The sequence below is a fragment of the Dunckerocampus dactyliophorus genome, chromosome 1 (assembly GCF_027744805.1).
Source record: "Dunckerocampus dactyliophorus isolate RoL2022-P2 chromosome 1, RoL_Ddac_1.1, whole genome shotgun sequence".
Taxonomy (NCBI): Eukaryota; Metazoa; Chordata; class Actinopteri; order Syngnathiformes; family Syngnathidae; genus Dunckerocampus; species Dunckerocampus dactyliophorus.
Genome location: NC_072819.1, coordinates 24,612,644 through 24,756,822, shown reverse-complemented (window position 1 = coordinate 24,756,822; position 144,179 = coordinate 24,612,644). Strand labels below are relative to the sequence as shown.

Sequence of the window (144,179 nt, the reverse complement as noted above, 5' to 3'; positions counted from 1 at the left end):
GGGGTCCCGGCAGGACCCAAAGATGCAAAAAAAAACAACTTTTCCGAGGGGTCGATTTTCACCCGTTTCGACAGTGCCGGCACTGTCGTGAAATCGCATTTTTTCAAGTTGCTAAAATGACACTTTTCCGCCCCGGGAGGTGGGCCAAACCCCCCAAACATTCATTGGGGGTCCCGGCAGGACCCAAAGATGGCAAAAAACCCAACTTTTCCGAGGGGTCGATTTTCACCCGTTTCGACAGTGCCGGCACTGTCGCGAAATCGCATTTTTTTCAAGTTGCTGAAACGACACTTTTCCGCCCCGGGAGGTGGGCCAAACCCCCCAAACATTCATCGGGGGTCCCGGCAGGACCCAAAGATGCAAAAAAAAACAACTTTTCCGAGGGGTCGATTTTCACCCGTTTCGACAGTGCCGGCACTGTCGCGAAATCCCAATTTTTCAAGTTGCTGAAACGAAACTTTTCCGCCCCGGGAGGTGGGCCAAACCCCCCAAACATTCATCGGGGGTCCCGGCAGGACCCAAAAATGGCAAAAAACCCAACTTTTCCGAGGGGTCGATTTTCACCCGTTTCGACAGCCGGCACTGTCGCGAAATCGCATTTTTTTCAAGTTGCTGAAACGACACTTTTCCGCCCCGGGAGGTGGGCCAAACCCCCCAAACATTCATCGGGGGTCCCGGCAGGACCCAAAGATGCAAAAAAACCCAACTTTTCCGAGAGGTCGATTTTCACCCGTTTCGACAGTGCCGGCACTGTCGCGAAATCGCATTTTTTCAAGTTGCTAAAACGACACTTTTCCGCCCCGGGAGGTGGGCCAAACCCCCCAAACATTCATCGGGGGTCCCGGCAGGACCCAAAGATGGCAAAAAACCCAACTTTTCCGAGGGGTCGATTTTCACCCGTTTCGACAGTGCCGGCACTGTCGCGAAATCCCAATTTTTCAAATTGCTGAAACGACACTTTTCCGCCCCGGGAGGTGGGCCAAACCCCATAAACATTCATCGGGGGTCCCGGCAGGACCCAAAGATGCAAAAAAAAACAACTTTTCCGAGGGGTCGATTTTCACCCGTTTCGACAGTGCCGGCACTGTCGTGAAATCGCATTTTTTCAAGTTGCTAAAATGACACTTTTCCGCCCCGGGAGGTGGGCCAAACCCCCCAAACATTCATCGGGGGTCCCGGCAGGACCCAAAGATGGCAAAAAACCCAACTTTTCCGAGGGGTCGATTTTCACCCGTTTCGACAGTGCCGGCACTGTCGCGAAATCGCATTTTTTTCAAGTTGCTGAAACGACACTTTTCCGCCCCGGGAGGTGGGCCAAACCCCCCAAACATTCATCGGGGGTCCCGGCAGGACCCAAAGATGCAAAAAAACCCAACTTTTCCGAGGGGTCGATTTTCACCCGTTTCGACAGTGCCGGCACTGTCGCGAAATCCCAATCTTTCAAGTTGCTGAAACGACACTTTTCCGCCCCGGGAGGTGGGCCAAACCCCCCAAACATTCATCGGGGGTCCCGGCAGGACCCAAAGATGCAAAAAACCCAACTTTTCCGAGGGGTCGATTTTCACCCGTTTCGACAGTGCCGACACTGTCGCGAAATCGCATTTTTTTCAAGTTGCTGAAACGACACTTTTCCGCCCCGGGAGGTGGGCCAAACCCCCCAAACATTCATCGGGGGTCCCGGCAGGACCCAAAGATGCAAAAAAAAACAACTTTTCCGAGGGGTCGATTTTCACCCGTTTCGACAGTGCCGGCACTGTCGCGAAATCGCATTTTTTTCAAGTTGCTGAAACGACACTTTTCCGCCCCGGGAGGTGGGCCAAACCCCCCAAAAATTCATCGGGGGTCCCGGCAGGACCCAAAGATGCAAAAAAAACCAACTTTTCCGAGGGGTCGATTTTCACCCGTTTCGACAGTGCCGGCACTGTCGCGAAATCCCAATCTTTCAAGTTGCTGAAACGACACTTTTCCGCCCCGGGAGGTGGGCCAAACCCCCCAAACATTCATCGGGGGTCCCGGCAGGACCCAAAGATGGCAAAAAACCCAACTTTTCCGAGGGGTCGATTTTCACCCGTTTCGACAGTGCCGGCACTGTCGCGAAATCGCATTTTTTTCAAGTTGCTGAAACGACACTTTTCCGCCCCGGGAGGTGGGCCAAACCCCCCAAACATTCATCGGGGGTCCCGGCAGGACCCAAAGATGCAAAAAAAAACAACTTTTCCGAGGGGTCGATTTTCACCCGTTTCGACAGTGCCGGCACTGTCGCGAAATCCCAATTTTTCAAGTTGCTGAAACGAAACTTTTCCGCCCCGGGAGGTGGGCCAAACCCCCCAAACATTCATCGGGGGTCCCGGCAGGACCCAAAAATGGCAAAAAACCCAACTTTTCCGAGGGGTCGATTTTCACCCGTTTCGACAGCCGGCACTGTCGCGAAATCGCATTTTTTTCAAGTTGCTGAAACGACACTTTTCCGCCCCGGGAGGTGGGCCAAACCCCCCAAACATTCATCGGGGGTCCCGGCAGGACCCAAAGATGCAAAAAAACCCAACTTTTCCGAGAGGTCGATTTTCACCCGTTTCGACAGTGCCGGCACTGTCGCGAAATCGCATTTTTTCAAGTTGCTAAAACGACACTTTTCCGCCCCGGGAGGTGGGCCAAACCCCCCAAACATTCATCGGGGGTCCCGGCAGGACCCAAAGATGGCAAAAAACCCAACTTTTCCGAGGGGTCGATTTTCACCCGTTTCGACAGTGCCGGCACTGTCGCGAAATCCCAATTTTTCAAATTGCTGAAACGACACTTTTCCGCCCCGGGAGGTGGGCCAAACCCCATAAACATTCATCGGGGGTCCCGGCAGGACCCAAAGATGCAAAAAAAAACAACTTTTCCGAGGGGTCGATTTTCACCCGTTTCGACAGTGCCGGCACTGTCGTGAAATCGCATTTTTTCAAGTTGCTAAAATGACACTTTTCCGCCCCGGGAGGTGGGCCAAACCCCCCAAACATTCATCGGGGGTCCCGGCAGGACCCAAAGATGGCAAAAAACCCAACTTTTCCGAGGGGTCGATTTTCACCCGTTTCGACAGTGCCGGCACTGTCGCGAAATCGCATTTTTTTCAAGTTGCTGAAACGACACTTTTCCGCCCCGGGAGGTGGGCCAAACCCCCCAAACATTCATCGGGGGTCCCGGCAGGACCCAAAGATGCAAAAAAACCCAACTTTTCCGAGGGGTCGATTTTCACCCGTTTCGACAGTGCCGGCACTGTCGCGAAATCCCAATCTTTCAAGTTGCTGAAACGACACTTTTCCGCCCCGGGAGGTGGGCCAAACCCCCCAAACATTCATCGGGGGTCCCGGCAGGACCCAAAGATGCAAAAAACCCAACTTTTCCGAGGGGTCGATTTTCACCCGTTTCGACAGTGCCGACACTGTCGCGAAATCGCATTTTTTTCAAGTTGCTGAAACGACACTTTTCCGCCCCGGGAGGTGGGCCAAACCCCCCAAACATTCATCGGGGGTCCCGGCAGGACCCAAAGATGCAAAAAAAAACAACTTTTCCGAGGGGTCGATTTTCACCCGTTTCGACAGTGCCGGCACTGTCGCGAAATCGCATTTTTTTCAAGTTGCTGAAACGACACTTTTCCGCCCCGGGAGGTGGGCCAAACCCCCCAAAAATTCATCGGGGGTCCCGGCAGGACCCAAAGATGCAAAAAAAACCAACTTTTCCGAGGGGTCGATTTTCACCCGTTTCGACAGTGCCGGCACTGTCGCGAAATCCCAATCTTTCAAGTTGCTGAAACGACACTTTTCCGCCCCGGGAGGTGGGCCAAACCCCCCAAACATTCATCGGGGGTCCCGGCAGGACCCAAAGATGGCAAAAAACCCAACTTTTCCGAGGGGTCGATTTTCACCCGTTTCGACAGTGCCGGCACTGTCGCGAAATCGCATTTTTTTCAAGTTGCTGAAACGACACTTTTCCGCCCCGGGAGGTGGGCCAAACCCCCCAAACATTCATCGGGGGTCCCGGCAGGACCCAAAGATGCAAAAAAACCCAACTTTTCCGAGGGGTCGATTTTCACCCGTTTCGACAGTGCCGGCACTGTCGCGAAATCCCAATTTTTCAAGTTGCTGAAACGACACTTTTCCGCCCCGGGAGGTGGGCCAAACCCCCCAAACATTCATCGGGGGTCCCGGCAGGACCCAAAGATGGCAAAAAACCCAACTTTTCCGAGGGGTCGATTTTCACCCGTTTCGACAGTGCCGGCACTGTCGCGAAATCCCAATTTTTCAAGTTGCTGAAACGACACTTTTCCGCCCCGGGAGGTGGGCCAAACCCCCCAAACATTCATCGGGGGTCCCGGCAGGACCCAAAGATGCAAAAAAAAACAACTTTTCCGAGGGGTCGATTTTCACCCGTTTCGACAGTGCCGGCACTGTCGCGAAATCGCATTTTTTTCAAGTTGCTGAAACGACACTTTTCCGCCCCGGGAGGTGGGCCAAACCCCCCAAAAATTCATCGGGGGTCCCGGCAGGACCCAAAGATGCAAAAAAAACCAACTTTTCCGAGGGGTCGATTTTCACCCGTTTCGACAGTGCCGGCACTGTCGCGAAATCCCAATCTTTCAAGTTGCTGAAACGACACTTTTCCGCCCCGGGAGGTGGGCCAAACCCCCCAAACATTCATCGGGGGTCCCGGCAGGACCCAAAGATGGCAAAAAACCCAACTTTTCCGAGGGGTCGATTTTCACCCGTTTCGACAGTGCCGGCACTGTCGCGAAATCGCATTTTTTTCAAGTTGCTGAAACGACACTTTTCCGCCCCGGGAGGTGGGCCAAACCCCCCAAACATTCATCGGGGGTCCCGGCAGGACCCAAAGATGCAAAAAAACCCAACTTTTCCGAGGGGTCGATTTTCACCCGTTTCGACAGTGCCGGCACTGTCGCGAAATCCCAATTTTTCAAGTTGCTGAAACGACACTTTTCCGCCCCGGGAGGTGGGCCAAACCCCCCAAACATTCATCGGGGGTCCCGGCAGGACCCAAAGATGGCAAAAAACCCAACTTTTCCGAGGGGTCGATTTTCACCCGTTTCGACAGTGCCGGCACTGTCGCGAAATCCCAATTTTTCAAGTTGCTGAAACGACACTTTTCCGCCCCGGGAGGTGGGCCAAACCCCCCAAACATTCATCGGGGGTCCCGGCAGGACCCAAAGATGCAAAAAAAAACAACTTTTCCGAGGGGTCGATTTTCACCCGTTTCGACAGTGCCGGCACTGTCGTGAAATCGCATTTTTTCAAGTTGCTAAAATGACACTTTTCCGCCCCGGGAGGTGGGCCAAACCCCCCAAACATTCATCGGGGGTCCCGGCAGGACCCAAAGATGGCAAAAAACCCAACTTTTCCGAGGGGTCGATTTTCACCCGTTTCGACAGTGCCGGCACTGTCGCGAAATCGCATTTTTTTCAAGTTGCTGAAACGACACTTTTCCGCCCCGGGAGGTGGGCCAAACCCCCCAAACATTCATCGGGGGTCCCGGCAGGACCCAAAGATGGCAAAAAACCCAACTTTTCCGAGGGGTCGATTTTCACCCGTTTCGACAGTGCCGGCACTGTCGCGAAATCCCAATTTTTCAAGTTGCTGAAACAACACTTTTCCGCCCCGGGAGGTGGGCCAAACCCCCCAAACATTCATCGGGGGTCCCGGCAGGACCCAAAGATGCAAAAAACCCAACTTTTCCGAGGGGTCGATTTTCACCCGTTTCGACAGTGCCGGCACTGTCGCGAAATCGCATTTTTTTCAAGTTGCTGAAACGACACTTTTGCGCCCCGGGAGGTGGGCCAAACCCCCCAAACATTCATCGGGGGTCCCGGCAGGACCCAAAGATGGCAAAAAACCCAACTTTTCCGAGGGGTCGATTTTCACCCGTTTCGACAGTGCCGGCACTGTCGCGAAATCGCATTTTTTTCAAGTTGCTGAAACGACACTTTTCCGCCCCGGGAGGTGGGCCAAACCCCCCAAACATTCATCGGGGGTCCCGGCAGGACCCAAAGATGCAAAAAAAAACAACTTTTCCGAGGGGTCGATTTTCACCCGTTTCGACAGTGCCGGCACTGTCGCGAAATCCCAATTTTTCAAGTTGCTGAAACGAAACTTTTCCGCCCCGGGAGGTGGGCCAAACCCCCCAAACATTCATCGGGGGTCCCGGCAGGACCCAAAAATGGCAAAAAACCCAACTTTTCCGAGGGGTCGATTTTCACCCGTTTCGACAGCCGGCACTGTCGCGAAATCGCATTTTTTTCAAGTTGCTGAAACGACACTTTTCCGCCCCGGGAGGTGGGCCAAACCCCCCAAACATTCATCGGGGGTCCCGGCAGGACCCAAAGATGCAAAAAAACCCAACTTTTCCGAGAGGTCGATTTTCACCCGTTTCGACAGTGCCGGCACTGTCGCGAAATCGCATTTTTTCAAGTTGCTAAAACGACACTTTTCCGCCCCGGGAGGTGGGCCAAACCCCCCAAACATTCATCGGGGGTCCCGGCAGGACCCAAAGATGGCAAAAAACCCAACTTTTCCGAGGGGTCGATTTTCACCCGTTTCGACAGTGCCGGCACTGTCGCGAAATCCCAATTTTTCAAATTGCTGAAACGACACTTTTCCGCCCCGGGAGGTGGGCCAAACCCCATAAACATTCATCGGGGGTCCCGGCAGGACCCAAAGATGCAAAAAAAAACAACTTTTCCGAGGGGTCGATTTTCACCCGTTTCGACAGTGCCGGCACTGTCGTGAAATCGCATTTTTTCAAGTTGCTAAAATGACACTTTTCCGCCCCGGGAGGTGGGCCAAACCCCCCAAACATTCATCGGGGGTCCCGGCAGGACCCAAAGATGGCAAAAAACCCAACTTTTCCGAGGGGTCGATTTTCACCCGTTTCGACAGTGCCGGCACTGTCGCGAAATCGCATTTTTTTCAAGTTGCTGAAACGACACTTTTCCGCCCCGGGAGGTGGGCCAAACCCCCCAAACATTCATCGGGGGTCCCGGCAGGACCCAAAGATGCAAAAAAACCCAACTTTTCCGAGGGGTCGATTTTCACCCGTTTCGACAGTGCCGGCACTGTCGCGAAATCCCAATCTTTCAAGTTGCTGAAACGACACTTTTCCGCCCCGGGAGGTGGGCCAAACCCCCCAAACATTCATCGGGGGTCCCGGCAGGACCCAAAGATGCAAAAAACCCAACTTTTCCGAGGGGTCGATTTTCACCCGTTTCGACAGTGCCGACACTGTCGCGAAATCGCATTTTTTTCAAGTTGCTGAAACGACACTTTTCCGCCCCGGGAGGTGGGCCAAACCCCCCAAACATTCATCGGGGGTCCCGGCAGGACCCAAAGATGCAAAAAAAAACAACTTTTCCGAGGGGTCGATTTTCACCCGTTTCGACAGTGCCGGCACTGTCGCGAAATCGCATTTTTTTCAAGTTGCTGAAACGACACTTTTCCGCCCCGGGAGGTGGGCCAAACCCCCCAAAAATTCATCGGGGGTCCCGGCAGGACCCAAAGATGCAAAAAAAACCAACTTTTCCGAGGGGTCGATTTTCACCCGTTTCGACAGTGCCGGCACTGTCGCGAAATCCCAATCTTTCAAGTTGCTGAAACGACACTTTTCCGCCCCGGGAGGTGGGCCAAACCCCCCAAACATTCATCGGGGGTCCCGGCAGGACCCAAAGATGGCAAAAAACCCAACTTTTCCGAGGGGTCGATTTTCACCCGTTTCGACAGTGCCGGCACTGTCGCGAAATCGCATTTTTTTCAAGTTGCTGAAACGACACTTTTCCGCCCCGGGAGGTGGGCCAAACCCCCCAAACATTCATCGGGGGTCCCGGCAGGACCCAAAGATGCAAAAAAACCCAACTTTTCCGAGGGGTCGATTTTCACCCGTTTCGACAGTGCCGGCACTGTCGCGAAATCCCAATTTTTCAAGTTGCTGAAACGACACTTTTCCGCCCCGGGAGGTGGGCCAAACCCCCCAAACATTCATCGGGGGTCCCGGCAGGACCCAAAGATGGCAAAAAACCCAACTTTTCCGAGGGGTCGATTTTCACCCGTTTCGACAGTGCCGGCACTGTCGCGAAATCCCAATTTTTCAAGTTGCTGAAACGACACTTTTCCGCCCCGGGAGGTGGGCCAAACCCCCCAAACATTCATCGGGGGTCCCGGCAGGACCCAAAGATGCAAAAAAAAACAACTTTTCCGAGGGGTCGATTTTCACCCGTTTCGACAGTGCCGGCACTGTCGTGAAATCGCATTTTTTCAAGTTGCTAAAATGACACTTTTCCGCCCCGGGAGGTGGGCCAAACCCCCCAAACATTCATCGGGGGTCCCGGCAGGACCCAAAGATGGCAAAAAACCCAACTTTTCCGAGGGGTCGATTTTCACCCGTTTCGACAGTGCCGGCACTGTCGCGAAATCGCATTTTTTTCAAGTTGCTGAAACGACACTTTTCCGCCCCGGGAGGTGGGCCAAACCCCCCAAACATTCATCGGGGGTCCCGGCAGGACCCAAAGATGGCAAAAAACCCAACTTTTCCGAGGGGTCGATTTTCACCCGTTTCGACAGTGCCGGCACTGTCGCGAAATCCCAATTTTTCAAGTTGCTGAAACAACACTTTTCCGCCCCGGGAGGTGGGCCAAACCCCCCAAACATTCATCGGGGGTCCCGGCAGGACCCAAAGATGCAAAAAACCCAACTTTTCCGAGGGGTCGATTTTCACCCGTTTCGACAGTGCCGGCACTGTCGCGAAATCGCATTTTTTTCAAGTTGCTGAAACGACACTTTTGCGCCCCGGGAGGTGGGCCAAACCCCCCAAACATTCATCGGGGGTCCCGGCAGGACCCAAAGATGGCAAAAAACCCAACTTTTCCGAGGGGTCGATTTTCACCCGTTTCGACAGTGCCGGCACTGTCGCGAAATCGCATTTTTTTCAAGTTGCTGAAACGACACTTTTCCGCCCCGGGAGGTGGGCCAAACCCCCCAAACATTCATCGGGGGTCCCGGCAGGACCCAAAGATGCAAAAAAAAAAAACTTTTCCGAGGGGTCGATTTTCACCCGTTTCGACAGTGCCGGCACTGTCGCGAAATCGCATTTTTTTCAAGTTGCTGAAACGACACTTTTCCGCCCCGGGAGGTGGGCCAAACCCCCCAAACATTCATCGGGGGTCCCGGCAGGACCCAAAGATGCAAAAAAAACCAACTTTTCCGAGGGGTCGATTTTCACCCGTTTCGACAGTGCCGGCACTGTCGCGAAATCCCAATTTTTCAAGTTGCTGAAACGACACTTTTCCGCCCCGGGAGGTGGGCCAAACCCCCCAAACATTCATCGGGGGTCCCGGCAGGACCCAAAGATGGCAAAAAACCCAACTTTTCCGAGGGGTCGATTTTCACCCGTTTCGACAGTGCCGGCACTGTCGCGAAATCCCAATTTTTCAAGTTGCTGAAACGACACTTTTCCGCCCCGGGAGGTGGGCCAAACCCCCCAAACATTCATCGGGGGTCCCGGCAGGACCCAAAGATGCAAAAAAAAACAACTTTTCCGAGGGGTCGATTTTCACCCGTTTCGACAGTGCCGGCACTGTCGCGAAATCGCATTTTTTTCAAGTTGCTGAAACGACACTTTTCCACCGCGGGAGGTGGGCCAAACCCCCCAAACATTCATCGGGGGTCCCGGCAGGACCCAAAGATGGCAAAAAACCCAACTTTTCCGAGGGGTCGATTTTCACCCGTTTCGACAGTGCCGGCACTGTCGCGAAATCGCATTTTTTCAAGTTGCTAAAACGACACTTTTCCGCCCCGGGAGGTGGGCCAAACCCCCCAAACATTCATCGGGGGTCCCGGCAGGACCCAAAGATGGCAAAAAACCCAACTTTTCCGAGGGGTCGATTTTCACCCGTTTCGACAGTGCCGGCACTGTCGTGAAATCGCATTTTTTCAAGTTGCTAAAATGACACTTTTCCGCCCCGGGAGGTGGGCCAAACCCCCCAAACATTCATTGGGGGTCCCGGCAGGACCCAAAGATGGCAAAAAACCCAACTTTTCCGAGGGGTCGATTTTCACCCGTTTCGACAGTGCCGGCACTGTCGCGAAATCGCATTTTTTTCAAGTTGCTGAAACGACACTTTTCCGCCCCGGGAGGTGGGCCAAACCCCCCAAACATTCATCGGGGGTCCCGGCAGGACCCAAAGATGCAAAAAAACCCAACTTTTCCGAGGGGTCGATTTTCACCCGTTTCGACAGTGCCGGCACTGTCGCGAAATCCCAATTTTTCAAGTTGCTGAAACGACACTTTTCCGCCCCGGGAGGTGGGCCAAACCCCCCAAACATTCATCGGGGGTCCCGGCAGGACCCAAAGATGGCAAAAAACCCAACTTTTCCGAGGGGTCGATTTTCACCCGTTTTGACAGCCGGCACTGTCGCGAAATCGCATTTTTTTCAAGTTGCTGAAACGACACTTTTCCGCCCCGGGAGGTGGGCCAAACCCCCCAAACATTCATCGGGGGTCCCGGCAGGACCCAAAGATGCAAAAAAAACCAACTTTTCCGAGGGGTCGATTTTCACCCGTTTCGACAGTGCCGGCACTGTCGCGAAATCCCAATTTTTCAAATTGCTGAAACGACACTTTTCCGCCCCGGGAGGTGGGCCAAACCCCCCAAACATTCATCGGGGGTCCCGGCAGGACCCAAAGATGGCAAAAAACCCAACTTTTCCGAGGGGTCGATTTTCACCCGTTTCGACAGTGCCGGCACTGTCGCGAAATCCCAATTTTTCAAGTTGCTGAAACGACACTTTTCCGCCCCGGGAGGTGGGCCAAACCCCCCAAACATTCATCGGGGGTCCCGGCAGGACCCAAAGATGGCAAAAAACCCAACTTTTCCGAGGGGTCGATTTTCACCCGTTTCGACAGTGCCGGCACTGTCGCGAAATCGCATTTTTTTCAAGTTGCTGAAACGACACTTTTCCGCCCCGGGAGGTGGGCCAAACCCCCCAAACATTGATCGGGGGTCCCGGCAGGACCCAAAGATGGCAAAAAACCCAACTTTTCCGAGGGGTCGATTTTCACCCGTTTCGACAGTGCCGGCACTGTCGCGAAATCCCAATTTTTCAAGTTGCTGAAACAACACTTTTCCGCCCCGGGAGGTGGGCCAAACCCCCCAAACATTCATCGGGGGTCCCGGCAGGACCCAAAGATGCAAAAAACCCAACTTTTCCGAGGGGTCGATTTTCACCCGTTTCGACAGTGCCGGCACTGTCGCGAAATCGCATTTTTTTCAAGTTGCTGAAACGACACTTTTGCGCCCCGGGAGGTGGGCCAAACCCCCCAAACATTCATCGGGGGTCCCGGCAGGACCCAAAGATGGCAAAAAACCCAACTTTTCCGAGGGGTCGATTTTCACCCGTTTCGACAGTGCCGGCACTGTCGCGAAATCGCATTTTTTTCAAGTTGCTGAAACGACACTTTTCCGCCCCGGGAGGTGGGCCAAACCCCCCAAACATTCATCGGGGGTCCCGGCAGGACCCAAAGATGCAAAAAAAAACAACTTTTCCGAGGGGTCGATTTTCACCCGTTTCGACAGTGCCGGCACTGTCGCGAAATCGCATTTTTTTCAAGTTGCTGAAACGACACTTTTCCGCCCCGGGAGGTGGGCCAAACCCCCCAAACATTCATCGGGGGTCCCGGCAGGACCCAAAGATGGCAAAAAACCCAACTTTTCCGAGGGGTCGATTTTCACCCGTTTCGACAGTGCCGGCACTGTCGCGAAATCGCATTTTTTCAAGTTGCTAAAACGACACTTTTCCGCCCCGGGAGGTGGGCCAAACCCCCCAAACATTCATCGGGGGTCCCGGCAGGACCCAAAGATGGCAAAAAAACCAACTTTTCCGAGGGGTCGATTTTCACCCGTTTCGACAGTGCCGGCACTGTCGCGAAATCCCAATTTTTCAAGTTGCTGAAACGACACTTTTCCGCCCCGGGAGGTGGGCCAAACCCCCCAAACATTCATCGGGGGTCCCGGCAGGACCCAAAGATGCAAAAAAAAACAACTTTTCCGAGGGGTCGATTTTCACCCGTTTCGACAGTGCCGGCACTGTCGCGAAATCGCATTTTTTTCAAGTTGCTGAAACGACACTTTTCCGCCCCGGGAGGTGGGCCAAACCCCCCAAACATTCATCGGGGGTCCCGGCAGGACCCAAAGATGCAAAAAAAACCAACTTTTCCGAGGGGTCGATTTTCACCCGTTTCGACAGTGCCGGCACTGTCGCGAAATCCCAATTTTTCAAGTTGCTGAAACGACACTTTTCCGCCCCGGGAGGTGGGCCAAACCCCCCAAACATTCATCGGGGGTCCCGGCAGGACCCAAAGATGGCAAAAAACCCAACTTTTCCGAGGGGTCGATTTTCACCCGTTTCGACAGCCGGCACTGTCGCGAAATCGCATTTTTTTCAAGTTGCTGAAACGACACTTTTCCGCCCCGGGAGGTGGGCCAAACCCCCCAAACATTCATCGGGGGTCCCGGCAGGACCCAAAGATGGCAAAAAACCCAACTTTTCCGAGGGGTCGATTTTCACCCGTTTCGACAGTGCCGGCACTGTCGCGAAATCGCATTTTTTTCAAGTTGCTGAAACGACACTTTTCCGCCCCGGGAGGTGGGCCAAACCCCCCAAACATTCATCGGGGGTCCCGGCAGGACCCAAAGATGCAAAAAAAAACAACTTTTCCGAGGGGTCGATTTTCACCCGTTTCGACAGTGCCGGCAATGTCGCGAAATCGCATTTTTTTCAAGTTGCTGAAACGACACTTTTCCGCCCCGGGAGGTGGGCCAAACCCCCCAAACATTCATCGGGGGTCCCGGCAGGACCCAAAGATGCAAAAAAAAACAACTTTTCCGAGGGGTCGATTTTCACCCGTTTCGACAGTGCCGGCACTGTCGCGAAATCCCAATTTTTCAAGTTGCTGAAACGACACTTTTCCGCCCCGGGAGGTGGGCCAAACCCCCCAAACATTCATCGGGGGTCCCGGCAGGACCCAAAGATGCAAAAAAAAACAACTTTTCCGAGGGGTCGATTTTCACCCGTTTCGACAGTGCCGGCACTGTCGCGAAATCGCATTTTTTTCAAGTTGCTGAAACGACACTTTTCCGCCCCGGGAGGTGGGCCAAACCCCCCAAACATTCATCGGGGGTCCCGGCAGGACCCAAAGATGCAAAAAAACCCAACTTTTCCGAGGGGTCGATTTTCACCCGTTTCGACAGCCGGCACTGTCGCGAAATCGCATTTTTTTCAAGTTGCTGAAACGACACTTTTCCGCCCCGGGAGGTGGGCCAAACCCCCCAAACATTCATCGGGGGTCCCGGCAGGACCCAAAGATGCAAAAAAAAAACAACTTTTCCGAGGGGTCGATTTTCACCCGTTTCGACACTGCCGGCACTGTCGCGAAATCGCATTTTTTCAAGTTGCTAAAACGACACTTTTCCGCCCCGGGAGGTGGGCCAAACCCCCCAAACATTCATCGGGGGTCCCGGCAGGACCCAAAGATGGCAAAAAACCCAACTTTTCCGAGGGGTCAATTTTCACCCGTTTCGACAGTGCCGGCACTGTCGCGAAATCGCATTTTTTTCAAGTTGCTGAAACGACACTTTTCCGCCCCGGGAGGTGGGCCAAACCCCCCAAACATTCATCGGGGGTCCCGGCAGGACCCAAAGATGCAAAAAACCCAACTTTTCCGAGGGGTCGATTTTCACCCGTTTCGACAGTGCCGGCACTGTCGCGAAATCGCATTTTTTTCAAGTTGCTGAAACGACACTTTTCCACCCCGGGAGGTGGGCCAAACCCCCCAAACATTCATCGGGGGTCCCGGCAGGACCCAAAGATGCAAAAAAAAACAACTTTTCCGAGGGGTCGATTTTCACCCGTTTCGACAGTGCCGGCACTGTCGCGAAATCCCAATTTTTCAAGTTGCTGAAACGACACTTTTCCGCCCCGGGAGGTGGGCCAAACCCCCCAAACATTCATCGGGGGTCCCGGCAGGACCCAAAGATGGCAAAAAACCCAACTTTTCCGAGGGGTCGATTTTCACCCGTTTCGACAGTGCCGGCACTGTCGCGAAATCCCAATTTTTCAAGTTGCTGAAACGACACTTTTCCGCCCCGGGAGGTGGGCCAAACCCCCCAAACATTCATCGGGGGTCCCGGCAGGACCCAAAGATGCAAAAAAAACCAACTTTTCCGAGGGGTCGATTTTCACCCGTTTCGACAGTGCCGGCACTGTCGCGAAATCGCATTTTTTTCAAGTTGCTGAAACGACACTTTTCCACCGCGGGAGGTGGGCCAAACCCCCCAAACATTCATCGGGGGTCCCGGCAGGACCCAAAGATGGCAAAAAACCCAACTTTTCCGAGGGGTCGATTTTCACCCGTTTCGACAGTGCCGGCACTGTCGCGAAATCGCATTTTTTCAAGTTGCTAAAACGACACTTTTCCGCCCCGGGAGGTGGGCCAAACCCCCCAAACATTCATCGGGGGTCCCGGCAGGACCCAAAGATGGCAAAAAACCCAACTTTTCCGAGGGGTCGATTTTCACCCGTTTCGACAGTGCCGGCACTGTCGCGAAATCCCAATTTTTCAAGTTGCTGAAACGACACTTTTCCGCCCCGGGAGGTGGGCCAAACCCCATAAACATTCATCGGGGGTCCCGGCAGGACCCAAAGATGCAAAAAAAAACAACTTTTCCGAGGGGTCGATTTTCACCCGTTTCGACAGTGCCGGCACTGTCGTGAAATCGCATTTTTTCAAGTTGCTAAAATGACACTTTTCCGCCCCGGGAGGTGGGCCAAACCCCCCAAACATTCATCGGGGGTCCCGGCAGGACCCAAAGATGGCAAAAAACCCAACTTTTCCGAGGGGTCGATTTTCACCCGTTTCGACAGTGCCGGCACTGTCGCGAAATCGCATTTTTTTCAAGTTGCTGAAACGACACTTTTCCGCCCCGGGAGGTGGGCCAAACCCCCCAAACATTCATCGGGGGTCCCGGCAGGACCCAAAGATGGCAAAAAAACCAACTTTTCCGAGGGGTCGATTTTCACCCGTTTCGACAGTGCCGGCACTGTCGCGAAATCCCAATTTTTCAAGTTGCTGAAACGACACTTTTCCGCCCCGGGAGGTGGGCCAAACCCCCCAAACATTCATCGGGGGTCCCGGCAGGACCCAAAGATGGCAAAAAACCCAACTTTTCCGAGGGGTCGATTTTCACCCGTTTTGACAGCCGGCACTGTCGCGAAATCGCATTTTTTTCAAGTTGCTGAAACGACACTTTTCCGCCCCGGGAGGTGGGCCAAACCCCCCAAACATTCATCGGGGGTCCCGGCAGGACCCAAAGATGCAAAAAAAACCAACTTTTCCGAGGGGTCGATTTTCACCCGTTTCGACAGTGCCGGCACTGTCGCGAAATCGCATTTTTTTCAAGTTGCTGAAACGACACTTTTCCGCCCCGGGAGGTGGGCCAAACCTCCCAAACATTCATCGGGGGTCCCGGCAGGACCCAAAGATGCAAAAAAACCCAACTTTTCCGAGGGGTCGATTTTCACCCGTTTCGACAGTGCCGGCACTGTCGCGAAATCCCAATTTTTCAAGTTGCTGAAACGACACTTTTCCGCCCCGGGAGGTGGGCCAAACCCCCCAAACATTCATCGGGGGTCCCGGCAGGACCCAAAGATGGCAAAAAACCCAACTTTTCCGAGGGGTCGATTTTCACCCGTTTTGACAGCCGGCACTGTCGCGAAATCGCATTTTTTTCAAGTTGCTGAAACGACACTTTTCCGCCCCGGGAGGTGGGCCAAACCCCATAAACATTCATCGGGAAACCCCGGCAGGACCCAAAGATGCAAAAAAAACCAACTTTTCCGAGGGGTCGATTTTCACCCGTTTCGACAGTGCCGGCACTGTCGCGAAATCCCAATTTTTCAAGTTGCTGAAACGACACTTTTCCGCCCCGGGAGGTGGGCCAAACCCCCCAAACATTCATCGGGGGTCCCGGCAGGACCCAAAGATGGCAAAAAACCCAACTTTTCCGAGGGGTCGATTTTCACCCGTTTTGACAGCCGGCACTGTCGCGAAATCGCATTTTTTTCAAGTTGCTGAAACGACACTTTTCCGCCCCGGAAGGTGGGCCAAACCCCCCAAACATTCATCGGGGGTCCCGGCAGGACCCAAAGATGCAAAAAAAAAACAACTTTTCCGAGGGGTCGATTTTCACCCGTTTCGACAGTGCCGGCACTGTCGCGAAATCGCATTTTTTCAAGTTGCTAAAACGACACTTTTCCGCCCCGGGAGGTGAGCCAAACCCCCCAAACATTCATCGGGGGTCCCGGCAGGACCCAAAGATGGCAAAAAACCCAACTTTTCCGAGGGGTCGATTTTCACCCGTTTCGACAGTGCCGGCACTGTCGCGAAATCGCATTTTTTTCAAGTTGCTGAAACGACACTTTTCCGCCCCGGGAGGTGGGCCAAACCCCCCAAACATTCATCGGGGGTCCCGGCAGGACCCAAAGATGCAAAAAACCCAACTTTTCCGAGGGGTCGATTTTCACCCGTTTCGACAGTGCCGGCACTGTCGTGAAATCGCATTTTTTCAAGTTGCTAAAATGACACTTTTCCGCCCCGGGAGGTGGGCCAAACCCCCCAAACATTCATCGGGGGTCCCGGCAGGACCCAAAGATGGCAAAAAACCCAACTTTTCCGAGGGGTCGATTTTCACCCGTTTTGACAGCCGGCACTGTCGCGAAATCGCATTTTTTTCAAGTTGCTGAAACGACACTTTTCCGCCCCGGGAGGTGGGCCAAACCCCCCAAACATTCATCGGGGGTCCCGGCAGGACCCAAAGATGCAAAAAAAAACAACTTTTCCGAGGGGTCGATTTTCACCCGTTTCGACAGTGCCGGCACTGTCGCGAAATCGCATTTTTTTCAAGTTGCTGAAACGACACTTTTCCGCCCCGGGAGGTGGGCCAAACCCCCCAAACATTCATCGGGGGTCCCGGCAGGACCCAAAGATGCAAAAAAACCCAACTTTTCCGAGGGGTCGATTTTCACCCGTTTCGACAGTGCCGGCACTGTCGCGAAATCCCAATTTTTCAAGTTGCTGAAACGACACTTTTCCGCCCCGGGAGGTGGGCCAAACCCCCCAAACATTCATCGGGGGTCCCGGCAGGACCAAAAGATGCAAAAAAAAACAACTTTTCCGAGGGGTCGATTTTCACCCGTTTCGACAGTGCCGGCACTGTCGCGAAATCGCATTTTTTTCAAGTTGCTGAAACGACACTTTTCCGCCCCGGGAGGTGGGCCAAACCCCCCAAACATTCATCGGGGGTCCCGGCAGGACCCAAAGATGGCAAAAAAACCAACTTTTCCGAGGGGTCGATTTTCACCCGTTTCGACAGTGCCGGCACTGTCGCGAAATCCCAATTTTTCAAGTTGCTGAAACGACACTTTTCCGCCCCGGGAGGTGGGCCAAACCCCCCAAACATTCATCGGGGGTCCCGGCAGGACCCAAAGATGCAAAAAACCCAACTTTTCCGAGGGGTCGATTTTCACCCGTTTCGACAGTGCCGGCACTGTCGCGAAATCGCATTTTTTTCAAGTTGCTGAAACGACACTTTTCCGCCCCGGGAGGTGGGCCAAACACCCCAAACATTCATCGGGGGTCCCGGCAGGACCCAAAGATGGCAAAAAACCCAACTTTTCCGAGGGGTCGATTTTCACCCGTTTCGACAGTGCCGGCACTGTCGCGAAATCGCATTTTTTTCAAGTTGCTGAAACGACACTTTTCCGCCCCGGGAGGTGGGCCAAACCCCCCAAACATTCATCGGGGGTCCCGGCAGGACCCAAAGATGCAAAAAAAAACAACTTTTCCGAGCGGTCGATTTTCACCCGTTTCGACAGTGCCGGCACTGTCGCGAAATCGCATTTTTTTCAAGTTGCTGAAACGACACTTTTCCGCCCCGGGAGGTGGGCCAAACCCCCCAAACATTCATCGGGGGTCCCGGCAGGACCCAAAGATGCAAAAAAAAACAACTTTTCCGAGGGGTCGATTTTCACCCGTTTCGACAGTCGCGAAATCCCAATTTTTCAAGTTGCTGAAACGACACTTTTCCGCCCCGGGAGGTGGGCCAAACCCCCCAAACATTCATCGGGGGTCCCGGCAGGACCCAAAGATGCAAAAAAAACCAACTTTTCCGAGGGGTCGATTTTCACCCGTTTCGACAGTGCCGGCACTGTCGCGAAATCGCATTTTTTTCAAGTTGCTGAAACGACACTTTTCCACCGCGGGAGGTGGGCCAAACCCCCCAAACATTCATCGGGGGTCCCGGCAGGACCCAAAGATGGCAAAAAACCCAACTTTTCCGAGGGGTCGATTTTCACCCGTTTCGACAGTGCCGGCACTGTCGCGAAATCGCATTTTTTCAAGTTGCTAAAACGACACTTTTCCGCCCCGGGAGGTGGGCCAAACCCCCCAAACATTCATCGGGGGTCCCGGCAGGACCCAAAGATGCAAAAAAAAACAACTTTTCCGAGGGGTCGATTTTCACCCGTTTCGACAGTGCCGGCACTGTCGCGAAATCGCATTTTTTTCAAGTTGCTGAAACGACACTTTTCCGCCCCGGGAGGTGGGCCAAACCCCCCAAACATTCATCGGGGGTCCCGGCAGGACCCAAAGATGCAAAAAAACCCAACTTTTCCGAGGGGTCGATTTTCACCCGTTTCGACAGTGCCGGCACTGTCGCGAAATCCCAATTTTTCAAGTTGCTGAAACGACACTTTTCCGCCCCGGGAGGTGGGCCAAACCCCCCAAACATTCATCGGGGGTCCCGGCAGGACCCAAAGATGGCAAAAAACCCAACTTTTCCGAGGGGTCGATTTTCACCCGTTTTGACAGCCGGCACTGTCGCGAAATCGCATTTTTTTCAAGTTGCTGAAACGACACTTTTCCGCCCCGGGAGGTGGGCCAAACCCCCCAAACATTCATCGGGGGTCCCGGCAGGACCCAAAGATGCAAAAAAAAACAACTTTTCCGAGGGGTCGATTTTCACCCGTTTCGACAGTGCCGGCACTGTCACGAAATCGCATTTTTTTCAAGTTGCTGAAACGACACTTTTCCGCCCCGGGAGGTGGGCCAAACCCCCCAAACATTCATCGGGGGTCCCGGCAGGACCCAAAGATGCAAAAAAAAACAACTTTTCCGAGTGGTCGATTTTCACCCGTTTCGACAGTGCCGGCACTGTCGCGAAATCCCAATTTTTCAAGTTGCTGAAACGACACTTTTCCGCCCCGGGAGGTGGGCCAAACCCCCCAAACATTCATCGGGGGTCCCGGCAGGACCCAAAGATGCAAAAAAAAACAACTTTTCCGAGGGGTCGATTTTCACCCGTTTCGACAGTGCCGGCACTGTCGCGAAATCGCATTTTTTTCAAGTTGCTGAAACGACACTTTTCCGCCCCGGGAGGTGGGCCAAACCCCCCAAACATTCATCGGGGGTCCCGGCAGGACCCAAAGATGGCAAAAAACCCAACTTTTCCGAGGGGTCGATTTTCACCCGTTTTGACAGCCGGCACTGTCGCGAAATCGCATTTTTTTCAAGTTGCTGAAACGACACTTTTCCGCCCCGGGAGGTGGGCCAAACCCCCCAAACATTCATCGGGGGTCCCGGCAGGACCCAAAGATGCAAAAAAAAACAACTTTTCCGAGGGGTCGATTTTCACCCGTTTCGACAGTGCCGGCACTGTCGCGAAATCGCATTTTTTTCAAGTTGCTGAAACGACACTTTTCCGCCCCGGGAGGTGGGCCAAACCCCATAAACATTCATCGGGAAACCCCGGCAGGACCCAAAGATGCAAAAAAAACCAACTTTTCCGAGGGGTCGATTTTCACCCGTTTCGACAGTGCCGGCACTGTCGCGAAATCCCAATTTTTCAAGTTGCTGAAACGACACTTTTCCGCCCCGGGAGGTGGGCCAAACCCCCCAAACATTCATCGGGGGTCCCGGCAGGACCCAAAGATGGCAAAAAACCCAACTTTTCCGAGGGGTCGATTTTCACCCGTTTTGACAGCCGGCACTGTCGCGAAATCGCATTTTTTTCAAGTTGCTGAAACGACACTTTTCCGCCCCGGGAGGTGGGCCAAACCCCCCAAACATTCATCGGGGGTCCCGGCAGGACCCAAAGATGCAAAAAAAAAACAACTTTTCCGAGGGGTCGATTTTCACCCGTTTCGACAGTGCCGGCACTGTCGCGAAATCGCATTTTTTCAAGTTGCTAAAACGACACTTTTCCGCCCCGGGAGGTGAGCCAAACCCCCCAAACATTCATCGGGGGTCCCGGCAGGACCCAAAGATGGCAAAAAACCCAACTTTTCCGAGGGGTCGATTTTCACCCGTTTCGACAGTGCCGGCACTGTCGCGAAATCGCATTTTTTTCAAGTTGCTGAAACGACACTTTTCCGCCCCGAGAGGTGGGCCAAACCCCCCAAACATTCATCGGGGGTCCCGGCAGGACCCAAAGATGCAAAAAACCCAACTTTTCCGAGGGGTCGATTTTCACCCGTTTCGACAGTGCCGGCACTGTCGTGAAATCGCATTTTTTCAAGTTGCTAAAATGACACTTTTCCGCCCCGGGAGGTGGGCCAAACCCCCAAAACATTCATCGGGGGTCCCGGCAGGACCCAAAGATGGCAAAAAACCCAACTTTTCCGAGGGGTCGATTTTCACCCGTTTTGACAGCCGGCACTGTCGCGAAATCGCATTTTTTTCAAGTTGCTGAAACGACACTTTTCCGCCCCGGGAGGTGGGCCAAACCCCCCAAACATTCATCGGGGGTCCCGGCAGGACCCAAAGATGCAAAAAAAAACAACTTTTCCGAGGGGTCGATTTTCACCCGTTTCGACAGTGCCGGCACTGTCGCGAAATCGCATTTTTTTCAAGTTGCTGAAACGACACTTTTCCGCCCCGGGAGGTGGGCCAAACCCCCCAAACATTCATCGGGGGTCCCGGCAGGACCCAAAGATGCAAAAAAAACCAACTTTTCCGAGGGGTCGATTTTCACCCGTTTCGACAGTGCCGGCACTGTCGCGAAATCCCAATTTTTCAAGTTGCTGAAACGACACTTTTCCGCCCCGGGAGGTGGGCCAAACCCCCCAAACATTCATCGGGGGTCCCGGCAGGACCAAAAGATGCAAAAAAAAACAACTTTTCCGAGGGGTCGATTTTCACCCGTTTCGACAGTGCCGGCACTGTCGCGAAATCGCATTTTTTTCAAGTTGCTGAAACGACACTTTTCCGCCCCGGGAGGTGGGCCAAACCCCCCAAACATTCATCGGGGGTCCCGGCAGGACCCAAAGATGGCAAAAAAACCAACTTTTCCGAGGGGTCGATTTTCACCCGTTTCGACAGTGCCGGCACTGTCGCGAAATCCCAATTTTTCAAGTTGCTGAAACGACACTTTTCCGCCCCGGGAGGTGGGCCAAACCCCCCAAACATTCATCGGGGGTCCCGGCAGGACCCAAAGATGCAAAAAACCCAACTTTTCCGAGGGGTCGATTTTCACCCGTTTCGACAGTGCCGGCACTGTCGCGAAATCGCATTTTTTTCAAGTTGCTGAAACGACACTTTTCCGCCCCGGGAGGTGGGCCAAACCCCCCAAACATTCATCGGGGGTCCCGGCAGGACCCAAAGATGGCAAAAAACCCAACTTTTCCGAGGGGTCGATTTTCACCCGTTTCGACAGTGCCGGCACTGTCGCGAAATCGCATTTTTTTCAAGTTGCTGAAACGACACTTTTCCGCCCCGGGAGGTGGGCCAAACCCCCCAAACATTCATCGGGGGTCCCGGCAGGACCCAAAGATGCAAAAAAAAACAACTTTTCCGAGCGGTCGATTTTCACCCGTTTCGACAGTGCCGGCACTGTCGCGAAATCGCATTTTTTTCAAGTTGCTGAAACGACACTTTTCCGCCCCGGGAGGTGGGCCAAACCCCCCAAACATTCATCGGGGGTCCCGGCAGGACCCAAAGATGCAAAAAAAAACAACTTTTCCGAGGGGTCGATTTTCACCCGTTTCGACAGTCGCGAAATCCCAATTTTTCAAGTTGCTGAAACGACACTTTTCCGCCCCGGGAGGTGGGCCAAACCCCCCAAACATTCATCGGGGGTCCCGGCAGGACCCAAAGATGCAAAAAAAACCAACTTTTCCGAGGGGTCGATTTTCACCCGTTTCGACAGTGCCGGCACTGTCGCGAAATCGCATTTTTTTCAAGTTGCTGAAACGACACTTTTCCACCGCGGGAGGTGGGCCAAACCCCCCAAACATTCATCGGGGGTCCCGGCAGGACCCAAAGATGGCAAAAAAACCAACTTTTCCGAGGGGTCGATTTTCACCCGTTTCGACAGTGCCGGCACTGTCGCGAAATCGCATTTTTTCAAGTTGCTAAAACGACACTTTTCCGCCCCGGGAGGTGGGCCAAACCCCCCAAACATTCATCGGGGGTCCCGGCAGGACCCAAAGATGCAAAAAAAAACAACTTTTCCGAGGGGTCGATTTTCACCCGTTTCGACAGTGCCGGCACTGTCGCGAAATCGCATTTTTTTCAAGTTGCTGAAACGACACTTTTCCGCCCCGGGAGGTGGGCCAAACCCCCCAAACATTCATCGGGGGTCCCGGCAGGACCCAAAGATGCAAAAAAACCCAACTTTTCCGAGGGGTCGATTTTCACCCGTTTCGACAGTGCCGGCACTGTCGCGAAATCCCAATTTTTCAAGTTGCTGAAACGACACTTTTCCGCCCCGGGAGGTGGGCCAAACCCCCCAAACATTCATCGGGGGTCCCGGCAGGACCCAAAGATGGCAAAAAACCCAACTTTTCCGAGGGGTCGATTTTCACCCGTTTTGACAGCCGGCACTGTCGCGAAATCGCATTTTTTTCAAGTTGCTGAAACGACACTTTTCCGCCCCGGGAGGTGGGCCAAACCCCCCAAACATTCATCGGGGGTCCCGGCAGGACCCAAAGATGCAAAAAAAAACAACTTTTCCGAGGGGTCGATTTTCACCCGTTTCGACAGTGCCGGCACTGTCGCGAAATCGCATTTTTTTCAAGTTGCTGAAACGACACTTTTCCGCCCCGGGAGGTGGGCCAAACCCCCCAAACATTCATCGGGGGTCCCGGCAGGACCCAAAGATGCAAAAAAAAACAACTTTTCCGAGTGGTCGATTTTCACCCGTTTCGACAGTGCCGGCACTGTCGCGAAATCCCAATTTTTCAAGTTGCTGAAACGACACTTTTCCGCCCCGGGAGGTGGGCCAAACCCCCCAAACATTCATCGGGGGTCCCGGCAGGACCCAAAGATGCAAAAAAAAACAACTTTTCCGAGGGGTCGATTTTCACCCGTTTCGACAGTGCCGGCACTGTCGCGAAATCGCATTTTTTTCAAGTTGCTGAAACGACACTTTTCCGCCCCGGGAGGTGGGCCAAACCCCCCAAACATTCATCGGGGGTCCCGGCAGGACCCAAAGATGGCAAAAAACCCAACTTTTCCGAGGGGTCGATTTTCACCCATTTTGACAGCCGGCACTGTCGCGAAATCGCATTTTTTTCAAGTTGCTGAAACGACACTTTTCCGCCCCGGGAGGTGGGCCAAACCCCCCAAACATTCATCGGGGGTCCCGGCAGGACCCAAAGATGCAAAAAAAAACAACTTTTCCGAGGGGTCGATTTTCACCCGTTTCGACAGTGCCGGCACTGTCGCGAAATCGCATTTTTTTCAAGTTGCTGAAACGACACTTTTCCGCCCCGGGAGGTGGGCCAAACCCCATAAACATTCATCGGGAAACCCCGGCAGGACCCAAAGATGCAAAAAAAACCAACTTTTCCGAGGGGTCGATTTTCACCCGTTTCGACAGTGCCGGCACTGTCGCGAAATCCCAATTTTTCAAGTTGCTGAAACGACACTTTTCCGCCCCGGGAGGTGGGCCAAACCCCCCAAACATTCATCGGGGGTCCCGGCAGGACCCAAAGATGGCAAAAAACCCAACTTTTCCGAGGGGTCGATTTTCACCCGTTTTGACAGCCGGCACTGTCGCGAAATCGCATTTTTTTCAAGTTGCTGAAACGACACTTTTCCGCCCCGGGAGGTGGGCCAAACCCCCCAAACATTCATCGGGGGTCCCGGCAGGACCCAAAGATGCAAAAAAAAAACAACTTTTCCGAGGGGTCGATTTTCACCCGTTTCGACAGTGCCGGCACTGTCGCGAAATCGCATTTTTTCAAGTTGCTAAAACGACACTTTTCCGCCCCGGGAGGTGAGCCAAACCCCCCAAACATTCATCGGGGGTCCCGGCAGGACCCAAAGATGGCAAAAAACCCAACTTTTCCGAGGGGTCGATTTTCACCCGTTTCGACAGTGCCGGCACTGTCGCGAAATCGCATTTTTTTCAAGTTGCTGAAACGACACTTTTCCGCCCCGGGAGGTGGGCCAAACCCCCCAAACATTCATCGGGGGTCCCGGCAGGACCCAAAGATGCAAAAAACCCAACTTTTCCGAGGGGTCGATTTTCACCCGTTTCACTGTCGTGAAATCGCATTTTTTCAAGTTGCTAAAATGACACTTTTCCGCCCCGGGAGGTGGGCCAAACCCCCCAAACATTCATCGGGGGTCCCGGCAGGACCCAAAGATGGCAAAAAACCCAACTTTTCCGAGGGGTCGATTTTCACCCGTTTTGACAGCCGGCACTGTCGCGAAATCGCATTTTTTTCAAGTTGCTGAAACGACACTTTTCCGCCCCGGGAGGTGGGCCAAACCCCCCAAACATTCATCGGGGGTCCCGGCAGGACCCAAAGATGCAAAAAAAAACAACTTTTCCGAGGGGTCGATTTTCACCCGTTTCGACAGTGCCGGCACTGTCGCGAAATCGCATTTTTTCAAGTTGCTAAAACGACACTTTTCCGCCCCGGGAGGTGGGCCAAACCCCCCAAACATTCATCGGGGGTCCCGGCAGGACCCAAAGATGCAAAAAAAAACAACTTTTCCGAGGGGTCGATTTTCACCCGTTTCGACAGTGCCGGCACTGTCGCGAAATCGCATTTTTTTCAAGTTGCTGAAACGACACTTTTCCGCCCCGGGAGGTGGGCCAAACCCCCCAAACATTCATCGGGGGTCCCGGCAGGACCCAAAGATGCAAAAAAACCCAACTTTTCCGAGGGGTCGATTTTCACCCGTTTCGACAGTGCCGGCACTGTCGCGAAATCCCAATTTTTCAAGTTGCTGAAACGACACTTTTCCGCCCCGGGAGGTGGGCCAAACCCCCCAAACATTCATCGGGGGTCCCGGCAGGACCCAAAGATGGCAAAAAACCCAACTTTTCCGAGGGGTCGATTTTCACCCGTTTTGACAGCCGGCACTGTCGCGAAATCGCATTTTTTTCAAGTTGCTGAAACGACACTTTTCCGCCCCGGGAGGTGGGCCAAACCCCCCAAACATTCATCGGGGGTCCCGGCAGGACCCAAAGATGCAAAAAAAAACAACTTTTCCGAGGGGTCGATTTTCACCCGTTTCGACAGTGCCGGCACTGTCACGAAATCGCATTTTTTTCAAGTTGCTGAAACGACACTTTTCCGCCCCGGGAGGTGGGCCAAACCCCCCAAACATTCATCGGGGGTCCCGGCAGGACCCAAAGATGCAAAAAAAAACAACTTTTCCGAGTGGTCGATTTTCACCCGTTTCGACAGTGCCGGCACTGTCGCGAAATCCCAATTTTTCAAGTTGCTGAAACGACACTTTTCCGCCCCGGGAGGTGGGCCAAACCCCCCAAACATTCATCGGGGGTCCCGGCAGGACCCAAAGATGCAAAAAAAAACAACTTTTCCGAGGGGTCGATTTTCACCCGTTTCGACAGTGCCGGCACTGTCGCGAAATCGCATTTTTTTCAAGTTGCTGAAACGACACTTTTCCGCCCCGGGAGGTGGGCCAAACCCCCCAAACATTCATCGGGGGTCCCGGCAGGACCCAAAGATGGCAAAAAACCCAACTTTTCCGAGGGGTCGATTTTCACCCGTTTTGACAGCCGGCACTGTCGCGAAATCGCATTTTTTTCAAGTTGCTGAAACGACACTTTTCCGCCCCGGGAGGTGGGCCAAACCCCCCAAACATTCATCGGGGGTCCCGGCAGGACCCAAAGATGCAAAAAAAAACAACTTTTCCGAGGGGTCGATTTTCACCCGTTTCGACAGTGCCGGCACTGTCGCGAAATCGCATTTTTTTCAAGTTGCTGAAACGACACTTTTCCGCCCCGGGAGGTGGGCCAAACCCCATAAACATTCATCGGGAAACCCCGGCAGGACCCAAAGATGCAAAAAAAACCAACTTTTCCGAGGGGTCGATTTTCACCCGTTTCGACAGTGCCGGCACTGTCGCGAAATCCCAATTTTTCAAGTTGCTGAAACGACACTTTTCCGCCCCGGGAGGTGGGCCAAACCCCCCAAACATTCATCGGGGGTCCCGGCAGGACCCAAAGATGGCAAAAAACCCAACTTTTCCGAGGGGTCGATTTTCACCCGTTTTGACAGCCGGCACTGTCGCGAAATCGCATTTTTTTCAAGTTGCTGAAACGACACTTTTCCGCCCCGGGAGGTGGGCCAAACCCCCCAAACATTCATCGGGGGTCCCGGCAGGACCCAAAGATGCAAAAAAAAAACAACTTTTCCGAGGGGTCGATTTTCACCCGTTTCGACAGTGCCGGCACTGTCGCGAAATCGCATTTTTTCAAGTTGCTAAAACGACACTTTTCCGCCCCGGGAGGTGAGCCAAACCCCCCAAACATTCATCGGGGGTCCCGGCAGGACCCAAAGATGGCAAAAAACCCAACTTTTCCGAGGGGTCGATTTTCACCCGTTTCGACAGTGCCGGCACTGTCGCGAAATCGCATTTTTTTCAAGTTGCTGAAACGACACTTTTCCGCCCCGAGAGGTGGGCCAAACCCCCCAAACATTCATCGGGGGTCCCGGCAGGACCCAAAGATGCAAAAAACCCAACTTTTCCGAGGGGTCGATTTTCACCCGTTTCGACAGTGCCGGCACTGTCGTGAAATCGCATTTTTTCAAGTTGCTAAAATGACACTTTTCCGCCCCGGGAGGTGGGCCAAACCCCCAAAACATTCATCGGGGGTCCCGGCAGGACCCAAAGATGGCAAAAAACCCAACTTTTCCGAGGGGTCGATTTTCACCCGTTTTGACAGCCGGCACTGTCGCGAAATCGCATTTTTTTCAAGTTGCTGAAACGACACTTTTCCGCCCCGGGAGGTGGGCCAAACCCCCCAAACATTCATCGGGGGTCCCGGCAGGACCCAAAGATGCAAAAAAAAACAACTTTTCCGAGGGGTCGATTTTCACCCGTTTCGACAGTGCCGGCACTGTCGCGAAATCGCATTTTTTTCAAGTTGCTGAAACGACACTTTTCCGCCCCGGGAGGTGGGCCAAACCCCCCAAACATTCATCGGGGGTCCCGGCAGGACCCAAAGATGCAAAAAAAACCAACTTTTCCGAGGGGTCGATTTTCACCCGTTTCGACAGTGCCGGCACTGTCGCGAAATCCCAATTTTTCAAGTTGCTGAAACGACACTTTTCCGCCCCGGGAGGTGGGCCAAACCCCCCAAACATTCATCGGGGGTCCCGGCAGGACCAAAAGATGCAAAAAAAAACAACTTTTCCGAGGGGTCGATTTTCACCCGTTTCGACAGTGCCGGCACTGTCGCGAAATCGCATTTTTTTCAAGTTGCTGAAACGACACTTTTCCGCCCCGGGAGGTGGGCCAAACCCCCCAAACATTCATCGGGGGTCCCGGCAGGACCCAAAGATGGCAAAAAAACCAACTTTTCCGAGGGGTCGATTTTCACCCGTTTCGACAGTGCCGGCACTGTCGCGAAATCCCAATTTTTCAAGTTGCTGAAACGACACTTTTCCGCCCCGGGAGGTGGGCCAAACCCCCCAAACATTCATCGGGGGTCCCGGCAGGACCCAAAGATGCAAAAAACCCAACTTTTCCGAGGGGTCGATTTTCACCCGTTTCGACAGTGCCGGCACTGTCGCGAAATCGCATTTTTTTCAAGTTGCTGAAACGACACTTTTCCGCCCCGGGAGGTGGGCCAAACCCCCCAAACATTCATCGGGGGTCCCGGCAGGACCCAAAGATGGCAAAAAACCCAACTTTTCCGAGGGGTCGATTTTCACCCGTTTCGACAGTGCCGGCACTGTCGCGAAATCGCATTTTTTTCAAGTTGCTGAAACGACACTTTTCCGCCCCGGGAGGTGGGCCAAACCCCCCAAACATTCATCGGGGGTCCCGGCAGGACCCAAAGATGCAAAAAAAAACAACTTTTCCGAGCGGTCGATTTTCACCCGTTTCGACATTGCCGGCACTGTCGCGAAATCGCATTTTTTTCAAGTTGCTGAAACGACACTTTTCCGCCCCGGGAGGTGGGCCAAACCCCCCAAACATTCATCGGGGGTCCCGGCAGGACCCAAAGATGCAAAAAAAAACAACTTTTCCGAGTGGTCGATTTTCACCCGTTTCGACAGTGCCGGCACTGTCGCGAAATCCCAATTTTTCAAGTTGCTGAAACGACACTTTTCCGCCCCGGGAGGTGGGCCAAACCCCCCAAACATTCATCGGGGGTCCCGGCAGGACCCAAAGATGCAAAAAAAAACAACTTTTCCGAGGGGTCGATTTTCACCCGTTTCGACAGTGCCGGCACTGTCGCGAAATCGCATTTTTTTCAAGTTGCTGAAACGACACTTTTCCGCCCCGGGAGGTGGGCCAAACCCCCCAAACATTCATCGGGGGTCCCGGCAGGACCCAAAGATGGCAAAAAACCCAACTTTTCCGAGGGGTCGATTTTCACCCATTTTGACAGCCGGCACTGTCGCGAAATCGCATTTTTTTCAAGTTGCTGAAACGACACTTTTCCGCCCCGGGAGGTGGGCCAAACCCCCCAAACATTCATCGGGGGTCCCGGCAGGACCCAAAGATGCAAAAAAAAACAACTTTTCCGAGGGGTCGATTTTCACCCGTTTCGACAGTGCCGGCACTGTCGCGAAATCGCATTTTTTTCAAGTTGCTGAAACGACACTTTTCCGCCCCGGGAGGTGGGCCAAACCCCATAAACATTCATCGGGAAACCCCGGCAGGACCCAAAGATGCAAAAAAAACCAACTTTTCCGAGGGGTCGATTTTCACCCGTTTCGACAGTGCCGGCACTGTCGCGAAATCCCAATTTTTCAAGTTGCTGAAACGACACTTTTCCGCCCCGGGAGGTGGGCCAAACCCCCCAAACATTCATCGGGGGTCCCGGCAGGACCCAAAGATGGCAAAAAACCCAACTTTTCCGAGGGGTCGATTTTCACCCGTTTTGACAGCCGGCACTGTCGCGAAATCGCATTTTTTTCAAGTTGCTGAAACGACACTTTTCCGCCCCGGGAGGTGGGCCAAACCCCCCAAACATTCATCGGGGGTCCCGGCAGGACCCAAAGATGCAAAAAAAAAACAACTTTTCCGAGGGGTCGATTTTCACCCGTTTCGACAGTGCCGGCACTGTCGCGAAATCGCATTTTTTCAAGTTGCTAAAACGACACTTTTCCGCCCCGGGAGGTGAGCCAAACCCCCCAAACATTCATCGGGGGTCCCGGCAGGACCCAAAGATGGCAAAAAACCCAACTTTTCCGAGGGGTCGATTTTCACCCGTTTCGACAGTGCCGGCACTGTCGCGAAATCGCATTTTTTTCAAGTTGCTGAAACGACACTTTTCCGCCCCGGGAGGTGGGCCAAACCCCCCAAACATTCATCGGGGGTCCCGGCAGGACCCAAAGATGCAAAAAACCCAACTTTTCCGAGGGGTCGATTTTCACCCGTTTCACTGTCGTGAAATCGCATTTTTTCAAGTTGCTAAAATGACACTTTTCCGCCCCGGGAGGTGGGCCAAACCCCCCAAACATTCATCGGGGGTCCCGGCAGGACCCAAAGATGGCAAAAAACCCAACTTTTCCGAGGGGTCGATTTTCACCCGTTTTGACAGCCGGCACTGTCGCGAAATCGCATTTTTTTCAAGTTGCTGAAACGACACTTTTCCGCCCCGGGAGGTGGGCCAAACCCCCCAAACATTCATCGGGGGTCCCGGCAGGACCCAAAGATGCAAAAAAAAACAACTTTTCCGAGGGGTCGATTTTCACCCGTTTCGACAGTGCCGGCACTGTCGCGAAATCGCATTTTTTCAAGTTGCTAAAACGACACTTTTCCGCCCCGGGAGGTGGGCCAAACCCCCCAAACATTCATCGGGGGTCCCGGCAGGACCCAAAGATGCAAAAAAAAACAACTTTTCCGAGGGGTCGATTTTCACCCGTTTCGACAGTGCCGGCACTGTCGCGAAATCGCATTTTTTTCAAGTTGCTGAAACGACACTTTTCCGCCCCGGGAGGTGGGCCAAACCCCCCAAACATTCATCGGGGGTCCCGGCAGGACCCAAAGATGCAAAAAAACCCAACTTTTCCGAGGGGTCGATTTTCACCCGTTTCGACAGTGCCGGCACTGTCGCGAAATCCCAATTTTTCAAGTTGCTGAAACGACACTTTTCCGCCCCGGGAGGTGGGCCAAACCCCCCAAACATTCATCGGGGGTCCCGGCAGGACCCAAAGATGGCAAAAAACCCAACTTTTCCGAGGGGTCGATTTTCACCCGTTTTGACAGCCGGCACTGTCGCGAAATCGCATTTTTTTCAAGTTGCTGAAACGACACTTTTCCGCCCCGGGAGGTGGGCCAAACCCCCCAAACATTCATCGGGGGTCCCGGCAGGACCCAAAGATGCAAAAAAAAACAACTTTTCCGAGGGGTCGATTTTCACCCGTTTCGACAGTGCAGGCACTGTCACGAAATCGCATTTTTTTCAAGTTGCTGAAACGACACTTTTCCGCCCCGGGAGGTGGGCCAAACCCCCCAAACATTCATCGGGGGTCCCGGCAGGACCCAAAGATGCAAAAAAAAACAACTTTTCCGAGTGGTCGATTTTCACCCGTTTCGACAGTGCCGGCACTGTCGCGAAATCCCAATTTTTCAAGTTGCTGAAACGACACTTTTCCGCCCCGGGAGGTGGGCCAAACCCCCCAAACATTCATCGGGGGTCCCGGCAGGACCCAAAGATGCAAAAAAAAACAACTTTTCCGAGGGGTCGATTTTCACCCGTTTCGACAGTGCCGGCACTGTCGCGAAATCGCATTTTTTTCAAGTTGCTGAAACGACACTTTTCCGCCCCGGGAGGTGGGCCAAACCCCCCAAACATTCATCGGGGGTCCCGGCAGGACCCAAAGATGGCAAAAAACCCAACTTTTCCGAGGGGTCGATTTTCACCCGTTTTGACAGCCGGCACTGTCGCGAAATCGCATTTTTTTCAAGTTGCTGAAACGACACTTTTCCGCCCCGGGAGGTGGGCCAAACCCCCCAAACATTCATCGGGGGTCCCGGCAGGACCCAAAGATGCAAAAAAAAACAACTTTTCCGAGGGGTCGATTTTCACCCGTTTCGACAGTGCCGGCACTGTCGCGAAATCGCATTTTTTTCAAGTTGCTGAAACGACACTTTTCCGCCCCGGGAGGTGGGCCAAACCCCATAAACATTCATCGGGAAACCCCGGCAGGACCCAAAGATGCAAAAAAAACCAACTTTTCCGAGGGGTCGATTTTCACCCGTTTCGACAGTGCCGGCACTGTCGCGAAATCCCAATTTTTCAAGTTGCTGAAACGACACTTTTCCGCCCCGGGAGGTGGGCCAAACCCCCCAAACATTCATCGGGGGTCCCGGCAGGACCCAAAGATGGCAAAAAACCCAACTTTTCCGAGGGGTCGATTTTCACCCGTTTTGACAGCCGGCACTGTCGCGAAATCGCATTTTTTTCAAGTTGCTGAAACGACACTTTTCCGCCCCGGGAGGTGGGCCAAACCCCCCAAACATTCATCGGGGGTCCCGGCAGGACCCAAAGATGCAAAAAAAAAACAACTTTTCCGAGGGGTCGATTTTCACCCGTTTCGACAGTGCCGGCACTGTCGCGAAATCGCATTTTTTCAAGTTGCTAAAACGACACTTTTCCGCCCCGGGAGGTGAGCCAAACCCCCCAAACATTCATCGGGGGTCCCGGCAGGACCCAAAGATGGCAAAAAACCCAACTTTTCCGAGGGGTCGATTTTCACCCGTTTCGACAGTGCCGGCACTGTCGCGAAATCGCATTTTTTTCAAGTTGCTGAAACGACACTTTTCCGCCCCGAGAGGTGGGCCAAACCCCCCAAACATTCATCGGGGGTCCCGGCAGGACCCAAAGATGCAAAAAACCCAACTTTTCCGAGGGGTCGATTTTCACCCGTTTCGACAGTGCCGGCACTGTCGTGAAATCGCATTTTTTCAAGTTGCTAAAATGACACTTTTCCGCCCCGGGAGGTGGGCCAAACCCCCAAAACATTCATCGGGGGTCCCGGCAGGACCCAAAGATGGCAAAAAACCCAACTTTTCCGAGGGGTCGATTTTCACCCGTTTTGACAGCCGGCACTGTCGCGAAATCGCATTTTTTTCAAGTTGCTGAAACGACACTTTTCCGCCCCGGGAGGTGGGCCAAACCCCCCAAACATTCATCGGGGGTCCCGGCAGGACCCAAAGATGCAAAAAAAAACAACTTTTCCGAGGGGTCGATTTTCACCCGTTTCGACAGTGCCGGCACTGTCGCGAAATCGCATTTTTTTCAAGTTGCTGAAACGACACTTTTCCGCCCCGGGAGGTGGGCCAAACCCCCCAAACATTCATCGGGGGTCCCGGCAGGACCCAAAGATGCAAAAAAAAACAACTTTTCCGAGGGGTCGATTTTCACCCGTTTCGACAGTGCCGGCACTGTCGCGAAATCGCATTTTTTCAAGTTGCTAAAACGACACTTTTCCGCCCCGGGAGGTGGGCCAAACCCCCCAAACATTCATCGGGGGTCCCGGCAGGACCCAAAGATGCAAAAAAAAACAACTTTTCCGAGGGGTCGATTTTCACCCGTTTCGACAGTGCCGGCACTGTCGCGAAATCGCATTTTTTTCAAGTTGCTGAAACGACACTTTTCCGCCCCGGGAGGTGGGCCAAACCCCCCAAACATTCATCGGGGGTCCCGGCAGGACCCAAAGATGCAAAAAAACCCAACTTTTCCGAGGGGTCGATTTTCACCCGTTTCGACAGTGCCGGCACTGTCGCGAAATCCCAATTTTTCAAGTTGCTGAAACGACACTTTTCCGCCCCGGGAGGTGGGCCAAACCCCCCAAACATTCATCGGGGGTCCCGGCAGGACCCAAAGATGGCAAAAAACCCAACTTTTCCGAGGGGTCGATTTTCACCCGTTTTGACAGCCGGCACTGTCGCGAAATCGCATTTTTTTCAAGTTGCTGAAACGACACTTTTCCGCCCCGGGAGGTGGGCCAAACCCCCCAAACATTCATCGGGGGTCCCGGCAGGACCCAAAGATGCAAAAAAAAACAACTTTTCCGAGGGGTCGATTTTCACCCGTTTCGACAGTGCCGGCACTGTCACGAAATCGCATTTTTTTCAAGTTGCTGAAACGACACTTTTCCGCCCCGGGAGGTGGGCCAAACCCCCCAAACATTCATCGGGGGTCCCGGCAGGACCCAAAGATGGCAAAAAAACCAACTTTTCCGAGGGGTCGATTTTCACCCGTTTCGACAGTGCCGGCACTGTCGCGAAATCGCATTTTTTCAAGTTGCTAAAACGACACTTTTCCGCCCCGGGAGGTGGGCCAAACCCCCCAAACATTCATCGGGGGTCCCGGCAGGACCCAAAGATGCAAAAAAAAACAACTTTTCCGAGGGGTCGATTTTCACCCGTTTCGACAGTGCCGGCACTGTCGCGAAATCGCATTTTTTTCAAGTTGCTGAAACGACACTTTTCCGCCCCGGGAGGTGGGCCAAACCCCCCAAACATTCATCGGGGGTCCCGGCAGGACCCAAAGATGCAAAAAAACCCAACTTTTCCGAGGGGTCGATTTTCACCCGTTTCGACAGTGCCGGCACTGTCGCGAAATCCCAATTTTTCAAGTTGCTGAAACGACACTTTTCCGCCCCGGGAGGTGGGCCAAACCCCCCAAACATTCATCGGGGGTCCCGGCAGGACCCAAAGATGGCAAAAAACCCAACTTTTCCGAGGGGTCGATTTTCACCCGTTTTGACAGCCGGCACTGTCGCGAAATCGCATTTTTTTCAAGTTGCTGAAACGACACTTTTCCGCCCCGGGAGGTGGGCCAAACCCCCCAAACATTCATCGGGGGTCCCGGCAGGACCCAAAGATGCAAAAAAAAACAACTTTTCCGAGGGGTCGATTTTCACCCGTTTCGACAGTGCCGGCACTGTCGCGAAATCGCATTTTTTTCAAGTTGCTGAAACGACACTTTTCCGCCCCGGGAGGTGGGCCAAACCCCCCAAACATTCATCGGGGGTCCCGGCAGGACCCAAAGATGCAAAAAAAAACAACTTTTCCGAGTGGTCGATTTTCACCCGTTTCGACAGTGCCGGCACTGTCGCGAAATCCCAATTTTTCAAGTTGCTGAAACGACACTTTTCCGCCCCGGGAGGTGGGCCAAACCCCCCAAACATTCATCGGGGGTCCCGGCAGGACCCAAAGATGCAAAAAAAAACAACTTTTCCGAGGGGTCGATTTTCACCCGTTTCGACAGTGCCGGCACTGTCGCGAAATCGCATTTTTTTCAAGTTGCTGAAACGACACTTTTCCGCCCCGGGAGGTGGGCCAAACCCCCCAAACATTCATCGGGGGTCCCGGCAGGACCCAAAGATGGCAAAAAACCCAACTTTTCCGAGGGGTCGATTTTCACCCGTTTTGACAGCCGGCACTGTCGCGAAATCGCATTTTTTTCAAGTTGCTGAAACGACACTTTTCCGCCCCGGGAGGTGGGCCAAACCCCCCAAACATTCATCGGGGGTCCCGGCAGGACCCAAAGATGCAAAAAAAAACAACTTTTCCGAGGGGTCGATTTTCACCCGTTTCGACAGTGCCGGCACTGTCGCGAAATCGCATTTTTTTCAAGTTGCTGAAACGACACTTTTCCGCCCCGGGAGGTGGGCCAAACCCCATAAACATTCATCGGGAAACCCCGGCAGGACCCAAAGATGCAAAAAAAACCAACTTTTCCGAGGGGTCGATTTTCACCCGTTTCGACAGTGCCGGCACTGTCGCGAAATCCCAATTTTTCAAGTTGCTGAAACGACACTTTTCCGCCCCGGGAGGTGGGCCAAACCCCCCAAACATTCATCGGGGGTCCCGGCAGGACCCAAAGATGGCAAAAAACCCAACTTTTCCGAGGGGTCGATTTTCACCCGTTTTGACAGCCGGCACTGTCGCGAAATCGCATTTTTTTCAAGTTGCTGAAACGACACTTTTCCGCCCCGGGAGGTGGGCCAAACCCCCCAAACATTCATCGGGGGTCCCGGCAGGACCCAAAGATGCAAAAAAAAAACAACTTTTCCGAGGGGTCGATTTTCACCCGTTTCGACAGTGCCGGCACTGTCGCGAAATCGCATTTTTTCAAGTTGCTAAAACGACACTTTTCCGCCCCGGGAGGTGAGCCAAACCCCCCAAACATTCATCGGGGGTCCCGGCAGGACCCAAAGATGGCAAAAAACCCAACTTTTCCGAGGGGTCGATTTTCACCCGTTTCGACAGTGCCGGCACTGTCGCGAAATCGCATTTTTTTCAAGTTGCTGAAACGACACTTTTCCGCCCCGGGAGGTGGGCCAAACCCCCCAAACATTCATCGGGGGTCCCGGCAGGACCCAAAGATGCAAAAAACCCAACTTTTCCGAGGGGTCGATTTTCACCCGTTTCACTGTCGTGAAATCGCATTTTTTCAAGTTGCTAAAATGACACTTTTCCGCCCCGGGAGGTGGGCCAAACCCCCCAAACATTCATCGGGGGTCCCGGCAGGACCCAAAGATGGCAAAAAACCCAACTTTTCCGAGGGGTCGATTTTCACCCGTTTTGACAGCCGGCACTGTCGCGAAATCGCATTTTTTTCAAGTTGCTGAAACGACACTTTTCCGCCCCGGGAGGTGGGCCAAACCCCCCAAACATTCATCGGGGGTCCCGGCAGGACCCAAAGATGCAAAAAAAAACAACTTTTCCGAGGGGTCGATTTTCACCCGTTTCGACAGTGCCGGCACTGTCGCGAAATCGCATTTTTTTCAAGTTGCTGAAACGACACTTTTCCGCCCCGGGAGGTGGGCCAAACCCCCCAAACATTCATCGGGGGTCCCGGCAGGACCCAAAGATGCAAAAAAAACCCAACTTTTCCGAGGGGTCGATTTTCACCCGTTTCGACAGTGCCGGCACTGTCGCGAAATCCCAATTTTTCAAGTTGCTGAAACGACACTTTTCCGCCCCGGGAGGTGGGCCAAACCCCCCAAACATTCATCGGGGGTCCCGGCAGGACCCAAAGATGCAAAAAACCCAACTTTTCCGAGGGGTCGATTTTCACCCGTTTCGACAGTGCCGGCACTGTCGCGAAATCGCATTTTTTTCAAGTTGCTGAAACGACACTTTTCCGCCCCGGGAGGTGGGCCAAACCCCCCAAACATTCATCGGGGGTCCCGGCAGGACCCAAAGATGGCAAAAAACCCAACTTTTCCGAGGGGTCGATTTTCACCCGTTTCGACAGTGCCGGCACTGTCGCGAAATCGCATTTTTTTCAAGTTGCTGAAACGACACTTTTCCGCCCCGGGAGGTGGGCCAAACCCCCCAAACATTCATCGGGGGTCCCGGCAGGACCCAAAGATGCAAAAAAAAACAACTTTTCCGAGCGGTCGATTTTCACCCGTTTCGACAGTGCCGGCACTGTCGCGAAATCGCATTTTTTTCAAGTTGCTGAAACGACACTTTTCCGCCCCGGGAGGTGGGCCAAACCCCCCAAACATTCATCGGGGGTCCCGGCAGGACCCAAAGATGCAAAAAAAAACAACTTTTCCGAGGGGTCGATTTTCACCCGTTTCGACAGTCGCGAAATCCCAATTTTTCAAGTTGCTGAAACGACACTTTTCCGCCCCGGGAGGTGGGCCAAACCCCCCAAACATTCATCGGGGGTCCCGGCAGGACCCAAAGATGCAAAAAAAACCAACTTTTCCGAGGGGTCGATTTTCACCCGTTTCGACAGTGCCGGCACTGTCGCGAAATCGCATTTTTTTCAAGTTGCTGAAACGACACTTTTCCACCGCGGGAGGTGGGCCAAACCCCCCAAACATTCATCGGGGGTCCCGGCAGGACCCAAAGATGGCAAAAAACCCAACTTTTCCGAGGGGTCGATTTTCACCCGTTTCGACAGTGCCGGCACTGTCGCGAAATCGCATTTTTTCAAGTTGCTAAAACGACACTTTTCCGCCCCGGGAGGTGGGCCAAACCCCCCAAACATTCATCGGGGGTCCCGGCAGGACCCAAAGATGGCAAAAAAACCAACTTTTCCGAGGGGTCGATTTTCACCCGTTTCGACAGTGCCGGCACTGTCGCGAAATCCCAATTTTTCAAGTTGCTGAAACGACACTTTTCCGCCCCGGGAGGTGGGCCAAACCCCATAAACATTCATCGGGGGTCCCGGCAGGACCCAAAGATGCAAAAAAAAATAACTTTTCCGAGGGGTCGATTTTCACCCGTTTCGACAGTGCCGGCACTGTCGTGAAATCGCATTTTTTCAAGTTGCTAAAATGACACTTTTCCGCCCCGGGAGGTGGGCCAAACCCCCCAAACATTCATCGGGGGTCCCGGCAGGACCCAAAGATGGCAAAAAACCCAACTTTTCCGAGGGGTCGATTTTCACCCGTTTCGACAGTGCCGGCACTGTCGCGAAATCGCATTTTTTTCAAGTTGCTGAAACGACACTTTTCCGCCCCGGGAGGTGGGCCAAACCCCCCAAACATTCATCGGGGGTCCCGGCAGGACCCAAAGATGCAAAAAAACCCAACTTTTCCGAGGGGTCGATTTTCACCCGTTTCGACAGTGCCGGCACTGTCGCGAAATCCCAATTTTTCAAGTTGCTGAAACGACACTTTTCCGCCCCGGGAGGTGGGCCAAACCCCCCAAACATTCATCGGGGGTCCCGGCAGGACCCAAAGATGGCAAAAAACCCAACTTTTCCGAGGGGTCGATTTTCACCCGTTTTGACAGCCGGCACTGTCGCGAAATCGCATTTTTTTCAAGTTGCTGAAACGACACTTTTCCGCCCCGGGAGGTGGGCCAAACCCCCCAAACATTCATCGGGGGTCCCGGCAGGACCCAAAGATGCAAAAAAAAACAACTTTTCCGAGGGGTCGATTTTCACCCGTTTCGACAGTGCCGGCACTGTCGCGAAATCGCATTTTTTTCAAGTTGCTTAAACGACACTTTTCCGCCCCGGGAGGTGGGCCAAACCCCCCAAACATTCATCGGGGGTCCCGGCAGGACCCAAAGATGCAAAAAAAAACAACTTTTCCGAGTGGTCGATTTTCACCCGTTTCGACAGTGCCGGCACTGTCGCGAAATCCCAATTTTTCAAGTTGCTGAAACGACACTTTTCCGCCCCGGGAGGTGGGCCAAACCCCCCAAACATTCATCGGGGGTCCCGGCAGGACCCAAAGATGCAAAAAAAAACAACTTTTCCGAGGGGTCGATTTTCACCCGTTTCGACAGTGCCGGCACTGTCGCGAAATCGCATTTTTTTCAAGTTGCTGAAACGACACTTTTCCACCGCGGGAGGTGGGCCAAACCCCCCAAACATTCATCGGGGGTCCCGGCAGGACCCAAAGATGGCAAAAAACCCAACTTTTCCGAGGGGTCGATTTTCACCCGTTTCGACAGTGCCGGCACTGTCGCGAAATCGCATTTTTTCAAGTTGCTAAAACGACACTTTTCCGCCCCGGGAGGTGGGCCAAACCCCCCAAACATTCATCGGGGGTCCCGGCAGGACCCAAAGATGGCAAAAAAACCAACTTTTCCGAGGGGTCGATTTTCACCCGTTTCGACAGTGCCGGCACTGTCGCGAAATCCCAATTTTTCAAGTTGCTGAAACGACACTTTTCCGCCCCGGGAGGTGGGCCAAACCCCATAAACATTCATCGGGGGTCCCGGCAGGACCCAAAGATGCAAAAAAAAATAACTTTTCCGAGGGGTCGATTTTCACCCGTTTCGACAGTGCCGGCACTGTCGTGAAATCGCATTTTTTCAAGTTGCTAAAATGACACTTTTCCGCCCCGGGAGGTGGGCCAAACCCCCCAAACATTCATCGGGGGTCCCGGCAGGACCCAAAGATGGCAAAAAACCCAACTTTTCCGAGGGGTCGATTTTCACCCGTTTCGACAGTGCCGGCACTGTCGCGAAATCGCATTTTTTTCAAGTTGCTGAAACGACACTTTTCCGCCCCGGGAGGTGGGCCAAACCCCCCAAACATTCATCGGGGGTCCCGGCAGGACCCAAAGATGCAAAAAAACCCAACTTTTCCGAGGGGTCGATTTTCACCCGTTTCGACAGTGCCGGCACTGTCGCGAAATCCCAATTTTTCAAGTTGCTGAAACGACACTTTTCCGCCCCGGGAGGTGGGCCAAACCCCCCAAACATTCATCGGGGGTCCCGGCAGGACCCAAAGATGGCAAAAAACCCAACTTTTCCGAGGGGTCGATTTTCACCCGTTTCGACAGTGCCGGCACTGTCGCGAAATCGCATTTTTTTCAAGTTGCTGAAACGACACTTTTCCGCCCCGGGAGGTGGGCCAAACCCCCCAAACATTCATCGGGGGTCCCGGCAGGACCCAAAGATGCAAAAAAACCCAACTTTTCCGAGGGGTCGATTTTCACCCGTTTCGACAGTGCCGGCACTGTCGCGAAATCCCAATTTTTCAAGTTGCTGAAACGACACTTTTCCGCCCCGGGAGGTGGGCCAAACCCCCCAAACATTCATCGGGGGTCCCGGCAGGACCCAAAGATGGCAAAAAACCCAACTTTTCCGAGGGGTCGATTTTCACCCGTTTTGACAGCCGGCACTGTCGCGAAATCGCATTTTTTTCAAGTTGCTGAAACGACACTTTTCCGCCCCGGGAGGTGGGCCAAACCCCCCAAACATTCATCGGGGGTCCCGGCAGGACCCAAAGATGCAAAAAAAAACAACTTTTCCGAGGGGTCGATTTTCACCCGTTTCGACAGTGCCGGCACTGTCGCGAAATCGCATTTTTTTCAAGTTGCTGAAACGACACTTTTCCGCCCCGGGAGGTGGGCCAAACCCCCCAAACATTCATCGGGGGTCCCGGCAGGACCCAAAGATGCAAAAAAAAACAACTTTTCCGAGGGGTCGATTTTCACCCGTTTCGACAGTGCCGGCACTGTCGCGAAATCGCATTTTTTTCAAGTTGCTGAAACGACACTTTTCCACCGCGGGAGGTGGGCCAAACCCCCCAAACATTCATCGGGGGTCCCGGCAGGACCCAAAGATGGCAAAAAACCCAACTTTTCCGAGGGGTCGATTTTCACCCGTTTCGACAGTGCCGGCACTGTCGCGAAATCGCATTTTTTCAAGTTGCTAAAACGACACTTTTCCGCCCCGGGAGGTGGGCCAAACCCCCCAAACATTCATCGGGGGTCCCGGCAGGACCCAAAGATGGCAAAAAACCCAACTTTTCCGAGGGGTCGATTTTCACCCGTTTCGACAGTGCCGGCACTGTCGCGAAATCCCAATTTTTCAAGTTGCTGAAACAACACTTTTCCGCCCCGGGAGGTGGGCCAAACCCCATAAACATTCATCGGGGGTCCCGGCAGGACCCAAAGATGCAAAAAAAAATAACTTTTCCGAGGGGTCGATTTTCACCCGTTTCGACAGTGCCGGCACTGTCGTGAAATCGCATTTTTTCAAGTTGCTAAAATGACACTTTTCCGCCCCGGGAGGTGGGCCAAACCCCCCAAACATTCATCGGGGGTCCCGGCAGGACCCAAAGATGGCAAAAAACCCAACTTTTCCGAGGGGTCGATTTTCACCCGTTTCGACAGTGCCGGCACTGTCGCGAAATCGCATTTTTTTCAAGTTGCTGAAACGACACTTTTCCGCCCCGGGAGGTGGGCCAAACCTCCCAAACATTCATCGGGGGTCCCGGCAGGACCCAAAGATGCAAAAAAACCCAACTTTTCCGAGGGGTCGATTTTCACCCGTTTCGACAGTGCCGGCACTGTCGCGAAATCCCAATTTTTCAAGTTGCTGAAACGACACTTTTCCGCCCCGGGAGGTGGGCCAAACCCCCCAAACATTCATCGGGGGTCCCGGCAGGACCCAAAGATGGCAAAAAACCCAACTTTTCCGAGGGGTCGATTTTCACCCGTTTTGACAGCCGGCACTGTCGCGAAATCGCATTTTTTTCAAGTTGCTGAAACGACACTTTTCCGCCCCGGGAGGTGGGCCAAACCCCCCAAACATTCATCGGGGGTCCCGGCAGGACCCAAAGATGCAAAAAAAAACAACTTTTCCGAGGGGTCGATTTTCACCCGTTTCGACAGTGCCGGCACTGTCGCGAAATCGCATTTTTTTCAAGTTGCTGAAACGACACTTTTCCGCCCCGGGAGGTGGGCCAAACCCCCCAAACATTCATCGGGGGTCCCGGCAGGACCCAAAGATGCAAAAAAAACCAACTTTTCCGAGGGGTCGATTTTCACCCGTTTCGACAGTGCCGGCCGGCACTGTCGCGAAATCCCAATTTTTCAAGTTGCTGAAACGACACTTTTCCGCCCCGGGAGGTGGGCCAAACCCCCCAAACATTCATCGGGGGTCCCGGCAGGACCCAAAGATGCAAAAAACCCAACTTTTCCGAGGGGTCGATTTTCACCCGTTTCGACAGTGCCGGCACTGTCGCGAAATCGCATTTTTTTCAAGTTGCTGAAACGACACTTTTCCGCCCCGGGAGGTGGGCCAAACCCCCCAAACATTCATCGGGGGTCCCGGCAGGACCCAAAGATGGCAAAAAACCCAACTTTTCCGAGGGGTCGATTTTCACCCGTTTCGACAGTGCCGGCACTGTCGCGAAATCGCATTTTTTTCAAGTTGCTGAAACGACACTTTTCCGCCCCGGGAGGTGGGCCAAACCCCCCAAACATTCATCGGGGGTCCCGGCAGGACCCAAAGATGCAAAAAAAAACAACTTTTCCGAGGGGTCGATTTTCACCCGTTTCGACAGTGCCGGCACTGTCGCGAAATCGCATTTTTTTCAAGTTGCTGAAACGACACTTTTCCGCCCCGGGAGGTGGGCCGAACCCCCCAAACATTCATCGGGGGTCCCGGCAGGACCCAAAGATGCAAAAAAAAACAACTTTTCCGAGGGGTCGATTTTCACCCGTTTCGACAGTGCCGGCACTGTCGCGAAATCCCAATTTTTCAAGTTGCTGAAACGACACTTTTCCGCCCCGGGAGGTGGGCCAAACCCCCCAAACATTCATCGGGGGTCCCGGCAGGACCCAAAGATGCAAAAAAAAACAACTTTTCCGAGGGGTCGATTTTCACCCGTTTCGACAGTGCCGGCACTGTCGCGAAATCGCATTTTTTTCAAGTTGCTGAAACGACACTTTTCCACCGCGGGAGGTGGGCCAAACCCCCCAAACATTCATCGGGGGTCCCGGCAGGACCCAAAGATGGCAAAAAACCCAACTTTTCCGAGGGGTCGATTTTCACCCGTTTCGACAGTGCCGGCACTGTCGCGAAATCGCATTTTTTCAAGTTGCTAAAACGACACTTTTCCGCCCCGGGAGGTGGGCCAAACCCCCCAAACATTCATCGGGGGTCCCGGCAGGACCCAAAGATGGCAAAAAAACCAACTTTTCCGAGGGGTCGATTTTCACCCGTTTCGACAGTGCCGGCACTGTCGCGAAATCCCAATTTTTCAAGTTGCTGAAACGACACTTTTCCGCCCCGGGAGGTGGGCCAAACCCCATAAACATTCATCGGGGGTCCCGGCAGGACCCAAAGATGCAAAAAAAAACAACTTTTCCGAGGGGTCGATTTTCACCCGTTTCGACAGTGCCGGCACTGTCGTGAAATCGCATTTTTTCAAGTTGCTAAAATGACACTTTTCCGCCCCGGGAGGTGGGCCAAACCCCCCAAACATTCATCGGGGGTCCCGGCAGGACCCAAAGATGGCAAAAAACCCAACTTTTCCGAGGGGTCGATTTTCACCCGTTTCGACAGTGCCGGCACTGTCGCGAAATCGCATTTTTTTCAAGTTGCTGAAACGACACTTTTGCGCCCCGGGAGGTGGGCCAAACCCCCCAAACATTCATCGGGGGTCCCGGCAGGACCCAAAGATGCAAAAAACCCAACTTTTCCGAGGGGTCGATTTTCACCCGTTTCGACAGTGCCGGCACTGTCGCGAAATCGCATTTTTTTCAAGTTGCTGAAACGACACTTTTCCGCCCCGGGAGGTGGGCCAAACCCCCCAAACATTCATCGGGGGTCCCGGCAGGACCCAAAGATGGCAAAAAACCCAACTTTTCCGAGGGGTCGATTTTCACCCGTTTCGACAGTGCCGGCACTGTCGCGAAATCGCATTTTTTTCAAGTTGCTGAAACGACACTTTTCCGCCCCGGGAGGTGGGCCAAACCCCCCAAACATTCATCGGGGGTCCCGGCAGGACCCAAAGATGCAAAAAAAAATAACTTTTCCGAGGGGTCGATTTTCACCCGTTTCGACAGTGCCGGCACTGTCGTGAAATCGCATTTTTTCAAGTTGCTAAAATGACACTTTTCCGCCCCGGGAGGTGGGCCAAACCCCCCAAACATTCATCGGGGGTCCCGGCAGGACCCAAAGATGGCAAAAAACCCAACTTTTCCGAGGGGTCGATTTTCACCCGTTTCGACAGTGCCGGCACTGTCGCGAAATCGCATTTTTTTCAAGTTGCTGAAACGACACTTTTCCGCCCCGGGAGGTGGGCCAAACCTCCCAAACATTCATCGGGGGTCCCGGCAGGACCCAAAGATGCAAAAAAACCCAACTTTTCCGAGGGGTCGATTTTCACCCGTTTCGACAGTGCCGGCACTGTCGCGAAATCCCAATTTTTCAAGTTGCTGAAACGACACTTTTCCGCCCCGGGAGGTGGGCCAAACCCCCCAAACATTCATCGGGGGTCCCGGCAGGACCCAAAGATGGCAAAAAACCCAACTTTTCCGAGGGGTCGATTTTCACCCGTTTTGACAGCCGGCACTGTCGCGAAATCGCATTTTTTTCAAGTTGCTGAAACGACACTTTTCCGCCCCGGGAGGTGGGCCAAACCCCCCAAACATTCATCGGGGGTCCCGGCAGGACCCAAAGATGCAAAAAAAACCAACTTTTCCGAGGGGTCGATTTTCACCCGTTTCGACAGTGCCGGCACTGTCGCGAAATCGCATTTTTTTCAAGTTGCTGAAACGACACTTTTCCGCCCCGGGAGGTGGGCCAAACCCCCCAAACATTCATCGGGGGTCCCGGCAGGACCCAAAGATGCAAAAAAAAACAACTTTTCCGAGGGGTCGATTTTCACCCGTTTCGACAGTGCCGGCACTGTCGCGAAATCCCAATTTTTCAAGTTGCTGAAACGACACTTTTCCGCCCCGGGAGGTGGGCCAAACCCCCCAAACATTCATCGGGGGTCCCGGCAGGACCCAAAGATGCAAAAAAAAACAACTTTTCCGAGGGGTCGATTTTCACCCGTTTCGACAGTGCCGGCACTGTCGCGAAATCGCATTTTTTTCAAGTTGCTGAAACGACACTTTTCCACCGCGGGAGGTGGGCCAAACCCCCCAAACATTCATCGGGGGTCCCGGCAGGACCCAAAGATGGCAAAAAACCCAACTTTTCCGAGGGGTCGATTTTCACCCGTTTCGACAGTGCCGGCACTGTCGCGAAATCGCATTTTTTCAAGTTGCTAAAACGACACTTTTCCGCCCCGGGAGGTGGGCCAAACCCCCCAAACATTCATCGGGGGTCCCGGCAGGACCCAAAGATGGCAAAAAAACCAACTTTTCCGAGGGGTCGATTTTCACCCGTTTCGACAGTGCCGGCACTGTCGCGAAATCCCAATTTTTCAAGTTGCTGAAACGACACTTTTCCGCCCCGGGAGGTGGGCCAAACCCCATAAACATTCATCGGGGGTCCCGGCAGGACCCAAAGATGCAAAAAAAAACAACTTTTCCGAGGGGTCGATTTTCACCCGTTTCGACAGTGCCGGCACTGTCGTGAAATCGCATTTTTTCAAGTTGCTAAAATGACACTTTTCCGCCCCGGGAGGTGGGCCAAACCCCCCAAACATTCATCGGGGTCCCGGCAGGACCCAAAGATGGCAAAAAACCCAACTTTTCCGAGGGGTCGATTTTCACCCGTTTCGACAGTGCCGGCACTGTCGCGAAATCGCATTTTTTTCAAGTTGCTGAAACGACACTTTTGCGCCCCGGGAGGTGGGCCAAACCCCCCAAACATTCATCGGGGGTCCCGGCAGGACCCAAAGATGCAAAAAACCCAACTTTTCCGAGGGGTCGATTTTCACCCGTTTCGACAGTGCCGGCACTGTCGCGAAATCGCATTTTTTTCAAGTTGCTGAAACGACACTTTTGCGCCCCGGGAGGTGGGCCAAACCCCCCAAACATTCATCGGGGGTCCCGGCAGGACCCAAAGATGGCAAAAAACCCAACTTCTCCGAGGGGTCGATTTTCACCCGTTTCGACAGTGCCGGCACTCTCGCGAAATCGCATTTTTTCAAGTTGCTAAAACGACACTTTTCCGCCCCGGGAGGTGGGCCAAACCCCCCAAACATTCATCGGGGGTCCCGGCAGGACCCAAAGATGCAAAAAAAACCAACTTTTCCGAGGGGTCGATTTTCACCCGTTTCGACAGTGCCGGCACTGTCGCGAAATCCCAATTTTTCAAGTTGCTGAAACGACACTTTTCCGCCCCGGGAGGTGGGCCAAACCCCCCAAACATTCATCGGGGGTCCTGGCAGGACCCAAAGATGGCAAAAAACCCAACTTTTCCGAGGGGTCGATTTTCACCCGTTTCGACAGTGCCGGCACTGTCGCGAAATCCCAATTTTTCAAGTTGCTGAAACGACACTTTTCCGCCCCGGGAGGTGGGCCAAACCCCCCAAACATTCATCGGGGGTCCCGGCAGGACCCAAAGATGCAAAAAAAAACAACTTTTCCGAGGGGTCGATTTTCACCCGTTTCGACAGTGCCGGCACTGTCGCGAAATCGCATTTTTTTCAAGTTGCTGAAACGACACTTTTCCACCGCGGGAGGTGGGCCAAACCCCCCAAACATTCATCGGGGGTCCCGGCAGGACCCAAAGATGGCAAAAAACCCAACTTTTCCGAGGGGTCGATTTTCACCCGTTTCGACAGTGCCGGCACTGTCGCGAAATCGCATTTTTTCAAGTTGCTAAAACGACACTTTTCCGCCCCGGGAGGTGGGCCAAACCCCCCAAACATTCATCGGGGGTCCCGGCAGGACCCAAAGATGGCAAAAAACCCAACTTTTCCGAGGGGTCGATTTTCACCCGTTTCGACAGTGCCGGCACTGTCGCGAAATCCCAATTTTTCAAGTTGCTGAAACGACACTTTTCCGCCCCGGGAGGTGGGCCAAACCCCATAAACATTCATCGGGGGTCCCGGCAGGACCCAAAGATGCAAAAAAAAACAACTTTTCCGAGGGGTCGATTTTCACCCGTTTCGACAGTGCCGGCACTGTCGTGAAATCGCATTTTTTCAAGTTGCTAAAATGACACTTTTCCGCCCCGGGAGGTGGGCCAAACCCCCCAAACATTCATCGGGGGTCCCGGCAGGACCCAAAGATGGCAAAAAACCCAACTTTTCCGAGGGGTCGATTTTCACCCGTTTCGACAGTGCCGGCACTGTCGCGAAATCGCATTTTTTTCAAGTTGCTGAAACGACACTTTTCCGCCCCGGGAGGTGGGCCAAACCCCCCAAACATTCATCGGGGGTCCCGGCAGGACCCAAAGATGCAAAAAAACCCAACTTTTCCGAGGGGTCGATTTTCACCCGTTTCGACAGTGCCGGCACTGTCGCGAAATCCCAATTTTTCAAGTTGCTGAAACGACACTTTTCCGCCCCGGGAGGTGGGCCAAACCCCCCAAACATTCATCGGGGGTCCCGGCAGGACCCAAAGATGGCAAAAAACCCAACTTTTCCGAGGGGTCGATTTTCACCCGTTTCGACAGTGCCGGCACTGTCGCGAAATCGCATTTTTTTCAAGTTGCTGAAACGACACTTTTCCGCCGCGGGAGGTGGGCCAAACACCCCAAACATTCATCGGGGGTCCCGGCAGGACCCAAAGATGGCAAAAAACCCAACTTTTCCAAGGGGTCGATTTTCACCCGTTTCGACAGTGCCGGCACTGTCGCGAAATCACATTTTTTTCAAGTTGCTGAAACGACACTTTTCCGCCCCGGGAGGTGGGCCAAACCCCCCAAACATTCATCGGGGGTCCCGGCAGGACCCAAAGATGCAAAAAAAAACAACTTTTCCGAGGGGTCGATTTTCACCCGTTTCGACAGTGCCGGCACTGTCGCGAAATCGCATTTTTTCAAGTTGCTAAAACGACACTTTTCCGCCCCGGGAGGTGGGCCAAACCCCCCCAAACATTCATCGGGGGTCCCGGCAGGACCCAAAGATGGCAAAAAACCCAACTTCTCCGAGGGGTCGATTTTCACCCGTTTCGACAGTGCCGGCACTGTCGCGAAATCGCATTTTTTCAAGTTGCTAAAACGACACTTTTCCGCCCCGGGAGGTGGGCCAAACCCCCCAAACATTCATCGGGGGTCCCGGCAGGACCCAAAGATGGCAAAAAAACCAACTTTTCCGAGGGGTCGATTTTCACCCGTTTCGACAGTGCCGGCACTGTCGCGAAATCGCATTTTTTTCAAGTTGCTGAAACGACACTTTTCCGCCCCGGGAGGTGGGCCAAACCCCCCAAACATTCATCGGGGGTCCCGGCAGGACCCAAAGATGGCAAAAAACCCAACTTTTCCGAGGGGTCGATTTTCACCCGTTTCGACAGTGCCGGCACTGTCGCGAAATCGCATTTTTTCAAGTTGCTAAAACGACACTTTTCCGCCCCGGGAGGTGGGCCAAACCCCCCAAACATTCATCGGGGGTCCCGGCAGGACCCAAAGATGGCAAAAAACCCAACTTTTCCGAGGGGTCGATTTTCACCCGTTTCGACACTGTCGCGAAATCGCATATTTTTCAAGTTGCTGAAACGACACTTTTCCGCCCCGGGAGGTGGGCCAAACACCGCAAACATTCGTCGGGGGTCCCGGCAGGACCCAAAGATGCAAAAAAAAACAACTTTTCCGAGGGGTCGATTTTCACCCGTTTCGACAGTGCCGGCACTGTCGCGAAATCCCATTTTTTTCAAGTTGCTGAAACGACACTTTTCCGCCCCGGGAGGTGGGCCAAACACCGCAAACAATCATGGGGGGTCCCGGCAGGACCCAAAGATGGCAAAAAACCCAACTTTTCCGAGGGTCGATTTTCACCTTTTTCGACAGTGCTGGCACTGTCGCGAAATCGCATTTTTTTCACGTTGCTGAAACGACACTTTTCCGCAAAGGGAGGTGGGCCAAACACCGCAAACATTCATCGGGGGTCCCGGCAGGACCGAAAGATGGCAAAAAACCCAACTTTTCCGAGGGGTCGATTTTCACCCGTTTCGACAGTGCCGGCACTGTCGCGAAATTGCATTTTTTTCACGTTGCTGAAACGACACTTTTCCGCAAAGGGAGGTGGGCCAAACACCGCAAACATTCATCGGGGGTCCCGGCAGGACCCAAAGATGGCAAAAAACCCAACTTTTCCGAGGGGTCGATTTTCACGGCACTGTCGCAAAATCGCATTTTTTTCAAGTTGCTGAAACGACACTTTTCCGACCCGGGAGGTGTGCCAAACCCCCCAAACATTCATCGGGGGTCCCGGCAGGACCCAAACATTGCAAAAAACCCAACTTTTCTGAGGGGTCGATTTTCACCCGTTTCGACAGTGCCGGCATTGTCGCGAAACCGCATTTTTTCAAGTTGCTGAAACGACACTTTTTCGACCCGGGAGGTGTGCCAAACCCCCCAAACATTCATCGGGGGTCCCGGCAGGACCCAAAGATGGCAAAAATAACAAAAGTCACCTGGTATGACAAATCCAGGCCTGACATTGGTCTGCTGTTACATGTTGTAGCTTGATGGCAGCAGCCTCACTCATTGTCATGCCCCGAATGATGACATGATCCACAACCATTGCTCTGATTTCATTTGACACCGTTTGCTGTGGCCCTCGCTCGTCTTGGTACCTGACCTTGTCCTCTACCACCGCCCACTCTCTGACGAGGACCACAGCCATCTCTATGAAGGGGTCTTTGTCCTCTACCAAACCTTCCTCCCTCACCTCCACGTCCATGTTTTATCAATGCTTATAGCTGATCTGCCTGCTCCATGCTGTTGCTGTGTTGAAGCACACAGTTGAAGATTTAAATACACCTCACAGTGATACTTGGACACGTCATGAGTGATAAACCTGGGGTCATAGGGTGTTTCGGGTCTTTAATCATCAGACACACACGCCCGTGCGACCCAACCGGGGTTGATCAGACCCCGGCTTGTGTTCACAGCCACCGGGAGGCCTTTTCAGTTGTTGCAGAACATTACACATAGTGTCCTACATTAGACAGGTAACTGAAAGATAAAATACCTTATTATCATTAGGAAAACACTTAATAAAAATGCAAAACACTCATGGTAACTGTGATGGCGATGGTGATTGCTAATGATGTGGATGAGATCAACGGGCCAGATCCAGATGGAGGGCAGGATCCATAAATACTGTAATCCTCCCATGGTAAATACTACAGTCAACTACATTACTGTAAACACGTGTTTAAATTGTTTTGATTTTGAACTGTACAGTATTCTATCTTTCTTTATGTGTTTATAAGCCATTTCTATTTCGTAAAAAAAAAAAAAAAAGGCAGAAAGAAAGAAAAGGGAAAAAAATCTTTGTTGCAAAATACTGTAACTTTCCAATGTTGTTTGAGAAAAAGCAAATACAAATATTTTGACTTGAGTGTTATGTTTCAAACACAAAATCAGTTTGTTGCTGTTGATATGAAAGTGTTTCACAATGGTGTATGGAGGTGTGTCATTTTGTTGCTAGAATAACATTTTTAGAAGGTATTGTTGGGTTTTGATTGTATGATTTCATTTTGACAGAGCTGTGAGGTGTTTTACAGCAAATGTGTCTTATCTTGCTTGTGTGTAGAGTTTTGACACAGCGAGCCAAATTTTGCAAAATGTATGTAAGCAATCACAAAAAACTGCAAGTTGAGTGAACAAATGTAATGTGTATTGTATCCAAGCAATTGAAGATTGTGTTTAGAGTTTTGAAAAAAAAATCTATTTTGATGATCTGTGTTGAGGTTTGTATTTACAGTTTTGAAATATGAGCAAAAACGTCTGAGGTTGGCGTCAAAGTGATTGTAAAAAACTGTTTTGTTTTTGGTTTGCCCCATAAGAAATAATATTAATAGAAATAATCAGTTCTGGACACTTTTTTTATTAACAGTCTAGGCAATGTTGTAAGTCACTCTTCAACATTTTAACTGCCATACAAGTGTAAAAATAAGTCAACCACTGTTAATAGTAAACATTAAAAGAATAAAAATGAGTAACACATAAAGAATGATACACATCATAGATGTGCCTTATGAATATAAATTTTTTTCCGTCATACTAGTCTAAAACTAAGTCAACCACTGTCATACAAGTGTAAAAAGATGCTAACCACTGTTAATATTTAACGATAAAACAGATAACTTCTTAAGCCTTTTTAAGCCTTTATACCACATTACTCAGATGCAAGACTGTGTTTTGTCCTTGTCTTTGCCTACCAGTGACGTGCGGTGATGTTCATGGCTGGTGAGGCACTGACCCCTTTGGGATTTTTTTTTATGCTAATACAGGTTGCTTATTAAGAAGATAACACAAAAAAGAAGAGAATCATTCACTTTTGTTAAAAAATATTTTTAAATACTCCCTCGTCACATTTATTTTTGTGGTCTTACCTTTCATTTGCATATGAATTACATAGACCCCATACTTTGGTGTTAAAGTTTAATCACCTTCTGTTGTGCTTGGATATATAAAAGCTATATTTAAAAGTATATAAAGTTCATTCATTCATTTGCCAGAGAATAAAAGTGTCTGTAATGCATTTGACTTGTTGCTAGATCTAGCTCTAGCCGCTGCTACTGCTGTTAAAAAAAACACTGACTTTTCCTTTCTGTGGAAGTACAGCAATGAAAAGCACCTTCGAGCGCACATCGGTCCCAACCCTTTAGGATGAGTTGGAGTACTGCAGTGCCTTCGCGTATGGCATTTCTCTGTATTTTATTGCCCGATTGGCAAGAATAATGATGTCACACTTACATTAAATACATTACACGGGCTGTAGAAAGTCATGGTGTATAACAAATGTTTTCGCAAGCATTATATTATATTGGTGACATGCCAACATACAGGAGATGAAAGGAGAGGAGAGGAGAGGAGAGGAGAGGAGAGGAGAGGAGAGGAGAGGAGAGATTCGCCGCAGCCTCTTTTCAGCTTTTTGCCCTGTATTTGTTAAATAAATTGAAAAATGTACAGTTAATCCATATAATCTGTCTCGGAATCCGCAGGATAAAACCCTCATTGGAGCATCCCTATTATTTACACATCTAAAACAGATGCTTGACACATCTCAACCCAAAAGATAAATGAGAGCATAAAAGTCACCCCAAATATTCAGCCCACTCACCCCACACACAGTAGAGCAAAATGTTGGCTGCTTGTAATCAAAATGTCATTCCTTGCATAGCTGTGCTTTTAGCAGCAAACACAGCACATTGCTGAGATTGTTCTTACTCATAGTTCATGATTGTACGCAGAAACGTGGAAACAGTGGATTCATTTAATAGAGAAGAAAGACAGGGGCCACATTTTTTTAAGCGATGCATACACACGAGCTGCATGCATGTGGACTTTCCCACAAAATAACTGGAAAGAGTAAACACAAAAACAACAATGTGTCGGGAGTGAAAACACATGTTTTCCCAAAGGCAGCTCAAGATCCTATAATGACGAGGGGGCTGGGGGTGAGGCAAGAGCATCTAAATGATGCTTGGTTAGATACAGTAACTTAACAACCACTGACAATATGATTTTTTATCGCGGAATGTGACACACGCTATAAAATCACTTTCGATACAAGCTCAACATAGAAACCATTTTTAGGTTCATATTTTCTGATGAAAATATCACTGCATATGATAGTTTACAGATATACTGCCTTCTAAGAAAACACATACAGATAAAGTTGAAAAAGTAAAATAAACATGGTGTATTATTGAGGCATGTGTAATATTTACAGCACAAGGGATACAGACACTAAAAAAGAAGACCATCAAAAACAGAAATTGGCAAACTCAACAAGACTTATCCTGCTGTATCTTATCCTGCTTTATCAATAGTTAGCAAGTCAAAGGCCTAAAGGCCTAGATATATGATTTTATCCCAAATAATAAGCAGACACACACATTTATAAAGAAATCAAACAGGTTTTATTTTCATTTCATTCATTCATAGCCACACCTAAACCTTCCTGTGCGGTCTGGCATATAGCGGAGTCACTTTTTCACTGCTGGAGCAAAACACCACATCGCGTCCAAAACTTGCCTAAATACAACATATTTTCAATTTATGGGAACTTTTTACGGACAAAAGCCCAGTTGTGCTATGGGGTTACCAGTATCCTCCATCTTGGCCAACCTCTACATGGAGGACATCGAAAGGAGGGCTCTGAACTCCTTTAAGGGAACAGCACCAAGTCACTGTTCCAGATATGTGGATGACACATGGGTCAAAATTAGAAGCTTGGCCTTCACCGAGCACATTAATTCAGTGGACAAGTTCACACATGAGGGTGTGAAAGACAATAAGTTGGAGTGTCTTTCTTGTGGTGGAGTCATGAACACGAACCTTAACTGAGGCAACTGAGGCCTGCCGTTCTTTGGATGTTGTTGTGGGGCCTTTTGTGACTTCTTGGATGAGTCGTCGCTGCGCTCTTGGGGGTTTTGGCATTAGTGGATAATTTTTGGATGGATGGAGATAATTTGTGGATAATGGCTCTCCTCTCACTGTGGTACTTTCTTTCGGGGAGGGGGGGCAATCAATTTTTGACCAATTTTTGACCATGTAGGTTTTTTTTGTTTTTTCTTCCTTGGTAATGGTAATGGTAATAGTAGTGGTTTAATTTGTTTTGTTTTTAATTTGTTTTGAACATGCATACAAGTTACACCCGAGTTACACCTGATAACTGTACCTGAGTGCAGTTATCAGTTGTACATGTCCAAAAGGAGTGGGAAAAAGCAAAGCTCATATATATATATATATATATATATATATATATATATATATATATATATATATATATATATATATATATATATATATATATATATATTCAGTTCTGTTGTCATTGAATAATATTTAAATTTGTTTGATAATCTGAAACATTCACATACTGTATACACACACACATATACACACATACATATACATCATATATGTTTCCACATTTGCTAACACTAACATTGAGCAGCTAGAGTATGTCTTCTCAATAAAATGCGTGGTAAAAGTGTCTTTAGCTAACATTTTGTCTTCTAAAATTGGTCCAAAATTAACTACAACTAGAATTAAATCACTTCTCACAGTCGGCTCTGGAACCAATTAACGAATTACTGCAATCACCTTTAAATAATAATAATAATAAAAGGGCCTATTCAGTTATTGTTAACATTGAACTAAAACTACTGTCTTTACTGATTTAAATGTGGAAAAACTGTGGTAGATGATCAGATTTTTGGATGACTTGACTTGTGACTTGCTTGACCTGAGCAATGACATTCATTGACATGCTTGATTCTCACTACAGTAACTTGGGACTTGTTTGAGACTTGAAGGTTATGACTTGAGACTTGCTTGTGACTTGCACATGAGCGACTTACTCCCCACTTCTGCTTCTAACCCACACCAGCTGCAAAGCAAGAAGCTAGGCTATAGTTATGGGGGCAAATTACTCCACATGAATAAAACATTATTAAGTTAATTATGTATTGATATCTAAAAATCACGTGGTGTTCAAATCATCATGATTGTCATCAATGACATATTACGGTGAGTGCAAGGCTTTATTTTCTACTATTTTTTATAAACTTAAAATTGTACAATTATCTTTTACATGTTTTTTTTAATGATGTTGTGGTGAACTGAACACTGTAAACAATAAAGAAAAGTTTTGAGTGCAGCTCAACTTTAAATTTTGACTCCTTTTGTCAGGTTTTTATTCAGCAGGTTCGAAAGACGTGTCATATAACCAACTTCAATTATTTTACAACTTACCATGCTGGTGTTGGTTAAATAATTTATTATCACCATTTAATGTTACAATCCCTTGCACAGTGGATTACACAACAGCTACATACCCATATCGTATTAAATTGTGGTGTTAATCGAGGTAAGCTTTTGCCGTTATAATCTGCTTGCATTGTATACAGTGTGAGACACATGGGTCCTAAAAATAGCATGGACAAAATGCATTACTGCCCTGTAAATATGGCTGGTACATTATATTAAACACATGATGACAGCAGCTGATGTGTTGCTGCAAAATGGGACCATTAGTACTGCTTGTAGTGAAAGTGTTTATCATCGTACATCCATTATATCACAGCTGAAGCTGTCAGTGTGGATTGCTTTAGGATGAAGAGTGAGCTTCTGGCTACTGTGGCAATGACCCACAGTATACACTAATGTCACCACATGTACTACCAGTGAGCTAGTAGGCATGTTAACCATGTCCAGTTCTGCCTTTGAAAGTGTCCAGCAGCTGTGTGCGTCCTCACATGTCTGCTACTTCATCTAATCTTTGCTTAAAAGATACTACTGCATAAGGACAATATACCATATTTTCCGGACTGTAAATCACACTTTTTTTCATGGTTTGGCTGGTCCTGCGACTTGTACGCCGGAGCGACACACAGGTATATATGTTTTTATCACACTGACAGTCGCGAGAGGGCGCTCTAGGCTTGTGTGCCAGTATCTGCTACTGCTATCACTCCTGAACCACTGAAAATGTACAAGGTAAACATTAACTTATAAAGACAACTGAGGCCCCGTCCACACAAATACAGATATTTTAAAACCTCATATTTTTCTATGCGTTTTGGCCTCTCACGCATCCACACGCATACGGAGGTTTTTGACCTTAAAATCTGAGCTTTCGGAAAACTGCGGCAAGGGTGAAGATTTTTAAAAACTCCGGCTTCAGCGTATTCGTGTGGATGGCGAAGACAGAGCTTTTGGCTTGTTGCTGACAGATGACGTAACAATCATGTGCCGTTATTTCCACATTAGTTGAGTCTAATTTACAACACCCCCCCGCCAACGATGGCAATTTTGGACAAGACCCGATCAGACCTCTAGCTGGTGGGACAACTTTCACAAATATGTTGTTATTTTGGAAGAATTTGGGAATGTTAGCGCACATTGAAAGCTTCCCTGTTATATATGCCTGCCTTGTTCTGCATAACTATTGTCGTGGAGGCGATTAAACAAGGACAATTTGCAGGACACACAATTATTTCAGCAATGATAGCGTCACAGATGATGGAGTTCTTTCTTGATCCATAAAATGAATTACATTTCACTGCATTGTAGTGATAATCAACATCTGCTACATTTTAATAAAGAACATGTTTCGTCCATTTTCACTTTTTTATTCAATGCATTTTGCTGGCAAATGTGAAATAACATACTGAAAAGTAACGCTACTTCGCTAGCAGTCCACATGTAGCTTCTACTGTACATCGCCATGTTTGTTATCATACATCTATGGAAATTATGTAATCGGCACCTCTGATTGGTTAAAATTGCCTTAACAGTCTATGGCTGTAGTGCCGCCTTACTTTGGCAGCCTACGTATGCGTATTCGTGTGGATAGGAATAGTTTTAGGAATGTGCGTTTTTGGAAATATCTGTATTCGTGTGGACATGGCCTGACTGTAATGAAGAAAACAAAAAAAGCTAATCGCAGGCTAAAAGCTAGATGGCGACAGCTAGAGGAAGAATTTCAGAAATGGGTGCTTGAACAACGTGCTGCCGGGAGAGACTTGGCCAGGTACGTGACAAGGCACTTTGCTGTTTAGGCTAGAGTTACCTGAATAACTGTTAATATGTTACGTTGACATACCATCTATTCACGTTACGTTAACAGACGCCTATTTAGCCTGTTGTTCTTAATGTTATTGTTTTTACTATAACTTGCCTTTCAAGATAAAAGGTCTGTTCTTGGTCTCTGATTTTATAAAATAAATTTCCTCCAAAAAATGCGACTTGCAGTTCAGTGCGACTTATACATGTTTTTTTCTTCTTCATTGTGCCTTTTTGGCTGGTGCGACTTATACTCCGGAGCAATTTATAGTTCGGAAAAAACGGTAGTTAAGGACATTCACCAATGGGTTGTATACCCTCCTGGGTTACAAGTGTGCATGCAGACTGAGCCGTAGCTGACATATTGTTTCCTCGTTAAGTGGAGAATAAATCTGTTGATACAATGCCTTCCTTTAAAGTAATGTCTGCAACCCGCCAGTAAAACAAAAGAAGAAGAAGATTCAATGCCTCTTCGACTCCTGTCTCATTGACATACTGTATTGTTGATGCGGATTTCCCATACATCCTGGCGAGATCGGCCACGCACACGGCATCTTCGTACTTTGTGGTGAGTTATTTCTTGAATTCAATAGTGTTTCTTACCTTCTTTATCAAATTGCTGACACTTACAAACTTTCTTTGTCCCCACAGTGGGTTATTTAGCCATCTCACTCAATAAAAAAAAGTACAAACAGAAGAAAGTGTATAATCAGAATAGGAACTCATTTTACCATGACTACACTAGCAAATTTCCTCTCCTTGCAAATTTAAATCCTGTCTGGTGTCTCTTTCCCAAAGAGGTAGTCATCAAAAAAGTCATTAAGCTCTGTTTTGGCTCCCTAAAATAACCCTCCAGATGGCAAATGAGCAAAAACCCACACTGTGACTTTCACCTGCCCGCAGTACTGTAGTGTTTAGTCAGTGTGTCTGCAGCTGTTACATCTATAGATCACAGTGGGGGTGCACATGTACGAGCGTACTAGAATGTGTTCTTTTAGCGACCTTTTAGAGAGTCACTGGACATCTATACTGAAATATCGATATTTCCGATACCAGATCCTCTCACCCGAAGTCAGCTGGGATAGGCTCCAGCATACCCGCAACCCTCGTGAGGATAAGTGGCAAAGAAGATGGATGGATGAAATGTACAGTATATCATTAAAGGTGGAAAGTAACTAAATTATTGAAATTTTCTCTAAATGATAGAACATTGGAGAGTAACTACTATTTCTTCAGCCTAAGTAAAGTACATAATACCTAAGCGCAGCGGCACACTGCTCACTCAGCCATTTTCAGTCTGTTGAAACGATGGCCAATCATAAAAGGAGCCAAGTGTGACTTGCGAATAAAGTTTTCCTTCTTATTGTAGTTCATAATAATTAATCATTTATTTTAATGGTTTTATTTTACTTACTTTATTATTTTATATTGTTTAAAATACAATTTTCACATATTTTATATGATTTTGTCATATGTATATACATATTATCAATGACATGTACATTTTCAAAAAGAGTTTGAAATATCTGACACACCGCAAGTCCGTGAATGCATTCACACTACATTCTGACTGTTGATTGGTTGAGCAAGGGAAGGGGAAGGGGGCCAATATGTTCAGTCAGTGAGACACAAAAAAGATGTCTTGAGTGTGTGCTACCCCCGCGGTAAGCTATCTATAATCATGATTACGTCCCTAAAAATAAAAATATTGGAAGAAAATAGAGAGTTTAATTCTGAATGAAAATATTCCTTTGCCTTCACTGCTAATGACGCTAGCTTACCCACCAGTGTACAGTACTTGATACATGGCGAGAAATTAGCAAACAACAGAAAATGTAACGTTGAAAGATATTTTCAAACCAAACACTCAGCTTTTTCTGAAAAGTACCCAATTGCAGATGGGCTTAAGGGAACGATTTCTGAACTAGTACGGAAGGTTGAGCACAACAAACGTACAGTACTTTCTAGAAGTGGATGAAGGCTCCAAAGTCAAGTACAGCTGCTAGGGTTGTGACTGCACTGGAGATCTTAAGGAGGAGGAGCAGTTCACAGATGGAGAATACATGAAAGAATCGTTCATAAAAATATCACAGCATCTATTCTCCGAATTAAAAATAAAAAATCAAGAAATGATTCAGAAAATGAACGAAATTCAGTACATTAATTAATTAGTTCATTGCAAGCATACTGAATTTCCCGTGATGAGTCAAGTGATGTAAACAATATTGAGCAGACAGCACTGATATGCAGATATGTAAAGTCTGATAGGCTTTTTATGTTAAAGTTGGCTACATGGTGTGTTTTTTTAATTTTACACAAATACAGGAATGATTCAAAAAAGCCTACGTGGTTCAGTGTTGAAATTATTTCAAAGTAGGCCTAACTATACTCTGCACTTCTGTTGAATTCTGTTGCTGTAACAGGTACAATTTTAAAAAGATTAAAACCTTTTAAAGTTTATAAGCTGTGTCATGTTTTGCAGCTCCAGACTATTTTTCTTTACTGGAAGCAAGGAGGCAAAATGTCTCTTTTAATGCTAAAGGTTGCCAACCCCTGTCCCAGGGCAAGTTCTTGCTTGTTAGAGTCTTTCAACAAATACCAAATACCACAGCGAGTCTTTCTCTGCACCTGTACAGCAGATAAGGGCACCTTGCTAGCATGTCAGGCAGGAATCTCTCGGAAAATAACCTCTGTAATTACTGGTAATATTTGTGGAGCATTTTTATAACACCAGCCCATGCATGTTCCTTAATGAAATTTGTCATATCAGCTTCATTCACACAGCGAGTGTAGATTTAAACATGTCTGATTACCTGAATTACCTAGTTTGTGTACTACACCACATGCCAACACGTAGGGTACAATATGCATTCAAACTGAATGTAAATGTCTGCCGCCATTATAAGGTGACCTGAGCTGCATGTTTCCTCACTGAATATGCAACAATGAGATCTATAAGCGGTGAGTATATAAAGTGAAAAATGAGAACTACATCCATAAGAGTCAATGTTGAGATTTGAACACTGTGGAGTTGGTGACTGGTTGTGGTTATGCTGCTACTTCCCTCCAGGATGGCTGACGTTGATGGCGACATCAATCAATGCAAAAACTTTTGACAGCTTAACTTGACTTTCAATTTCAAGGGAGACATTCGCGACAGAATGCAATGGTTTTGTGGAGCCAGCATCTGCTTGCCATTAGCGTCTCTGCACCTTTAACTAGCTCTGTACTGACTTCGGCTTTTGGCCTCTTCACTGAGCCAACATCAGAAATAATTAAGTCTGCTCAACCTGAAAGCTAAATGCACAGCAATGTATGTGTTTAACCTCTACTATGTCTTTGTTTTTTGTATAGCACATGGTAGAGTGACTTTTTTGGTTGGTTCATAAACGTTGACTTTAAAGCAAGCCAATAAATAGTACAGTTGAATCTTCAAGAACAAACAAAATGCACTCTGAGATGTTGATTTGGAAAAAACTATTTCTCCATAGAAAATAATGGAAATAGTGTGTCCCACGGTTAAACTGTCACCATCATAAAACCTTTTATTATCTCAAGGCAATTGAAGCAAAATTTTAACACTCTTAACTGTTTTACAAGTGTAAAAATAACTAAAGCAGAAGCCAAAGCAGAATTAACTCCTTTGACGCTCATATTATATATGCCATCTTTTCGTAGATATTTGGATTGAATTCCAAAGCGCACAACCTTGGGGAAGTTCACTTCACTTTCACTTTCCACTGTACTATTTGGATTTTCTTCTTTTCTGCTAAAACGTTAATGCCCACTACATTGTTGCTCTCACATTATGAATAAATGAAAACTTCCTTATTTATTCAATGTAGGAAAAAAAATAACATTAAAAACATAGCTAAAATACTAATATCAAGATAGTTCTAGTTATTTAAAAAAAAGACCCAAATGTTGTGAAATTTGAAATTCAACTAAAACTTTCTGGAAATTATCCCTCAGAACTCGAGTATTTGGCTTTTCGTGTGGTTTTTGTGTGACACCATGTCACCAGGGCATCAGTCATGGCAAGAAGAAAAGTGTGATGTAACCATAGACCACCATATTTATTTAATTCCAGTAATAAAAAACACCCGTAGGTGATAGTATCGCTCTGCATATCTTCCTCTGTTTGCCATGCCAAATAGCCAGTAGTTTTACTTTATTTTAGTGTTATTTCATGTCATTAAACAGTGTCTATAGTGTTACAAAAAGGTTTTATGATTGTAAGAGTTTGAGCCTGGAACGGATTACTTCACTTCAAATAGTTTCCTATGGGAAAATCTGTTTTGAAATAAGAGCAACTTGGAAGTCGACCAAAGTCAAAAAATGTAATATGTCACGCTCCACTGTGACTCTGGTTTGGCTGCTATGTTTTGTTTTCTTTCTCTGTTCTGTTTACTCCTTCATTGCCCCTTGTTCTGACATTGTATTTCTTGTTTAGATTCTGGAGACTCCCGTTTTGGGCGGAGCTACGAGACGTGCCGCAGCTGCCCCTCATCAGTATCATCATCTGCATTTTAAGCCCACCTGCGGCGACTGGATGGCACTCGGCTATTGTTCATGCTGGAGACGCCAAGCCACGAGCCTTCTCTTCACCCCTGGATTATGCTAGTTGGCTTTTGGCCTTCCCTTGTGCCATCCAGTCCAGCTAGTGATTTCCTTTGCGGCACATCCTGTAGCCTTAATTCCTTATGTCTATGTTTCGCGGTGCCTTTTTTCGTTTTACTGGCACCGTTGTTTTTTGTTCAATATGCATATGTGCTGCAGTTATTATTAAAGACTATTTGAGCACCTACCTTTTGTCCTGTGTATCCTGAGATCCTAAGTCTAGTATAGACCTCACCACGTCACAGAATGTGTTCAACTTTGGCGGTTCCACAGTAAACTGCTTAGCAGCAGAGTCCCTTACTAGATATAAATCTCTGTGATGCTATACTTTTTTATTTGCTTAAACCTCCAACTTTCCATTAATCTTTAGTGGTGATTTTGTTGTAAACATTTTCTTTGTTGCAGGAGCAGAGATGCAAGGCAAACAGTAAGACATGAGACTAACACAATGGAGAGGAGCAGAAGACTGATGATGAATCCCAATTCTCCTAGCCCGTCCTGTTTTTTTTTTGTGTGTGTGTGTTTTTTTTTATCACTTCCTTGATTCCACTTTAGGATTTTCCAACCCAAAAAAATTCCAACCTATCATTTCCTGTGTGGGGGCGCTGAGCAGGCAAGGCATACGACATATAATGGCTCTTTGTACTCCAGCCCTCTTCCACACTAGCACGACTGCTGCTGAATGAGTCAGGCTTATACAGACTGTTTTCAAACATATATCAACCTCATGCGACCTGAATCCACCCAAAGGCACCATCCCAAGTCTCACCCATTCACCCTGGCCCACAGATTGGCTTGTGGAGGCGGAGAAGTGGCCAAATCTAAAATAGATGGCCGGGAAGAAAGATGTAAACACAGAAACTTGTCTTTTAGTTTCCCCTGAGAAATTAAACGCACTGCAAATTAGCTTCCTGGTGCCAGATCATGACCCTAACCTTTCCCGTACAGTCCTGCCACAATGAGAGACATTTAATGCTCAGAAATGCAGTTTGTGTAACATGACGCCAGCTGACTGACGCAACACACTATTGCATCTGGCTGAAAGTCACATTTAGGGATTAAAGTATAGCTCTATTGTCAGTTATTATAACAACATCAAACACTGAAACCACTGCAGACATCAAGCTTGCAAGGTAGTAGAAGTATTATTCATAGAATTGCAACAGTTTGCCTCAAAGTGGATGTATAGTGTACACTATCTGGACAAAACAAAAGTACTGGCACACAATAACCATTGAAGGAAGTGAAAAGTGAGTCCATTGCCCATGTTTGGTGTGGTCAAACATGGGCACTGAAAAGCCAACGTTTTCAATGCCATTGTTTAAAAAAAAAAAAAAAAAGTTTTTCAATTATTTAACTAACAACAACAAAAAACAAACAACCCCAGGTCCATTTTATATATTAATGTCACAAAATACAATTAATAAATAATCATAAAACAAATAGTAAACATATTATTTATGACTTACTTTTCCACATTTTTCTACCAAGCAATGACGAGCTAACAGTCACAGCACTCAACTAATTGTGATGTGTCGATCAATAATGACGTATAGATGACTCCGGTACAGCTGTAAAATTACGCTGTAAAATTGATTCTCAAATGTAAATATCGGTACTTTGACACTTCGGTAATTTGGGGTATACAGTATATACATAGTACATTAGGTTCTCTACTTACGAACATCCGATTTGCAAACATTCGGAGATACGAACGCAAGCTGACTGGTCTATATTTTCATGTATTTTGCCTTGTAGTAACTCCATATTTATACTGCTACATACTTGACCAGTAGAGGGCACTGTGACGCTGCTAATGGGACCAACAGGTAGAGGAAGACGAGAGAGAGTGGAAGGCTAAATTGAAGCTGTACAATGCAACCCGGACAGAGCGTGTGTGTAAAGTTTATGAAGAGTTAATAGGCCTGCTTAATTCTACACCACCCACAGAACACTACCTCTTTTAGAAGAGTCTAACGACGACGACGATTTGTCCTTTTTTTCAATAACTCCTCCTCCAACTCCACCACAACGACATATGCTCGACCACTCCTCTTCAAAGGTAAATAACATTTATCATTACGTATGATTACATCACTTTTATTATTGTTTTTTTCATTAATTATCCTCATTTAATATTACTACTGCATCCAAACTCATATTTACATACATACACATATACTGTATATGTATACACGTACATGTAGTACCTATATCGTTGGTAATATTACCTTTTGTTGAACTTACGAACAAATGGACTTGCGAACGGTCGTCTGGAACCAATTGTGTTCGTAAGTTGGGAACCTAGTGTATGTCATTAACAGGAATACAGTGGAAACTAACTATGTAAATGATTGAAAGCATGTCTAAATGATATGCGGTTGACAGGAACTCCTTTCTCTTCCGCCTGGGTAAGTGCGTACTGCGTAAGCGCAGTGGCACACTGCTCAGTAAGTCAGTCTCAGTCTGTTGAATCGATGGTCGATCGTAACGTTGACATTGTGAATTTGTTTTGTGAATAATTTATTTGAATGGTTTTATTATTTTGCATATTTTCTTTCTCTCGCCGAAGTCATCTGGGATAGGCTCCAGCATACAGTACCCGCAACCCTAGTGAGGACAAGCGGTATAGAAAATGGATGGCTGGATGGACTTGTTTTCTTTTTTTAATGTTTAAAACACAATTTTCACATTTTTTTGTATGATTTAGTCCTCTGTTTGTTTTATGTGTTGTGTATATTAGCTTAGCTATACGGTAAATCATGTCGCTGCTGCAATATGCTTAAGAGTTTAAAATAAAGAAATATTTTACTCTGTTTTTGCATTCTTTATGCTATGAGCTATGCTGTGATTTGAAATACATGGCTTTTTAAACTTTACCAAACACATTAGGTGAATTTGCAAAAAGTATCGGTATTGCATATGTCCTAATGCAATGGATCCTATAAGGACCCGTGGCTGTCCACAAAAGGGCCTGATTACAATTAGACAAAACAAAATAGCTGTAACTGAATAAAGGGACATTAAAAATGAATAATAATAACTCGGAAATCAGTCATTTTTAATGAATGGGCAAACAATGTTCACAGAGACCACACAAACACAGCAAAAGCTCTGGAACAAATCACATTTGCTGTATCATAGTTTCCCCTCAAGGCATGTTTGCTTGATCATCTTCAAGTATTCAGCTGGAACCACAAATGAACTTTTGTTGATTCAGGCTCACATGTTGGGTGAAAAGAAGAAGAGGAAAAAATATGCTGATTTTGTTCTCAAGAGAGGAAATAAATCAGTGTTGAGCTGAGGTTCACCATCAAACCTCTTTGCTGCTATCTGTCTCGGAAGCTTCTTCCATCTATAAGTTGACACATTGTATCCATGTGTATTTATGTTTATGGACAATCCATGCTAGCTACATCCCAGAATAAAAACTTGTACCCTACACTAAAACTAGAAATGCATGGTTTCACACGACCACGATTGTTTATGATCCTGTATATGCACCATTACATGACAACAACATTCAGTAGGCTACGCGCAACAAAACAACTTCCAAACCAGCGTCCACAAATCCAAAAATGCAACAATACCATAAGAAACGTAACAAGAAACACTTGCTATCAAGACCAAGAGCCAGTAGTGATACCTCGAGGACAGGAGGATGTCCTGCATACAGAAACCACTGATTGATTTCCCTTCATTTTATGTAAACACCAACAATTTTATCACCACTCGTACACTGTAGTGGGATCCAACTTTACAAAAGCAGTAACTACATCAAACTTAAAGAAAGAATATATATGTGTGTGTGTGTGTGTGTGTGCACAGAGAGATAGAGACTGTAGCTAGCTAGTTGGCTAGCGAGATCGATAGATACTTGACAGTCGCAGTCAGACAACGTAGGTTAGAAAGCACAAATACCTGACAACCCACGCAACGCCACTGCTGTCCTGGAGATTTTACTTTGACATTTTGTTATATACTTTATTCATCCCTGAGGGAAGAATATCTTTTACCATCTAAGAGATGCCAAGAGTAAATGGGCCAGCAACCAGGGCGGTAGATTCATCTGGCGCATTGTTTAAGAGCAACTTAGCAATGTGCAGGAAGTTTTGAACCTGTGACCCTCCATTTCAATACATTTACAGTAACCCCCAAACACGTTCAATATTATGTACTGTTCTACTGTGTTTGTTGTTCCTATGTATAGCGCACGGAATGTTGTGATCTGAGAGCCACAAAACACAAAAACAAGAAAACAAGCACTTATCAATGTCGGAAAACCCAACTTCAACATTTCCAACATTCTTTTCCTTGCTAAAAGTGGCTGTTCGAGGTAAACAATTCAAGTTCAGGCAAAAAAATGAAGAGATTAGTTTCAGGACAAGGACGTGACTCCTCCACAGCTTTGCTCCATCGCTCAGTAGTGTGTAACCCTAGCAGTGCAACAAATCATGGAGGAGGAGGAGGAGCATGCATAAAAGTATCATAAGTGCTCTTTCATGACCTGCCCTCTCTGTGCCGTGTCCCAGTCTGATCTGCTTCTTCTCAGGCTGCAGAAAGGGCATCAATTAACATTCCGAGCGGTGGCCTGTGAGGGCACTAAATCACGTAACTTTCAACTCTCACAGTCGCACTCCTCTCTTCTTACTGTAGACGCCACAGGAGAGAATATATGAGAATATGCAATAAGGATAATAATAAATATCGACCAACCAATATTATTGACTGATATTGGCATAAAAATTACTTCATACCAGTATAGTTTTTTCTGCCAATAATGATATCGGTGTCTGAGTGATGGCTTGCTCCACACAGCAGGCTATTTGGTAATAGCAGAAAGGATACAAACGCACAAATATAAATTGACGGTGTGAATATTGAAAGGGTGAATGAAAATACATTTCTGAGGATCATAATAGATGAAAACATCGGTGTAAATGCGTTGTCATGTTTGTTGTATTTCCACGTAATTTGTCATTGTGTGACACTTACAACATACTGTTGTTTTTTTTGTCCACGTCGCGCTTGCCATCAGGGTCATACGTGATGACATCCAAAGTGGTCCCAAACACCAGATCTGAAAGATGGTGGAGGATCTTCAACATCAGGAAAGGCATTAGCCATGTTTCAATGAGATAGCCTGCATGTATGGAATCACAGGAGTGCCAAAATTAAAAGGGAATACATGTGGAAATACAAAGAGAATCAATAAGAAACATTATACAAATGTAGTCATATTCTTTTTCCATTTTGTCATTGTTTTTTTCTGTATTGCCTTTGTTTTTCCCATTTTGGCGCCACTTTTCCTGTTTTGTCTTTGTCTTTTCCAGTTGCTTTTTGTCATTGCATTTACTTGATGGCTCAAGCGGGCTGGTTAAGGCAAAGGCTTTGCTGTGTGCGGGTCATTCTGCCAGGGTGACTAGTCCATACCTAATAACACGATTCCTTCTTGCAGTGTCTATGTAGTAGCTGTATGTTTATATGTTAGCTCTTAGCGTGGGTGACCGGAAGAAATGTCACGGACGGACTGACTGCTGCATACCTTCAAAAAGATGCTGTGAGAGCACATGTAAATTCTTCATGAATGGAACATAACAGTATAAACAAGAGCAACAACAATATCTGTGACAAAAAGCAAATATTTTGCTCAAACAGTGGGATCATTGGTAACTAAATCCCACATGATCGACTGAAAAACAATTCCAGATTGCAGTTACAGCACATGATGGAAGTGGCATGCGGACATGTCAGCCAAGGTACTGGTAACACCAGCGTTAAACTGTCTGTTGTTGATGACATTGTTTGTCTTATTTTATCTGTAAAAGTGTCATACAATCTGCTATATGTTCTTGTGTCCCTTTTTCAGGAGCACTTTAAACATCAGACCATATCAAATAATGATTTTTTTTTCTTTTACTGAATAAGACACCCAGAATATACATCAATAAAGGATGTGTGATATACAATATGAACTACAAATGATAAAACATTGACTATTAAAGAGTATGTGAACGTCCATCCGTTTTTACTTTCCAGACAGTCCAGTGGGTAGGTTAAGTTGTGTGACACACATTTGTTGACTTGTGTTTGTTGGCACCACGGGTGAGGTAGTTGCCTGGGTCGCTGCATGTGAAAAGCTACTTAAACCATCAGAAGGTTGTCTCAGATTGACTTTGACTACTTGCAAGTCAGTTTGCCAGCTTGCATGTTAAAGGTTTAAATACTTTGGAGCCGGATTCAAACGGTTGGTGGGCCGCACGTGGGCTAGATCATACCCCCGCGAAACTATTGAGGACAAGTGGCATAAAAAATGGATGGACGGATTTTGTACTATAGTGGCAGTACTTTACAATAATTTTGACAGTGAAACATCACATTCATAAGGCAAAATGTGTTTACTGGAGGCCCAATTTAGGCTTTTTAGTCATACACAGTCACAAATAATATGACTATGCTGCAGCAAATATTCACAGAAGAGCATTACAATAAATTTTATGGTAAAAGACAAAGCATCTGCAGTATGATTCAGGGGAACACTGACCTCTTTCGGCCGTTGTAGGGACTGCAGTCATTTGCACTTGTGGAGACGCTGCTATTCATAGAAGTGGCTCTTGTGCGTCACCTGCTTGGTTGAGGTAAGTGACAGAAACCAAGAGAGACAGCGTAATGGACCATTTAATGATCTTCAGAAGAAAGTTTAACAACAAAATTATTTTACAGTTAAAAATGTCCTCATGGAGGAGCAGCAAAAAATACACCCAAATTATGATTGATCAAAAAAGACTTGTTTTCATATCAATCACTGTTTTTTTTCTTCTTTTTTTTAATTAAAAAAAAGGTAAGTGCCTTTAAATAATGATAGTATTCAGCCTGCAGTCATCAAAACTATTAGTGCCACAAAACTGAACAAACATGTTCCTATATATATATATACTGCTCAAAAAAATAAAGGGAACACTTAATCAATCACAAAGTCAAAATCAGAAAAATCACACGTCCGTGAACTCAAACTGTCCACTCAGGAAGCAACACAGATTGACAATCAGTTTCGCATGCTGTTGTGCAAATGGAATAGACGACTGGTGAACAGCAAGACACCCCCAATAATAGTCAAAATAATAATACTAATAAATTTCATTTCCATTGGTAATTTTTGTGTGATTTTGTTTTCAGCACATTCAACTATGTAAAGAACATAATATTTAATAACAATATTTCATTCTATCAGATCTAGGATGTGTTATTTTAGTGTTTCCTTCATTTTTTTTGAGCAGTGTATATTTTTACTTTCAGCATCGGTTTCACATACTGCAACACCCTCCCTGCAGTCACTTTCACACTGCTTTGTTTTGTTGCACAAAACAAAAAAGAAGGACCCTGAAGGGCAGACAAACAAAATGAACACACATTGAGGACTGACGTATTTACAACTTGTACAGGGACACAGTAAACACATCCAATAGCGGCATGAAGTCAAGTTCAAGTCACATTCGTTGCCTTTTAGGATTTACTCTTTAAAGAGCTAAAAAAAAAAAAAAAAAAAAAAAAAAGCACATCTGCAATGAAGCTTGGCTTTTAGGACACAGGCCTCACATTTAGAGGGGGTGATGTTCACACAGTAGGGGGCAGCAGAGTACCAAAGAAAAAACAGCAGCAAAAACAGAAACGTAAAAGCAAAATCTCCTACATTCCTCTCCCCAAAAAAGGAATCAAGTGTGCACGTCATTGGACAAAATACAAAGTCACATATTAAAATAGTTTATGTAGAGCACAAACATTTTGGCACATAATTTAAAAAATATTTTTTGTCAATACATCAATTCCCCCCGAAAAATGTATATTTGAGGATCTGCTTCCTTGTAAAATAATAAATTGGTCTCTAAACATTGCATCAGTCTTTTAAATATTTGATCATATTTACAGTTGCACAATGACCCACGTAAAACGATAAGATGCTGCAAACAAATATTAATCTGGAGTCCCCTTGATGAGGTTTTGATTGTAAACTGTACAACATCAAAGACCCCCCTCCCATCCGCAATGGGGGCAGGGAACACTTGGCCATAAAGAACAACAAAAACAGCTGAAACGAGTCACCATCTTTCCTTACACTATGACATGGCACTCAAATCTGTACACACTTCACAGTTTTTCTTTTACATAGTGCAATGACTCCTCTTGTATCTGTTTAAAAAAAATTACGAAGGAGGAAAAAAATCCAAAAGCTTTGCACAACACATTAAAAAATTGTCTACATTGACATATTCAACCAGAAATGGTCTTAAAAATTATTTTCAGTCCTATACATGGACTTCAACGCCACTGAGTGAATTAAGGACTTGGTGAAGTGATCCAACACAAAAAAAGATTAAATGCTTAATTGAGATTTTCAAAAAGTCATAAAAAATATGAGGCAATTCCAGTTTACAAAAGTGGACAAGTCCAAGACGGCTGGTGGTGTTGAGAAAAAGGCAAAAAAAAAAAAAAAGAGGTAATCAAACAGAGGCGATGACGATCATGAGGTGAGGTGAAATACTGGAGATGCTGTCGAGAAGGTCCGGGGCCAGGCGGGACAGGTGGCTCTCAGAGAAGTCACATGGTGGAAAGATCTGCACCACATAAGCTGGCTGGAGAGACAAACATGAAAATATCAACAAAGAGGAAAGAAAACGTCACTGTGATACAGTATAAAACACAACAAAACATGGCAAAATTGGTAGAATTCGGAGTTCAACCAACATTTTCTAGACATATATAACTCAAAAGTCTAACAAAACTTGGAGTTTAAAGTGAGACATCAGCTCTGTGAGCATCTGAGTTTGTATTTGTTTTGCTTTTTCTTTGTTTTTTGTGTCGCAGAAGAGTAGGGATGGCAAAGAGGAGAAGCACAGAAGTGGAAATAGTATCTGTTGGGCCTAAGTAAAAAGTCTGGCTGCTCAGTACAATGCAGAGCAATACAATCAATATCATGTCAATTAATGACACAAATTCATTTCACCAACAGATGCTAATGTACATAACATGTAGCCAAAAGCATAATGGCTAGTGATGAGCATAAAAATGACCAGAGAAGCCTGCCAACAAATGCTGAAAATATATATACTGCAGTTACTTTAATAGTACAGACACAATAACCACTACACTCAAGATGTGTTCTCATCCGCCTACCAACACACAATGTTGCTCTGCAAACAACTTCCAATAGTGAGTACTTTGCTTTAGTTGTATTTACTTTTATTATTATACAGTCATCCCTCCCTACATCGCGGTTCGAACATCGCTCCCTCATTCTGTCGCCGTTTTTCCAAACATGAATTACTTAAATGACTGCTGCTCCGTGGTTGACTACGGCCTATTATTAGTCAAAAATATGCATATTTAAGCAAATTGTACGTATTTTTTGCCAAAATTAAGCATTTTCAAGCATAAAAATTTAAATACAAACTAACATACAAATACAGTACAAGCCACTAAAACCACCAATTTTTGAATGTAGTATTCTAAGTTGGTCACTAGGTGTCAGTAATTGTTCGGGAAGACCACCAAAGAAGCACCAGACATGAACTGCCTTTTAACACAGTGGTCCCCAACCCCCGGGCCGGGTGAGTCACTTGGTACCGGGCCGCACAGAAAGAAAAAATAATTTCCATTATTTCCTTTTTTTGATGTTTTATTTTGAAAAGTGGCTGGATTCTCTCTGTTACATCTGTCTCACTTGACGCGTGTCCATTGTGCGTGTGCCAACTTTATCTCATGCCGCACAGATAGACTACTAGTGTATTTTTAGCATTTTTCTTTCACCTCATATTTGGTGTCAAATGCTGATACTATGTGGGAATGCATAAAGGTAAGTTTTGATGACTTATTGAGTGCTAATGTGCACATTTGTCTCAAGTTAATTCATGCTAGCGCACTGCCTTTTACCACACACGTCAAAGAGCGATGTAATAATCTCTCTGGAAAAAATTGGCTGGAACTTGAACTGGTGGATGGTGGGTCGGCATTCATTTTGTAATTTTAATTTGATGTTATTCATGTCTTAGTTTTACACAATACATAATAAATAAGATAAATTATATCGCTATAATGTACGACATGACAACACCCCCCCCCCCGGCCACGGGAGATTTGTGGGAACACAAGCAGGTCTGTGGGTCAAAAAAGGTTGGGGACCACTGTTTTAACAGGCACAATAATAATAACAACTTAATAATAATAATAATCATCATAATCATAATAATAACACGAGTTACTGTTGCGGTCATAGCCCAGAACAAGCTAAAACTCTGAACCCCCGACGTCACTTCCTGTCTGCCATCAATTCTGCTCCCCTACAAGGTAAACTGTTTTAAATGGCTTATTTTCTTTGATTATATCTACTATATTGTGTAATACAAATGTAAAGGTGACTATATGGGCGTTATTTCATGTCTAGATGTCTCTAATTATATTAAAAGAAAACTTATTTCAAAGATCGTAAACAGGTTTTCTTTGCCATAACTATGAAAATATTCAATTTATAAAGAACTCCTACTTCTCGTACTACACTCATCTGTACTTAAAGACCTACCAATCTAAAATAAATGTTATAATTCATTTGACATTATTTTCTTTGGATTTTTTTGTAAAAAAAATTAAAACAACTTGGAAGTCAGCCAGTGTCACAGGACAAGAGGTTCCATTGTGGATGTTTGTGTCGGGACAAACCTGATTGGACCCAGGATTGGGCACGTTGATGATTCCAGCAGCCTGTTTGGCTTGCAGATAGGTGATGAAGCCACTTTTCAAGGCCTGCGTTTGACTGAGGACATCATCTTGGTCTCGTCCACATGGCAGAGCCAGCAGCAAACAGTAGTCATTGTCTACCTGCCAAAAAGGTTTCATAAATACAGTTAAATGGCCGTCCTCAGTCTTTAACATGATGTTCCATCATTCTGACATCTAAGACCCCGAAAGTACTTACGGTCATTCGACGCGCCACACTGTCCAGTTGAGAGGCTTCCAGCCTCATCCTCTGAACAATGCGAAGAAGCGGACCTCCCTCGAGGGGCGGCAGCGAGCGCTGAGCCAGTAAAGTGTTGCCAGAGACAAAGTGCAACTGGACGGCAGCCTGGTCGTTCTTCAGTGCCAAGAGACCCTGCCACATGATGGGATATTTCTGGACAAATACAACACAAAAACCTATTTCAGTTTTTTTTTTTTTTTAACAATTTTGTTACTTTAATAGTAATAATGGATTGGATTTTTATATAGTGCTTTTCAAGGTACCCAAATGTCTTCACAGTGAAGTGAACCCATTATTCATTCACTCCTCAGTCATCTCAGTCTATCTAGCCCTTGGATGGACTGACAGAAACATGGCTGCCAATTCATGTCTACGGCCTCTTTGACCATCACCTTCACATTTCACCTCTCATCTGAGCAGTTCAGCTCAATGACTTGGTGGAAAAAACACTAGTCTCACTAGATAGGACAGCAACATTCCACAGGGTTTCCGTTATGTGTAACTGATTGTGGCGGCCCGCCACTACAAAATAAAAGCTGTCACACCTTAAAAACTAACTTGAAAACAATGTTAAGTAATATATTGTAAATGTATATACTGCCTCCTCCCTGAGCTACCACCTTATTGTGGTGGAGGAGTTCGCGTGCCCCAATGATCCTAGGAGCTAAGTTGTCGGGGTGGGGTTATGCCCCTGGTAGCGTCACCCACAACAAACAGGTCCTAGGTGAGGGACCAGACAAAGAGTGGCTCAATAGACCTCCTATGATGAAAAAAACACATTGGACCACGTTTTCCCTTGCCCGGACGCGGGTCACCGGGGCCCCCATCTGGAGCCAGGCCTGGAGGAGGGGCACGAAGGCGAGTGTCTGGTGGCCGGGCCTCTGCCCATGGGGCCCGGCCAAGCACAGCCTGAAGAGACGACATGTGTCCCCCCCTCCAATGAGCTCACCACTCATGGTAGGGGCCAAAGGGGTCCAGTGCAGAGTGAGCTGGGTGGCAGCCGAAGGCTGTTCGACCCTGAAACCCTGAAATGAAACTAGCTCTTGGGACATTGAATGTCACCTCTCTGGTAGGGAAAGAGCCTGAGCTGGTGCACGAGGTTGAGAAGTTCTGGCTAGATTTACTCGCACTCACCTCAACGCACAGCAAGGGACTCTGGAACCAGTCCTCGAGAGGGGATGGACTTTGTTCCACTCTGGCGTTGCCAGCAGTGAGAGGCGACGGGCAGGTGTGCCAATTCGTGTTGCGGCCCAGCTAGTGGCCTGTATGTTGGAGTTTAACCCAATGAACGAGAGGGTAGTTTCCCTCCGCCTTCGAGTGGGGGGACGGGTCCTGACTGTTGTTTGTGCTTATGCGCCAAACAGCAGTTCAGAATACGCACCCTTTTTGCAGTCTCTAGAGCAGGGGTCACCAACGTTTTTCCTTGTGAGAGCTACTTTTACAAAATGAAAATGGCCAAGAGCTACTCATTTTTGTAACATTTATTTTCAGAGCTTATTTTAAACCCAAACAAAGCGAATATGCTTGTTTTACCAGAACATGAACAAAATGCTGGTGTCCACAACTCACATTTTGTTTTTTTGAATGCATTTCTTTCCATTATTAACTGAAAACCTGAATGAAAAGCAGGCTTGCGGGCACCTCATGTGGTCGTGGGGGGCTACTTGGTGCCCGCGGGCACCACGTTGGTGACCCCTGCTCTAGAGGAAGTACTGGAGAGTGCTCCCTCAGGGGATTCCCTTGTTGTGCTGGCGGATTTCAACGCTCACGTTGGCAGCGACAGTGAGACGTGGAGAGGAGTCATTGGGAGGAACGGCCCCCCTGATCTGTACCCGAGTGGTGCTTTGTTATTGGACTTCTGTGCTCGTCGGTCAGACCTGGCAGGCCCAAACGTATTATGAGGGTCTGCTGAGAACGACTGGCAGAGTCCGCTGTCAGAAGGAGTTTCAACTCCCACCACCGGGAGAGCTTCGACGGTGTTCCGAGGGAGGTGGCGGACATTGAGTCTGAATGGGCCATGTTCCGTGCCTCCATTGTCGAGGCAGCTGATCAGAGCTGTGGCCGTAAGGTGGTCTGTGCCTGTCGTGGTAGTAATCCCAGAACCCGTTGGTGGACACCAGTGGTAAGGGATGCCGTAAAGTTGAAGAAGGAGTCCTATCCGGCCTTTTTGGCTCATGGGACTCCGGAAGCAGCTGATAGGTATCAGCAGGCCAAGCGGTCTGCGGCTCTGGCAGTCGCCGGGGCAAAAACTCTAAAGAGATTCTGAACCACCATTCGGCATCCCCACTGGTGTTCTGCTGACCTCAACACGCGATGTTGTGGATCGGTGGAAAGAATACTTCAAAGACCTCCTCAATCCCACCGACACGTCTTCCTATGAGGAAGCAGAGCCTGGGGACTCCATGGTGGGCTCTCCTATCTCTGGGGCTGAGGTTGCTGAGGTTGTCAAAAACCTCCTCGGTGACAGGGCCTCTGAGGTGGATGAGATCCGCCCGGAGTTCCTTAAGGCCATGGATGCTGTAGGCATGTCTTGGTTGACACGACTCTGCAGCATCTCGTGGAGATGGGGAACAGTACCTCTGCATTGACAGACCGGGGTGGTGGTCCCACTTTTTAAGAAGGGGGACCGCAGGGTGTGTTCCAACTATCGTGGAATCACACTCCTCAGCCTCTCTGGTAAGCTTTTTTCAAGGGTTCTGGAGAGGAGGATCCGCCGGATAGTTGAATCTCTGATTCAGGAGGAGCAGTGTGGTTTTCGTCGTGGTCGTTGAACTGTGCGGCGTCTACAGTGATGCGGACTCTACATCGGTCTGTTGTGATGAAGAGAGAGCTAAGCCAAAAGGCAAAGCTCTCAATTTACCAGTCGATCTACGTACCTACTCTCACCTATGGTCATGAGCTTTGGGTAGTGACCGAAAGGACAAGATCGCGGATACAAGCGGCCAAAATGAATTTTCTCCGTAGGGTGGATGGGCTCTCCCTTAGAGATCAGGTGAGAAGCACTGTCATCCGGGAGAGACTCGGAGTAGAACCGCTATGTTTACTGCTTGCTAAGAAAGAGAAGAGTTGCATCAGCGATACCTAGGGTGTTATGCAGAGTTGATGTGTTACTTCATACTGTGTCATATTATTCACACAGTATAATATTATTATTCAACATCTGTCAAAATATTTGAATGGGTTTTTTTTGTGTAAAAGAACATAACATTAATGTTAGTGTGAAATTATTGACTTAGCTTAGCTTTTGTTATGAGATTTATGACTGACAACCTACTTAAAGATGGTTTCAAGGAAACCTTAAAAATGCCTTATTCGTTAGACTTTATATTTTAGTTGACTAAATTAACTGCAATTTTATTTGACTAAAATGTTGTGAAATGTTTAGTCACTAAAACAATCAACTAAAATTAGACTAAATCAATTTAGATGACTAAATTAACACTGGGTGGGTACTTATTTTCTTTCTGTTCTTGTGACAAATTTAAATAAGTTGCATAAAATATTGTGTGTACAGTTGATAAAGGTTCTATTATTTAAAATAAAATTTGGTTAACCGGTGTCCCAAAACTGATTATGGCCGATTATGGTTCAACTACGTATCATTCCTACCGTCAAAAGCTGCACCATGTCAATGGAGCGGTGTCCTGAATGTTCCGTCTTGGCATCAGGCCGTGGCTGCAGCGAACTTGATGTGGGTACCACAGGCAGAGGTGTTGTCAAGAAACCCGGAGGGCCTTTCTGTGGCGGTAAATCTGGCTTCTGATTCAGGCCAATGGTGGTGGTCATAGGAGACTGGTAGGAGGGTGAGGCTCCCTCCCTTGGTATCCGGGATATGTGCAGGATGTCAGAAGAGGTAGAATGGTGGAGGTGGGGATTCTCGGGCTTGAGGTCACTTACTTCCAAGAGCGCCTGGGGTATTTTATGCCTGTGACCCAGTTCAGGTTCTACAGGAATCTGATATTTAAAAATGAGAATATAGGTCAGAATGACAATAAATGATTTGGTAAAGTATGCTACATCTGCACAGTCATGAATAAAAGCATACCTGTGAAGATGTGCTGCCTTGGTTCACCAGGCTGTGTCCTGATGAAGGATGTCCAGTTAATTGCGGAGCGAAGCCCCGTGCGTCACGATACACCGGAAATGAGGCGGCACTTCCAAGATGCATCAACTGGATTCCGTGGGAGTGAGAAGACACCATTACAGGACTAGATGAGTGGACTGCCCTTATTCTACTTTCATTGGTAGGCGAATGGATCAGCTGTCCTTCTAGTTGTTTGTGGGATTCTTTTCTTGAAACTTCACTGCTCTCCCGCACTATGGGGCACTGAGAAGGCCTGGACATGTTGCTGCACGAGGTTGTCGAAGGATCTGAAGTGTGTCTTGTTTCAACACCGGCCTGCTCTCCCAGTTGCTGATGTGCAAGGATGCGCTGGTGCATGTCTCTATATTGGTCCATACATAAGCTTGGATGGCGGCGTCTGCGATCACTGTGAAGCATCATGCCATCTGATTGGAGCTGTGGCACAGAGTGTCTGCTGAGTGCTTGGTTAAACGGTCTGGCGTCTTCGTCAGTTACACCACCACTTGACAATGACCCTTGGGAAGTTGAATGAGACTGCCTGATGACAACAGACTGAGAGATGCCTGAGTGTTGCAGAGAGGACAGTGAATTACTTCGCCTTCCATAGTTGATAGCAGGCACAGGCGCCGCACTCATCCTAGCTTCATGAGTCACGGACTGGGTGACACTTTGAGGTTGCATTATGACAGAAGACTGTTCTGTGTGCGGGTGATGCACAGTGGCACTATAAGCAGGTATTGACATGACATGGCCCATGACGACTGAGGTTCCTGGCGAACTGCTAGGAGTACAGGCTTTTCCAAAAGGTGAGGAGGGGTGAACAGTTTGTGGGGACTGAGGATCTTGTTTTAGGTGTAGAGCTGAGCAATCAATTGGCGTGCCAGGGCTGGAGCTAATACGTGATCCAGATAGTGCGGGACGATGAGGACTCTTGACAGGGTTGAGGTTAGACTGTTGGACAGATTTGCCAGTATCTATCTTTTTTGGTAGCGCCTCTGTTCCCGGTCTTTTTCCATGCTGCTGTTGTATTACAGCTTGGTTGTACACTAAGACTTGAGGAGAAGAAACCGGTTGTGGAAACATTTTAACTACACTGCCCGGCGATGCTGTATGATATAAAACTTCAGGCTTGTCACATCCTCTACTGTCCTGCTTGGTGCTAGAAATGACAGGTTGAGAGTTGTAAGACTGATTGCTCAAAAGAATCCCGGTATGCCCATAAGCAGATGAACTTGGGGGCACTTTTACGTTGGGTGACTGTGACGACACTACCATCGTGTCTTGCTTTGTGTGAGATTTAGGCACAGATTGCTGAAACTCTATGTCCCCAGCACTGGCTTGAGGAATTTGACTTATTTTGGCTCTCATTCTGTGGGGTCCTTCTGTCTTCTGTCCTGAATAACTCAGAACAACAACACCCTCTGATGTATTTACTCTAAGGCCGGGAAGTGAGCGGGTGGGCTCCACAACAGAGCGTCCTCTAGTTGCATCTTCAACTATATCTAGGCCATGGTATCGATTATTCTCATTCGAATTTGCTCTGAATTTTTGCTTGGGCAAAGACTGACACATGCTTCGACTACTAAGGGAAATCCGTGGAGTTTCATCTGTATCATAAGGTATTGGAATGCGACTTATCACTGAGGTAGCAGGGGAAATTACAGTATTTTGGGTGTTTTCACCACAATTCTTTTGGGACTCTGTCAGTGGAGAAGGTTTGTGATGTATAGACTGAGAGGGAAACGACAATCTCTCCTCCACATGCTTTTGACCCATAGCAACAGATGGATTTTCATTTTCTGACATCTGTAAAGTCTCTGACAGAGTAGATGTCACCATAGTGCTGGGTATAGAATTACTGTTTGATGCAGACACATATTTAGGTTCCATTAGGATTTTTCTTAAGGTACTGGAACTGGTATCTATATCAGAAGCCTTAGTATCAGGAGGCATTGGGGGATTGATTGAAGAGGGTCCAAGTGAAGTTGATGCTGGCAGAGAAGAAGTTACCACTGTTACATGGCATGGTGGGGCAACAAAGATTCTACTTTCTTCAGTTCGAGGCCAGCTTGGTGAAAGTGGCATTTTGGCAGGTCGTATCAAAGGCACACCTGACTGGGACATAGGCTGTATACGGGCAGGTGCAGGGGTAAGACTAGAGGAAGATGGTTCTGCTGCTTGCAAATGCTTTTTGCAATTGGAGATGGTGCTTGAATCGGAATGAAAGGCTGATTCTTTAGGAACTGGCTGTTCAACTTCAGGTTGTTCTGCCTCTTTGGGTGTGCCTAACGTTAAAGCGCTTGCAACATCACTTCTACATGTAGCAACAGCTGTGACCACAGATCCTGCTGCAGTCGTCCCAGTTGTAATAACTGCTGCCTTGGAATTTCTGATTTCTGGGTCCTCTGGGATTGACTCAGGTAGTTTCAGAGAGGGCTCTGGATGCATTACCTCTTCAGAAGATTCACCTTTCTTATTTACTGGACATTTACGAGTTCTTGACTTTTTCTGGGTTTTGGCCTTAACCTTTCCAATTTTTTTGGGTGTATCTGGGCGTGGGGAATCGTCAGTAATCTTAGATTCTGCTACTAGACCCTTTGGACCGCTTATTGAAAGACCATCATCTGAGTCAGGAGCAAGAATATTGCTAACCATGTGTGTTCCGGGTTCCATCATAACATTGGAGGAGGCAGACTGCAGTGAATCAGGTGTGGGAATTAAAGCCGTGAAAGTAGGAGGAGCTGTGAAGCCATCTGCATCTGTACATGCTTCTTCAGCTGTGATTGAGTCAATAGCAGCTGCGAGTTCTGTTTCACTTGAAGGGTTAGTTCGCTTTTCGTCTTCAACCTCACCTTGCGGCTCAGACACTGCAGGAGGCAACGTGGGGGGTTGTGCTGAAGCTGCCTCCTTATATGGTCGAGGAGGTTGCTCTACTGTAAGTTTGGCAATATTTTCAACTGCCTGCTCTAGCTCGATTTGATGTGCTAGGAGCTCAGCAGCTGGAAGCACAGGTTCAGATGCAGTGTCTTCATTGTTTTGCGCATCAAGCTCCTTTGACTGTTTTGGAAAGCAAATTATTTTTGATTCCTCCTTCTCTACTAATGTCTTGGTTTTCTTAATGCTGGCTTCAAATGACTCTGAGTCATCATTCTCAGAGCAAAGCAAACCTTTAACATCATCGACGCTTACACGGATTTCAAGATTTCTTAAGGTGTGGGACTTATCTTCAATGACCTGCTTGGTATTTCGTTTCAACCTTTGTGTTTTCATTTTGACACTCTTTTCGGGGTGTTTCCTGTCTGCGAGGGTTACACTTGTGTTCTCAATATCACCATCAGTAGATGTACGGGCAGAGTCTTTTTCCTTTTTGCAAATTTGTAAATTTGTGTCTATTTTTTCTGATAACTTTCCAAATAGATTGCTATCCTTAAGTTTCAGCTCAGATTCATCAACACTTGTCATATCAGTTAGTTCAACAAGAACAGTAGTGCCCCCACACTGTTTGTCCAATCTGCTGACTTTTTTACAAACGAGAGCTGATGAAGTTTGCTGCATTTTCTGGGTCCTGGGAGAACGCCATCCCTCAGTTGATTTCACAACTTCCAGAGTGGTTGAGTTTTCACCAACCTCACCACCATCCTCTGTTTTCTGCTGATCCACTTTTACTAACAATGTATTGTCAACTTTTTGTTTGACACCTCTTTTAGGGGGGCGTCCTCGTCTAGGGTTGGTAGTTGGAATTTGAACATCTTGCTGTATTGGTTCTTTGTCAGCACTACGTTTGCGCATTGTTCGTGATGGCTCAACTACCTCTTTGGCAGGCTGTTCTCCCTCATGTACAGTGGCATAGACTGACCTCACGTTCCTTCGACGTGTTCTGCCATGAACCAGAGTAGACTCAAGGTTTTGTTCAGAATCTGACGCATTCATTGGGGACTTTGATGTGGTTTTATATTCTACTGCTCCTTTCGGTGCTTCCACTCTGGGAGATGAGCCCCTTTTCAGTTTCTCTCTATCAATACGTTCACTCTTTCGTGTTGCAGGTTTACCTCTTGTAGGAGGCTTTGTTGTGCGTAACATAGAAAGTGGTTTTGCCCTTTTGTTCTTCGGCTGTCTTCGGTTTGGTAGTGGTTTTACAACCTCAAGCTCTGGGATTATTACGTCACTGTCTAGTTCTGTTGTCTTAGAGTCCTCACAACGGTGCGTTTCCTGAATTTCTGTTTTAGATTCACTTTTGTCATCACATTCATCTTTCATCTTTGTATACTCAAAGCAGGTATCTATGGTATCTGTATTCTCCCGTTCTACACTACTCACAGAACTCCCAGGGGTTGGAGGCTTAACCGCCACAGGATGATTCTGTTCCATTGACAAACTGTCACTGAGTTCTACTTTGGGTTCAACTGACTCTATTTTTGTTTCTACTTTATTTTCTTGCTCTGAAAGTACAAGTGGAGGGGTTATAGTTTGCTTAGGAGTGAGAGGTTTCAAGATTTCCAGAACAGGAGGAGATAGAGAGATCTCAAGAACTGGCTCGACACTGTCTTCTTGTTGACATGACACATGCTCATCAATTGACTGTGTGAAAATGTTTTTCTTTTCAGGTGGAGACATTTCTTTAAGGGATGGAAGAGATGGGGAAACAGATATGGAAGTAAAATGGGGACTGCGTGATTTTTCATCAACCTTCGATTGTGTATTAGTCATCTTATCATCAGAGAGCACATCATCAAAACAGGGCATATAATTGTGTTTAATCTCCACTCCGACTGAATCATTCTCAGGTTCAAGAGAGCAATAGTCCTTGTCCCTTTGCTGTTGAAGCTCCAAAAACCGACTGCGAAATAGTACTATTGGCTCTCGTGGAACATCACCATTTTCAGATTCAGTCTGTGCATAAGGAGCCCCTAGATTTGTAAAATTTCTATCAATTCCAGTTTCTGAATGTTGCTCTTTACGCTCAAGGTGCTGCAAACGGCGAGAATCCTGTTCAAAGATTGAGCTATGAAGGAAGCGGGAGGCAAACAATTCCTGACGTTCTTGGTCCTGAGGCTTAAGTTCCTCTTTTTTGCCATGCAGGTTTTCATCAGAACTTGCACGGCTCTTCTTCTTCTTCATATACCAAGAAGGTATTGGACGGGGTGCTAACTCTACCTTGTTTTTATCTGAGCAGCTGTGTGTGGTTGGAAAGCGAGATGGAAGAAAGGACCAGTTGTCTTCTCGGGAAGAGTAAAGCGTCTTCGCTCTTTCAAGGAGTGCTTTTGTATCAGGGGTTATTGTTTTATCTAATGCAAAGGAGTAAAATTTATTCTTTTCCAATGAACCAGAAAGTTTCAACTCTGTCATCCTCTCATCACGTTCCCTGAGAATATAAGACAAGGAACGATTGGACTTGGTAGATATGGGTTTTCTTTCTCCATCATCATCTGAATCAGACTGTACTTCTCCTGGTTCTAAATCCTGTCCAAGACATTTACCAATGGTTTGGTGTTTTGTAAGCTCACTTGTGAAAGTCATTTCTGTTTTTTCAGAATCAGATAAAACCTTTCCTACCCAATGGTGCATTAAATTCTCATTGCAGCCAAGAAATGAGGTCTTTAGCTTTGGTTGTTCGGTTTCAGATGTGTGAAAAAGTCTACTTTTCAGGCCTAAGCTATTTTTTAATGACTCTGTGTTTGAAAAATCTTCTTTAGTCAATGGTGACTTACTTTCTTTGTTTCTGACAGATGTTGAAATCTGGGTGGTTTGATCTTCCATGGAAATTGTTGTGGATGTTAGACGCTGCAAAATATCCTCATCTAATTTCTGGGAAGTTACAAAATTTCGCTCTTTTTTTGAAGTAACTATTTCCAAGTCAAAAGTCTCATTCCCTTTTCTTTTACACAAGGAGAGGTCATCACTGTTTATGTCCTGGTTTTGTTTTGCAATATCATGTGTGACATACTCCTTTCCAAAGTCTTGCGCGTCATTACTAGGTGAAGCATCATCCTTGTCACGCTTGTCCAGATCACAAAGCTTGGTTTGAAGCCATCGACTCTCTTCAGTTTGTTTTGTCAAAGTATATGTCTGACCAATGCGTACAAACTGTTCCTCATCTTCGGAGTCTCTACAATTCCTTCCACTTTGTACCTTTTCCCGCAAAACCTCACTGTCTTCGTCCAATTCAAGGCTGCCATAACTTGATGTTTTTGTGAGACTGGAGATATTTTCACTTTTTGAGCACAGTAATTCCATCTTCAGGTAGGGAGAGTGTAATTGTCCTGAAAGTTCATCAGGCAGTGCTGCTTGCTGGGACTGCGGCTGAAGGGAACAGTTTATGGAGTTTTTTTCAAAGTCCTGTCCCTCATTAGGACTGTTAATTGAAAATATCTGCACAGATTTATCCCTATTATGCTCCTTTTTGTGCATCTTTTTTATGTAAACATTCTTATCAAACTCTGGGTCCTTATTATTCCAAGGCTTATGAAGTATCGATCTACCAAGGTCCTCCTCACCAATTCTCTTCTGGCTATCATTTTTGCCAGAGTCTTCAAAACGCCTTTTTCTTGCAGCTAAACGATCAAAATCCAAAGAAATGCCACTGTCAAAACTAATTTCCGATTTTCCATGTTTTTTAGACTTGATTTTCATATCCATATCCATATGTTCCACTACACTCTGCATGTTTTTATCTCTGGCAACCTTGCCATGTTTAGTGATATCACCTTTTGTAGACTCTGTGCGGAAGAGAGGACTTCTTTGGTCAGCTGAAGGTGATGCCAGTCTAGGACTGTCACTCCCACCCCTCAATATTTGTTTTTCATGACCAGTCAGTTTTCCTTCTTTTTCTTTCACACGAGTTAGCTGCACCACACAAGGCAGAAGATCTAACTTGGCTTTACTTGAGCCATCTTTCGGAATTTTACTGTTTTTACTTTGAAGAGAAGACTCAGGGTTTATGTGTCGATCAAGTTCAGGCTCTGCATCACAAGTTTGGATGATTGGTGGAGTAACTTTGAGCTTTTTAAGTCGCTGTCTTTCACTTTTTTCCTTGTCCCCACGATCTTTACGTCCAGTCCGCTTTTCCTTTTCCACCAAATTGACCATTTCAACTTCAAGCACACGATCCTTTTCAAATTTGTCAGTTTTATTGTATCGTTCTGTGCGTGCCTTTTCAAGTTTTTCAAATCTGGGCGGGGAAACTGAACTGCAGCTCCCACTTCTTTCAGATGATCTGCAACACATTTGGCGATCCGAGTCACTTGGTATCCTTTCGGAAAGGGAAGGGGATGCTGCGGGGCTTGCAGGGCGACGAGAGGCAACAAGAGTTGGGCTTTGGCTCCGTTCAATAGTTCTCCTCCCATGGTCACGACCACGATCACTCTCAAAGCGCTCTCTCTCCCGCTCACGTTCTCGCTGCAAATAACTGTATTTACGAATATCTTGCTCATATGGATCGGCTCTGTATTCTCGATATTCCCTCGCGTCTTCATAGTATTGCGGGTCGTAGTAATTTTCTTGATATGGATCCCATTCGGTGTAGAACTCGCGACTTCTGGTTGTGTATTTACGACGGGAATCTTCAGCATAAGTCCCTGGTGTGCGTACACTTTCATAATATTGTCTTTCCGCTTGAAACTCATATTGAGAGCGTCTATCATCCCTGCCAAGTCATGTCAAAAATAATGCACATTAGAAATAATGACTGCCATCATTGAAAGAGTGTACAGAGTTGAGGAAACAAACCTTCTTTCAGAAAGAATGTCATAAAAATCTCTAATATCCTGGCCAGATGCTTGCATTGAACGATAGAAAGCCATTTGACTCTCCTGATTGGCAAAGTCCACCTATAAATAAAAAAAAGTCAAGATTAATTGATTTTAAAGTCACTTAGACATATTAGACACTTTTTGGGCAGGCTTGCCTTTATTTTAGTGCCCCCTATCTTCCATCCCTTTGTGTCTTTTACGGCAGCTTGAGCATATTCAATGTTGTTATACAAGATAAGGGCCATTGCTTTCATTCGGTCAAACACAACCTGCAAAAGAAGATAAACTTGTAAACTTGTCCCTCAGCGCAAAGTACAGCAACAACAATGCAAATACAGCAAAATAAACCTTGACTCACCTTGACAACATGTCCATAGCGGCAGAAATGACGGGTAAGAAACTGCTCCGTTGTGTTTGATGCTAATCCATCAAGCCAGACACAAGTTGTAGGCATGCTCTTTCCAAAGCCCAGCTGAAAAAAAAAACAATTCAGTGTCAAAACCAGATTTAAAAAAATAGGCTAGCACAATATTAATAGCCTAAGCCTGTTGAGAGGTTGTGTCAAGACGCATTTTTGATGCAATAATTCTCACCTTAAGTCTATTGTTTCCAAGGTACTCTCCATCCATCTTCTTTATGGCTTTGCAGACACTTGCAATGTCACAATATTGTAGAAAGGCATACTGTGGGGCTCCATTCACTTTCTTAATGTCGATATCCTTCATGACCATTATACAAAGGAAACATATAGTCATTAAGCAATATCCTGTCAACCTTGATAGTATTTAGGTGGCATAATTTTGACTGTAACCGGCATTTGTGGCAATCCCTATGGGTTGTGCTCAAAATGCTTTGGAAGACCTGTTACCATACACGTAATGATGTTAAACAAATGGTCAATGACTTACAACCAATTATTTGCTATGTCCCGCCCATGCTCCTGCAAAGACGCCCTGCTTGATGGCGGCCATTTTTTTCAACCAATTTTGCTTAGCATTTACAGACATGTACACGTCAGTCCCCAAAAGGTGTGTACCAAATTTTTCACCACCCTGCGGCAGATCCCATTCATCCATTTTCTATACCGCTTCTCCTCTTGAGGGTCGCGGGGGCATGCTGGAGCCTATCCCAGCTGACTTCGGGCGACAGGCAGGGTACACCCTGGACTGGTCGCCAGCCAATCGCAGGGCACTTATAGTCAAACAACCATTCACTCTCACATTCATACCTATGGACAATTTAGAGTCGCCAATTAACCTAACCTGCATGTTTTTGGATGTGGGAGGAAACCGGAGTACCCAGAGAAAACCCACGCACACACGGGGAGAACATACAAACTCTACACAGAGATGCCCAAGGGAGAATCGAACCCACGTCCGATCTCCAGACTGTTACTGTGTTGGACAACATGCTAACCACTAGACCACCGTGTGGCCCACCATGTGGCAGATTTGTCAGAAATATAGCACAGGCAACACAGTAGGGGCGCATGTTTTGACAAATGTCCACCCTTTTGTGTGCAGTGGTTCAGGTGTACAAAAGTTAGCTGAGACAAACAAATACAAACAGTATCATTGGGTGGCTATGTTTTTTTTCCATACACTCCTGATCAAAATCTTAAGACCAGTTGAAAAATTGCTGGAATTTGCATTTTGCACATTTGTATCTTAATGAGGTTTTAAGTAGAGCTACAATATGCAAAAACAAGAAGGGGGAGTGAGACAAAAAGCTTTTTGAAAAAGTAATTTATTGAAAACAACAATTAAACAGAAATAGGTTTATCAGCTGATGAAAAGACCACAGGCTATAAAAGTCAAAATCTACTCAAAATTTTCATTTTCTGTCATGCCCTCCTGATGGCTAAAGCTAAGCTTTCTCTTTTTGAACGTGGTCAGATTGTCGAGCTGCATAAGCAAAGCCTCTCGCAGCGTGCCATTGCTGCTGAGGTTGGGAGCAGTAAATCAGTCAATCAAAATGTTTTGAAAGATCCTGAGCATTATGGAACAAAAAAGTCAAGTGGTAGACCCAAAAAAAAAAATTGTTTTTTTTTAAAAATCGCACCTGCGCTGAGCCGGAGTATCCAATTGGCTGTCCATCAAGACATAGGGCGGTCTTCGACCCACATTAAGACCCTTACTGGTGCAGACTGCAGTGCAATAACTATCAGATGGAATCTGCGGGAAAAGGGTTTAAAAAACAAATTCAAAGACCTTGTCTCCTTCAACGCCACAAAAACATGGGACATTGAAAGGTGGAAAAAAGTTTCATTCTCTGATGAGAAAAAATTTAACCTTGACGGTCCAGATGGCTTCCAACGTTACTGGCATGACAAGGAGATCCCACCTGAGATGTTTTCTACCCGGCACAGTGGAGGGGGGTCCATCATGATCTAGGGTGCTTTTTCATTCAGTGGAACACTGGAGCTTCAGGTGGTGCAAGGTCGTCAAACGGATGCAGATGTTGCAGTGGTTATCCCTCATGACTGAGGGCCCTCGTCTGTGTGGTAACAGCTGGGTTTTTCAACAGGACAACGCTGCAGTTCACAATGCTTGCTTGACCAAGGACTTCTTCAGGGAGAATAACATCACTCTTTTGGACCATCCTGTATGTCCCCCTCATTTAAATCCCATAGAGAACATTTGGGGATGGATGGCAAGGGAAGTTTATAAAAATGGCCATCAGTTCCAGACAGTTGATGCTCTTCATGAAGCCATCTTCACCACTTGGAGCAATGTTCCCACTAGCCTTCTGGAAACACTCGCATCAAGCATGCCCAAAGCAATTTTTGAAGTGATTAACAAGAACGGTGGAGCTACTCATTACTGAGTCCTACTGAGAACATTTTTTGTTCTGGTTTGGAGAGTTTTTTGTTCTTTTTTGAGCGATAGTCTTAAACTTTTGATCAGCTGATAAACAGCCGATTTCAGTTTAATTGTTGTTTTCAAAAAATTACTTTTTCAAAATGCTTTTTGTCTCACTCCCCCTTCTTGCTTTTGCATATTGTAACTCTACTTAAAACCTCATTAAGATCCAAATGTGCAAAATGCAAATTTCAGCAATTTTTCAACTGGTCTTAAGATTTTGATCAGGTCTGTATGACTATGTGTGGTATAAATGTGTGAAATTCAAATTAATTGGTGAATGTAAACTTACCACAATTTCTCCAAAGCGCTGAAAGATGTTGAGCAGATCATGATATGTGGTGGTCTTCTCCAGATTCCCAATAAATAATGTCCGTGTGGCTTTTGGATGAAACTCATCTATCCTTTCATCCAAGGGCCGGAACTCATTCTCACTTTCAGTCTCTGAAAAAAATCATCCCTTGTAAATTCATGTATTCTATCAATAATTTTATTAAGCCAAAGAAGCAAATAGTTATATATGAGAACATACCTGGACCGTTCCAGGCGGTGACATCAATTTGCATTCCAAAAAAAAGCTTCCCTTTTGATGCTCCAAGAGCTTTTTCTTGGTCTTCTTGCTGGCGGAAAAAGACAAGTCCATAGCGAGTCTCCGAAGCGCCGTGAATTTGTACAGATGTGACCTTTCCATGTTTTTTAAACTCATGAAACAAACCATCCTTTAGACTTGTATCTGTTGTGGAACAGAACATGTACATTTAAGCAAGTATATAAAAGGAAAAAAATCTTCTTGTCAAAAAATGTGCTGACGGTCACCTGTCGAGCGCACAGGAAGATTTTGGACCTTGATGCCGAAGCTTTTACGCGGTTCCTCCTTGTCAAGGGATGATAGAGGAAATGCTGATGGTGCTGGAACAGCGGCTGACTGTACTGAGCGTGCAGGAGATTCATCGCTTGAGCTACTGCTGGAATCACTGGAGCAAAATGAGACATACGACATGGATACCCTCACTGTATTATCCCAATCTACTACCATAAAAATAAAATGGAAAAAAATGGCATTGTGGACATCTGCATGGATGAAGCTCAACTTCCTGTCATGAAACCTTGTACACTTAAACTTTATACCTATCCCTCGCAATAAACGAAGGAACAGTGTATTTCATTGTAAAAATAAAAAAAAAACAACACAGAATTGTCAACACTTTGCCAACATGTGATTGTATAAATATCAAATATATTTCTTAAATAATGAAAGATATAATATTTATACTAATATAATTAAAACTAACTAAAAAAATAATTATATTACAGTCATCCCTCGCAATATCACGGTTTGATTATCCCTCCGTCGCTCTATGACGGTTTTCCAGAAATTAATTAATTAATTATTACGAGTTAAAACATATTGAAATGCATGTAATATGTATTATTCTGACCACTAGCCAACAGTAATGTTACATGGATGAGACATCCATCCTACCTTGCACTCCCAGCACAACCAGCCATGGATGCAGAGTGGAAAAAGGTTTTCCTACCATTCCATGCGGAAGTGGTAGATTTGTGGCTTCTTACTTTGTCCGTCTTCCCACTCTGTTTGAAACCCTTTCATAAGTTTAGAAGAAATACATTTGAGGCTAATTGGTAGGTATCGGTCGCCTTGAGTCTCTGTAGCATAATAATGTAATCGTGCAATCCGGTGTAAACATTGAATAATAGGAGTGCAATGGTGTTACTTTATGTCTACAGGGCTCTAATAATGTTAAAAACCATATTTACAAAGTCATACACAGGTTTTCTATGTGCTAACTATGAAAATATTCAATTTATTAACAATGAATCCTATATCGTAGCAATGTTACAAAAGCCATATTTTAGCGATGAAAAAATCTGACAGTGAGCGTGCGCGCTCTGTAGCAGAGTCCGTGCGGACATCCTTAAAAATGCATTTTTCTCATATGATATCGGGTCTATTTTCATTCATATACATGTTTGTTAGGTAGATTACTTCTTCATCTTCAATTTCATATCGGATCCAGTGTTGGACCGCACCAAGTCAATTCATGCTTGGACAAATTAAGTACAACTTAAAGCTTTCAAATTCATGGATCGGAGCTATGAAATAAGATGAAAGGTATATGGAAGATTAATTTGCTTTAATATCTATGTGCAGACGAAATGTCATTAAAATAGAATTGGCCGGGTTTTTTTTTTGCCTGAAAATACTACATGTCGCGTTTTGCATTGTGGTTAGCGCGGGGTGAAAACGAATTCACAGCGTGCTGCTGCACTGCAGTGTGAGGCATATACCTGTACAGTACATGAAAATATGACACTTGACTTTCTTCCCTGGACTTTTTGATTATCAAAAACATGTGAATGGCTACGAATTCACAGCGTGCGGCTGCACTGCAGTGTGAGGCATATACCTGTACAGTACATGAAAATATGACACTTGACTTTCTTCCCTGGACTTTTTGATTATCAAAAACATGTAAATGGCTACACAGCCATGTAAATTCTCACAGCCTAAGTTATTATATATTTTGTAGTACGGTTGTCCGTGGGTCGATCACAGCTTTTCTCTTGAGTCAATGTTAAAGCAATGAGAACCAAAGGCGCTATTTTCCGGTATAAAATCTGCTCTAACTTCTTTAATATTTGGGGTAGAGAAGCGAATGAGGTATCAATTTAAAGTTCAGCTCATGCTTTATCAGAATTAATCACGGATTTGATTTTACAAATTTAAAAATTTTGTAACATTGCTATATATCGTGGAAATTCATTTATCGCGGTCAGGTCTGGAACCAATTAACCGCTATAAATGAGGGACAACTGTATAGTGCTCCACTTTATACTCAAACCGAAGGGTAATAATGCACACACACACAAACACAAAAAAAAAAAAAAAAAACGGTTGGTTTGGCCAAAATAAATATACATGTTGTACTGTATTTTAACCTATTAAAAGATCTGCAAATAACTAATTCATACAGTGCAGAAATGTATCCGAACCAGAGTAAGAAAATTGCCCTCCTTTCTCTGGCATTCTTATTTATTAGGCTGCAGCCATCTCCCAGCATGAAAAGATTGATGCAAAAACATGGCTGCCTCATTTTCCTAAAACCATACCCATGCCCACCTCTGTTTTCTAGGCTCTCTGTTAATCAGCCATCCTCCCAGCCCCTCAAAATCACATCCACCGCCACCCCTCCCTTTCACTCTTCTCTGTGCTCAGACACTCCCGGAAGTGCTACTGATGGAGGCTGGCCTGTGGGAGTGGGCAGGCAGCCAGCACTGGCTAGAAATTTCCAGTATCAACTGGATCTCACGGAGGGGAGGGTGGGGGGCATTCACAGAGGTTGCAGTGAGAAAAATATATAACGCCATCTCCTGAAAACACCCCAATAGCTATACCAAATCTGGCCACAAGTGTCTCTCTGGCCCATTCAAAATGTCCAAAGGTGGAGCTGAACACAATAAAACAAAAACAATTGAGGTGTATCTAGAGGGGAGGTGATTTTATGTTGTGGAGATGGTCTTGTTCCATGAATGCATGCCTTAGTTGTCACTCTGTATTTGTCGCTCTCTAAATTTGAATCCAATTCCAAATTACATTCAGGATGCATCAATACATTGATATAACACCAAAAATGGCCGAAGTAGCATGTCAAGTATAATATTTTTTGTGCACAAACAATAACAAAACTAAAGTTTTTACTGGTTGAAAGTACCAATATACCCCATTGCAAAAAAATGGAAACTCTGAAATGGAATTCCCCTGATGTCATAAAATTTTGAATTCATCCAACATTTTCACATGAAGTACACCTCGAAAGTCATAGAAAACATCTGACGTGATCTCACAGGTCAGCATGTTTTGCAAGACTTCAGTGCTGTGATCACATAAATGATTAATTCCACAAGTACATTTTGGAAGGGGAAGGGTACCAGGGTAGCAATGACAGCAAAAAGGTTACTGACAATGTTATTATGTTGGTGCCTTATGTAGCAGCAGCATAGTAATGAAAGCTCCAGGCTGCTCAATATTAATTGACTATAAGTCAAGAGAAATATGTATGAAGTTGACCTGAGGTTCATGTTCTGAACTCCTGTTTCTATGACAGTGTTGTATTGAGCAGAATAATGTTGCACATAGTGAAGGTCTGCATGAATATACTATAGAGCCACTTCTCATAGCTGACATCAGGTTGTCCTCTTTAGACAGCAAACTAGTTGAGATTGAATCAGCAGCGCCTCTGCTGGTTGCAGCCAGGTAGTGCACTCCATTTTAACTTGATCAATTCCACAATAAATCAATTATGTCTATGCCTGTTTAAAACATTGCCTATACAATTAATATACACAGTATTTATGATGGGAGTCTGAGTTTTTGTTTCGACACATCAATTCAATTTACATTATTTTCTAAAAATGTATAAATAAATCGGTGGTGCAAAAGCATCCCGGAATGGATTGCATTCAACTCCAGAGATTTGACTTTATATATTATTATGTAAATACATGAAACATGTAGCGTGAGGCACCAAAGTAAGCAAAAGCTGGGCATAGAGGAAAAATAAATAAATAAAAAGTGTCACTCACCTGCCACTGGTGCTGCTGCTGGTGCTGCTGACCGAGTCTGAACTGGAGGATCGGCTGCGAGACCCCGACCTGCTGTGGGAGCATGGAGGTCTGCTAGCCTGACTTGCCAGTCTCTGAGGAGAAGGGTTGCGCGAATGCGTCGAATGTGGAGACCGGCTGCGACTGTGTCGATACGAGCGCTCGCTGCGCCGACCCCTGTCCTCTCTGTAAAGGTCCCTGTGAACCACACTGGCCAAAGCAAAGGATTCTCTTGATCGAGACTCATAACGAGGGTCTGGTGTCTCAAAGCGACACGGACTCCTGCTGTGGGACCGATAGAAGCTGACCCCGCTGGATATAGATCCACCATTTCCTCCTGTGGCGGACCCTGCCGCTCCAGTTGTTCCGGTGTTGCCAGCAATAGAATTAACAATCCCCCCGACTCCAGAGGACACTGTTGTGCTGCTTCCCATGGAGGTAACAGACCCATTCCCAGACGAGGTGAGAGTCCTCTCTCTCGTATAATAGTCTGTGTCATAGTGCCGTTGCCGTTCAAAACTGCTTCCAGCACGCTCGTGGTGACCATAAGCGCTGTGATCATACGCCCGCTCTCGACTTTCAGCAGTCCTATCAAAAAAATGATACAAAACAAAATGACGTCACAATGGTGTTTTATATGTGCAGATTTAAGAAATCTGACAAAAACTACTGGGTTTCAAGGTCACCAGCATCGAGCTGTTTTGTTTGTTGTATTAAACCATTACGTCGATCGTGAGCTACCGGTAGATCGCCAAGGTAGTTTGGGTCGATCGCGTAAACGTCACTTTGTAGTTGTTATCATATGACATCACTCAGCTGACATTAAGCTCACCTCCTGATTTTCCATATTGAAAATTATTTCCATATTGAAGTGAATTATGATAGCAAATACTTTGATTAACTGTAAACTTTGAAAATGTGAATGTAAAATACTAATCATGAATATTTACAGAATAGAATAGAATTTCAGAGTTTACTGGTTACATTTTGTATATGTTACATGTTTTATAGAAAGAGGTAGATCATTTTGACTTGTCCTTGCATGCTGAGATAGTGCGTGCACTCCTCATATACATGTATAACGTACATAAATACATACTTATATTTTATTAAATCAAATATGGTAAATATATATACTTTCTATATTTATAGTAGTAGGTAGATCTTTGGGACTTGGTCATTTTAAAAGTAGCTCGCAGGCTAAAAAAGTGTGAGCACCCCTGTATTTACATAATCACTTATGATACATATACAGTGGTGTGAAAAAGTGTCGGCTACCTTCCTGATTTCTTTTTTTTTTTTGGCATGTTTGTCACACTTAAGTGTTTCAGATTATCAAACAACTTTAAATATTAGTCACACAATTGAACACAAAATGCAATTTTTAAACGAAACTTTTCATTATTTGAAGGGCGAAAAAAATCCAAACCTACACGGCCCTGTGTGGAAAATGTGATTGCACTCCTGTTAAAAAATAACTTGACTGTGGTTTATCACACCTGAGTTCAATTTATCTAGCCACACCCAGCCCTGATTACTGCCAAGCCTGTTCTCAGTCAAGAAATCACTTAAATAGGACCTGCCTGACAAAGTGAAGTATACCAAAAAATTCCTCAAAAGCTAGACATCATGCCGAGATCTAAAGAAATTCAGGAACAAATTAGAAAGAAAGTAAATGAGATCTATCGGTCTGGGAAAGATTTGGGACTCCAGCGAACCACAGTGAGAGCCATTACCCACAAATGGAAAAAACATGGAACAGTGGTGAACCTTCCATGCAGTGGCCGGCCAGCCAAAATTACCCCAAGAGTGCATCAACGACTAATCCAAGAGGTCACAAAAGACTGCACAACAACATCCAAAAAAAGACACTGGGCAAAAACGACCTGCATGGCAAAGCTCCAAGACAAAAACACTGCTGAACAAAAAGAACATTAAGGCTGGTCTAAATTTTGTCAGAAAACATCTTAATGATCCCCAAGACCTTTGGGAAAATACTCTGTGGTGTGATGAGACAAAAGCTGAACTTTTTGGAAGGTGTGTGTCCCATTTCATGTAGTGTAAAAGTAACACCCCATTTCAGAAAAAGATCATACCAACCGTAAAATATGGTGGTGGTAGTGTGATGGTCTGGGGCTATTTTGCTGCTTTAGAACCTAGAAGACTTGTTGTGATAAATGGAACCATGAATTCAGCTGTCTAACAAAAAAATCTGAAGGAGAATGTCCGGCCATCTGTTCGTGACCTCAAGTTGAAACCAACTTGGCTTCTGCAGCAGGACAATGATCCAAAACACACCAGCAAGTCCACCTCTGAATGGCTGAAGAAAAACAAAATGAAGACTTTGGAGTGGCCTATTCAAAGTCCTGACCTGAATCCTGTTGAGATGCTGTAGCGTGACCTTAAAAAAGAGAAATTCGTGCTGGAAAACCCTCCAATGTGGCTGAAGTACAACAATTCTGTAAAGACGAGGGGGCCAAAATTCCTCCACAACGCTCTAAGAGACTCATTGCAAGTTATCGTAAACCCTTGACTGCAGTTGTTGCAGCTAAGGGTGTCAATCACTTTTTCCCCACACAGGGCCATGGAGGTTTGGATTTTTTTTCTCCATTAATAATAAAAAGTTTCATTGAAAAACTGCATTTTGTGTTCATTTGTGTTGTCATTAACTAGGCCTGTCACGGTAATCAATAAATCGATTAATGGAACAATAAAAAAAATCTAAGTCGACAGTTATGCCAGCCTCAATAAAATTGACATATGAATGCATGTGTGTTTCATTTCCTCCTCTCTCTCAACCACACAGGCTGGATGACAAGAGTGTTCACTCTATAGTGGAATGGACGAAGAGAGTGAACCCTCCTCTCATTCAGCCTCTTCGTGGAGGTGGGGCTACTAGTGAGTGGATACAGTGTGCTAGCAGCAAGTTAGCCTTGTGAGCCAGCAAATGCTAACATGAATGAAGGCACAAAAACGATGATTTCTAAGGCGAATGCCACAGCCTCAGTGTGGAAATATTTCAGTTTGAAACAGAATTAACAAGGTAAGCGCATGAACACTGACGAACTGATATGTCGCATTTGTTCGAAAGCAGTGACGAGGAAGAAGGGAGGGAACACGACCAACTTCTATGCACACCTGAAACACATCCATCCTTTTCAGTTTTCCAAACTGGGAAAAAAAAGACAGTTATTTCGTAATATAAACAAAGTAATGCAAAATGGTGCACACTCAGACCTTTCAATACGATTGAAAAGACAAGATTTCGGGAAATGTCAGAAATGTTTGACAGACAGTACCAATTGCATGGGAGAACGTACACATCACAAAACAGCAATTCCTGCACTGTATAACCGAGTGAAAGAAGACGTGTTGAAGGACATCAAAAACGTTTCATTTTATTCCGCCAGTGGTCCAGCTCAAAAATTACCTCCTACATTAGTTTAACAATACACTACATAACTACGTGTGCGTGTTTTATTGGGGTGTTTTTTCCCCCCTTAACAGAGACAGGGTCTATTTTTTGTTTTTGCTTATGATTGTGATTTGTATTTATTTAGAATCCATTTTATTTTCACAGATTTTTTTTTGGTTACTTTTTTGTTTGTTTAATTCATTTAAAAGCTCTTGACATTCCAATTACAATGTTAAATACTCTTGAGAAATTAAAGTTTATTGCTTTTGATACAATGTACTCTCATTATTATGCTACATCAGGGGTCTCAAACTCAATTTACCTGGGGGCCGCTGGAGATAGGGTCTGGTTGTGGCTGGGCCACATGAAGTATTGGGAGCAATGGTACAAAAGAATGAGGATGTTTTAGCAACATAAGTGTAAAAAGGATTTTAGTTTCAGTGTCTGAAAAACAGGAAAGCTATTTTAAACTCAACTTTAAATCTCATGTCTCTCAAGTAGATCAATGATATAAAGGATCATCCATCCATCCATCCATTTTCTATACCACTTCTTCCTCATTAGGGTCGCGGGGGTATGCTGGAGCCTATCCCAGCTGACTTCGGGCGACAGGCGGGGTAGACCCTGGACTGGTCGCCAGCCAATCGCAGGGCATATAAAGGATCATATCAAAAAGAAATATTTTTTATAGCATTTACACTACTCCTCCATGTTTAGTCATGGGCCGCAAAATACGCGAGTTTAAGGCTCCTGTGTTATATAATTAATGAAAAAATGGTCTCAAAAAATTTTAGCAATAATATCGATTATCCACAATAATTTGTAGGACAATTATAGTCCAGCAAAATTTGTTGTCGTGACAAGCCTACCATTGACTAATATTTAAATTTGTTTGATGATCTGAAAAATTTAAGTGCAACACACATGCACAAAAAAAAAAAAAAAGAAATCAGGAAGGGGGCAAACATTTTTTCACACCACTGTATAGCTTTTTATTTACGCACACATTGTCCACAATTAGTTCGAAAACAATTTAAAATATAAAAAAGGTTTCACTGCACTCTGTTTTGATAAACATGCATTGGAATCGCCTGTCTGCCCTGTTGGCACTTGCGCATGTGTGTTGATGCGCACTTTGTTTCTTATTATCGAGAGAATGAAAAATTGTCGGTAAAATGTGTAGTCAATTGACAACAGCGTGTCACAGTCTAAGCCCATCTATGCCAGCGTGTGTGATTGCTCACGTTTCAATCTCACTCGACTTTCTCTCTGGTGGCAGTTAGCTAGCTTGTTTTTTACCCATTGGGAGAGCTACAAGTGGCTATCACGTTCATAGGATACACTAGTTGTGTGTCGAAGTTGTTCAACATAAACAGGTAGTGCGTCCAGCTTTAAGATATCACAGGGGTCTCCAACAGGTAGCTCGGGAGCCAGCAGTAGCTCACCAGCTGATGTTGAGGAGTTCACCTAAGAATATCTGCTTCACCTCTTTAATATTTTTCTAAGGGACGCTCCAATAGATCGGCCACCGATTGGTATCAGGCAGTTTCCGTAAAAAACATGTGATCGGCATATGTCAATAAATGCCTTTCAAAGCCAATCACAAAAACTGATCCCCATGCGGCGGCGACATTCGAGATTCAAGATTCAAGTCATGATAACACAGACATGACATGAATGTGCATGTGTGCTGTGTCACGTAGGGTTAACAACACCCACATTGACCCAATAAGGAACGCACTTTGTCCCGTATTTCCGCGATAATCAATACGAGTCTGTAAAACCTCCAGTGGTTTCAGCTTGACAGCTTGCCACAGTTACGCCAAATCGATGCCAGTGTGTTTGGTCACTCCCTTGTCAAACCTATTGGTGTTCGATTTCTCTTGCATCTTTCCACACAAACTTATCCTCGCTGTCCGCAGCTATGCGCCTATCTTCTCGTATTCGGATTCCAAATGTGACTGTTTACCACAGTGACATTTTGTTTTTAAAACAAGCAAGCTATGCAGTTAGTTTGGAGCTCGTTTTTCTCCCACGGGGAAGTGGATATTACGTCCATCAGGTATGTACTAACATTATCAAGTGTCTATTGGTGTCATTATACTATATGTCTTGTCCTCCAAACACTATTTGTGTGTTGTTTAATGACCATTACCTATGGGGCAGGGGCCCTTGGAATTGTCTAATGGGGGCCCTGGCCAAAAGCAGCCAATCGCAGGACACATATAGACAACCATTTATGCTCACATTCATACCTATGGACAATTTAGGGTCGCCAATTAACCTAACATGCTTGTTTTTGGAATGCGAGAGGAAACCGGAGTACCCAGAGAAAATCCATGCACGCACAGGGAGAACATGCAAACTCCACACAGAGATTCGAACCCAGGTCTTCCCGATCTCCTGACTGCAGCGCATTTGTTTTAATGCATTTAATTTACGTTGACTGTCACAGATAAATGATTTATATTATGCAAGTCATAACTGACATGTTTTATTTCTGTATGTTCAGTTTTCAAAGAAAAGGCTCGAAAATAGAACTCAACAAAAGTCTTCATTGAGAGCCTGTTATCTGGCTGCTGACCTAGAATGCAGAGACCAGAGAGAGGCCAACACTGATAGTGAAAGACTCCCCTTCCCCTTGTACCCACCTCCCAACCACACCTCTTACGATTGTTGCACAACTATATGGCAAAAGTTAAAATATTCAATCCTTGAATTAATTAATTATTTATATTTCCATTATTTCTTATGTGACATTTGGATTTTATGGGATTTAATGCAATAAAAAAATAAAAGTATTGTTTGCCCTCAGAGGCTTCACTACAACCTGCTTGTTTTTAAAAAGAAAAAGCAACATGTTTCATGGCTGGAATTTGAAGATATTTAGGATACTAATTCTATGAATTGTTAGCGCCAGCATATCGGGTTTAAAAGCAAAAAAATAAAAGTGTGGTGGTGGTAGAAGTGGTACAGTATCACCATTAGCATTTTGACGGAATAGTAACCACAACAACATCATAAAGTAAAGAGAGATGCGAGTAGGAACTGGTGGTCAGGTAAGGAAAGTTGAGGAAAAAGGAAAACAATACAAGGTAAAAGGAACAGATGTGCAAATAGACACATAATAACATCATGTACCAGCTAGTACAGTTAGTGGGGGGAAATAAAGAGTCAGGAGCTGCAATCTAGGGGGTTAGAGAGGACAGCTAAAATACACAGGGCAGGACATACCAACCTTTTGAGAGAGTGGTAACTTGACCTATAATTCCAAATACAATACAGGGAGAACTTTGTGAGCAAAAAAAAAATGGGCAAAATGCTGAGTGGAGGAGGGTGGTAAAAATGCCACAAGGTTTGTATTTAAAAAAAATGTAATCCTTGTCTTCTGGGCAGGAAACTTTAGATGAGGTGGATTGTCTTTCTACACTGAAATGCGGGTATGTTGGATGCTGGAAATAGTTAAATTGAGTCCACATATCCATCTAAGATTGCAAAAATAACATCCAGGAGTCCGTCGTGTAGCACTATTGATTTTCACTTTAGATTCTCGCCTTGTCTCTTTGTCAGGAAACTTCCACAAACGAGAGGAATTCCTTATTGCACATGCAGTCATATTTGGTGAAATGGTGTCGATCAATGGTAATCCATCTTCTTGCATTTTGCCACGCAGCAATGCAGTGAGTAGAAAATGTGTGGTGGAGTTTCTGTCCATGCTTTTCCTTTGTAAACACAAGTCAGTCCAAATATGACCAAAGTCCATGAGAAATACAGTTCACCAGGAAAACAGTTATGATTCTGTCATTGTATCCAAGACTTATAGTTCCACACAACGGAAAGTTGGAGGTATTCCACAGGCATGAGGTAGGTTATCTCCAGTCAGCATTTTTGTATCATCCAAACATTGTCCTTATCAGTCCTTGACAAAAATTCTTGAAAAGGCAGGAAAAAAAATAATCTCGCTCACATGTTTTTTGTAGTCCCTGAGAGATCTCCCAGCTCTCAAATTGTAATGCCCTGATTTCAGACACAATTCCAAATAAAAGTAATTAAAAAAAAAAAAGATACCAAGAAAGCAAACCATACCTTTGGCAGGATAGAATATCCTTTAGTGTTTCTTGACAGTGTTAATCCAAAAGTGGGGATCAAACTCCCAAGTAGGTTATCCGCATGATTCCAGTGTACATAACTGAAAAATTACTAATCCAAATATGTATAATGTGTGCTTGTTTGTTTCAATGTATGGGAAAAAAGTGTGATATAATCCACCAGGTCAGCCACGTAACTCCAGATTAGGGGAGGAATCCCAGGGATGGTGGCTGGACCACTCTCTCTTTAGCTGTTTCTCCCTATACTCTAATAATCTTCAACAATCCTGGGAATTTTTTCAATGTCCAATCTTTTCCCCCTGTAATTTCCACAAATGATATATCCAGCGGACAGAGTTGCTTCTACTCACAAATATCTCCCCATCAGCAATTTACTCTTTTGGTGATTGGATGTACTAAGTATAATAACTCAATGTCTACCTTTAAGTATGCTTCCAGGACTTTAGAGGGGATCCCTATAAGATTTCATGCTTGAGTATTGACTTTTTTTCTCCTCTTTAACCCCCAAACAAGTAAATGAACATGTTGGAAAGATGCTTGGAGGTGAGGTGTTTTACTACAAAGCACGGTTCCCACTGCCTTCAGAGAAACTTTGTCCACTTACCCGTCTAGTCTCCGTTCATAGCGTCCATCTCTGCTGTGGAGCGACGTGGGGGTGCCATACACTCCCCCCCCTGCCGCCCGTGTGAACCCTGATACATCACGGCCACGAGAACCTAAGGACAGACTATCGTCCAGCCCCCTCGCGGCACTAGGAATGGTGCCCGGCTCATTATAATCAGTGCGCAGGTCTCTCTCTCCCATCTTGTTGATTGCATTGTGAGCTTTCTGAGCACTTTTAATGTCCACAAAATCCACAAAGGCTGCAACTCCGCCCTCTGAACCCCGTTTAGGCAGGACTTTGACACTCTCTACGCGTCCATATCTGCAGAGAAAACATTGGAAACAAGCCAATGAGTAATGTGTAACAATGTGTAACAGAATACATTTTTTATAGATATCCTAAATCAAGCGTTTTCAAAGTGAAATAGACATTGATCAGAAGAATTAAAATAATTTACCGATATAAGCCCCACACAACGGCCACTTCCGGTTTACTCCAAGTAGAGATACAGATACAGATAATTTAGATGGGTGAACAGATACAGATAGCGGTGTACTCGCTCGGTTTTTAGATGTGTGACAAGATCGGCACCTGTTGTTGGACAGTGACAATTAATTTCAACAGGGCGGGACACATCCATGTCGAGGAATACGCTTATACACTCCTGATCAAAACTTTTAAGACCAGTTGAAAAATTTCCATTTCCATTTTGCACTGTTGGATCTTAAAGGGATAGTTCAGATTTTTTAACATGAAGTTGTATGACATCCCCATCACCAGTGTAGTCCACCAACAGGGACTCACCCCCCACTTGGTCTCCTAAGTCCAGTTCTGGTTGGATTTTGGTGATGAAGAACGTAGTTCCAAGTAGTTGCCGGGGTTTCACAAGTAAGGAGTTTGGCTTCTCAAAACATTATGCGTTCAAGATGTAATACATTTGCATCACAAAAATGCCTAAGCGAAAAAAATCAGACTTCACAAACCGCTTGGTTTTATATTTGTCTCCTGCCGTATCCCTGCGCACTGTCGCCTCAAATCAAATGTTCAAAAAAAGGACTCAGTAATGAGTAGCTGTGCCATTCTTGTTAATCACCTCAAAAATTGGGTTAGCCATGCTTGATGCCCATGTTTCCAGGAGGCTAGTGGGAATGTTGCTCCAAGTGGTGAAGATGGCTTCACTGTGCCATGTGGAGAAATTCTCAGGTGGGATCTCGTCATGCCAGTAACATTGGAAACCATTAGGATCATCAAGGTTACATTTGTTTCTCATCAGTGGATAAAACTTTCTTCCACCTTTCAATGTCCCATGTTTGGTGCTCTCATGCAAATTCCATTCATCCATCTATTTTCTATGCCGCTTATCCTCACTAGGGTCGCTGGTATGCTGGAGCCTACCCCAGCTGATTTTGGGCGAGAGGCGGGGTACACCCTGGACTGTTCGCCAGCCAATCAGCCAATCACACATATAAACAAACAACCATTTACACTCACATTAAAATCTATGGGCAATCTATAGTCGCCAATTAACCTAACGTGCATGTTTTCGGAATGCGGAAGAAAACCCACGCACGCACAAGGAGAACATGCAAATTCCAAACGGGCAATTTTGTGCCGTTGAAGGAGACAAGGTCTCTGAAGATGTTTTTTGTTCTTAACGCCCTTCTCTCGCAGATACCGTCCTATGGCTATTGGACTGCACTCAGCACTAGTAACAACCTTCATTTGGGCGGAGGATCATCCTGTGTCTTGACGGACAGCCAACTGGATCATTCAGCTCAGGGCCGGAGACATCTTTTTGGGGTCTACCACTTGACTTTTTTGTTCCATAACCCTCAGGATCTATGAAGAAGTTTAAAATGATTGGCTTACTGCGTCCAACCTCAGCAGCAATGGCGCACCGCGAGAGGCCTTGCTTGCACAGCTCAACAATCCAACCGTGTTCAAAGAGAGAAAGCTTTTTTGCCTTTGCCATCAAGAGATCATGACGGCGTGAATACCTGAGAAGAAAATGACATTAAATCCACATTTTTGCAAAGATTTTAGCTTTTAAAGGCTATGGTCTTAAACGTTTAATCAGCTAACGAACAGCCTATTTCACCTTAATGGTTGTCTGCAATAAATTGTTTATTCAAACATTTTTTTGTCTCACTCCCGTTTCTTCTTTTTGCATTTTGAAGCTCTACTTAGAACCTCCTTAGATCCAACAGTGCAAAATGTAAATAATTATTGCAATATTTCAACTGGTCTTAAAATTTTGATCAGTTTTGATCAGGTGTATACACAGGCAGTACCTGGCCTCACAGCTGTGAAGCGGGAAAATTGCCGTAACGACTGATTTCTCGTTTACATGTCAGTGACATTTATATAGAACGTTAACCGGGGACAAACAGTAAAAACAATTTGTCTCTTATAGGCATTGAGAAGGGACTTGTGTTTAACTAAATTAGACAATTACACACTGTGCTTTTGCTGTTATGCTATTTATGTAGTAGCCATCCTACATACATGCCCTGTGGTGGAACTGTCATTCTGATCAGCATTTAACAATCCGAACTACTACTGAGGCAAATTGACCTGAAGATGGCATTTTGTTATATTGGAAAATGAGAATGAAACTACAAATGCATTTGACAACCATTATGTATCTCACCTGATATCTTCAAGATTTTCTTATGCATTGCATGTACTGTATATAAAATTACACTTACAATGAAGTGCTCTACCTAGTCTGCAACTGGTCCATTAAAGCTTAAGACAAAATTTGGCATCAAAGTTGAAATAGGAGAAGCTATTTTTGCACTGTGTCAAGATGTCAACAGCATTTGCCCACGTTCCAAACAGCACAGTGACCTGTGCTTTGTACACCAATGCATACAAATGAAGGAACAATATGAGGCAAATGACTACATAAATGCAATGGGATACAATAAGCTATTTGGTTATGGTGTCATTGTAGATTGTTTTCCATTGATGAAAGACAATCATTTATCTAACAAATCTGCTGCATTCCAAAGCCTACTATCACTTTACAAAGCCCACCCCTCCCATGCCAATACATTTGTGGGATGCAAGCCCCCAATACTGCACACAGCCTTCGACGCCATTTTACAAATGCTCCTCTCACTTGCTTACTCATTCTGCCTTCCCCCATCACATCATACACTGGGCAGTCATGCACCTGCATGCATGCTCGCTGCCTCCGCTCCCTCTGGATTTAACCTCTGCAGCCAAAGAGGCAGATTTGTCCACCTCCGCCATTGCAACAACAAGCACGTCATGATGTAAATACATAATAAGCCTGCAAGAGGACACGTTGGAGGCAATGTGCTTCATATACCAAGCAGGATTTTATTTATTGATACTGTGCATGTTGTGCAATGGAGGCAGACGTGTTACGGTTTTATTAGGCGTGCATGATTTATGCTGGTCATTTAGCAGTGGGGCTGATATGGCGACGCCTCCAAGCAGGGAAACGGTAGACCGTGGCTGTGATGGTTTGAGCAGTCTGGTGCTGGGAACATATGGACGGGGAGGCGAGCTGTTATTTCCTTGACAGCCTTGAAGCAAACGCTTGCAGACAACCGCAAGTCAAGAAAAAAAATGCCTCGATACAACACAACAGTCTAACCTGACACCATGCGGTCTGTGCGATTCAGAAAGAAAAAAATACATAACGGCTGTGTATTCATTAGGACAAAAAGTGTTCAGGAGTTGCAACGAGTCCTGCTGCAGTGCAATCACATCCAGCTTGAAAAAAACAAACATTGCGACTGCGCGATGCCTGCCACATTTCACTAACCTGTGTTGTGTGTCTAATAAATCCTGCAATACAACACTAGCTACACCTCAGGCGCTCTCATTGGACACAATTCAGTAAGTGAATATAATAATCGTGCATGCCGCCACATTATTTACAATGCCATTCCTGAAATGAAATGCAAAGTTGCAACAAGGAAGTTGTTTGTTTTATTTGTGCACCCTTGTTTTAGGTCAACCAGGTGGACAGGTAGGCTGCACATGGAAGTAAACCTATATGCTGCATATTAGTTTGCACAAGTAGCTAAGCAGCAACACAACGATGAAGGTGATGGGAAGCTGGCAGATGCGCAGATGCAAACTACCTGCTTTTCCTAATATTTGACACAATCGTAAAAGAGAGAGAGACAAGAGGAGATGCTGGTCATGCAAAACCCACAAAAAACAGTCAATCGCCTTTCTACTCACCGCTTGAAGTGCTCAATGATCTTCTCCTCTCGCACATTTTCGGGTAAATTTCCCACCCATAAATGTCTGGTTTCCCGAACCATACTGCGCACTCCTGTTCCACGATCATACAGATCACTTCTGCTCTGTCAGTTTATTCCAATGCAAAAAAGAGTAAAAATGTCAGTGACTGGTCGCTGTATCCCAATGTAGATCATTAGGTTGCCCCCTGCCTTGCACACGCTGTTTGACACTCTTCACTGTTTTAAAGCGCGACCTTGCACCTCGTGAACGCGCTCCGGGCCGTTCCCGTGACGAGGCGCGTCCCTGACACTATGCGACCTTTGAGCGTGCAAGAGAAAGAAAGCATGGAGCTTCCTAAAAAGATGCAGCAACTTTGGTTTGTAACGACTTGGGCACATCGCGCAGGCGTGGCTTTGTTGGCGTGTGCGCGCGTGTGTGTGTGTGTGTGTGTGTGTGTGAGAACTTCTTTTTTTTCCCAACTCTTCCTGCCTACCGATGAGATCACACGCTAGTGCGCATGCGTGAGAAAAGCCCTGCTGCTCTGATATCTGAGACCACATTTGACGGATACAGGAGGATCCCATCATTGCTCTGCCTATACCAAAGTGATGTGCTCATACATTAAAGTTTTCATATTCCACTATATTATACAATTTGACATTTTACCTGTATACATACAAATATGGAAATAATCATTGGTATTACATCATTATGTAACAATCAGGAGCATACTGTCAAGCGATTCAATGTTATGAGGCTTGATTTAACCTCATAAGCACTGCGCCATGTTTCTCGAAAATGACATATCTACAAGAAGTTATGTTGTTTCATTGCATCTACAAGGTCTGCATGGATGAACTTTGTATCGCAATTACTTAAGATGTAACATTGTACAGTTATGCAATTGGCAGTGATGTGCAGTCAGGGGAGGCAAGTGAGGCATGATGAAAAATAAAAACACAAATAATGATAACATAAAATAAATATTATTTGTCCAGTGAACTATATTCTAAATGTATTTTCTTTATGATTCCAATCATTTTAACATTTTCTTAAGTACAAATTTCTGAATTTGCAAATTCCCTGTTTCAAGACAGGGAGGAAACCTTGTGCAGGGAGCGTCTATTCCGAGCTTCGTGGAAAAAACCCTGCCTACCGAGTGCACATGGGTTTCATCATGTTGTCTGCCAATTTCTGTTTGTCAGCATGTCGGCAATGTTGCAGAAACATTTATTATACACCATGACTTCCTACAGCTTGTGTAATGCCTTTAATGTAAATGTGACATCATTATTCTTGCTAATTGGACAATAAAATACATAGAAATGTCATACGGGAGTCACTTGCAGTACTGACTTCATCCTGTTAGAGCACAAGATGTTAAAGTTTTAAAAATGTCCTCACTACCCATGAAGCTTACTGCACATCAATGGCAATTGATGTGGGACGCAATGATGCAATCAAAATGGGACAGTCATTTGGCTTTTTGTCCACTGAGTTTTAGCGGTACAGCCTAGGTTCCCAATGTGGGGTACACATACCACTAGGGCTGTACAGATTGCCGTAGGGCACATGTGTCAAACTCGTGCCCTGGAGGGCCGAGACGCTGCAGGTTTTCTCTCCAACCAGTTTCTTCAGCAGGTGATTTAATTGATGAGCTCCTTCCCTCAAACTGAAGGTGTTGATCATTAAAATCACCTGCTTTAGTGACTGGCTGGAAAGAAAACCTGCAGTGTCTCGGCCCTCCATGGCACGAGTTTGACACCCCTGCCATAGGGGTTACGTGAATAAGAATTAAAAACGCCTTCACTACATTAGTGCTAGAGATTTACGTAATGCGCCTGAACGCCTGATTTAAACAGCCACAGCAGGTATTAGTACAGTGCAGAAAAGCGGTGACAGCATGAAGTTCATTGTTCTGTGTGTGTTAGATGAACAAGTAAGTTAGTTTGACGATGATGTTGTGCATTAAAAGTGTTTAATTTTTAAGATTTTTCAAGATCATTTATATTGTGTGTTAAATGAGCTGGTTTTCTTACATGGTGTTGTTACGAATTAGTCTGTTTTCTGTGCTGTAGGAGCCTTTCATTTGTTTGTTGACTGGATGCCTCACTATGTTAGAAAGCCCCCAATTTTGCACGAGTAAGTACATTTACGCTTTCACAAATAATGTGTCTTCTACAGGCGTTGCGTTCACTTTGTTTGGAGGTCCTTGAGCGCACCATATGTGATGCAGATTAAGACTTACGTGTATGACTTTCTCTGCCGCAGCACAGACAGGACGTGTATTTTCTATTCTTCCTTTCACCTCGTCCTTGTTCACAAATGTTCATGCTTTGCATAAATGTACAGAGGTGAGCTTTAATAATGTTAGCTCTGTGCTGCTGTGCAGTTTTGCTTGGTACATAATCTAATGTTATATGTGGTCATATTTCAGTTTGGCTCAGTAATAATCCTCGTATTGAATTACCTTCCTTATTGGTTTCTGTAATTTATGTGCCTTTGTTTTACTAATTATTTATAATGATTACATTTATGTGTAACATTAGTTGCATTTTACTGATTATTTCCATGTTGTCGCAGACCAAAGCACAGCAAAAGCATAAAGATCACGGTTCACCACATCTTACCACATCTTGTTCTTATAAATAAAGTCACCAAACAGAATACAAACCTGCCAGGAGAGATCTTACCTCTCTAAAACCCTCTCCATTTAGTTTAGTAGCCTATGTGTGCAGTTGAAAAATGATTTTTGAAACATGATTTTTTTAATATAATGTTATAATATATAATATATTTAATAATATATCATTCTCATATGTTCCAGCATACCCCAGTTCCAGCATACGGATTTAGCAAAACAAAAGAACAGCACTATTCTACTGCCGGACAAGCAGTGCTGGCACACATGAGACCACAAATCTTCTGAGTGACTCACATTTTCGCAAGAGTCCCACTCCTCTCGTATAGAGGATCTTCAATGAGCATTAACATATTGCTTCCGATTTAATGTATGACTTTATTTAGGACGGGAAAAGTCATTTGGCGAAATTAAAATGTGAAGGGATGGCAGAGCCTTGACATAATATACAAATTAAGATCTATAGTGAAGGGAGTTTAGCACCACCAGTCCAGATTTCTATTCCATAATCATGAAAAGAACAATATCTAATATGTTGATGTTCTCTAAACTTTTTAGATTGAAAAAGGTGAAAGAAATAACTCTGTCCGACATCAGCATCATATACAGTATTTTATGATCTGTCCTTTGTCTGCCTTTCCCTGTGTTCGGTCTAACTTAACTTGAGTTTCACTTTAACCTGTTCTATGCTTTTAGAGCTAATAAGTAACAAGCAATCAAGCATGTGAGCATAGTACAAAGATAGCAGATGGCTATTGATAAGCACTGTTGGGAAGTAAATAAATACACTTTTAAAATTACATTTAATCTTGTTAGTGTAACACATCATATTATAAATGGAATATTAATGTTCCAGGGTCTACCCCACCTCTCGCCCAAAGTCAGCTGCGATATGGTCCAGCATACCCCCGCAACCCTAATGAGGATAAGCGGCATAGAAAATGGATGGATGGATGTATTGCTATGTGCATGCGTGTCTGTTTTCCTCATCTCTCACCTCCAAACAGGCAGGAAGAGGATTCACTCTGGGCATTGGTTTCAGCACCTTGGCACGTTTGTTTCATAGAACAACGGCATTAACGGAGTGTGCCCTTTTGTCAGTCTCTTTGTCTCAGTGGGTGGAGACGGAACCGATTGCATACTGTACATACAGAGTGCAGAAGAGTGGAACATAGTACAAATTGTTATAGTAGATTGCAATATATTGTGATCTATTTTTTATATTTTTTTCATTGTACTTGTCGTAAAAGTAATTGTGAAAATCTTGTCTCGTCTCGTAGACCAAATCTTGTGTACGAGTATCTTGTGACATCCCTACTGACAACACATTCTAAGTCCTCCTGGCAGACATGAGGACTTACTACTAGATTTTCATTTAAAATGATCAAGATGGTTGATGCAAGAAATACATCAAGTTGCAGACATGCATGTGTGGAACCATGAAGAAAAACTGCATTCATGATATGACTGAAAAAGTGTGGCATGAGATTTCCAACATGCCAAAACCAAGAAAAGTTCAAATTCAAATGACACTTTTCATTTTTATCTAATTGTCCAATGTTAATATCACTGTCAAAATTGAATATTAAACATATAGTAGAGCTACAGTACAGGCCAAAAGTTTGGACACACCTTCTCATTCAATGCATTTTCTTTATTTTCATGACTATTTACATTGTAGATTCTCAAAACTTTGAATGAACACATGTGGAATTATGTACTTAACAAAAAAACTGTGAAATAACTCTAAATATGTCTTATATTTTAGGCATATTTTTTTTCTTATAATTATGTTTGATAGCACTGCAAACCCTTTGTGTTCTCTCAATGAGCTCAATGAGGTAGTCACCTGAAATGGTTTTCACTTCAAAGGCGTGCTTTGTCAGGGTTACTTAATGGAATTTCTTTCCTTATTAATGGGGTTGGGACCATGGGGTTGTATTGTGTGTGTCCAAACTTTTGGCCTGTACTGTATATGCTGCTTTATATTGTAAATTATTTCATGGTAATGATAATAGCAATGGTTTAGTTTACTTCCAACATACTTTTAAGCAAGTTACATTCAAGAACATCACATGCAGTTCAACATGTCATAAAATGAGTAGGAAGAAGCAGAGCTTATTTAATTCTACCCATTCTCCAAGTCTCAGTCATGACTGATACGTCTGTTCCCTTCCTGTGTTTAATATCTTACTGCGTGACAATCTTATAACAGGGGAAGAAAACACAATACAGAATGTGCAATAATGGATAGATCGCTTATTGCTTAATAATGTATAGTTTTACTCAACATGTCTTCCTTGGTTAGGCACTGCATAGGGTGGGTGCGCTACAGCACATATTCCAACCTCTTCCTGCTCCAACTGAGCAAGCCACGCTCCACGTAACACACACGCACAAACATTTGTTTTGTTTGCTGTCAGCTAATAATAACAATTTGGCAAAGTTTAGCGACAAACTTTAGCTTTCATTGACTGTCAGCCTATAATGACCACACAATGACTTTAAATTGCCGGCTGCTTCTATGAGACTACTTTAGTGTATGTGCACAAGACGGACATGTACATGTATAATAGACAGCGGTGAGTGGAAGCTATGAACGCCATTCATTATATTCAGGTCAAATTAAATTTGAACTTTGAATTGTGACAAATAAATGTTTATTTGTTTAGTATGTTCTTTTAAACCACTGCTGCTAACAACGTAACCACTGGTGGTGTTCTTATATTTTTTAGTTGAAAAAAAAAGGTTTGGAGTTGAAGCAGGGCAGCACCTTAATGTAGTTTTTCCCTGAAGTCATATTTCTCATTTCTTATTGAAAATAATTGTTGTACATTATCAGGGAGCAGGTTGTTGTTTGCTTTGTGCATGATTTCGGCTGTGTGAGAGTGTACCAGATCAGCGAATTTCAATATTTTTGTATATTTTTAGAAGGTTTGTATGTTCTCTATAACCGACAATACTACCCTTTTGCGGTGTGGTTAGTGAATGATGTGTGTTTTTCCAATTATTTCCCCAATGTTATGTTTGTTTTAAAAAATATGTATTGTTCCTCTCATCAAAACAGTATAAAAGATCATGGATAAATAATTATTCAGTTGTTACTGCACACAGCAAAGGATACAAAAGTCTGATTTAAAAAAATGTGGCATATTGTTTCACCTATGACAAGTATGTCATGCAAAAGAAAAAAAAAACTTTTCTGGTCCTCAGTAAAATATATCTAGTTCATAAGACGTACACATAGGGGTTTGACGTTCAGCTGCAGTGTTACTATTTTAAGATTTAGTATCAAGGCAGGACTGAGGGGGACTGTTCTGTCGTAACAAGGCCATTTGCGCATGTGCACAGCCAGCCAATCAGATGAGGAAAAGAGAACAATGTAGAAGGCTGAAAGCAGACGAGGAAGAAGGACTGGACATTTTGGTGCATAGCTCACCGTGTTTGGGACGTATTTGGAATGTCCTCCCCTCTGCCGAATCCGTCCGGTGGTGGAACTGTTTCCAATGATAAAATCCAATAAACCTCTGGGAGTACAATTTCAAATATTGGTGGACAAAACTAAGGTGGATTATCACGGAAGCGACCGTCACTGTTAATTCCACACGGAATTGCGGGGTTGATATGTATTAAAAACCGCTCCCATGGAATAACGCGTGAATGTTAAGACATAATGGCGACGCCTAAACATGGATGTAATCTAATGTGGATGGTCGTCACGATAATGGACTGTATGTAACATCTCGTCAACGTGAACAAAGCCCTACTCATATGTGTGCAATGCATTCCGAAAATGTAATGAATTAATGGTGAAGCAAGGCAGTCTTTCGCCATTTTGTTATTTTCATACATTGCTAAAGCGTCGTCAGCCATTTTACCTTGTCTATCCGTGGTCCGTGGATAGACACCAGCAGTTTTTTATATGTCCGATGTTAAACTCGAAGTAATGTCATTCTTAACTAGATACGTTGTCGATTTCTATTTAGCAAATTACAGTGAAAATAATAATAATAATAATATAAAAAACAGGTAGGGTTGCCATTTTGCCGTGATGCCAGGTGGTGATTTAATGACAGTGTCATTGGCAGGTGTTTACCTACATGTTTTCAAAATGGCTGCCATGGAAATCCTGGTATGTTGAGCTTTGTGTTATGAAATATAACAATTTAATCAGACTTGAATGTCAGTTTTTTTTTAATTAGCTATACTGTACTCTGCTTATTTTATTGTTGAAAGGAAAGGGAAATTACATCCTTAAGATGCATTTATGTCATCTCAGCAAATATTGAGGTCATTCAAAACAGCTGGGAGCCCACAGCTTAAGCCTCATTGTACTTCGCACATCCTCTATTGAAAAGTTTCACTTCTTGCACACACACACACAGGTTACATAATCACAATGTTTTAATAAGAATATTTATGACTGCTGCAGGTATCTCCAGCAAGCATTTAACCCCCCAGTAAATAAGGATTACTACACTGAAACTTTAGCAATGGATGGCAACAGTAACCCTAAAGACATGGGTATTGACATGGCCCACAAGTTCAGTTCAAAACTTGGGAGCGACATTGTGGCAGCAGATTCCTAAAACACAAGAGTGCTGTTATATAAAGGATATTTGACTAGTGTTTTGGCAGTAGGTCCTTAAACAGTAAAGTACTCCCGTCAGAAGATCTTTGACAAGCATTTTTGTAGTAGGTCCTTAAAAACAGCAGCGGAACGGTCTTCTCGTAACAAAGCAGTGATTCTCAACTATGGGCCGCGAGCGCCCCCTAGAGGTCTGCCAAAAATATGGTTTGCACTGTGGTCAGCGAGACGCTCAGGTGTAAATGCACCTTCCCACCACTTATGGAAGTTATGCGTCAGACAATTAACTCCTCCCATTCACAACTACGTTTTGTCTGAATCTGGATTTTCTATTGTGGCCACAACTAAAACCATCGCCCGAAACAGACTCAGAGCCACACAGGAGGCAACTAGTTTGCCCTTCCCCCATTCAACCCAGGCTGCATCTTATCATATCCGAGAAGCAGGCCCAAGTGTCTCCTTAAGATGAGAACATGAAAGGGAATTGTAGCATTTGAGTCATGACTGTTATTGTTCATTTGTCACACATATGATGAGCAGGCACGTGCACAGACATTCTGGGAGGCAGGTGCTCAAGCCAGAAAAAAGGACACCCATCGTGAAAATTATTCATAAAACTAATAACTGTTTGTTTGTTTGTTTGTTTTAAGACACATCAGTGTTAGGGCTGGTATTCAGAACTGCATGAGGAGCAGGAGATGGGGGAGCCCAGTGGTGGTTTGTGAGCACCACCGAGCAGGTCAGGGAAGAATTCCCACACAAACTTAAATAAAAGCCCCGTCAGATATCAAAACATATTTGGGGGGAATTGATGACAGAGAAAGTCATTTTTATTTTTAATGAATGAAAAACGGCTCCAGCAGAAAGGGCACAAGGGCAGGTGCTTGAGCACCACTAGGAGTCTGTCTGTGCACATGCCTGATGAGCAACTTCTGGCTCTGATGAGCAAAAATAGAAACTATTGAAGAAAGTTTTCCATTTTATTTTGAAGATTCTGACATTCAGATCATAAATTTCTCTGTACCAGGAAAGCTATACAAAGAATGCTCTCTGCAGACTGAAATCTGAGTAAAAGTACACCTCTCAAGTTGAACAGAGATGCCTTGACATACATGGTTAAAGTCCTGCATATTTATGTTTACCCATGCTACAAATAGTGGGCCGTTAATCAAGTTGACGTACACCTGTTTCAAGGAAAGTATGTAAGTGCTGTTTGCAAGTCAGAAGTCTTCATCATGCATTGCATGTTCCGTGTAGCAATGAGCTCAATATAAAGTTGTCTGGTATAGTTCTCCTCCATCTTGGAGTCTGTCTATTCATTGTGTCCCATGTCCATTGCCATACTATCAATAAGGCTGTATTTTCATTTGCATTTTACTTCAATGTTATTGAGTTTATTTTGAAAAAAAAACGTATTATTTTGAATTAATCACCACATAATTGTACAGGTATTCATCATGGGCCTTCTCATCAGTTTGCTATAAGTCCCTCCTTTTTGTTGCAGTAGATCTGTATTTATATTTGTGTTAATCAGCCTGACTTGAGCCTTGTTCTTTCAGAACCTTGAATTGATAGCCGTGTCGGCATGTTGTTGTATGTGCAGGTTTCCAAATGATAAATATCTTTGTGGTGAGTACATGGTTTCATGCCATTTGAGGTTTACGGTAGGCCTGTAAAATCGTAAGTAGATCAGATATTTAATACAAATGAAATCAATAGTAAGATAACCAATTCGGTGTTAAATTTTTAATGAAAAGGTTGGGTCTCGAGGTCAAAAAGGTTAAGAACCTTTTTGCAGTAGGCCCTTCAAAAAAGCACCTTGCTCCTGTCTTATGTGTAAGTTTTTGTTTTAATTTTGAAAAAAGCTTACATTTTATGTTGCCTCTTCAGGGCTCATCTACAGTGCATTGCAATGCTGCTGGTGGCCATTAATTCACAACAGATAACATATTTGAAGAAATACTGTATTTAATTAAAAATATAGTGCAAGTACAAAACCATGTATCAGATGAGGTTTTCATTTGATTCACGCTTAAGCTGCTATGTAAAGGAAATGCAAAGATTACGTCTGATGCTACTCTTGTGCGCTTGGTCTTCGTTGGTGCTGATTTTTAGCATGTCTCAACCAATCCTCTTCAACCTGCCCACATAAGAACATAACATATACAGAAGGTCTGTATCATGCATTCTACAGCGACCATAACAAATGTGTATTAGTGTGAATATTTGTACACTTTTTATGTTTTTTCTGAAAACTAATACATCACTGACTTGCAAGGAGGTTGCATCCAGCAGAGCCCTTGTGGGGATGAGGCAACTGGCCTCGCCCAAGAAACACACCATGATGTGGAGCACGTCAGCCCAGCGTCCAACAGTCAGCATCAGGACCATCAGACCACCGAGACGCACCACTACTGCGTTCAGGACCGCCTTGCTAGGCGGCAGACTGTGCTGCTCCTCTGCTTAATGAAATTGTGGCATTATTGGTAGGTACACACCTTGGACACAACATTAGGTACACCTGAATGGCACACTATGGTGGACGCTAATGGGTTGTTATTATTAGTAATAGTTATTATTACTAGTAAAGATCCTAGTCTGATTTCTCACCCTCCATATACACCACGAGCAGAGTGTAGCAGATAGTCAGAGGGGTCCAAAATTTCAGTGCTTCAGTTGCAGACAGGAAGTGCTGATTGATGATAGATATGGCCGCTATAACAGCAACAGCAAAGGCAATAAACAGTATCCTACACAGCATGGGCAGCAGCAGGCCTGGGCCACACGTCATCAGACTGATGCAAATGCCGCAGTACTGCTGCGAGCTGTGCAGTTTGTATAGAGCCGTCACATGGTGTTGCAAGGCTGAAGCTTGCCTGGCCAAAAAGCAGCTGAGAGCAGCAGCCAGCAGTAAGCACAGCCAACGCTGCGGCGACCCCATGTGGAGGAAGTGGAGACTGCAGGTAAGGGCACACCCTAGGGAAAACTGGCTTTGGATCAGAAGGTGCTGGAGCAGTGATAGTGACTTCTGGAGGACACAAAATATACACACAGTTGACCTATTGGGTAACAAACTGGATGCCTCACACCTCACTAGAAAACAGTAGAACCCTGTGAATTAATTGTAGACTATTTCATTCATTCATCTGCTTATCGTATTTAAATGAACTTAGCCAACATTTTACAGGGTTTAAAAAAAGGGTTGCATAACATTTTTATACAACTTTATTTTCACTTCTTAAAAATAATCATATGACTTTACTCTTTACTACCACTTTTTTCCCTGTACAGTAGAGCCCATTTCAAAATGTAAATATCGTCTGATTTCAGCCTCTCAAATGTGAATATTTTAAATTTTCTTAGTCATCCATAAAAGAAGTCCTATTATGTTTGCGTTTTAGGCAAAGCAAGATATTCACACACATCAGCTTTGACTTTGGACAACAACATATTTGTTGTTGTTGTTCATTGTTATTGTTTATTATATGCCAAGTGGACTGCAATGAACTGCAGGCCAATAAACACATTGTAAGACGAGGGGTTAACAGGTGTTGCAAACTGCATCTAATGACTAACCATACAAGCCACCATATGATTACAATAACAAGACTACAATAACGACCAAATCAGCAAGATGTATGTCGGCGAAAACAACCACATGTTGCTATAACTGGAGATCACTGGACCTCAGCTAGTTCAGTGTTCAATACAGTCGTCACTCGCTATATCGTGGTTTGAATATCGCTCCCTCACTCTATTGCAGCTTTTCAAAAATTATTTAATTAATGATCTCTGTTTCTGTTGAATATGACTCTTATTATTAACAAAATATTGAAATGCAAGTCATGTAGTATTCTGGCCACTATGCATAAGTAATGACACAAAAATAAATGAGCCATGACATTACATTACCATCACACTGCATGTAGCCAGCCAAAAAAAACTTCTCCTATTATGTGTGGAAGTGGTACATTTTTGGCTTCTTACTTTGTCTATCTTCCCCATTCCATTCTAAACCCTTTCATAAGTTTACAATAAATAAATTGAAGGCTAACCAGTTAGCAGCTACCAAACCAGAAAGTGGACAGCTAGCCATGGCTAGGGATTGGAAGTTGGCAATTGATATTGGCAAGCAACTAATCTTTCCCCCAGACATTGCAACCACCACCCTCAGTCCAGACTTGGTGCTATGGTCCCCTTCACTAAAGGCGGTCTACATGATAGAGCTCACGGTTTCATGGGAGGATTTCACCGAAGAGGCCTACGAACGAAAGAAACTGTGTTCCACAGATCTGGCAGCAGATGCACAACAACGAGGACGGAAGGCCAAGGTCTATCCAGCTGAAGTAGGATACAGAGGTTTTGTGGCTTCTTCTACCATCAGGCTTATGAAAGACCTTGGCATTCATGGACAGGCTCTGAGACAGACAATAAGATCAGTCTCTGAATCAGCCGAAAGAAGCAGCCAGTGGCTAAGGATCAAGCGCAAGGACACTTGCTAGACTCAAAGCAGAGGGGGGGCACAAACCTGGGACGCCAGGTGTTGCCGATGAGCTCTCTGGAGATGTCATGGGCCTATCATCGAAACACCAATGAAGGAGGTTTCCCACCTGACGAACCTAAAGAAGATTTAACGCACCCCTTTCCTGAGCGATGACCCGGTGGGCAGGGCAGTTTTTTTTTTATTCCAGGTCGGGACCTTACTGCCTAGCTCATCTCCCCCCACTTTCCAGGCACTACATGATTGGGCATGGGACACAGCCTCAGGCTTGATCACCTTGTAGTTGGCCGCCTTTGATGAGAGTGTCGAGTGTTGAAAGGCCGAAACACCCACTGATTCAAAGGTACACTACTAATGATGTGTCCCAAAATTTACATTCTTCCCATGGCTGAGATAAAGTTCTCACGCCACTCTCAACATCCACGCCTCATGTGATTACTATCTATTGACACAAAGGACTTTTCCCATCAAGTCCTGTGTATTTTTTAACTTAGAATCAGTTCAGAGATTCCAAAATTCTGGACAGTGTAGGAAAGGAATGAAAACAGACAGGAATACTAATTGCATGTTCCTCACTGATGTGACAAAAAAGGAAATCACTTATATTGGCAATGATTGTAAGGCCAAAACATCAACTGATTGTATTGGAATCAAAATGGAAACAATTAAAAGGGTTATTAATAAGACTGTAGAACACCTGACATACATCAGTAATTTATCGTTCCAGACTGGTAAATTTCCTGACAAAATTAAAACAGCTAAAGTAGTTACAATCTTCAAAAATTTGAGACAAACATCAATTCACAAACTACCGACTAGTTTCTTTATTACCACAATTTTCTAAAATGATCGAGAAGCTATTCAATAACAAGTTGGACATATTTATTAATAAGAATGAATTACACATGGATAGCCAATACGGATACAGAGTTAAAATTTCAACCTCTGTGGCACTGATTGAAATCACGGAGGAAATTACTAAAGCTGTAGACCACAGAAAGTGTACAGCTGCAGTATTTATGGTTCTGACAAAAGCTTTCGATACAATTAATCACAACATCCTAATTACAAAATTAGAAAGGTACGGAATCAGAGGGTTAGTTTTGAATTGGGTCAAAAGCTACCTAGCTAACAGGAAGCAATATGTGAAGGTAGGAGAATATACATCTGCAAGTTTAATTATTACGTGTGGAGTACCCCAGGGGTTAATACTGTGACCAAAACTGTTCAACTTGAATATTAATGACATCTGTAAAGTGACGAAAGACTGAAAGTTAGTATTATTTGCAGATGATACTACTGCTTTTTCTTCTGGGGAAAGCACACAACAGTTCATTTTAAAAGTCACAGATGAAATGTCACATTAAAAAGATGGTTTGATAAAAATAGATTACTCTTGAACCTAAGTAAAACTAAAATAATGCTATTTGTGAATAGCAGAAAGAATATGCATGCAAAAATACAAATTGACGGTGTGGACATTGAAAGGGTGAACGAAAATACATTTTTGGGGCTCATAATGGATGAAAAAATGAGTTGGAAATCTCACATTAAAAATATACAACGTAATGTGGTGAGAAACAATTCAATATTGAATAAAGCTAAATTTGTCCTTGACCAAAAATCACTCCATACTCTTTACTGCTCTCTGGTATTACCTTATCTAACTTATTGTGTAGAGAAAAGTAATCTTCACTTGCTAAATGTCCTGCAAAAAAGATCAGTTATGATCATCCATAATTCCGCGTATAGAGAACATACAAATGCTTTACTGATAAAGATCACAAATATTAATATTTGCTGATTTAGTACATTTTCAGACAGCTGAAATTATGCATAAAGCAAACAATAACCTGTTACCCAAAAATGTCATACATGTCATACTATATATAAAGAGGAGTATATGATCTCAGGGAAAAACTAAACTTAAAACACTAATACGCGACAACAAGGCTAAAAACCCACAGCATTTCAGTAAGTGGAATTAAATTATGGAATGGATTGAGTAAGGAACTCAAACAATGTACTAAGATGAGCGATTGTAAGAAACAATACAAGCAATTTAATGTTTGCCATATATAAGGAAGAGTCTTGAACTTATGTTTACTTGTATTTATTATTTATATATATATATGTATATATATATATACATATACATATATATATATATATATGTATATATATATATACATATACATATATATATATATACACATTACTATTTATTATGATTGTGGAAAAACCTGGACAATTATATTACCATATTGTTACATTACCTTATCACTTTTGCATGTTGCATTAAAAAGATCACATATGAAATACAGGAAGTGAATAAATGTACAGTGATGGGGAGTAGGATTAAATACGCTTTGCTTCTTCCTACTCCTTTTGGACATGTGGAACTGTGAATTGTATTACGTGATGTGTTCTACTGTAACTTGTATGCATGTTCAAATAAAATTAAACTGTTATCATTACCAAACAGGTTTTCTATGCATGAACTACGAAAATATTCCATTTATTAAGAATGAATCCTACTGTGTGGAAATTCACTTACTGCGGTCGGGTCTGGAACCAATTTCCCGCAATACAGGAGGGTCAAATGCATTGCGTTGCTCAGAAGTGTTCTTATTGTTTTGTCTTTTCTCTTTGTTTTTTGTCTTTCTATAGACTATAGAAAGACTATAGAAAGAATATAGTCTTTCTATAGACCTGATGTTTTATTCTATTTTTATTTTCTAATTATTTTAAGACTGACAAAGGAAGAGCAATATTCCCCCTGGTGTTCGAAACTAAAGGTTGCAGGCAGCACTTGGGATTGGTCTCAAATACAGCGAAATGTAAATGGCTAGGACTGCATCTGGTCAAGTCTGTTAAAAACAATAAAGGACTTTATAAAACCACTTTCTTGTTACATCGAGTGGTGTTAAATAGTGTTAGCCCACTTCCTGATTTCGTGGGTTTTTTTTGTTGCATTTTTGTCACACTTAAATGTTTCAGATCGTCAAACAAATTAAAAAACTTAGTTAATGACAACACAACTGAACACATATGCATCAGGGAGGAAAAAAATCCAAACCTACATGGCCCTGTGTGAAAAAGTGACTGTCCCCCGGTTAAAACATAACTTAACTGTGGTTTATCACACCTGAGTTCAATTTTTCTAGCCACAGCCAGGCCTGATTACTGCCACACATGTTCTCAATCAAGAAATTAAATAGCACCTGCCTGACAAAGTGAAGTAGACCAAAAGATTCTCAAACGCTAGACATCGTGCCAAGATGTAAAGAAATTCAGAAACAAATGAGAAAGAAAGTAACTGAGATCTGCCAGTCTGGGAAAGATTATAAAGCGTTTGTAAAGTTTTGGGACTCTAGCAAACCACAGTGAGAGCCACTATCCACAAATGACGAAAACTAAAACGGCGAGAATGGCCAACTAAAATTACCCCAAGAGCACAGCGACGACTCATCCAAGAGGTCACAAAAGACCTCACAACAACATCCAAAGAATTGCAGGCCTCACTTCCTCAGTTAAGGTCAGTGTTCATGACTCCACCATAAAGGCCCTGTGACACCTTGACGATTTAGCCTGCTTACGCCAACGTATGACAAAATTTGGCCAATACACTGGCGTACGTTGAATAAGTTATGTGTAAGTTTTGTATATGTTAACAGCACGCGGAAGCACGCCGGCATACGTCGTAGTGCGTTGAAGTTGTCCCAAAATTTGGTGCATGAACCAAACTTTTTGACGTATGTCAACGTATGATTCATAAGTCCCGCATTCGCGGGCAATAAGTGATGCGATCGTTGACGCCCGTTCACACACCTTATTTGTAAGTTACACACAAGTTGTAATACGTCAACATACCTTGAGACGAAACTGTATCTTCTTGCGTCTCTTCTTGTCATACGTTGGCTGAGAGGAGATAGAGACCGCTGGGGATCTTCAAGCAAGCGTTGGATGAGAGGAGGTGGAGGCTGTTGTGTTTGCATTAGCACAGGGGTCTCAGACTCACGGCCCCCGTCTTAATATGAAAGATTAATATTCGTGTGGCCCGCAAGTTTGATATGAATGACACTTGTCGTGTGCGGAGCTGAACGAACCAATCACGGTGAGGTATATGGCTCTCGAGGGCGGGATCTCGGCTGAACGAACCAATCACGGTGAGGTATATGGCTCTCGAGGGCGGGATCTCGGCTGAACGAACCAATCACGGTGAGGTATATATGGCTCTCGAGGGCGGGACCTTGGCCGGACAGTACGTCCAACGCCTCACCACCTTTCACTCATTCATTCATTCCTCCACTCAGTTGGGCAGAGGAGAATCAGTGAAGCCGCTGACTCCGCTCGGCGCCACTGCTTCTCCGCCGATCAATTTATTGGTATTAATGTTACTTCTGTTCTTATTCATTTTCTTGTATTTTCTTTCTTTTTTTGGGAGAATGAACAGAATAAGAATTTAATTGCATAGTATAACTTCCTGTTTTACTGTGCATATGACAATAAAACTCTTGAATCTTGATCTTTGCTCAGACATGAAGGAGACGCTGTGATCTCTGATGCAGCCTATGTCTGTCTGTAGCGATCTCGATCATGGCCGATGGCGCTCAGAGAGCTGCTGTGTGTTTGTTCTTCTCCGAAACTCCGACCTATGTAACAGTGCATTTTAATTTCTCCTTTTATGTGTAATTACACAAAGATGGGTTTTATTTTGACACACCTTTACAGTACATTACTTCATGGATGTCTTTGGCGCTTCCTGCCCCCCTCCTCCTATCCCCCTTGTTTCCGCTTTTCTTCATTCATATTTCATATTCATATTCCTTCTTCCCTGTTTCTGTAACCCTAGGGAAGAAGGTATGCTTTCTCCATATGCCACTTTTCATAATCTATCACTAATCTCCTTTACATACTGTCATCCATCCCTTTTTGCGGCACAGCCTCACCCAGACTCTGCCTCCAGCTGCCCCCAGGCAAATTGAGTTTGAGACCCCTGCATTACAAATTACACTAACAGTGCATCAAACCATGGGCATTATGAATTAACAGTTGGATAACAAAAACACGGAATGGAACCATCAGGAGGGAAAGGCGTTTCTGATGGAGATGACGCAGGTTCTAACACCTTTCTAACGCCTAATACAGTAATAATAATAAAAAAAAACGTTGGTTCCATTCCCAGTGTCACAGTGTCCTCTACTGGTCAAGCTGCAAACTTATCTGCTAATTCAAACACAACAGCCTCCATCTCCTCTCATCCAAACGCTTGCCAAGAAGATACAGTTTTGTCTCAAGGTATGTTGACGTATTACGACTTGTGTGTAACTTACAAATAACATGTGTGAACGGGTGTCAACGATCGCATCACTTATTGCCCGTGGATGCAGGACGTATGAATCATACGCTGACATACGTCGAAAAGTTTGGGTCATGCACGAAATTTTCGGACGACTTGGACGTACTACGACATATGCTGGCGTGCTTCAGCGCGCTCTTAACTTACAAAACTTACACATAACTTATTTGACATACGCCAGCGTATTGGCCAAATTTTTCATACGTTGGCGTAAGCTGCCTAATTCGTCAAGGTGTGACAGGCGTTGGGCATTGGGCATAAGTTGTGAACGCCGGCAACACGCTTCGCATTCGTTGATATAAGTTGCCTATAAGTTACACAAACGTTCTATATAAGTTACTAATACGTCATGTATACGTCGAACTCGTTATGAATACACTATGTATATGCCCAAAATTGCAAAAAAAACATCGGCAGTTCAACGTATGCCATCAAAATGATCACGTCAGGCATGCGCTGCCTAAATCGTCAAGGTGTGACAGGGCCTTAAGAAAGACACTGGGCAAAAACAGCCTGCATGGCAGAAAGATGAAAACCACTGCTGAACAAAAGCATTAAGGCTCCTCTCAATTTTGCCAGAAATCAGATGATCCCCAAGACCTTTGGGAAAATATAAAAAGTTGAACTTTTTGGAAGGTGTGTGTCCCATTACATCTGGCAAAAAGTAACGCCACATTTCAGAAAAAGAACATCATACCAACAGTAAAATATGGTGGCGGTAGTGTGATGGTCTGTGGCTGTTTTGCTGCTTCAGGACCTGGAAGTCCTGCTGTCATAAATGGAATTCCTCCACAGCGCTGTAAGGGGCTTATTGCAAGTTATCACAAATGCTTGATTGCAGTTAAGGGTGGCCCAATCAGTTATTAGGTTTAGAGTTAGGTTTAGACTTTTTCCACATAGGGCCATGCAGGTTTGAATTTTTTTCTCCCTTGATAATAAAAAGTTTAATTACAAACTGCATTTTGTGTTAAGTTGTGTTGTCATTCACTAAAATTAAAATTTGTTTAATGATCTGAAACATTTAAGTGTGACAAACTTGAGTGGTGGAAAGCAAAAAATGAGAAATCAAGAAGGGGGCAAACACTTTTTCCACACTACTGTATGAATATTTTGATCTGTCGTAATAATGTAACAAATTTAAATGAAAGTGAGCCCTCAAAGTGAGGGCTTTTCTCAGCAATTTTAGGTGACATTAAAAGAGATTAATTAGATCAATTAATTACAGATCATAGAATCTCTGTTTGGAACAACATTTTACTAAAAAAAAAAAAATACATCTTCAGTCTCGTAATATTGTAACTTTTTTCTTAGAATATTATGGCTTTTGTCAGAATTTGGATCATTTTTTTCGGTGTGTACCTAATACTTCTACACACAAATGTTAAAAAAAAGGGTTTTGTACAACAATATTTTTAATCTGTACTCTCATTATGTTGTAACTTTTTCTTATAATATTACAACTTTATTCTCTTAATTTTCCCCTTCTTCAGTGTAAGCCCTAAAAGTCCTTCGTACTAAGGTTGAAAAGACAAAAATTTTCAAAGTATTTCATTACGTACTATATTATTAATTAAAATAAGTTAAAATAAAATCCATTCTGATGATTACCATATCACCACGAGATGATTAGAGCCATCCATCCATTTTCTATGCCGCTTATCCTAATTAGGGTCGCAGGGGTATGCTGTGGCCTATCCCAGCTGACTTCGACTTCGTTCGCCAGTCAATCGCAGAGCACATATAGACAAACAACCATTCACATTCATACCTATGGACAATTCTGAGTCGCCAATTAACATAAAAGCATGTTTTTGGAATGCGGGAGAAAACCGGAGTACCCGGAGAAAGAAGAACATGCAAACTCCACACAGAGATGCCCAACGGAGATTCAAACCCAGATCTTCCCGATCTCCTGACTGTGGCGAACATGCTAACCACTAGCACCGTTGACCCGAGATGATTAGATGCCTAGTAATAATGTGTTATATGAACTATGGCTCAGTTGATATGGTTTAATAGGAAAAAAATTATCATTATTAGTTCCGTTGTCATCAGTCAAGTGTTCAAATTTCATGTTGCTAATAATTTTCTCTGCCTAAACACTAAATGGTTCTGTAACACTTTTGCATGAAAGTGCTTTACTAAGCAGTACCAGTGAGCAATCAAAACTGCGCATTAAATGTCATCCCTTGCACTGCCCACAGCACATGGAGGCATATTTGCACAGTATGTCAGGATTGCTTTGATATGCTCTGATATATTAACAAGCACTAAAATCTTCTGTTTCTTTTTTAGAGGCAAAAGACATAATCTCTTAAATGTTCACATAGAATTTCTAGTTTCCACATCATAGGTTACTTACTCGTCCCTGTGTAACCCATCCAGAGACAGCTCGAAGACAGAATTCGAGGACCACCAGGGAGGCCACACGAGAACCTACAACAGCCAGTATACCAACCATGAAGAAGAACTGGAGCATCCCCACCAGTCCACGTTTATTCCTCCTCAGAGGGACCTTTTGACTAGGTGCATTTGCTTTATCAAACCAACTGTGGATTGCAGAAGATATTTTTCAAAAGACTGTATTGAATAGAAACACTGCATTAAAAGCACTGACCTTACTTCCTCAACATATAAATGCACTCTCAATAGGGAGCTCAGCACTGTGATGCCACATGCACCTATCAGTCCTGTGGGTTATACACACGCACACCCTTTCATTATATCACAAATCATCTCTTATAATTGAAATAAAAACATCTCGGCATAGCATTACTGATCTCACCTTGAAGCAAACTGCACAGTAGACTTATGTTCAGAGTCCACAACCCTGTCAAGTGGGATGTTGGAAGGAGCGACGAGATAAAAGAAAACATAACCCCCTTCTTTTAAATGAAAAGGACATTAAGTTTAAATGTCTAACGCCTTAAGAAATAAGAGTGAGACACCTCCTTTAACATCATAATATACTTAATTCAAAATAGTTACAATTTTAGCGGAATTTATATTTTGTGTTGTGGTTATTCCAGATAGAGCGTAGCTTGCTTTTTAGTGAGCTTTGCCCAAGCTAAGGCTGGTTCCAAAGGTCAGCATTCTTGACTCATAACTGATAGTGGCAGTTATTGCACACAACATACACTTTGTTGCCAAAAACTAATCAACAATAATGTTGCGTGTCTTTTTTCATTTTTTACTAAAAATCTGCAAATTAACATGGACGTGAAAGGTGAATATGAATGTGCAGGAACCCAGTGTATAATCCATTTTGCATGCATTCAATATATTTTATTACATAATTTTTTAATTAATATTGTTAATAATAAATAATACTAAATGTATTAATATTGATTCATAATATTGATGACTAATATTTTTAACGACTCCGTGCATCACCACCTTATCGTAGTGGAGGCGTTTGAGTGCCTGAGTGATCCTAGGAGTTATGTTGTCTGGGGCTAAATGCCCCGGTTGGGTCTCCCAAAGCAAACAGGCCCTAAGTGACGGGACAGACAGAGTGATTCAGAAGACTCTAGCAAAAAAGACAAGAGGACGGACCGCGCCTCGCCCGGACGTGGGACCCAGGGCTTCACCCTGGAGCCAGGCCCAGGGGAGTGGGCTAGGCCCAGCCCATAGAAGCCACGCAGCCTCTCCCCCCGTAGACCCACCACCTGTGGGGCAAGAATAAGGGTCCGGTGCAATGTGTTTCTAGTGGCAGTCAAGGGTGGGCTCCTGGGCAACCTGGTCTTTGGCGGCCAAATCTGGTTCTTGAGACATGGAACGTCACTTCACTGGTGGGGATGGAGCCCGAGCTTGTGCAAAAGGTTGAGACATTCCAACTAGAAATAGTCGGACTCACCTTGACCCACAGTTAGGGTTCTGGAACCAAACTCCTCTCGAGGGGCTGGACCTTGTCCTACTCTGGAGTTGCCGCAGGGGAGAAGCAGGGGAGCTGGTGTGGGCTTATTAACTCATTCAATCCCAGCCATTTTTCAAAAGACAACCCCTTCAGTACCAGCCATTTTCGTGACTCAAAGAACACGATCGAGTTTCCTCTGCAGGGTGGCTGGATTCACCCTAAGATATACGGTGAGGAGCTTGGTCATCCGGGAGGGGCTCAGAGTCGAGCCACTGCTCCTTCACATTGGGAGAATCCAGTTGAGGTGGCTAGGGCATCTAGCCCGTATGCCTCCTGGATGCCTCCTTGATGAGGTGTTCTGGACATACCCAGCCGGGAGGAGGTGACGCGGCAGACTTAGCACACGCTGGAGGGATTGTGTCTCACGGCTGGCCTCGATATGCTTTGTTCTCCTGCAAGTGGAACTGGAAGAGGTGGCCGGAGAGTCTGGGCTTCCCTACAGAGACGCTGCCCATGCAATAAGCACAAGAAAATGGATGGATGGATGGATAATATTTTTAAATATTGTTTGGTAACATTGGATTGGAACATTGGATACTGAGGGGTTACATATACTGTTATTTAAACAATCTTAATTTTATTAGTTTGACATGCAAAAAATACATCACTAATCAAAGTAGTCTATTTAAAATTTATTTTTGAATTAATATTTTTTTTATATTGTTTTTGTATGCTTGTCCTCTAAAAACAAAGAGTTCATAATTGTATTTTTTAGAAAAATATAACCAACAATTCCCATTAAGTCCAAGGGAAGTGTGTCCATGGTAAGTTTCTAGAAATTTTATTGAAATTCAGCATAAATGTCCCTTCCTGTTCTATTCCAATGGTGCCTTGTGTCACCTGGCTTATTTAATAGACCTGTGGTTATAAACTGTTTAGAAGAAGAGCAATTCAACAGCTCTTTGTTCACCCTCCATGCGTAGTGCAGCCAAAGTCCACTTTTGGTACCATGCAAGTGATACATATGCTGGAAGAAAACAAATGATTTACGGCAGACTGAGCCCAGTGAATATATGAACTATGGACAAGGGCTCACCACTCTCAGACGTTAAGAGGCGCTGAGGCAAATTGTCAGGTTGTACAGGTGAGCATGGGGAATCATGATCATGTTCGTAAATAAGGATCATGTTCTTAAATCCCTTTTGTTACAGTTAAGAGTGATTCCAGAGGACTTCCTACATGGATGCCAACAGTGCAGGCAGTGTGCAATATGATCGCTGGAATGAGGACAACATCAACATGAACGTGGAGGCATCGCAGACCACCACAATGAGGTGAGACAAAGTCAAGTGTGTTACAATAGTTGTTACAGTTCCTGAGTTAAAAAAAAAAAAATATTAACAACTTGCCCTTGTGTTGCGTTTAGGCTCTACAACAGAATGTGTACAGGCAACACAGGCATTGCAGTGAAGACAGCTGGAGCTTTGGCTGTACTGGTGTCTATCTATTTGATAGGATATGTGACAGGGTACTACATCCACAGCTGCTGATTTATGTTGAAGTAACAAAAGAGACCAAAAATTATGTGTTTTTGTAATTGCTTTCCCACATGGTATCAGCGGGGTATGTACTTTTGTGTATTATGTCACTATTATGTATTATGTCATTGAAGTCCTTTCTGGTGTTGAGCATCAACTGAGACAAACAATGTTTTACATTATCTGTCCTTTACTTGATTGTTCTATAAATCATATCGCACTGATGATGAAGTATATTTGTACCTCACTATGTTTTCCACCAAAAAAGACGTAATGTGTGGTGTTTAACATAAATAGATATGCATGCATATATTCATCATCACATTTTGACCCTGTTACCCTATTAGGATATGTAACCATCTGTCAACCTTTTTTGTCTGAAGGTTGCAACAAACAGGACACTGGATAATTTAAAACAGTTCAGAAGTGCTTTTAGTAAGCCCTCCTGGGAATATGCTGATTTTGTGTGTCTGTAGCTTTAATGCTAATGAGCTGTGTTTGTCCACTCATGTCACTGACAAAGAGGGTGTGGCTCCAAGATGTGCTATTGTGTAATTTATCAATTTGACATATACTCCTCCTTCCTGAGCCACCACCTTATTGTGGTGAAGGAGTTTGCGTGTCCCAATGATCCTAGGAGCTAAGCTGTTGGGTGTTTTACGTCCCTGGTAGGGTCACCCATGACAAACAGGTCCAAGGAGAGGGACCAGACAAAGAGTGGCTCAACAGACCCCAATGAAGAGACACAACTTTGGACCAAGATTCCCTCACCCGGACGCGGGCCACCGGGGCCCCCCTCTGGAGCCAGGCCTGGAGGTGGGGCACGATGGCGAGCATCTAGTGGCATGGCCTGCACCCATGGGGTCCAGCCGGACACAGCCCGAAGAGGTAACATGGGTCGCCCCTCCCATGAGCTCACCACTTGTGGGAGGGCCAAAGGGGTCAGGTGCAGAGTGAGCTGGGTGGTGGCCGTAGGCGCAAACCTTGGCGGTCCGATCCTTGGTTGCAGCAGCTAGCTCTTGGCATGTGGAATGTCACCTCTCTGGTGGTAAAGGAAACTGAGCTGGTGCGTGAGGTGGAGAAGTTCCGGCTAGATATAGTCGGACTCACCTCAAGGCACAACAAGGGCTCTGGAACCATTCCTCTTGAGAGGGGTTGGTCTTTATTCCACTCTGGCGTTGCCAGCAGTGAGAGGTGACGAGCAGGGGTGGCAATTCGTGTTGTCCCCTAGCTCAGGGCCTGTACGTTGGAGTTTAACGAGAAGGTAGTTTCCTTTCGCCATGAGGTGGGGGGACGGGTCCTGACTGTTGTTTGTGCTTATGCGCCAATACGGAATACTCTGCATTTCTGGAGTCCTTAGAGCAGTGGTTCTTAACATTGTTGGCGGTACCGAACCCCACCAGTTTCATATGCCCATTCACCGAACCCTTTTTTCGTGAAAAATTTAAAAAAAAATGTTTTTTCAAATTCAAGACATAGGTATATGCTTATTTACTGGTGCACAAAATGAACAGTGCATGAATATCACCTTGTTCAGAGAACAAAACCAACACAGTGCATGAACTTACAACAAACATACCTGCAAATCAGTGTGACTTCTGCTGTTGCCTTTGAGAGACCAGTTCAGATAGGCGTGGCTTCACCTTGTCAAGTGCCACTCTCATGTCATTAACACAGCAAAGTTCCTTTTCTTCGTTTTTATGTCCAGCATCCTCAAAAAGGATTGCTCGCAAAGATATGTTGTAACAAATGGTATAAAAAATTCCAGGGCTTTCTTAGCAGTAACTGGATACTTTTCCATTTGTCGACACCAAAACGTTGAGAGCGTTGTTGTTTTGAAGAGTTGCTGTTGAACCTGGCTCTGTTGAATTTCAATTATTTCATCAAGGTATTCGTCATTGACATCTGCTGTCTCACCCATGCTGCATATGACTCTGTTGTAGGGAAATATCCATTGAGAGACTTTGAAAGCTCATTTAAGTGCGTGGCAATTGCTTGCTTCAGTGCCATGGGTACAGAAACGTCTCCGATTCCAGACACATCTTCGATCTTACTTACACAGTCGTCCAGAAGGGGAAAGTTTGCAAAGTTGTTGTTCTCTGTTTGTTGTTTCCATAATGGTAGCTTTTTTGAAAGCCTTCAGGATTTCTTCCGCTTCTATGATGTTGACTCCACCACCCTGCATCTGCTGACTGAGATGATTGAGAGCTGCGAATATATCAGCCATGTATGCTAAAATGACAATCAGAATTTTTGAAGCAATCTGCATGACATTGGTGGTGCTCTACCAAAACAGGGCTAATTCCACACGCATGGCAAAAACACGATTCAGTACCTGTGCCCGGGATAACCACCGAACATTAGTATGGTACAGAAGTACCTCGAATTCACAGCCCATTTCTTTACACAACTCACTGAAGATGCGGTGCCTCAGAGCACTATTTCGCACATAGTTCACACATTCCACAACAGTTATTAATACTTTTGCCATTTTCGGAGGCAAGGTTTTTGTTGCCAACGCATGCCTGTGCAGAATACAATGCGTAACAATGTGTGGTGCATCAGCTTTTACTAGAGCACCAAAACCAGACTTTCTCCTCAGCATGACAGGAGCTCCGTCCGTACAAACTGCAGAAACCATGTCCCATGAAAGATTGTTGTAAGAGGCTCTTTTATCATGTCATCTTTCACATAGCGCACAAAAACAGCAAGCTGGTTTAGATTAGAAACGTCTGTGGCTCAAGTTGAAGTTGCATATTTTGCGTCCCGCGACTAGACATGGAGGAGTAGTGTAAATGCTATAAAAAATATTTGTTTTTGATAGGATTCTACTTTATAGCATTGTTCTATTTGTGAGACATGAGATGTGTTTTCTGAATTAGTTTAACATAGCTTTACTGTTTTTCAGACACCGAAACTAAAAACTTATGTTGCTAAAACATCCTCATTCTTTTTGTACCATTGCTGCTTGTAGTCTGGTTAAAATATGCTGCACAAATTCCACCCCATTTGTATCGCTTGTCTTCATGAGGGTCATGAGTAAGCTGGAGCCTATCCCAGCTGAATGCAGCAAAATACAAACTATGAAATGTATTTTTTTTTTGTTTCACCCTATCTTTGTATTGAGATATTACCATTATCGGGAGCTGTGCATCGCAAATCATACCGTATTGTGGGGTACCCTGAGATTCCCAGCCCTATTCCCAATACTTCATACTTTGTGCTCTTGATTTAAAAAAAAAAAAAAGTGTCTTTTTTCCTTTAAGCAGTAGAGCCAAAGCAATGCAAAGGGGCACTCTATTGGCACAGTGCATTTAATGGTAAGTACATTTCAATCGTAAAAATGATCATGATATTTAGTTCATATATATATACACACACAGTATATATACACACACTGCTCAAAAAAATAAAGGAAACAGTAAAATAACACATCCTAGATCTGAATGAAACATTCTTATTAAATACTTTGTTCTTTACATAGTTGAATGTGCTGAAAACAAAATCATACTCACAATATTATTTTTATTGGGGGTGTCTTGCTGTCCACCTGTTGTCTATTACTTTTGTACAGCACGTGAAATTGATTGTCAATCTGTGTTGCTTCCTAAGTGAACAGTTTGATGGGGATTCACATGTGATTGACATTGTCATTGATTAAGTGTTCCCTTTATTTTTTTTAGCAGTTTATATATATATATATACTGTATACATATACACACACACACACACACACACACACACACACACACACACACACACACACACACACACACACAAGAACATACAGTAACAAACATTCTGCGGCATTTGTAATGTAATCAATTCTTGAGTAAATGTATCCCAAGTAATACTTGTGATTTCCCCAAACACCTATTCATCTCTAACCATCTACTTCATTCACCTTGTGTAACTCTTTATTAATGTAGCGTCTTCTGGGCTCGCTCCTCCACATAGAGTTGCATCTGTTCAAAACAAAAAGTAGCATTAAGAGACAGAGAGTTGAGATGGTATACATATAAGACGACTGTAACACATGGAAGAGATGAAAGAAAAGACTTGAAATACTGGTTAACTGTATGTCCTAATTAGCTATGGTGTGGGAGAATTCTGCAGAAAAAATGAATAAAACATCATACAGGTGCCACTGTGAGACAAATATCCACAAGACCAGACTTTTGTACGATTCTCCATTAACAAAGTAAAGACATTCTATAAATGTTTGTATTTATATGCTCACAACGTATGTTTTAAAATTGAAAGGATATTTATCATTTATTGAATTACTTTCATTCAAATTATATTTAAGCATTAATTGTTATGCAGTAAAAGCAATACAGTCATCCCTCGCCACATTGTGCTTCTGATTTCGTGGCTTCACTCTATCACATTTTATATATTAATTAATAAGTCATTCCTTTTTCATGGTTGACTATGGCCTATTTTTAGTTCTAAAATATGCATTTCTAAGCATAAAAATTGCTAAATGAACTAAAATACAAATATAAAACCTTTCAAAAACATTGAAAGACACTTTGTACTACGTAGTATTTTCTACACTGGTCTGTAGGTGTCAGTAATGTTATATTATGTGACATCGATGAGACAATAGCCACCACAAGAAGAACTGTCAACTGTAAGTGAAAAAGGAACAACAAGGAACTCTCCTAATAGAAACATGTTTGAGTCTATATTATGTCTTATTGCCTGTTATTATGTCTACTATATTGGGTAATACAAGTGTAAAGGTGACTATAGGGGTGTTATTTCATGTCTAGAGGGCTCTAATGTTAACAAAAAGTATTTAGTAAACAGTAAACAGTAACTACTAAAACATATGTACGTATATAAGAAATCCTACTTTATGGAAATGTACTTACCACGACCAGGTCTGGAACCAATTACCCATGATTTTTCTGACTTTAAGGGACGTCACAGACATCTAACCAACTAATTGAATCAGACTAGTTATCTCCGCTGTGGTTATGAGCAGTCCATATAAGCTTCCAAAAAGTTAACTATCACACAATATGCTTCGACGTTCCTTTTTACATGAAATTGTAATAGGATTAAATAAGCTTTGCTTCTTCCTACTCCTTTTGGACATGTGGAACTGCGAATTGTACTATGTGATGTATTCCATTGTAACTTATATGTACAATATGTATGTTCAAATAAAATTAAACCATTACCATAATTAAATTAATTAGCTGTCTGCCAAAACAGCAGGTAGCATTATTACACCAATGCATTTGACCATTTTCACCAATCAGAATAAAGCCATTTCCGGAGAAGGTACTACAACAGCTATAGTGTATTGAGAAAAAGGGGAATCACATGTGTGGAATGATTGTAAATTGTGATTACTCATTATTACACTTGAATATACAGGTAATATTCAGTTAAGGACATCATGATACACAGTATGAGGTCATCATAAGAAGGCAAGTCTACAGACAAAGATGGACACTGAGTCTTGGAAAATCTTCGGTCTGGTAGATGTTTTCCTAAAAGTTATCTTTGTAGTGTCCTAAAATGCCTACAAGGCCAAAATATTAAGACAAATTATGTTTTGTTAGTGCCTGTGTATCTGGACTGGTCGTAAATATTCAAGCAACAAATGTAAAGTGAAGTCAAGTGTTCACTGAGGATATGTTTACTTCCATCACCTTAACGATGTCAGAGGTCATCGTCTTTAATGGGATGAGTCTGGGCTCTTGCATGTGGACCTCCTGCTCGTCAGCAACTATCCATGGAAAATCCTAAATAAAAAATGTGGCGTTTTTAGTGTTTTGTATAATTTCAGTATATCATGTGTTCTTTAAAGCTCACCTTGATGACTTGAACCTTCTCCATGTTGCGTGTTGCAGCATTTCTTGTCTGAACTAACACTGTGAATGAACAATCTGCGATTTGGAAAAAATAACATTACAACCTTTGTTATGGTCAGAACCAAAAACATATGAAAGTCATGTTTTTCTTCTGAAACAGTAAAATTATCCCCAAAATTGCATTGAAAATTATAGCCAAGGAACGTGCTTATTTGACCTGACTTCCTGGGATGTCTATCATTCATGCAAAGTTGGGTTCAGGTGCTGTATTGTTGCAGCCAACATACAGTCAACATTTCAGATCTATTCAATGCTTATGCTGTAATCGCCAAATTATTCAAACATTCATTAAAGCAGGGATGTACAAAGTTGGGCCCGCTTACGAACAAACTGAAAACAAAAAACTCAAAGGTTATGAGAAATTGAATCTAAGGTATCACACTAATACCACTATTTTGTCAGTTTTACTTTTACTACTTAATTTACTTTTTTACTTTGTCACCTTTGATTTCAAAGTTCTGTAAGACGATATCAAGGCATTATTGGAAACAATGCTGCCCTGTGAGCTGCTCTTAAGGAAGTTAAAAACCGTATGGAAGAAAATAGAGCATTAAGCAATGATGTCAGGGTTCTACAGGATAATATCAAAGCACTATTTGAGGATAATGCTGCCTAGCACACCACTCTTGAGGAAGAGAAAGAAGCAAAGGAGAATATCACTGAACAAATGAGAAATATAATTGATGAGATGGATCAGAATGCACAAATGAACAATGTGATCCTCACAGGGCTCCGAATTACACCCAGGTCAAAAGATAGGGCAGTCCAAAACAGAGGAGAACCAGATGGAATGGATGTTCCTTCAACAAAGCAACAGACTGCCAACTTTCTACACTCAAAGGAGGTTGAGGTGGAGGTGGAGGTTAACACACACACACGATAAAACACACACCAACACCGTGATTAAAATTAAAAAGAAACTGAAGAAACAAGGTTGGTCTAATCATTTTTTCCATGACTTATGTATATGAACAACCCTTACCTGGGGGGTTATTGTGTAAAACAGCATCACAAACACTGATCTTTAGAATGAATGCCCTCAGCAGCTGCTCCACGTGAGACAGTAATGTGTCCGAGCTAAAACAAAACAAAAAAAAAACACTCAAACTAACCACAGCATACAAGGCAAGACTTACAAACTGGCGCTATATTTACTGAGACAAACTGGACATGTTTTCAACTCTCACATGAGTATACAACACCCTCTACTGGTTGCAGTATTAAATACAATAACAGACACATGCAACAGAGCACCAATAGATCACTCTAATACACCACAAGGACACAGAACACAATGTGCGTTCATATGCTGTTAAAAAAAAAAAACTTGGAAAATTGCATTTTTTTTAAATCCACGAAAGAGCGAATCCACGAAAGGTGAACCGCGATGTAGAGAGGAAATTCTGTATGTACAAAATAATAAGACAAAGTAACCAAAGCTGAAGAAAAAGATTAAAATTTAATTTTCCTTTGCAAATTATTACACCCAATTTTCTGCCACTCTCATGAGGAGCACCACCTGGCTTATGTGCAAAATGGTCACTCAACTGAGGAGGAATTGTGAAAGACGAATATAGCGGCTATATTTTAATAATTTTTTAAAAAACGATACTCGGCGAAAGTGTATCAATCATCTATCGTAAGGTTATATTGCAATAGCTCGGTATATCAATATTTTGTCACACTCCTATTACTGATACTGTTTAAAAGTAAAAATGGGAAAACCTGATGGACAGCAGTGGCGGTTGAGATATCTCAAACACAAATCTCTCGACCGGATGATGCTCCTTGTCCATGATAACGACAACCACCTTCTCTGCATCATTCTGCCAGGAAAATAGAGGAACTCAAGATGGGGGGAAAAAAAAGAGAAGTATCTGCATCATTCAAGCTGTCAGCACCCCATTTTACCTTCTCAATGAGTGGTTTAACACAGTGAAGTGTATCTTGGATGTACTGGTTCAACTCAGGGTGACATGACATCTACAAAACAAACAATGATTTCAGTTAAGGAGGTAAAAACAGAAACTGGACAGGCTCAAATATGTACGTAAAACATGCATTCGTCTGTACCTGCACTGGGACGTTGTACTTCTTTCTCTTCTGGAATATTCCAGAGGGATAAACTTCACGGACATATAGGATGAGATGAATGGCAACTTCCAGGAACTCACACAAGATGTCAGCAACCACTGGATGAAAGAAAGCAGCTTGCTATTGTCTCTAATTTTGTGTTGGAACATGCAGTTTCACAACATTACAAACGCCAACCACAATAACAAAGTATTACAAACTATTTAACTATTGTTAAACTATTCGTGTCTGTCTGGAGCATACAACGTACAATGGTAAACACCATTTCCACAGACAGTCAAAGTGTAAAGCATAGTGGTAGACAGCGTCTAGCTTTTTTAAAAGAGATGAATTCATAAAAAGGAGGTCGCGATAATCCAGTAAAGGTAAAAAAGTCGCTGAAATTAAAGTTTATTTAAATGAAAGCTTCAGTTTACGTACATGATGTTCAATATGTTGTTTGAAGGACAGCTTTTCATCGATAATAAAGCTTAAGATGACATTTTAATTTCTTTCTCTTCAACTGTTTTGACTGTAGGGAGCTCAGAGGGTAGTCGTTTTCCATTTGAGAAGACCATAACTTTGGATTTGTCTGAATTAAGCACTAGCCTTAGCTCATTTGGATATGACTGAAAAGCATCAAATGCAGACTAAAAAAACAAAAACTTGCTCAACTGAGAAAGGATGTGCCTGTGATTACTCTCATTCATCCAGGTCATTGTATTCTCAGGGTACTGAATCGATCGCAACTGGACTGTTCAGGTTGTCTTAGATGTTTCGCCTTTCATCCGAGTAGGCTTCATCTGTTCAAGACAAACACTAGTCTAACTATATAGGACTAGAACTGTCCTATCCGGAGCTGAGGATGTCCTCGGCATACTGCTCAGCGATTAATTGCTCAAATAGACAGTCCAAAAGACCAGATTTTTTATAGGACCAGAGGTGTCCTATGTAGTCTGACTCGTGTTTGTCACAGAATGTACGGCCCTATGATTTCCACGTTAAAGGAATCGCGGAATTGGTCAATAAAAACAGAATTTACTGTTAAACGCAAAATCTTGCGGAAATGGACATAATGTGAATGAAATACTGTCATTGTCAACGTTCATGTGGGGTAGTGTTTACTCGGCTGACCACTCAATCGTGGCACAATCATTACACTAAACCGCCTCCTCCCGAACTAAATAGGTTGAAATGGCCATAAATACCGAAGAAAGTTGAAGGAACCTCCTCTTACGGAGCGTGAATGAAGCTAGCGGGGGTAGCTTAGCTTAGCATGCTAGTGCAATTGTGTGTGTGCGACTCAGGCTGGATGAGTATATTTTCACCACGTTGTGTTTTACAATGCAGGAGAGTTTTGCAATGCCCAATAATAACATGCAGGCTCTGACTGAAAAAAGACAAGAAGCACGTTCATTCTTGCATCCAGCTCGTCTTATAGACATTCTCAACACACACAGGACACACATCCGGCCTGCAAAATAAGATCGCCGTTTACCCCATGTTGTCTAACTGTAAACAAAATAAGAGTGTCATAAGAAATGTCTCAGCCCTCCATGGCACGAGTTTGATACCCCTGCCCTACAGCAATCTGCGTACCACTAGAGGTACGCGTACCCCACTTTGGAAGTCTAGGGTCTACACTATGGCCATGGTTAGTGTTCTTTGTAGTTACCCCTTTCATTGCAAGTTCCGTCCTTACTGTTGCCTGCCCAAATAAAGAGAAACTTCCTTTCAAGCAGCTGAAGAGCCTCTGAACGTCTCTTTGCCGACGCGACATCTCAACAGTATCAATAACAGTGGTAGTCTGTTGCCAACATTACTACCGCTGGTTTTAGCACTACTAAAATAAGTACATAAATATGAATATTTAAGGATTTAAACCCGTTTTGTGCCATACCTTGTCCAAAGTTGAGGTCCTGCCTTGTTAAAGTTGTCATCATGTATTTTTCAGCGATGGTGATATAAAGAAAAAGCCTGCGTACCACTTTATTGAGCTCACTTCCACTTCTTGCCCAACGCTAAGCTAAATGACAGCTTTTAAGCAGAGGCACAGCAGAATAAATTAGTATAGCTACATAAATATATAGCCATTAAAATATATTTGATGGCCCTGAATCGGCTTTTGCGTGGTATTTTTAAACGAAACAGGGGCGCATACAAATGACGTTTCAACCACCCTCACTCGCATTACAGTGTCCACTAGTGATGACGCACATAGTTAGTCCTGTTTTATAATAGCGTCAGTACAAATATTTAGGAATTTATTTATCAAAAGACCAACTTAACTCAGGATACAGTGTATAATATAGCTTGTAATACACTCTTACTTTAAATAAACAAACAGCACTTTTGGAAAGAAGCTTCTACTGGCAGAACAGCGCTCCCACCTGGCTGTATTGAGGCTATGCAAGTCAGACTCAGCGCAGCGTGTATTCTCTTAGCGATGTAATAAAGGGGTGAAATTATAGCAGTACCTTTACACAGTCATACTTCAGACTGTCTGAACTACCATTTTAACATAACATGAAACGAGACATTCGTTCTCCTTAGTTGAAGAATGAAGAGCATGGTTAAACACAAAATCTGCTATGACTGTGCATGTATACCAAAACTATCAACAAGAGATTTTTGTGAAAGAAAAAAAAGAGTCTAATTTAACCTTTACATTTATTCAACAGAGATGCAGAGGATTTGTGGTGTCAGGTACGTTAGCACAGGAAGGTAAAGACTACAGAAACTAAAACGGAACAACACAGGATGTACTACAAAACAAAGGCATGAAAGCCGGAATATAAACAGATAAACTAAACAAGGCATCACACTGGCTGTTTATAATTTAATGCACTTGACCGAAGAATTAATTAAATCTATCTTAATTTTAGATTGATTTCAGTATCATACAACTCATGTCTGAGTTGTTGAAAGAATATCTACCATCCTACGGTGATCGAGTGGCTGTTTTTGGATACTGCAGACGAAATGGAAAATAATCTGACAGCAGCAAGTCCAAGGTTTTTGAGAGATTTAGAAGAAAGCTCACAAGAAATAAAGTGGGTCATGTGCCTGAGAAAGAGCATCATGGCCTTCCTAAGAATGCTCAGAAGAATCAAAGAAAAATTGAGATGGGTTGGTTGCATTTTAGAGAAGGGACAGTTGTGCAGGTACGCACCAAAAAAGGAGGTGGATCCAGAAAAGTGACTGTCCAGAAGGACTTTGAAAAACAGAACTTGGAACTTGAACTTGAAATTTCTGTGCAGTTGTTTTTTCCAGGAGGAAAAAATGCAGACGGGAGCCATTGTGATTTTGAGATCGATTTAACTCACTTTCAGAAGCATCCATTGGAGGGTCACATCACAGTTGGGGAACTGTATGACAAGATTAAGTTACCTCTCTTATGTCTTTACATTTTTAACTACCAAGGAAAGAGGCATTCCCAGTGTCATAAATCTGGTAGACGACTCTACCACACACACTACACAAGAAGGGGAAAAGGCATATTACCAACCTGGTGTTTATCACCAGTATCCAGATAAATTCTTCAGATGTCTTAAACATTGCAAGCAACACCATATTTGCAAATACAAGAGAGGAGAGTGTTTCCTTTCTTCACGTCACAGTCAACCCCACTGTTTTGCCAGGACAAGAAATAATCCTTAATGTGGATGCTTTCGAAGATAGTAGCATTGTAACTTTCCGCACAGAAAGCTTCTCTGAAGCTGAGCTCTCCAGTCTTGATGACATCTTGCCCGTGTCTGACGAACTAACTTTTTAAGTACCCTTGCGTCCATCCAAGGATATGTCGAGTGAACAAGCCAGTCAGAGAGTGAAGAAACTTTTGTGCTTCATTGTGGACGGATTCTTAATGAATAAATAAATAAATAATTAAATAGTTATGAGTGTGTGCGTGTTTGCGTGCGGCGTGTGTGAGTGATTCGTTGAGAAGCCTGATGGCCTGTGGGTAAAAGCTGTTCGCTAGTCTTGTGGTGGCCTGGACTTCAAACTCCTGTAGCGTCTGCCTGACGGTAGGAGTGTGAATAATGAGTGTTGTGGATGTGTGCTGTCCTTGATGAGGTTGTTTGTTCTTCGAAGGACGCGAGAAATATAAATGTCTTGCAGTGAGGGGAGGGCTGCCCCAACAATGTGCTGTGAGGTCTTGATCACCCGCTGGAGTGCCTTCCCATCGCGTGTTGTACAGTTACCGTACCAAACAGTGATGGAGGCGGTAAGGACACTTTCGATAGTGCATCTGTAGAAGCAACTCAGGATTTTGGTGGACATGCCAAATTTCCTCAGTCTTCTCAGGAAGTACAGTCTCCTTTGGGACTTCTTCATAATTTGTTGGGTGTTGTGAGACCAGGTGGGGTCCTCACTGATGTATGTGCCAAGGAACTTGAAGGTTTTCACCCTCTCCACCTCAGTCTCATCAATAAACAGGGGTCTATGCGGCTGCTTTTCCCTTGTTCTTGGGTCAATGATCATCTCTTTGGTCTTCTCTGTATTGAGAAGGAGATTGTTATCATGACACCAAGCTATGAGGTCCGCCACCTCTCCTCTGTATGACGTTTCAACACCACCAGTGATCAGGCCAATGACTGTAGTGTCATCCGCAAATTTGATGATGCTGGTGTTGTTCTGGGAGGCCACGCAATCATAGGTGAAGAGCGTGTAGAGGAGTGGACTCAGCACACACCCCTGTGGGGTCCCAGTCCTCACAATTCTTGAGCTGGATGTGCGATTGTGGACTCTGACTGACTGGGGCCTGCCTGTGAGAATGTTAAACACCCAGTTACAGAGGGAGGGTGACAGGCCAAGTGTGAGGAGCTTATCTGTAAGTTTGTGGCGGCTGACTGTATTGAATGCAGAGCTATAGTCGATAAATAGCATTCTGACATATGTGTCCTGGCCCTGTAGGTGCGAAAGGACTGTGTGGATGGCAGTGTTGACTGCATCATCCGTGGACCGGTTCTGGCGATATGCAAACTGTAGAGGGTCCACAGTGGCCGGGATGCTCTTTTTGATGTGGGTCTTGACTATCCTTTCAAAGCACTTCATTACAATAGGAGTGAGTGCTGTAGGGTGATAGTCATTTAAGCAGGTCACGTTTGACTCATCTGTCCCGGGACGAATTAATACTGTAATGGCGGCTGAATAACTCAACGTCAGAATGGCTGTAATTCAGCTGGCTATTTATTTGCAGGAAAACACAAGAGAGCTCACTGTGTCTTTCAGGCATGAACAGTACATCAACGCTTCCTGTGTCTCTTATTCTTCGCACTTGTCTCCAAAAGCTTGCTCTAATCAGCACACTGAACATTACTGCCCTATATAGCCCACACACTAAACAGCAGCTTGGAACCACACAATACACCCGTCTCTATAATACATTGTACTACTGACCATGTGCAAAGCAGAACATACTTCAGCATTTGTGACGCCTAAAGCCACTACAACGGGACAGACAGAAGAGTCAATACTACTGCCTCTCAATTTCGCTACAAAGACTCAACAAGACGCTCGTTTGCTGTCAGCATTTTTTACATGAGGACTGGAGCACAACTCTTGTGCTGAAAAAAAAGCCATCCCAATGAGAGCGGACATTGTAAGTGTCGTTGCTGTTCCTGCTGCTGTTGTTGACAGAAGTTGCTTTCGCTCCTATGGGCTATGTGAAATCAATGTGTCTAGGAAAGAAGTTTCGGTAATGTTTTAAATCATCAAAATACGGCAAGATACTGTAAGTATTACACATCATCATCAATGTACCTGTTAACGCATGATCACAGCATGTATATAAAATGATAAAACGTTGTTAGAGGTTTTTTTAGAGGGCTTCATCGTTGAAATAGGTACCTCGCATGACGTGCAACGTTAGGTGGGTCATACTACCTTGTTTTCTCTCGTTAGAACGCACAGAAAAGGGAAAGAAATATGTGTTCGTGGCCCCCATTGGTTACTCTCCAGCCACCCCACTGGCCATCGAGACATTCCAAGTATCACCTTATTGCCACTCCTATGTGAGTAATGGTCTCACCTTGGCCACCCCAATAAAAATGTTCTGCCTCTGCACACTGCTGGCATCGTTGGCAACATTAGCTACACTATTACCTGTAGCTCCCTCATCATGCAACATAATGATAGATAATGGTATCAGGCACGTTAATATGTTTTGCTTTAAATTAATGTATTCCCTTAGACCAGGGGTGTCAAACTCGTGCTATGGAGGGCTGAGACACCGCAGGTTTTCTTTCCAGCCAGTCACTAAAGCAGGTGATTTTAATGATCAACACCTTCAGTTTGAGGGAAGGAGCTCATCAATTAAATCACCTGCTGAAGAAACTGGTTGGACAGAAAACCTGCAGCGTTTCGGCCCTCCAGGGCACGAGTTTGACACATGTGCCTTAGACTGTGCCATTCTGTCTTCCACTTTGTTTTATAGTGCTTCAAAGTAAAGGCTCTGGAACTCAACTGGAGTGTTTATTGAGAACCTGTTATCTGTCTGCTGAGCTAGCAAGTACAGACCAAACCAAAAGCGGCAGGAGCAAAACAACACTAAGTACGTTTACATGTACAAAAAAAAAAACATCATTGCATGAATTGGCGTAAAACTTTTTAAAAGTCAGATTACCATACCTCCATTATGCGATTGGAAACTAGTTCTCTCTTGCATGTGTGTGCTACTGGAGCAGAGCTGGAGTTCACGCAGTCTCCCCCCCAAGATGTAATTAATTGTGGAAAAATGGGTTATGATTGTGTAAAAATTGCTAAATGTTTGCTGTATGCACATTGCTATTAGCTGTTCAAGCTAATGTGTCAATGTTCAGTGCTTGTTGCTTGTAGTTGTTCACGCTAACATTTGTCCATGTTTTGTGGATGTAACTTTAGTTATGGGTACCTCATGAATATGGAGAAAAGACAACTGTGGCTACTGTTAGTGCTCATTAAATACATACACATTACATATGAATGGAAAAATGAAGAAACCTACTTATTTCACTAATCTGACTGTAGCGCACGGAAACGTACTGACTAATAGTAAAAGACCCTCATGCCCCTTGCCCAACTTTACTAAAAAGACATACTAAAAAATATATTTGTGGAACATGTTTTGTTGCAAGTGGGGAAATGTCAGTTGAATATCAATTTGGCTTTGCCCATCATCAATTACGTAAGTTTGCTTCCAATTGGTCATTTTATACAGTATAGTACAGCCACCGCCCTGATTATACAATGCACAAGACACTGACACAAACTTGTTTTATTTCTGTCTGGAAATGTGTTCTTTCCCCACAATGGGACATTGTCATAGTAACAAGAAACAATGCAAAAATATATGCAGTCACATTAAAATACCCAAGCACCACGCCATTGTTAATAGCCCCAAAAGTTAATAACTTTTTAATTTGTAAAAAAAGTTGGGGGAAAACGTATCAAAGGTTACGATACAAAGGGCACAGTGCAATGTTCAGGTGCAAGGAAAAGAGACTTTATGTAGTCCAAGTAATCACAATCCTGTTGGAGGTAGATATGTGAAAAGAAAATCTGAAGGTATTTGATAGTAATTACCTCCTGTATAGTTCACTGATACAATGAGGTTAAATAAATATGTGGTTGCACTTGATCCCAACCACATATCGGACCTTTTTGGTTGTTTTCAGTCTGTTAGCATCTGTACCGTTGATGCCTCTACCTCATCCTTCCAGACCATCAAAGATGGCACTTGCATTTATCAACGTATTACACACGTGTAAAGGACCTGAGCCAGCCTTGAGAGATACACTTGGTGTTGAGCATTCCAGTTATGCAGACAGACACCAAGATATAAGACCTTAGACTCACTCCGACTGATTGGAGATGAGAGGTGGTGGAACACTGGTTTGGACATTCAGTATGATCTCCCTTTAGTGAAGGCATTTTCAACACACCACTCCACATCGTGGTGTACCGGACCCCAGCCTGATAACCTGAAGTCTGCCGACTAGGTAGTGCTTGTGGCCAGTGGGCCTCATCTTGCAAGTTTGTCTAGTTTTGGTTTATGAGAGCAAGAATTATTCAACACTAGGTCCCTGAGAATGAACCCCACGATTCATATTTTAATTCCTTATGTTTGCATTTAATTAAAGCGGCGTTATGCCCACAGTTTGGGCATTGGACTGTAGAAGACTCTAGAGATTCTTGTGCTAATTTGATAGTCTTTTTCATCTCTGACAAGTTGGCTTTCCTGCTGCCACCAAAGTCCAGTATGCTTTTCTCCGTCTCTGCCTTACATCTTAGTGGCATGAGTTCTCGATCAACAATCATCCCTCCCCTTGGCCTGTATGGAGCACGTATTTCATTTAACTCTGATTTTTTTACACCCTGATACCGACTTGGCTCTAATTTCTTTTCTGGAGGTTTGGGTTTGTGATGCAAGATTTTTGTCTTTGGTTTTTGTGACACTCTGTGCATGATAGGTGGAAGCATTCGTTGCTTATGGGTCTGTAGTCCTTTGTGTTCCTCCTTTGACAGTTCACTACGGACAGACTTTGGTTTTGCACTTTTCTGAGGAATAGGTGGGAGTAGCTTTTCTTGTTTCTGTGGAACAGGCTCTGACTTTGGTGGTAAATTGGTCTGTACCCCTTTCGATTTCACTTTCATTAATCCGCCACAGGCACTTCCTGGTTTTTGAGAAGCAGTTTTGACAGGTATAGGTGGGAGCACCAGCTTTGACTTTGACTGGAGTGTTTTTTTTTTCTCCAAAGCATTCGGTCCATCTTTCTTTGGAGAAGCATCCTTTTGGGAGATAGGTGGGAGTCGTAGCTGTTTTGGAGGCTCCTTGCTTGGTCCTTCTTTTGATTTAAGTCCCATAGAATCAGCTTTGCATGGAATAGGAGGGAAAAGTGAGTTTATAGAGCATTGAGTTAATTTTGTCTCTTTTTGTGTTTCCTGTGGTATTTCTTCAGGTGGCGGTGTCAATGGCAATAATTCATCTAAATCATCTATATCTGGCAGGGAAGTTGATGTGGCAGCATCTTTGTACGGTGGTTCCTCCGGTTCCTGAATCTCAGGTTCAATGAACTCTGGTGACGGTGATGGTTCTGATATGTCCTCTGTGATGGGCACTGTGCTAGACAAATCATTTATATCTTGGAATGGTGATGTCACTGGTTCAGCTATGTCATTTTGTACTGTTTCTGGTTCTTCTATGTTCTCTGTCTCAGCCAGAGTGGCCTCATGGTCTTCTGTCTCCACCAACCCAGATGTATCCTCTACATCAATGGGCTCCGGCTCAGAATCTTCTGTATCAGGCTCAACAATGTCGTTGTCAAGCGATGGTTCTGAGTCAGACACAGCGATCTCTCCGTGTGGTGACAGCACTGGTATGTCCTCTAGGTGGTCAGGATCAGATAAACTGCTCTCTTGTGATGCCACTGATGCTAAGTCCTCTCTGTCTGACACATGTATGGACAGGTCTTCTGTGTCAGACACAGGAGCCTCTTCTTGTGGCTCTGGTATAAATATGTCCTCTGAGATTGTCACTGGTTCAGGTAAATCCTCATGCATAGGGATTTCTTTGGGTGGTGATGGCACTGGTTCAGGTGTTTCGTCTATATATGATGGAGCTGTCTGTTCTTCCATATCAGGTACCTGGACTTCCTGATGTAAATGTAACACAGGTCCTGATATGTCCTCAGTATTGCTCACACTGACTGATAGCATGGACGAACTTGACAGGGTAGCTATAGGATAGTCCTCTACTGCAGCTTCTGATTGATCAATCTTTATCATTAAGTCATATTCTACACAAGTATATGGTGTTGGTCCTGGCATTTCTTCTGTATCATTCATGGTGACGGATAAAGTGAATGAACTTGACACAGTGTATGATGGAGACTCTACTACTTCTACTGTTTCATCTGTCTCTGGCATTGTGTTGATCTTTATTGAGAAGTCATACTCTAAAGAGGTCGTGGGCGCTCCATTAGATATGTCTACTGCATCAGATGCAATGATTTCTCCAGGTGGTGGTGACATTGGTTCT

The 144,179-nt window shown here is 44.9% G+C and overlaps 4 protein-coding genes across 9 annotated transcripts; 1 reads left to right on the top strand and 3 right to left on the bottom strand.

The window, feature by feature from the left end:
* Positions 1 to 67,692: 67,692 nt before the first annotated feature.
* Positions 67,693 to 104,132, bottom strand: spen (spen family transcriptional repressor). Of its 4 annotated transcripts, XM_054776573.1 has the most exons (15): positions 103,709 to 104,132; positions 99,485 to 99,805; positions 91,339 to 91,944; positions 87,550 to 87,707; positions 87,266 to 87,466; positions 87,026 to 87,177; positions 84,466 to 84,591; positions 84,231 to 84,344; positions 84,028 to 84,141; positions 83,850 to 83,950; positions 76,086 to 83,766; positions 75,650 to 75,994; positions 71,999 to 72,193; positions 71,743 to 71,901; positions 67,693 to 69,662 (listed from the first exon to the last, which is right to left on the bottom strand). In XM_054776573.1, the coding sequence occupies exons 1-15, from the start codon at positions 103,789 to 103,791 to the stop codon at positions 69,531 to 69,533; spliced, it is 10,488 nt and encodes a 3,495-aa protein (XP_054632548.1). In that variant the 5' UTR covers positions 103,792 to 104,132; the 3' UTR covers positions 67,693 to 69,530. The 4 variants fall into 4 exon arrangements, with proteins under 4 accessions (XP_054632548.1, XP_054632556.1, XP_054632576.1 ...); XM_054776581.1 differs by lacking the exon at positions 99,485 to 99,805; XM_054776601.1 differs by lacking the exons at positions 99,485 to 99,805; positions 103,709 to 104,132 and adding an exon at positions 98,010 to 99,477.
* Positions 104,133 to 112,918: 8,786 nt separating this feature from the next.
* tmem82 (transmembrane protein 82) lies at positions 112,919 to 130,123 on the bottom strand. 3 transcript variants are annotated; one of them, XM_054791310.1, is made up of 7 exons: positions 130,102 to 130,123; positions 123,589 to 128,389; positions 123,421 to 123,493; positions 123,166 to 123,352; positions 113,551 to 113,968; positions 113,212 to 113,399; positions 112,925 to 113,080 (listed from the first exon to the last, which is right to left on the bottom strand). In XM_054791310.1, exons 2-7 carry the CDS (start codon positions 123,677 to 123,679, stop codon positions 113,015 to 113,017), a joined length of 1,023 nt encoding a protein of 340 aa, XP_054647285.1. In that variant the 5' UTR covers positions 123,680 to 128,389; positions 130,102 to 130,123; the 3' UTR covers positions 112,925 to 113,014. The 3 variants fall into 3 exon arrangements, with proteins under 3 accessions (XP_054647302.1, XP_054647285.1, XP_054647294.1); XM_054791319.1 differs by lacking the exon at positions 130,102 to 130,123 and having other exon boundaries at positions 123,589 to 128,131; positions 128,256 to 128,391; XM_054791327.1 differs by lacking the exon at positions 130,102 to 130,123 and having other exon boundaries at positions 112,919 to 113,080; positions 123,426 to 123,493; positions 123,589 to 123,678.
* Positions 125,899 to 126,209, top strand: smim1 (small integral membrane protein 1). Its single transcript, XM_054791353.1, has 2 exons — positions 125,899 to 125,993; positions 126,086 to 126,209. The coding sequence occupies exons 1-2, from the start codon at positions 125,899 to 125,901 to the stop codon at positions 126,207 to 126,209; spliced, it is 219 nt and encodes a 72-aa protein (XP_054647328.1).
* mad2l2 (mitotic arrest deficient 2 like 2) lies at positions 129,498 to 136,335 on the bottom strand. Its single transcript, XM_054791338.1, has 8 exons — positions 136,062 to 136,335; positions 134,162 to 134,280; positions 134,000 to 134,071; positions 133,814 to 133,914; positions 133,071 to 133,165; positions 132,030 to 132,103; positions 131,867 to 131,959; positions 129,498 to 130,162 (listed from the first exon to the last, which is right to left on the bottom strand). Exons 1-8 carry the CDS (start codon positions 136,102 to 136,104, stop codon positions 130,118 to 130,120), a joined length of 642 nt encoding a protein of 213 aa, XP_054647313.1. The 5' UTR covers positions 136,105 to 136,335; the 3' UTR covers positions 129,498 to 130,117.
* Between the last annotated feature and the right edge of the window lie 7,844 nt (positions 136,336 to 144,179).

Excerpts from the sequence above, each read along its gene's own strand:
- spen (XM_054776573.1), bottom strand. The coding sequence starts at position 103,791 with ATGGTTCGGGAAACCAGACATTTATGGGTGGGAAATTTACCCGAAAAT. Across the intron at positions 84,592-87,025 it reads AGCGCTTTGGAGAAATTGTG|GATATCGACATTAAGAAAGT; the intron begins GTAAGTTTACAT and ends ATGGTCATGAAG. Across the intron at positions 72,194-75,649 it reads ACATGGTGCAGCTTTTGACG|AAATATCCCATCATGTGGCA; the intron begins GTAGGAATGATA and ends GTATTTGTCCAG.
- tmem82 (XM_054791310.1), bottom strand. The coding sequence starts at position 123,679 with ATGTTTTCTTTTATCTCGTCGCTCCTTCCAACATCCCACTTGACAGGG. Across the intron at positions 113,400-113,550 it reads GCTCGTGGTGTATATGGAGG|AGGAGCAGCACAGTCTGCCG; the intron begins GTGAGAAATCAG and ends TTCATTAAGCAG. Across the intron at positions 113,081-113,211 it reads TGGATGCAACCTCCTTGCAA|GTTGAAGAGGATTGGTTGAG; the intron begins GTCAGTGATGTA and ends TTATGTGGGCAG.
- smim1 (XM_054791353.1), top strand. The coding sequence starts at position 125,899 with ATGGATGCCAACAGTGCAGGCAGTGTGCAATATGATCGCTGGAATGAG. Across the intron at positions 125,994-126,085 it reads TCGCAGACCACCACAATGAG|GCTCTACAACAGAATGTGTA; the intron begins GTGAGACAAAGT and ends TGTTGCGTTTAG.
- mad2l2 (XM_054791338.1), bottom strand. The coding sequence starts at position 136,104 with ATGATGACAACTTTAACAAGGCAGGACCTCAACTTTGGACAAG. Across the intron at positions 134,281-136,061 it reads GGACCTCAACTTTGGACAAG|TGGTTGCTGACATCTTGTGT; the intron begins GTATGGCACAAA and ends TCTTTCATCCAG. Across the intron at positions 130,163-131,866 it reads TGACCTCTGACATCGTTAAG|ATGCAACTCTATGTGGAGGA; the intron begins GTGATGGAAGTA and ends TGTTTTGAACAG.